Source organism: Dipodomys spectabilis, unplaced genomic scaffold, assembly GCF_019054845.1.
Source record: "Dipodomys spectabilis isolate Male_0828 unplaced genomic scaffold, ASM1905484v1 ptg000145l, whole genome shotgun sequence".
NCBI lineage: Eukaryota > Metazoa > Chordata > Mammalia > Rodentia > Heteromyidae > Dipodomys > Dipodomys spectabilis.
Genome location: NW_024870822.1, coordinates 23928766 through 24040239, shown reverse-complemented (window position 1 = coordinate 24040239; position 111474 = coordinate 23928766). Strand labels below are relative to the sequence as shown.

Genomic DNA, 111474 nt, shown 5'->3' with positions numbered 1-111474 from the left:
AGCTACTCAGGAGGCTGAGATCTCAGGATGGCGGTTCAAAGCCAGCCTGGGCAAGAAAGCCTGTGAGACTTTTATCTCTAATAAACCACCAGAAAACTGGAAGTGGCACTGTGGCTCAAGTGTTAGGATGCTAGCCTTGAGCTGAAGAGCTGAGGTACAGTGCCCAAGGCCCAGAGTTCAGGCCCCATGACCGACAAAAAACAAAAAACAAAAAAAGTTGTTAGTGAAATGAGTCCCTTCCCATAACTTAATCCACTCCTTCCCTTCCCCACAGCTTAGCATGCTTCCTAGGCAACACTAGGCCCTTGTAGTAAAGGCAGTAAATAATCAACTTCCAACCCCCTTTACCTTGGGATGGCACTTCTCTGGGGCAGCTACCACCATATAAGGCAACAAGAACCCCTTAGAGTGACCTTCAGGACTGGGCAGCTGCAGGACCCCTTATCTACTACTTGGGTGGCGGCCATCCTAGTCCACCATGATGAAGCCCCTGACCCACATGTCCACACCAGGATCTCCGCCTCCTAGCCCCTTCTAGCTCCTCCTAACCCCCCTAGGTTATATAGGTCACCCCAGACAATAGCCAGTGCTGATTCTCATTCCTCCCTCATGAGAAGGCATCTTGCCGGCCCCCCTTTCCTGGCAATAAACCTTTCTTTGTTCTCTGTACTTGGATGTCTCCGCAGTTTTCTGGCAAAGTCCGTTAATCTTAACTTGCTATCACAAGTAGTAGATGACTTTCTCTTCTGGGGAACTGGAGCTAAACAGTTTACAATTTGCATAAACCTTAGTCTACCCCCCTCCCCGCACCCCCACTCCCACAAGGTTTAGGTTGGAATTAGCCCACGCCCAGGATAGATTTGAATTCCTGTTAAGCCTGGACTGATAGAATTTTCCAGGAAACTCTCAGTGTTCTGAGAATATGTTGGGAGAAGGGCTTCCAAACTCCCATTCTTTTCAGGTCTCACAGCTTGGCTATTGCAACTCTTCCACGTGGAGCCACAGTTCCAGTTCTGGCTTTTTGGTGATTAATTGGAGATTAACTGGAGATAAGGGTCTCAAGAACTTTCTAGTAAGGTCCGCTCCTGCATGGCAAGCAGACTCCACCCTCCTCGCAGCAAAGTCTCCACCCAGTACCTGTGTTACCTAGGCAACTGGCACACCTCGAAGAGGTCACATCTGCATCCGTGAAGTCACATCTGATGTGACCATACCTTTGATGTGGCCATACCTTTCTTCGCCCATACCGTAGATAAGACGTAGCCCAGGCCCAGACGCTTTCTTTCCCAGCTCTCTCTCTCTTCCCCAACTTTTTTTCACAGCTCTCTCTTCTCTTTCCCAGCTCTCTTCTCTTTCCCAGCTTTTCCCCAGCTCTCTCTTCTCTTTCCCAGCTCTCTCTCTTTCCCAGCTCTCTTTCCCAGGCCTTTCCCAGCCGCATGGAGGGCCAACATGGCCTGGTGCCAGCCGGAACGATGAATAAACCTACCCCTTACCTGAATACCACGTGTGTGGTGCTGTTCTTACTCGATCAACTCTTTTTAAAAACCTAACACTGCCCAGGCTGGCATGATCCTCAAATCTCAGCTTCCTGAATACTTAGGATTACAGGTGTAAACCATGGATACCTGGATTTTTTTTTTCCTTGCTGATGCTGGAGCTTGAACTCAGGGTTTCTGTGTTGTCCCTGGACATTTTGCTCAAGGAAAGTGCTCTACATCTTGAGTCACAGCTCCACTTCTAGCATTTTGGTGGCTATTTTGGAGATAAGAATCTCACTGGCTTGGAACCATGATCCTCAGATCCCAACTTCCTGAGTAGTTAAGATTACAGGTGGAGCCCAGCAACAGTGGCTCATACCTGTAATCCTAGCTACTCTGGAGGCTGAGATATGAGGATCATGGTTCAAAGCCAGCCAGAGCAAGAAAGTCTGTGAGATTCTTTTTTTTTTTTGTCAGTTGTAGGGCCTGAACTCTGAGTCTGGGCATTGTCTCTCAGCTCTTCAGCTCAAGACTAGTACTCTACCACTTAAGCCACAGCACCAGTTCCAGTTTTCTTTTTTTTTTTTTGTCGGTCCTGGGGCTTGAACTCTGGGCCTGGGTGCTGTCCCTCAGCTCTTCAGCTCAAGGCGAGCGCTCTACCACTTGAGCCACAGCCCCACTTCCGGTTTTCTGGTGGTTTATTGGAGATAGGAGTCTCATGGTCTCTCCTGCCCGGGCTGGCTTTGAACCGCGATCCTCAGATCTCAGCCTCCTGAGTAGCTAGGATTACAGGCGTGAGCCACCAGCGCCCGGCCCACTTCCAGTTTTCTAGTGGTTTATTGGAGATTAGAGTCTCACGGACTTTCCTGCTTGAGCTGGCTTTGAACCGTGATCCTCAGAGCTCAGCCTCCTGAGTAGCTAGGATTACAAGCATGAGCCACAGGCACCCGGCTGGCAAAAGTAACTTAAAATGTTACATTTCTTTAGCTTGAGCACATGTATACGTGTGGGTCTACACACATGCACCTGTGTGTTGGTACTGAGTCTTGAACTCAGGGCCTCACAGTTGCTGGGCCTCACAGTTGCTAGGCTCTATTGATTTTTTTTTTTTTTTTTGCTGGTCGTGGGTCCTGAACTCTGGGCCTGGACACTGTCCCTCAGCTCTTCAGCTCAAGGCTAGAGCTCTACTACTTGAGTCACAGCCCCACTCCAGCTTTTTCTGTTTATGTGGTACTGAGGAATCGAACCCAGGGCCTCATGCATGCAAGGCAAGCACTCTACTACTGAACCACTTTCCCAGCCCCATATATTGATTTTTTCTTGATCACAGCTGGCACTCTACCACTTGAAGCATGCCTCTAGTCCAGAACTTTGCTGATTGACAGGAGATGGTCTTGAGGACTTTTCTGCCCAGGCTGACTTTGAACCTTGATACTACAGATCTCAGGCTCCTGAGTAGCTAAGATTACAGTCATGAATGAACCATCCATGCACAGCTTACTTTTTTTTCTTTGTTTGTGTGTGTGTGTGTGTGTGTGTGTGTGTGTGTGTGCAATATGCACATGCACCAGTCCTGGGCTTGAACTCAAGAGTTGCACACTGCCCCTGAGTTTTTTGGTTCAAGGCTATTGCTCTAACACTTGAGCCACAGCTTCACTTCTGTTTTTTGAAAATAAGAACCTAGCAAACTTTCCAACCCTGACTGGCTTTGAAATTCCATTCTCATGCCAGGCACTGGTGGCTCATGCCTGTAATCCTAGCTATTCAGGAGGCTAATGGTAGCGGTTCAAAGCCTACCTGGGAAGAAAAGTCCCCATAGGATTCTTTTTTTTTTTTTTTTTTTTTTCGGGGGGGGGGGGTCCAGTGGTGAGGCCTGAACTCTGGGCCTGGGCGCTGTCCCTCAGCTCTTCAGCTCAAGGCTAGCGCTCTACCACTTGAGCCACAGCGCCACATCCGGCTTTTTTCTTTTTGCTTATGTGGTGCTGAGGAATCAAACCTAGGGCCTCATGCATGCAAGGCAAGCGCTCTACCACTGAGCCACCTTCCCAGCCCCCCCATAGGATTCTTATCTCCAATTAACCACTCAAAAACTGGAGGTAGTACTGTGGCTCAAAGTGGTTCAGTGCTAGCCTTGAGCAAAAAAGATGCTCAGCTCAGGGACAGCACCCAGGCCTTGAGTTCAAGCCCCACTACTGACAAAAAAAAAAAATCCATCCTCAGATCTCAGCCTCCAAACAGCTGCATTTCTTTAATTTGATATTTTGTCAAGTTTTACTTCTTTGACCAGAGAAATTTAGTATACTCAAATACTTCTTGGAGAGTTGGAATGTGGCTTAGTGGTAGAGTGCTTGTCCAGCATGCATGAAGCCCTGGGTTTGATTCCTCAGTACCACATAATCAGAAAAGGCCAGTAGTGACATTTGTGGATCAAGTAGTAGAGTGCTAGGCTTGAGCAAAATAAGCTCAGGGACAATGATCAGGCCTTGAGTTCAAGCCTTAGGACTGGAACAAAAAGAAAAGGGGGTGGGGAGAAACAATGAAAGAAAAGAAAGAAGGAAGGAAGGAAGGAAGGAGAAAGAAAGAAAGGAAAGAAAGAAAGAAAGGAAAGAGAAAGAAAGAAAGAAAGAAAGAAAGAAAGAAAGAAAGAAAGAAAGAAAGAAAGAAAGAAAGAAAGAAAGAAAGGAAGAAAGAAAGAAAGAAAGAAAGGGGATGGTTTCTCAGGCAAGGAAGGGAAGATGTCCTAAAAATAGATTTGAATGTGGTGGCTCAAGTCAGGCATTTATAACTCATTTTTAAGTGCCAGTGTCCAGGCAGCTGTCAGACAAGGCAGACCAGAAGCCAGTGTGATCAGATTCCAAAGAAACCAGCTGGTGAAGCAGTAGGCTATGAATGCAGGGTAGATTGGTTGGCACCTTCAAATATGGGCACAGCAATGAGCTCTGTCCTCCAACTATGGCCAGGGGGTTGGCCTCTAGTCAAGGGCAATCAGCCAGCCAGGCCAAACTCTGGATTGACATCAGTTGTATGCCAAAAGAATGCCAGCAGCTCTGTGTGCCTTTCATTTGTATTAGAGAGGACTGAACCAGAGTCCAGATTGAACAAGCTTTGAGACTTGGTGTCTGGACTATTTCTCTGAGTGCTGTTATTTGCCTAATCCAAGAAACTATCCTGACTTCTTTTTATTTTTATTTTTTTGGTCGGTCATGGGGCTTGAACTCTGGGCCTGGGCACTGTGCCTCAGCTCTTCAACTCAAAGCTAGTGCTCTACCACTTGAGACACAGTACCACTTCAGTTTTTTAGTGGTTAATTGGAGATAAGAGTCTCATAGAAGCTGGGCACTGGTGGTTCACGGCTGTAATCCTAGCTACTAAGGAGGCTGAGATCTGAGGATCGCAGTTCAAAGCCAGCCCAGGCAGCAATGTCCCTGAGACTCTTATCTCCAAGAAACCACTAGAAAACCAGAAGTGGCACTATGGCTCAAGCGGTAGAGCACTCGCCTTGTGCTGAGGAGCGCAGGGACAGCACCCAGAGTTGAAGCCCCACGACTGACAAAAAAAAAAAAGAGAGAGGGGCTGGGAAGGTGGCTCAGTGGTAGAGCTCTTGCCTTGCATGCATGAGGCCCTGGGTTCGATTCCTCAGCACCACATAAGCAAAAAAGAAGAAAAAAGCCAGAAGTGCCACTGTGGCTCAAATGGTAGAGTGCTAGCCTTGAGCTGAAGAGCTGAGGGACAGCGCCCAGGCCCAGGGTTCAGGCCCCATGACTGGACCAAAAAAAAAAAAAAGAGAGAGAGTCTCAATGACTTTCCTGCCTAGCTGGCTTTGAACCCAGATCCTCAGATCTCAGCCTCCTGAGTAGCTAGGATTACAGGCAAGAGCCACAGTGCCCAGCTCCTTACTTCTAATGAGTCCCAGATTATCTGAATAAATCAAAACGTGACAGCCCTTTTAAAGAACAGCTTTATTTATTTATTTTTTTTTTGGTTGGTCGTGGGGCTTGAACTCTGGGCCTGGGCGCTGTCCCTCAGCTCTTCAGCTCAAGGCTAGCACTCCACCACTTGAGCCACAGCACCACTTCCGGCTTTTTTCCTTTTGCTTATGTGGTGCTGAGGAATCGAACCCAGGGCCTCAGGCATGCAAGGCAAGCGCTTCTACCACTGAGCTAACTTCCCAGCCCTTAAAATTAGTTTTCTTTCCAGGTATGTCATCCTTCACTTAGTTTGGTGTCCTAGGGATTGAACTCAAGGCCTCATGCTTGCAAGGCAGATAGATGTTCAGCCAATTGAGCCATGTCCCCAGTACCAGTCTTTCTCACTATAAGACATGTGTGTATGTGTCTGTTGGTTTAGTATATCTCTCCAGTTTTGGAATGTAAGCTTTATGAGCACAGGGGACTTTCAAATTTTTTTACTTTTAATTATTATAAAAGTGATGTACAGAGGGGTTACAGTTATATAAATCAGGTAAAGAGTACATTTCTGGGCTGGGAAGGTGGCTCAGTGGTAGATTGCTTGCCTTGCATGCATGAGGCCCTGGGTTTGATTCCTCAGCACCACATAAGCAGAAAAAGCCGGAAGTGGCGCTGTGGCTCCAGTGGTAGAGCACTAGCCTTGAGCTGAAGAGCTAAGGGACAGCGCCCAGGCCCTAGAGTTCAAGCTCCACCACAACCGACAAAAAAAAAAAAAAAGAGTTAATTTCTTCTTCTTTTTTTTTTTTTTGCCAGTCCTGAGACTTGAACTCAGGGCCTGAGCACTGTCCTTGAGCTTCTTTTGCTCAAGGCTAGTACTCTACCACTTGAGCCGCAGCACCACTTTTTTGGTTTTTGTTGTTGTGGTTTTTGTTTTTGTCTGTCGTGGGGCTTGAACTCTGGGCTTGGGCACTGTCCTTGTGCTCTTCAGCTCAAGGCGAGAGCTCTACCACAGCACCACTTCCGGTTTTCTAGCAGTTTATTGGAGATAAGAGTCTCACAAACTTTCCTGCCCGAGCTGGCTTTGAACTGTGATCCTCAGATCTCAGCTTCCTGAATAGCTAGGATTACAGGCGTGAGCCACCAGTGCCCAGCTCACAGCACCACTTTTTCTGTTTATATGGTACCGGGGAATTGAACCCAGGGCCTCATGCATCTGAAGCAAGCACTCTACCATTAAGCCATATTCCCAGCCCCAAGAGTACATTTCTTTTTGAACAATGTCACCCATTTCCTTTCCCAGTTTTTCCATCCCATTCCCACCCACAAGTTGTAAGTTAATTTTCAACATAGTATCTACTGAATACCACTGTTCTGCATTTATTTACCTTTTGTCCCTCCATTTCTTTACCTCTCTTTATAAGGAGGACTCCACAGAGCACTTTTACAAAGGTCAAAAATTATAGTTCAGCCGAGCACTGGTGGTTCACGCCTGTAATTCTAGCTACTCAGGAGGCTGCGATCCGAGAATCAGGTTCAAAGCCAGCCTGGACAGGAAAATCTGTGAGACTCTTATCTCCAGTAAACCACTAGAAAATGAAGTGGTGCTCAAGTGATAGCGTGCTTGCCTTGAGCTGAAGAGCTGAGGAATAGCTCCCAGGCCCAGAGTTCAAGCCCCATGACAGACTAATAATAATAGTAATAATAATAATAATGATAATGAGGAGAGGAGTAAAGGAGGTGGGGAAGGAAAGGAATAGTGGGAGAACAACAAAGAAGGGGGTAACAAAGCTAGACAAGAAATGTACTCATGCATGGGCTGGGAAGGTGGCTCAGTGGTAGAGTGCTTGCCTTGCATGCCAAAGGCCCTGGGTTTGATTCCTCAGCACCACATAAGCAAAAAAGAAAAAAGCTGGAAGTGGCGCTGTGGCTCAAGTGGTAGAGCGCTAGCCTTGAGCTGAAGAGCTGAGGGACAGCCCAGGCCCAGAGTTCAGGCCCCACAACCGGACCCAAAAAAAAAAGAAAAAGAAAAAAGAAATGTACTCATTACCTTACTCATGTAATTATAACCCCTCTGTACAACATCTTTACAATAAAATAAAATTAAAAAAAAAAGTTCAGCCAGGCACCGATGGCTCATGCCTATAATCCTAGCTACTCAAGAGGCTGAGATCTGAGGATCACGGTTCAAAGCCAGTTTGGGCAGGAAAAGTCCATGAGACTCTTATCTCCAATAAACCACCAGAAAAATGGGAAGTGGTGCTGAGATTCAAGTGGTAGAGTGCTAACCTTGAGCTAAAGAGCTCAGGGACAGCAATCCAAGCCCAGAGTTCAAGCCCTATGACAAACAAACAAACAAACAAAAAAGCCACTGGTGGCTCATGCTTATAATCCTAGCTACTAAGGAGGCTGAGATCTGAGGATCAGGATTTGAAGCCAATGCAGACAAGAAAGGTTGTGAGACTGTAACTGCAATTAGTCACCAAAAAAAAAAAAGAAGAAGAAAGAAATGGAGCTGTGGTTCAAATGGTAGAGCATTAACCTTGAGCGAAAAAGCTCAGGGATAACTCCCAGGCCCTGAGTTTAAGCCCAGTATCCTCCCCCTCAAAAAAAGTAAAGTTCAAAATGTGAAAATTAGCAGAATTTAGTGAAGGATTCCTATATAATCCCAGCTACTTGGGAGTAGCTCTTAAATGTGAGGCCATCTAGGATAAAGTTAAAAAGACAAAATAGAAGGAGGGAAGGTAAACAAATACAATCATTATATTCAGTGTTCAGTATGTAAAAATTGAACTGTAACTTAAGGGTAGAGATGGGAGGAGGAAACGTGAGGGAGAATGCTACACGGAGTAACATTGATCGAGGTGTATTGTACTCATAACCTGATTCATGGAATTATAACTTCTTTGTACAAGCACTTAATAACAATACTAATGCTAGGCACTGGTGGCTCATGCCTGTAATCCTAGCTACTCAAGAGGCTGAGATCTGAGGATTGCAGTTCAAAGCCAGCTTTGGCAGGAAAGTCCTTGAGACTCTTATCTCCAATTAACCATCAGAAAACTAGAAGTAGCGCTGTGGCTCAAAGTGGTAGAATGCTAGCCTTAAGCAAAAAGAGCTTAAGGACAGCGCCCAGGACTATGACTGACCAAAGAAAGAAAGAAAGAAAGAAAGAAAGAGAGAGAGAGAGAGAGAGAGAGAGAAAGAAAAAAGAAAGAAAGACAGAAAGAAAGAAAGAAAGAAAGAAAGAAAGGAAGGAAGAAAGAAAGAAAGAAAGAAAAAGAAAGAGAAAGAAAGAAAGAAAGAAAGAAAGAAAGAAAGAAAGAAAGAAAGAAAGAAAGAAAGAAAGAAAGAAAGAAAATAAGAAAGAGTATGTCCCTCCCCCACGGTATAACCCCTGCTTTCACTGTATTTGATGTTGGTATAATTTGTGGAGGGAAAGGGAAAAAACAAATCGTTTAAATAGGGATACAGGTGTACCCATTGCAACAATGAGATGTACAAGTGGTTATGTCGAAAAACGAACTTTAGGGCTGGGAAGGTAGAGTGCATGCCTTGCAAGCATGAGGCCCTAGGTTCGATTCCTCAGCACCACATAAACAGAAAAAGCCGGAAGTGGTGTTGTGGCTCCAGTGGTAGAGTTCAGACCCCATGACCGGACCCAAAAAAAAAAAAAAAGAAATGTACTCATTATCTTGCCCATGTAATTGTAACCCCTCTGTACGGTATTTTCACATACACACACACACACACAAATTATCTTCCCATGTAATTGTAACCCCTCTGTACGGTATTTTCACACACACACACACACACACACAAAAAGTACAAAAAGAAAAAAAAGAAAAAGAAAGAAAAGCTCAAGGACAGTGCCTAGGACTGGTAGGGGAAAAAAAAAATCTTTTTTTTTTTTGGTGGGTCGTGGGGCCTGAGCTCTGGGCCTGGGCGCTGTCCCTCAGCTCTACTGCTTAAGCACCACTTCCACCTTCCCAGCCCCAAGAGAATTTGGTTTTCCACTTGACCACTGCTATTACTTTTTTTTTTGTTTTCCAATACTGTGATTTGAATTCAGGGACTAGACTTACTAGACTGGCACTCTACAATTTGAGCTATGCCTCCAGTCCTGCTTTTTATTTGTTCTTTTGGAGATGTAGTTTAGGAACTTTTCTGCCTATGCTGGCCTTGAATTGTGATCCTCCAGATCTGAGCCTCCTAAGTAGCTAGGATTATAAGCATACTACTTTTTTTTTTTTTTTTTTTTTGCCTGGGCACTGTCCCTGAGCTTCATTTGCTCAGGGCTAGCTAGCACTCTACCACTTGAACCACAGCACCACTTCTGGCTTTTTCTGTTTATGTGGTACTGAGGAATTGAACCCAGGGCTTCACGAATGCTAGGCATTCCACCACGAGGCCACACTCACAGTCTTTTTTGTTTTGTTTTGTTCTGTTTTTTTGTTAGTCATAAGGCTTGAACTCTGGGGCCTGGGCATTGTCCCTGAGCTCTTCATTTCAAGTGGCTCTACCACTTGAGCCACAGTGCCATTTCCAGTTTTTTGGTGGTTAATTGGAGATAAGAGACTCATGGACATCCCTGCCAGGGCTGGCTTTGAACTGCTATCCTCAGATCTCAGCCTCCTGAGTAGCTGGATTACAGGCGTGAGCCACTAGTGCCTGGCTAAGCATACTACTTCTAACTTCTTTGCCTTGTTGAACTGGTCCAATGTCTTCCTACCAAAGCATGCTGGCCCATGCATGACTATTGACTACTGCCCAGATAACTTGAGAAGACCCTTCTATAGACCAATAGGCACTCATGCCCATGACCAGTACTTCTGGATGGGACACAGCCCAGTTTTGAACTCTGAGAATGTATGATCTGTCAACATCTCTTTATGAGTTTGTCTCAGGAGATTGTCTGACTAAAAAGCCAGTCACAGCGAGAAATAAGCAGTTCAGGCATACAGTATTGAAGCACAAAGCTGGAAAGTGGTAATTTCGGCTGTCATGCTAAACTAAATGAAATCACATTTTGTGACAAACTTCCAAAGACATCATCATATGAAAACTATTTTTATTGCCTTGAGGCATGGCTAACAGCAGTTTACAATTAGAAAGTAAACTGTAGGATCTTTTATTTTATTTTTTAAATCTGGGCCTGGGTGCTGTCCCTCAGCTCTTCAGCTCAAGACTAGTGCTCTTCCACTTGAGCCACAGCACCGCTTCTGGCCTTTTCTGCTTATGTGGTGCTGAGGAATGGAACCCAGGGCCTCATGTATGCAAGGCAAGCACTCTACCACTGAGCCACCTTTCCAGCCCAAAAGTTACATGTCCCACCTTTTTCTTTTTTCTTTTCTTTTCTTTGTTTACTTATTTATTTTTTGTGGGTCATGGGGTTTGGGTGCTGTCCCTCAGCTCTTCAGCTCAAGGCTATTGCTCTACCACTTGAGCTACAGTGCCACTTCCCTGTAGGATCTCTTTTGAGAAGCATAAATATAGGAAGCTAAGTGAAGGTTTTCTTTTCTTCTTTTTCTTTTTTGTCGGTCATGGGACTTAAACCACAGTGTCAGGTTTGTACTTGAATCCTATTAAATTAGAGATGATCCAGGTACTGCATGATGGTTTATGCCTGTAACTCTAACAAACTTGGAAGGCAGAGATAGGGAGGATTAAGGTTTTTTTCTTTTTCTTTCTTTTTTTTTTTTTTTTTTGCCAGTCTTGGGGATAGAACTCGGCCTGGGCACTGTCCCTGAGCTGCTTTTTTTTTTTTTTTTTTTTGGTTGTGGGGCTTGAACTTTGGGCCTGAGTATTGTCCCTCAGCTCTTCAGCTCAAGACAAGTGCTCTATTACTTGAGCCACAGTACCACTTCGGGTTTTCTGGTGGTTTATTGGAAATAAGAATCTCACAGACTTTCCTACTCAGGCTGGCTTTGAACTGTGATCCTCAGATCTCAGCCTCCTGAGTAGCTAGGATTACAGGTGTGAGCCACCAGCACTCAGCTGATTTTTTTTTCTTTTTTGTTGGTTGTAGGGCTTGAACTTAGGGCCTGTGTGCTAGTCTTGAGCTCCTTTTTTGTTCAAGGCCAGCACTCTACCACTTTGAGCCACAGTGCCACTTCCTAAGTGATGGTTTTCTGTTTTACTTCAGGAACCAGTTATTAATAAATGGATGCAATAAGCACAGAAGAGGGGCTGGGAAGGTGGCTCAGTGGTAGAGTGCTTGCCTTGCATGCATGAGGCCCTGGGTTCGGTTCCTCAGCACCACATAAGCAAAAAGAAAAAAGCCAGAAGTGGAGCTGTGGCTCAAGTGGTAAAGCGCTAGCCTTGAGCTGAAGAGCTGAGGGACAGCGCCCAGGCCCAGAGTTCAGGCCCCACGACCGGACCCCCTCCCCCCCCAAAAAAAAGCACAGAAGAGTAACTTAGGTAGGGAGGATTCCTCAATAGTTAATAATTTCATTATATTTCATTTATATTATTCATGATTTCCCTTATTTGCAATAACTAGTATATGTCTGAGACAAGCAGAAAAGGTCAGATATGTTGATGTTAGGTGAAATGAACCCCAAGATAAGTATTCAAATGTTTTTTCTTTCATGCGGTTGTTTCTAACATGTTTATAATATGATTTCTTTGTTGCTTTGTATGTCCCTCCCCTATGGTATAACCCCTGCTTTCACTGTATTTGATGTTGGTATAATTTGTGGAGGGGAAGGGAAAAAAAGCATCATTTAAATAGGGATACAGGTCTTGGAAGTTGGCTCAGTGGTAGAGTGCTTGCCTCACATGCATGAAGCCCTGGGTTCGATTCTTCAGCACCACATAAGCAGAATAAAGCCAGAAGTGGCGCTGTGGTTCAAGTGGTAAGGTGCTAGCCTTGAGCTTAAAACCTGAGGGAAGCTGGGCACTGGTGGCTCACGCCTGTCTGTAATCCTAGCTACTCAGGAGGCTGAGATCTGAGGGTCATGGTTCAAAGCCAGCCTGGGCAGGAGAGACCGTGAGACTCCTATCTCCAATAAACCACCAGAAAACCGGAAGTAGCGCTGTAGCTCGAGTGGTAGAGTGCTCGCCTTGAGCTGAAGAGCTGAGGGACAGCACCCAGGCCCAGAGTTCAAGCCCCATTACCGACAAAAAAAAAAAAAACCTGAGGGATAGCTCCCAAGCCCAAAAGTCAGCTCCCACTACCGACAAAAAAAAGAAAAAAAATCTATTTTGGGCTGGGATCTAGCTCAGTGGCAAAGCGCTTGCCTAGCAAGTGCAATGTCCTGGGTTCGATCCCCAGTACCAAAAAAGACCAAAAAAAAAAAAAAAAAAAACAGTTAAAAAAAAAAACAAAACAAAAAATACATAGGGATACAAAAAAAAGTTAATAATTTCTTTGAATCCACAATTCCTTTTTTCTTTTCTTTTCTTTTTTTTTTTTGGTTGGGGTTCAAGACTGTACTCATAGTCCATACCTGATGCTTTTGCTCATTGCCTAGCACTCTACCAACTGAGCCATGCCTCCAAACTCAATTCTTCAAATCTATAAACTTATAGTCCATTTATTTTTCAAAAGTATATTTTTAGACAAAGCACATTCTTAAGGACCTAGGAAAAATTAGCTAAGTGTATGGCTCACACTTGTAATCCTACCTACTCAGGAGGCCAAGATTTAGAGGATCACCTTCAAAGTTAACCTAGGAAGAAAATTCTGAGAGCTTCCATCTCTATAATTAACTACCAAAATGCTAAACTGAAAGTGAAGCTTTAGGGCTGGGAATGTGCCTTAGTGGTGGAGTGCTTGCCTTGCATGCATGAGGCCCTGGGTTTGATTCCTCAGTACAACATAAGCAGAAAAAAGCCAGAAGTGGCACTGTGGTTCAAGTGGTGGGGCAGTAGGCTTTAGCTGGAGAGCTGAGGGGCAGCCCTTAGACCCAGAGTTCAGCCCCCACAACCAAAAAAAAAAAAAAGAAAGAAAGAAAGAAAGAAAGCAGCTCAGGGACAGTGCCCAGGCTCTGAGTTCAAGCCCAAGGACTGGCAAAAAAAATAAATAAACAAAAACAAAATTGTGGTTTTAGTGATAGAGAATCAGTAGTGAATAAAAAAGCTGAGTCAGAGTGTGAAGGCAAGAGTCCAAGTCCTGCCAGATCTGAATAAAAAAATCAGTGGAAAACATTTTATATTACCTAAAGGGTCACAACATGAACTAGTAGATGAACTGGTATATAACCCAGTGACAGAGAAGGAATAAGGTTTACAAAAATATTTTTACAGGGTGCCAGTGGCTCACACCTATAATTCTAGCTATTCAGGAGGCTGAGCTGTGAGGATCAAGGTTGGAAGCCTGTACAGGCAAGGAAAAACCAAGTAATAGAATACTAGCCTTGGGCTGGGAAGGTGGCTCAGTGGTAGAGCACTTGCCTTGCATGCATGAGGCCATGGGTTCCATTCCTCAGCACCACATAAGCAGAAAAAAAAGCCGGAAGTGGCACTGTGGCTCAAGTGGTAGAGCGCTAGACTTGAGCTGAAGAGCTGAGGGACTGTGCCCAGGCCCAGAGTTCAGGCACCATGACCGGACTCCCCCCCCCCCCCACCCCCCCCCCCGCAAAGGCTCTGAATTCAAGCCATAGTACTGACACAAAAATAAATAAACAAAATATTTCTAACAATAAAAACAGAAGCAAAACACCAGGGCCAACTCTGAGAGTGAGCATCTCCCTGAGTTCTTTGCTGTAGGCACTTCATTTGTCTCAGCATAATCCTGGCTCCCACAGAAAGAACAACTCCTCTAGCCTTATCATCCTAACACTTACCTTATTCATTTTAGAAAATGTAGAAAATTACTGTAAGAAAGTCCCACTCTTCATATTATTATTAATTACAAAGAAGAAAAAAATATTTTGGCAGTACTAAGGCTGGAATTCAGAGTCTCATGCTTTGCTAGACAGGTGCTCAACCACTTGAGTGGATAGCGTCTCACTTTTTCCCCCTTCAGGCCGGCCTAGACTTCAATCCTCCTGTACTTCCCGTGTAGCTGGATGACAGGTGTGATCAGATTTTTTTTTTTTTTGGGTCCGGTCGTTGGGCCTGAACTCTGGGCCTGGGCGCTGTCCCTGAGCTCTTCAGCTCAAGACTAGTGCTCTACCACTTGAGCCACAGCGCCACTTCCGGCTTTTTTCTTTTTGCTTATGTGATGCTGAGGAATTGAACCCAGGGCCTCGAGCATGCAAGGCAAGCGCTCTACCACTGAGCCACCTTCCTAGCCCCTCAGATTTTTTTTTTAATTTTTAATTGGTTTTTATTTTGTTGGGGTACTAGGATTTGAACTCAGGGGCCTTATGCATGCTAAATAGGCCCTCTACCACCTGAGTACATACCTCCAGCCTTGTTGTATGTTTTTTTTCTTTTTTTGTCAGTTGTAGGGCTTGAACTCTGGGCCTGGGCACTGTCCCTCAGCTCTTCAGTTCAAGGTGAGCACTCTACCACTTGAGCCACAACGACACTTCTGATTTTCTGGTGGTTAATTGGAGGTAAGAGTCTCATGGACTTTTCCTGTCTGGACTGGCTTTGAACCACTATCCTCAGATCTCGGCTTCCTGAGTAGTTAGAATTACAGGCGTGAGCCAGTGGCACCTGGATCCCTGTTTTTTTTTTTTTTTTTTTAATTTATTTGTATTTATTTATTTATTTATGTCAGTGGTGGGGCCTGAACTCTGGGCCTTGGCACTGTCCCTCAGCTCTTCAGTTCAAGGCTAGTACTCTATCACTTGAGCCACAGTGCCACTTCTGGCTTTTTCTGCTTATGTGGTGCTGAGGAATCAAACCCAGGGCATTATGCTTGCAAGGCAAACATTCTACCACTGAGCCACCTTCCCAGCCCCTGCCTTTGCTTTTTAACATATATTAGTTAAAAAATGTTTATTACCCAATTTTTATTTTTATTTATTTATTTTGGGTCCGGTCGTGGGGTCTGAACTTCTGGGCCTGGGCGCTGTCCCTCAGCTCTTTTAGCTCAAGGCTAGCGCTCTACCACTTGAGCCACAGCACCACTTCCGGCTTTTTTCTTTTTGCTTATGTGGTGCTGGGGAATCGAACCCAGGGCTTCATGCATGCATGGCAAGCGCTCTACCACTGAGCCACCTCCCCAGCCCATACCCAATTTTTATTAGCTATTAATTCCATTGACAGAACACTTCTACATGTTTTTAGTTTGTTAGGCTCTGTTGTAGAATTAACTGCTGGTTCTCTTTTATCTTATCTGGGAGTATTCCATGTTCCCTGCAGAAATTTATAGCTCTTTGGTCTCCTAGACTATTTTTGTTGTTGTTTGTTTTTGTTTGGTGCCAGTCCTCGGACTTGAACTGAGCATTGTCCCTGAGCTTTTTTGCTCAAGGCTAGTGCTCTACCACTTAAGCCACAGTTCTACTTCTAGCTTTTTAGTGTTTAATTGGAGATGAGTCTTATGGATTTTCTTGCCTGCGCTATCTTTGAATCCTAATCCTCAGATCTCAGCTTCCTGTGAGGCTAAGATTACAGGCTGGAGCAGCCAGGATCTGCCTTTGGGATTACCTCTGTGTGACTGTGTGTGTGCTAGTCCTAAGACTTGAACTTGAGGCTTGGGCATTGTCTCCTGAGCTCTTCTGCTTAAGGCTAACACTCAATTACTTGAGCCACAGCACTACTTCCAGGTTTTTGGTAGTTTATTAGAGAGAGAGTATCATGGACTCTCCTACCCAGGATAGTTTCAAAACCAGATCCTTAGCTCTCAGCCTTATGAGTATCTAGGATTACAGGCTTGAGTCAGGGCCTGGCTAGTCTGGGGTTTTCTATCAAGGATGTATATAGTCTGAATTTATGTCCCAGTTCTATCACATAACCAAACTTCAACCTCATTCCTTTTTTTTCTTTTTTTCTGTCGGTCATGGGGCTTGAACTCTGGGCCTGGGCACTGCCCCTCAGCTCTTCAACTAAAGTCTAGTGCTCTACCACTTGAGACACAGTGCCACTTCTGGTTTTCTGGTGGTTAAATGGAGATAGAGTCTCATGGACTTTCCAGCCTGGACTGGCTTTGCACCGGATTCTCAGATCTCAGCCTCCTGAGTAGCTAGTATTACAGGCCTGAGCCAACAGCGGCACCCAGCTTCAGCCTCATTCTTGACCTCAGTCCCACCTTGATCTTGCATCCTCTCTGGATACCCTACCTTATTTCCTGACCCTCTGCAACTGAGGACTGGCTGCTCCTTTCAAATCCTATTCCTTGGGACTAGAATGTTCCTGAACTTTGTTCAGTTGACAAAGACACTACTACCTGTTGACCAGACCTGTCTGCTTGCCTGAAATCCTGATGAGTATGTCTCAAAATTATCTTTCTCTTTCTGTATGGCTCCAGATGTTTATTAACTGATCTATACTATGCTTGCTATTTGTCACTGTATCCTTCCATAACAGATTTGGCTTGCCCAGTGCTACTACAGTTGAGACTGTTTCCATGCAGTACCAGATACCAGTCTCGTCCTCTCAAATGGCCCCAGGCCACCAGATGACTCAACCAAGATGGACCATTTCCCACGAATGGAATGTAGTTTTTTTGTTTTTTTTTGCTGGTCCTGGGCCTTGAACTCAAGGCCTGGGCTCTGTTCCTGAGCCTGTCTGTGCTCAAGGCTAGTGCTCTACCACTTGAGCCAAAACACCACTTCTGTCTTTTTCTGCTTATGTGGTATGGAGGAATCGAACCCAGGGCTTCATGCATGGTAGGCAAGCACTCTACCACTAAGCCACATTCCCAGCTCCGAATGAAGAACAGTGAATCCCTTAGGACCAAACCAGAAAAAGCATAGTCCTGTGTAATGAGCCCTTTGAGGACAGTATTTATTAGCAACATATCATATAGTCACCTGTAATTTCCACACATAGTTTCCTTGAATAAAGACTGTTGAGCCTTGGCTCCCATTCAGTGGACATCCATTTTGTACACACAGCATCTCTTCTTATCTGATTCTGTAATTTCTTTCTGTTTTAATCCATGGAGCTTTCTACCATATTGGGTTACCAAATTGACAGAATGTAATATGGAGTTGCTGGTGGCTATCTTAGTTATCATATAGAAAGATCCTGTCTGAGAATATTAACTCAAAAGAAAGCAAAACTGAAAGAGAAAGGCATATTTGTGGTGACCCTGATCCAGAATTTCCATCAATGGACCTCCTGGTTCATTAATCACCATGATTACTTTTGTGGAGTGGCGTAGGTGGATAGGAGTAGGAAAACAAGGTCTTGCTATGTAGGCCCCAAATTCTCCTGTCTCAGCCTCCTGATTGTTGTGTTTATAGGTGTGTCCAATATCCTCCTGCTTTAACCTCCCAAGTGCTGGGATTATAGATGTGTCTATCATGTTCAGCAACACACACTTTGTGTGTGTGTGTGTGTATCTTCTGCTTTGTCAGCTGGTAAGATCTTTCCTTTAGAGAATATACTCTCGGCTGGGCGCCAGTGGCTCACGCTTGTAATCCTACTCAGGAGGCTGAGATCTGAGGATCATAGTTCAAAGCCAGCCCAGGCAGAAAAGTCCATGAGACTCTGATCTCCAATAAACCACTAGAAAACCAGAAGTGGTGCCGTGGCTCAAGAGGTAGAGCACTCGCCTTGAGCTGAAGAGTGCAGGGACAGCTCCCAGGCCCAGAGTTCAAGCCCCACGACTTACCAAAAAAAGAATATACTTTCCCTCCTTTCCTCCCTCCCTTTCTTGCTTCCTTCCTTCCTTCCCTCCTTTCTGCCAGTCCTGGAGCTTGAATGCAGGGCCTGGGCACTGTCCCTGAGCTTTTTGTGCAAAGCTAACATAGCACTCTACCACTTGTGCCACAGCACCACTTCCCACAGCACCACTTCCCACTTTTTCTGTTTATGTGGTACTGAAGAATAAAACCCAAGGCTTCATACTTGCTGGGCAAGCACTCTACCACTGAGCCACATTCTCAGCCCCCACTATTTCTTTCTATAATCTCTGTTTCAGCAGGTGACATTCATTTTTAGATCCATATTTCATTTATCATAGTACTTCTGGGCCCAAGAAATCAAGGGATGGGGCCAACATTTCACAAATTCTGTAGCACCAACAGGAAAGATCACAATGTTGATCTCTAGGGTCTACAGCAACCAAGATCAGATATCAGTGCTAGAAAGATTTCCCAGAGCAGGTAATATAGGGAGAGACACTAATGAATGAGGAAGGGTTTGTGAAATCTGATAGGTTTTACCCTTATGTTCCTTCTCCTCCTCATATTCCACCCAAGTAATTATTATACATACTATAATTATGTGATTGTGTTTATGTCATCCTATAAAGCTACTATACAGCTGGAATCTATGCATCAAGAGGGTACAAGAGGGCACTGGTGGCTTATTCCTATAATACTATTCAGGAAGTGAGATCTAAGGATCACAGTTCAAAGCATGTCCAGGGAAGGAGAATGTGTAGGATTCTTATCTCTAATTAACCACCAAAAAGCCAGAAGTGAAGCTGTGGCTCAAGTGGTAGAACGTGAGCCTTGAGCAAATAAAGTTCGGGGACAGCACTCAGACCCAGGACACACACACACACACACACACACACACACCACGATGGGAGGGCCAGAATAGGTACAATATTTATGGGAGGGGATGTGTTTGGTCATACAGTGGTGGAATGCCTTAAATACCAAGAAAATGACTTTCCATTTAAGCCAAAAAAAAGGATGTTAATATTTTCTCGTGCAGAAGGAATAGCTGTAAGATCAGTGTGCCACAAAATTGTACTTAGTCAGTGGGACAGGGTTGGATGGGAAATGCAGCTAAGAAGTGAGTCCAACGTGGTAGTGGTGGCCAAGGAGCCAAAGAAACACATCTAAAAAAAAGACATTTCCAGAGAAATAACAACCAAAGTTGCGATCTGCGGAGTTCCTATGCCTAAGTATTAGGCCATGCCAGCGCCACCACCATGACGTGTGTCAGTGAGATTCAGCCAGATTAAAGGAGAGGGGGTCAGATAAGCAATGCCGAGCTTCCAACGCCGTGCTGTGGGAGACCCGCGTGCCTGGGTAAGTCGGAGATCACCCCACCCCACGCCCTCTCTGCCCTGTGGGGTGAAGAATACGGTCCTGTGTGGAGCCATCCGCCCCGAGCTGGGAGAAGCGCAGGGCAGGGCCTGAGGGCGGGCCTGAGGCTCGGGGACGCTTTACCCAGCAGCTAGTCTCTTCCAGAGGATGGAGGTGCCCGCGAGCCGCGCGCAGCCCGGAGCGGAAGCGGCTGAGTCACGGCGCGGGCCGGGGGGCGTGGAGACGCCGGCGGCCTCCGCGCATGGCGGAGCCGGGCCGCGCGCTCTGCGTGGCGTCCGTCTTCAGGCGTGTCGGGAACTACGGGTGACGGCAGGGACCGGAAGAGCTGACTCAGAGCGGGCCAGGCGGGCGGGTGGGCGAGCGGGGAGGCGGGGGAAGCTGGAGAGCGGCCGGATTCCGCGAAGTCCAATCTGGGCCCGCCCCGCCCTGTTCAGGCATGGGGTATGCGCGATCCCTGTACCCAATTGGACCCAAGTGGGGAATCTGACACAGGAATTTAGAAGTCCTCACGTGTCCCCAAGCAACACACAGTAACTGTACACACATTTGAGTTGGGACAGTTACAGATGGAAGGCTTGCAAGTTCTGGAAGACTGGGTGAAGATTAGAGGCTCTTGCCTAGGAGCAAAAATGATGTGCCTCGATCAGTTCCAAAATGCAGTCGATCATAATTACATCTCTCCCCTGTAGACCCAATTATTTTCTTAATGCAAAAGAAAAACTTTCAGACTTGGAAAATAAGGTAGACCCTGGTTTCAAGCCGAAATAGGAGAACTTAAGATAGGGAACTCTCAGCAAAGGAAATGTTCCTTGTCTTTTGAGAAACTGGGCCCAAAGGAAATTAGTTGATCTCTTTTTCCAGTTTCTGTCACTCCTAAACTACTAAGGCCAGGCTCACCCATTTTTGTGTAATACTGCATTAATATTTCGGTTCCAGTTTTTTTTTAAGCTTATATGATTTTCTGGGGAAAAAAAATAAGACGTATCTAATTTCAGTCCATAAACCACAATTACTTTTGCTTCTCTACCCACTTTTTTTTTTGTCGGTTGTGGGGCTTAAACCCTGGGTCTGTGTGCTGCCCCTGAGCTCTTCAGCTCAAGGCGAGCACTCCACCACTTGAGCCACAGCACCACTTCCAGTTTTCTAAGGTGGGTTATTCGAGATAAGAGTTTAACAGACTTTCCTGCCCAGGCTGGCTTTGAACCATGATTCTCAGATCTCAGCCTCCCGAGTAGCTAGGGTTATGGGTGTAAACCACCAGCTGGCCTGCCATAGTTTTTTTGTTCATAAAAGTTTTGCTGCTAGGCATTGTTTAGCTCATGCCTTTAATCCTAGCTCCTTAGGAAACTGAGAACTGAGATTCACAGTTGGAAGCCAGCCCAGGCAGGAAAGTCTGTGAGACACTTGTCTCCAATTAAGTACAGAAAAAAAGCAGAAGCAGGGCTGTGGCTCAAGTGGTAGAGTGCTAGCCTTGAGCAAAAGGAGCCCAGGAACAGAGCACAGGTCTAGAGTTAAAATCCCAGGACTGGCAAAAAAAAAAAAAAAACGGGCTGGGAAGGTGGCTCAGTGGTAGAGCGCTTGCCTTGCATGCTTGAGGCCCTGGGTTCGATTCCTCAGCACCACATAAGCAAAAAGAAAAAAGCCGGAAGTGGCGCTGTGGCTCAAGTGGTAGAACACTAGCCTTGAGCTGAAGAGCTGAGGGACAGCGCCCAGGCCCAGAATTCAGGCCCCATGACCCGAGCCAAAAAAAAAACAAAAAACATCCCATGATGTCTAATTGAGCTGGGCATTGGCTCATGAGATGCTTATCTCCAATTAACTACCAAAAAAAGCCAGAAGTGGGGATGTGGCTCATATAGTAGACCACTAGCCTTGAGCACAAAAGCTCAAGGACAATGCCCAGACCTGAATTCAAGCCCTAGGAGTGAATGACACACACACAAAGTTTTACAGGTAGGCACTGGTACCTCACATATGTAATACTAGCTACTCAGGAGGCTGTGATTGTTTGAAGCCAGTTTTGGCAGAAACTTCCCACAGACTATCTCCAATTATCCAGCAAGAAAGTTGGATTGGCCAGGCCCAGGTGGCTCATGCCTGTTATCCTAACTCAGGAGGATGAGATCTGAGGATCACGGTTCAAAGCCAGTCTGGACAGGAAAGACCATGAGACTCTTATCTCCAATAAACCACCAGAAAACTGGAAGTGACGCAGTGGCTCAAGTGATAGAGCGCTAGCCTTGAATTCAAGAGCTGAGGGACAGTGCCCAGGCCCAGAGTTCAAGCCCCACGACCGACCAAAAAAGAAAGAAAGAAAGTTGGACTGGAAACCCTAGCTCAGGGTATATTATCCTAGGCAAACATTTACTCATGTCTTAGAGATTTATTAGGATGAGAGCATTACTTTAAATACCTTCATTATGCTTACTGTATTAACTATATTGTATTTGTAGGTTGCTTATCTGGCTAAAGTTGCTTGTTACTTTTATTTTCCTGATTGTCAGTGTCTATACTTTTCTGGAAATGTTCCAATGAGTGAAATTTCAGAACCCTTGGAGGAAAAGTGACTGCTATCTATTGCACAATAGGAAAGCTTATGTTCTTTGTAAAAAGCATAATGTCCTCAAATAGTCTTGATATTTTATCCTAGTTGGGTATCACAACTTTTCTTTGAATCTGTGAGACTGGCACACAACTAAAAAGAGTAGACTGGCTGGGAAGAGTGCTTGCCTAGAATGCATGAAGCCCTGGGTTCCATTCCTCAATACCACATACACAGAAAAAGCTGGAAGTGGTACTGTGGCTCAAGTAGTAGAGCACTAGTCTTGAGCACAGAAAGGCTCAGGGACAGTGCCACACCCTGAGTTCAAGCCCCAAGACTGGCAAAGAAAAAAAAAAAGAGTAGACCCACCCAGGAGTCTGACATGAGTGGGATGTACAATTATGTCTGAGACACATTCAGATTTTCATCAAGCAATTTGGTACTCAGTGTAGGTACCAATATTTACGAGGGGTATAACTTTCAGCAGCAAGTGTTTTAGCCTCTCAATCTCAGGCTTTCTTTATGTGCTTTTTTATAGGACCTTGAATTTAAGACATGGGTACTGTCCCTTAGCTTTTTTGCTCAAGGTTAGAACTCTTCCACTTGAGTCATGCCTCCATTTTTTTTTTGCCAGTCCTGAGTACTGAATTCAGGGCCTGGGCACTGTCCCTGAGCCTCTCTGTGCTCAAAGCTAGTGCTCTACCACTTGAGTCATGGCGCTACTTCTAGCTTTTTCTACGTAGTACTGAGGTATTGAACCCAGGGCTTTATGAATGATAGGCAAGCATTCCACCACTAAACCACATTCCCAGCCCTCATGCCTCCATTTGTGGCTTTTTTTTTTTTCCTAGTTCTGTGGCTTGAGCTTGGGGTCTGGGTAGTATCCCTGAACTTTTTTGCTCAAGGCTAGTGCTCTGTCAGTTGAGTCACAGATCCAGGTCTGGCTTTCCTCTCCTACTCCCCCCCCCCCCACCCCATGATTGTGGGGCTTCAACTCTGGGCCTGAGTGCTGTCCCTGAGCTCTTTAGCACAAGGCTAGTGCTCTACAGGCACTTGAACCACAGCACCACTTCTGTTTTTCTTTTTTTGTTTGTTTGTTTTTTGTTTTTTGTTTTTTGTCGGTTGTGGGGCTTGAACTCTGGGCCTGGGCGCTGTCCCTCAGCTCTTCAGCTCAAGGCGAGCGCTCTACCACTTGAGCTACAGCGCCACTTCCGGTTTTCTGGTGGTTTATTGGAGATAGGAGTCTCACGGTCTCTCCTGCCCGGGATGGCTTTGAACCGTGATCCTCAGATCTCAGCCTCCTGAGTAGCTAGGATTACAGGCGTGAGCCACCAGCGCCTGGCTTCACTTCTGTTTTTCTGATGGTTAATTGGAGATAAGATTCTCATGGACTTTCCTGCCTGGTCTGGCTCTGAGCTGTGATCCTCTGATCTCAGCCTCCTTAGTAGCTAGGTTACAGGTGGGAGCCACTGGTGCCTAGCATGTCTGGCCTTTTGATGGTAACTCAAAGATGAGTCTCATAGACTTTCTTCTACCCATGCTGGCTTCAAATTGTGATCCTCAGATCTCAGTTCCCAGAATAGTTAGGATCACAGGTGTCAGCCACTGATACCTGATGAGATAGAGAGAAAGAAAAAAGAAGAAAGAAAGAAAGAGGAAGGAAAGAGCCTGGCACCGGTGGCTCACGCCTGTAATCCTAGCTACTCAGGAGACTGAGATCTGAGAATCACAGTTTAAAGCCAGCCCGGGCAGGAAAGTCCATGAGACTCTTATCTCCAATAAACCACTAGAAAACCAGAAGTGGTGCTGTGGCTCAGGCGGTAGAGCGCTCACCTTGAGCTGAAGAGCTCAAGGACAGGGCCCAAGCCCAGAGTTCAAAAGAAAGAAAGAAGGAAAGAGAGAAAGAAAGATAGGAAGAAAGGAAGGAAGGAGGGAAGGAAGGAAAGAGAAAGAGACAGAAAGAGAGAGAAAGGAAGGAAGGAAGGAAGGTAGGAAGGAAGGAAGGAAGGAAAGAAGGAAAGGAAAGGAAAGAGAAATAGAAGACAGAAAGCTATTCCTTTCCATCTAAAGCTCCTATGTACTGTTTTGTAACATATGCAAGCATGGCTGCTGCTGCTGCTGCTGCTGCTGCTCCTCCTCCTCCCTATTTTTTTTCTTTTTCTTTTTGCCGTCCTGGGGCTTGAACTCTGGGCCTGGGCGCTTTCCCTGGGCTCTTCAGCTCAAGTCAAGCACTCTACTGCTTGAGCCATAGCACCACTTCCGATTTCCTAGTGGTTTATTGGAGATAAGAGTTTCACGGACTTTCTTGCCGGGCTGGCTTTGAACCTTGATCCTCAGATCTCAGCCTCCTGAGTAGGTAGGATTACAGGCATGAGCCACTGGCACCCAGCTTCATTTTTTGTTTTTCTTTGTGGCAGTACTGGGGCTTTAACTCAGGGCCTCTCACTCTCACTCAGCTATTTTGTTCACTACTGTTGGTCTATCATTTGAGCCACACCTCTACTTCTGATGGATAATTGAAAGGAGACCCTTGGATTTATCCCAGATGGCTTTGAACCAAGATCCTCAGATTTCAGCCTCTTGAGTAGGTAGGATTAATAGATGTGAGCCAGTGATACCCAGTGCTGTGGCTCAAGTAGTAAAAAGCTAGCCTTGAGCTGAAGAGTAAGGGACAGCACCCCAGCCCAGAGTTCAAGCCCCATGACCAACCAAAAAAAAAGGGGGGGGGACTAAGACCTGAAGATTGAGATTTGAAGTTCACAGAGTCAAATTCTTGAGACTCATCTCCAGTTAATCAGTAAAAAGGAATGAATGAAGGGGCAAAGGATGCACAGATGCAGCTGTGGTACAGACTAGATAGTATGTTGAAAGTGAATTATACAACTTGTGGGTAGTGATGGGAGGAAAAAACTCAGAGAGAGTGAAGGAAGGGGTGACATTGTCCAAAAAGAAATGTACTCATAGCCAGGTGCCTGTGGCTCACAACTGCAATCCTAGCTACTCAGGAGGCTGAGATCTGAGGATCACCATTCAAAGCCAGCCTGGGCAAGAAAGTCTGTGAGACTCTTATCTCGAATAAACCACTAGAAAACCAGAAGTGATGCTGTGGCTCAAGTGGGAGAGCACTAGCACTTAAGCTGAAGAGCACAAGGACAGCGCCCAGGCATCGAGTTCAAGCCCCATGACTGACAAGAAAAGAAAAAACATTCCTCAAAATAGCCAGAAGTGTTGCTGTGGCTCAAGTGGTAGAGCACTCGCCTTGGGCAAAAAGAAGCTTAGGGACAGCACCCAGCTCCAGAATTCAAGCCCTAGGACCAGCAAAAAAAGAAAAAAAAAAGTCAGAAGTGGAGGTATGTCTCAAGTGGTAAAGCATCAGCCTTGAGCAAAAAAGCCAAGCAAGAGCACAAGGCCCACACTCAAGCCCAGTACCTCCACACACATCCACAAACACATGGCAGGGGTGGGGGTGGGGTGGGGAAGGACACTAATAAGAGTCCCAGATGTGATTCTGGTATGACACACTCAAAAATTATGCTATTTCATTGTTCTGTCTTAGACAGTGTGGTCAACTGCTGCTATTCATTCATCCCTTCAAACCATATTCAAACCAGTTAATGTGTGCCAGCCACTATGTTTAGGTACTAAAAATAATCTTCCAGCCAGTCAAAATGTGGAGACTCTTGTGTGCTATCTATATAGAATAGGCCCTTGCTGCTAAGTGAATCTTGGTATGATCTCAATACAGATTTTTTTGTGACAATTAAACCTAGAACATTCCATCAGTTGTTCTATACATGTCTCTATCCACAATTTTTTTTTTTTTGGGTCCAGTCGTGGGGCTTGTACTCTGGGCCTGGGCGCTGTCCCTCAGCTCTTCAGCTCAAGGCTAGTGCTCTACCACTTGAGCCACAGCGCCACTTCTGGCTTTTTTCTTTTTGCTTATGTGGTGCTGAGGAATCGAACCCAGGACCTCAGGCATGGAAGGCAAGCGCTCTACCACTGAGCAAACTTCCCAGCCCTATACATGTCTCTATACAATAGAGGTAGGACTGACTTTGGGTCCTGTGGTAAGGGAGTTCTTTTCCACTATTACTATTTTGCTGGAACTGTGCCTTGAAAGAAAGGATATACTAAAATTTTTCTGAAGATATTACTTGACTAAACTCAATTAATTTAATGCATGTTGTTTTGACTACTTAAAATATGTAGTAGGGCAGATGAACTAAAGATGAAAAACAATCCTGACCTTTGAGGTCATCATCTTTGGTAGTCACAAATCTTCCTAAGCCTGGTTTGATTCAGACACTTCTCTTCAGTAGATTTCTGTGTTAGTCAGCTCTTCATTACTATAACAAATGCATGAGGTCATCAATACAGAAGAAACAGTTTATTACGGCTCACAGTTTTAGGAATTTCAGGCAATGATTTATTGGCTAATTGCTTTGGAACTGTGATAGCATATGGTTGCACCATTACATGGTTGAATAAACCTTTCACCTCTTTAGGTATGGTGGCACACACCTGTAAACTCAACCCTTAAGAGGCAGAGGCAAAATAATTTAAGGTCACATTGGGTTAACTAATAGTCAAGCAGCCAACCATGATTTTGGACATGCTTGGCCAAGTGTTCAACTGCTGACCTACACCCCTACCCTAATACTGATTTTTTTTTCTTTTTTGTACCAGTCTTAGGGCTTGAACTGAGGGCTTGGGCACCGTTCCTCAGCCTTTCAGCTGAAGGTAAGAACTCTACTGCTTGAGCCATAGTGCCACTTACAGTTTTCTTGTGGTTAATTGGAGATAAGAGTTTCATGGACTTTCCTGCTCAGGCTGGCTTTGAACTGAGATCCTCAGATCTCAGCCTCCTGAGTAGCTAGGATTGCAGGCGTGAACCACCAGCACTGGGCCTGTTCCTGACCTTTAGTGTCAAGACTAGCACTCTACCACTTCTGGGTTTTTTTTTATTATTTATTTATTGTTGTTGTTGTTTTGCCAGTCGTGGGGCTTGAACTCTGGGCCTGGATGTTGTCCCTCAGCTCTTCAGTTCAAGGCTAGCACTCTACCACTTGAGCCACAGCGCCACTTCTGGCTTTTTCCTGCTTATGTGGTGCTGAGGAATTGAACCCAGGGTCTCATGCATGCAAGGTAAGCACTCTACCACTGAGCCACCTTCCCAGCCCCAACTTCTGTTTTTTTAGTAGCTAATTGGAGATAAGAGTTTCACAGGTGTGAGCCATTAATACCTAGAAAACTGAATTTTAACTGAATACCAGACACTGACCTTGGAGTTAGTATTTCAGAAAATTATATTGCTGATGACTTTAATGGTGGAATTTGAGTCACAATATGCTTATATAAATCTGAACTTGTAGTTGTAACATTTGTGATATTGCAATATATAGTTGCAAGCAGCTAGCTACTGCTTTATGATGTAGTGTAGTTGAGCATGACCAATTATGTATTGACTTGTATATTATTTCATTAGAAATAATTTTCTGGGACTGGGAATATGGTACAGTGCTTGCCTAGCATGTATGAAGCTCTGGGTTCAATTCCTCAGTACCACATAAACAGAAAAAGCCACAAGTGCGCTGAGGCTTAAGTGGTAGAGTGCTAGCCTTGAGCAAGAGAAGCTCAGGGACAGTGCCCAGGTTCTGAGTTCAAGCCCCAGGACTGGCAAAAAAAAAATTATATTCTGCCAGGCATTGGTGCCTCACATCTGTAATTCTAACTACTTGGAAAGCTGAGGTCTAAGGTCAAGGTCAGCCTGAAGCTAACCCAAGCAGAGAAATCCAAGAGATTCTTATCTTCAGTTAACTAGGAAAACCCCAGAAGTGTAACTGTGGTTCAGTTGGTAGGGCACCTGCCTTGAGAGAAAAAAATCAAGAAAGAATGCTTTAGTTCAAGCCCCAGTACTGCCTCTCCCACACAAAAAAGAGAATGGTAGAGAATGGGGCTCAAGGGGGTTGTAGGTGTTGCTCAAGTGGTGGAGTACTTACCTAGAAAGCATGAATACCTTGGTTCAAACCCCAGTATTGAAAAAAAGAGGAAATTACAAAAGCAGTTTCTTACGGCGTACACCTCTACTCAAATAAATGTAAATGATCTACTTGGGACCATCATTGTTTTGTCCCAGATTATTATTCTTCTTCTTCTTCCTCCTCCTCCTCCTCCTCCTCCTCCTCCTCCTCCTCCTCCTCCTCCTCCTCCTCCTCCTCCTCCTCCTCCTCCTCCTCCTCCTCCTCCTCCTCCTCCTTTTTTTTTTTTTTTGTCAGTCCTGGGCCTTGAATGCAGGACCTGGGCACTATCCGTGAGCTCTCCTCTCTCAAGACTAGTGCTCTACTACTTTGAGCCACAGCTACACTTCTGGTTTTCTGGTGGTTAACTGGAGATAAGTCTTACAGAATTTCCTGCCCAGGCTGACTTTGAACAACGATCCTTAGATCTCAGCCTCTTGAATAGCTAGGATTACAGAAATGAGCCAACAGTGCCCAGCTTCCAGATTCATCCCTATTTGCTTTTTTTTTTTTTTCTGTCTGAGACTGGGACTTGAATGTGATATCTGAAGTTTTCACTCATTCACTCATTGACTGGTGCTATAACCCCTATTTGCTATACTTCAAATTAATTTGCTCTACTTGATTTTCTCAATATCCTCTCCTCACAGTCCCATCTGAGTTGATTTGGCTCTATACTTTAGGTCTTTGTCCCCTTTGACGCATCTAATTGACCTAAGGGAGTCTAGTCATAGTTTGTCCAATTGTCCAAGAGAGATGTTTAATAGGAATAATAATAATTAACCAGAAGAATCATTTTTTTCTTGCAAAGATTGAATTTAAGATCCAGATAGTAAAGTAGTTAATAGCAGAGTCAGAATCTGGAAGGCACATAGAGAATATGTCTTAACTAGAAGCTATGACACAGCAGAACCAGGAGTAGATTGAAGTCCTGAGTATTCAAAAGCATAGAAAGAAGGTAAGTGGTAGAAGAGAGAATGCAATAAATAATCCAGAAAATATACTCTATTGCTTGTCTGCTTGAGATTCAGTGTAGCACTCAGCTTCCAGATGAAAAAAATTTTTTTTGTTGTTGTTCAAATACTATTTTATTTTATTTTTTATTTATTTTTTTCTTTCTTTCTTTTTTTTTTTTCAGGTAAGGGGTAGGTTTATCCATCGTTCTGGCTGGCACCAGGCCATCTTGGTCCTCCATGCAGTGGGGAAAGGCCTGGGAAAGAGAGCTGGGAGAACTGGGAAAGAGAGAGAAAAGAGCTAGAAAAGAGAGCATCTGGGAAAGGTGGGAAAGAGAGAGCTGGGAAAGAGAAGAGAAGAGCTGAGAAAGAGCTAGAAAAGAGCAGAGAGAGAGCTAGAAAAGAGAGAAAAGAGCTAGAAAAGAGAGCATCTGGGAAAGGTGGGAAAGAGAGAGCTAGGAAAGAGAAGAGAGCTGGGAAAGAGAAGAGAAGGAAAGAGCTAAGAAAGAGCTAGAAAAGAACAGAGAGAGTTTTTTTGCGGGGGGGGGGGGGGGGGGGGGGGGAAGGGGGGAAGGTCCAGTCATGGTGCCTGAACTCTGGGCCTGGGCGCTGTCCCTCAGCTCTTCAGCTCAAGGCTAGCGCTCTACCACTTGAGCCACAGCGCCACTTCCGGCTTTTTGCTTTTTTCATTTTGCTTATGTGGTGCTGAGGAATCGAACCCAGGGCCTCATGCATGCAAGGCAAGCGCTCTACCACTGAGCTACCTTCCCAGCCCCTCAAATACTATTTTATTAGTGACATCTTCCTCAATTTTGAAACAGTAGCCTTTCTCTGCTTTGGCACTCCCATTTTCCTTATCTTGCCTGGACTTTTTTTTTTTTTTTTTTTTGGTCGGTCGTGGGGCTTGAACTCTGGGCCTGGGCGCTGTCCCTCAGCTCTTCAGCTCAAGGCGAGCGCTCTACCACTTGAGCTACAGCGCCACTTCCGGTTTTCTGGTGGTTTATTGGAGATCGAAGTCTCACGGTCTCTCCTGCCCGGGCTGGCTTTGAACCGCGATCCTCAGATCTCAGCCTCCCGAGTAGCTAGGATTACAGGCGTGAGCCACCAGCGCCCGGCTGCCTGGACTTTTTTTTAAAATTAAGTAGTTGTACAAAAGGGTTACGATTCCATACATGAGTCAGGTTTTCAGCATAATACTTCTTGGTTGATGTCACTCCTTCCTTTGTTCTCCCACAATTTCCCCTTCCTGTTCCTACAAATTAAATTTAATACCTCACAAGGCCTCAGTCCTTTGTGACTGAGATTCCATTCCTGTCTTTTTTCCCCCCATCTATCTTTGGAATAGATTTTTGTCATTTTAAGTAATATGATCTTTGTAACCAAAGATCCTAGCTATCATATTCTCTAAACATATTCTCATATTCTGGTATATTTATCATCTCCACCTATATCTCATTTCAGCTCTCTGTAATTATAATTCCAAATAAACTACTAATATTATGTCTCAGGTTCTACTTTTGGCAAAACCCATACTGTGGCAATGGAACTTTAACTATGGTAACATGATGACTTCTAACATTTTTGAGCCTGAGTCAGAGGGTGTTCATTCTATCAGAAGAAATCAGTAATGTAGTAGGAGGAAGTTATTTGCTCCTTGACATATTTAATTTTAAATATTTGTGAATATTTTCTATGATGCCTAGACCATACGGTAGCCTTGATATAAGGGAAACACTAGATCTTCCACTCGGCAAATATAGCTGCAGATTGGAATTCTATCTATCATATGCCAACCAGTTTGGGTTCAATGACATATTCTTTGTTGTTGATTTGTTTGTGCTAATGCTAGAGGTTGAACTCAGGGCCTAGTGCTGTCCCTGAACTTTTATGCTCAAAATTAGTACTCTATCACTTGAGCCACAAGTCCACTTCTGGCTTTTGCTTTTTTTTTTTTTTGCCAGTCCTAGGGCTTGAACTAAGGGTCTGGGCAATATCACTGAGCTGCTTTTTTTTGGGGGGGTCTGGTCGTGGGGCCTGAACTCTGGTCCTGGGCGTGCCCCTCAGCATTTCAGCTCAAGGCTAGCCCTCTACTGCTTGAGCCTCAGCGCCACTTCCAGTTTTCTGAGTGGCTTATTGGAGATGAGTCTCACAGACTTTCCTGCTGGGGCTGGCTTTGAACCATGATTCTCAGATCTCAGCCTCCTGAGTAGTTAGACTTACAGGCGTGAGCCACCGGTGTTTGGCTCAAGATCCTATCCTATTTATTTATTTATATTTTTTGTCCGTTGTGGGGTTTGAACTCTGGGCCTGGGCCTTGTCCCTAGCTCTTTAGCTCAAGGCTAGTGCTCTAACACTTGAGCCACAGTGCCACTTCCAGCTTTTTCTGTTTATGTGATGCTGAGGAATCTAACCCAGGGCCTCATTCATGGGAGGCAAGCATACTACCACTGGGCCACCTTCCCAGCCCCACACCGATTCTTTCTACTTGGAAGAAATAAATCCTTCAAGGAATCATCCTAGCCAGAGACCCACAGTTTTGTTCAAGTTAGAATCCAGAACTACTGGCTGGGGGGCTCACGCCTGTAATCCTAGTTACTCAGGAGGCTGAGATCTGAGGATAACAGTTCAAAGCCAGCCCAGGCAGGAAAGGCCATGAGACTTTTATCTCTAATAAACTACCAGAAAATGGAAATAGTGCTGTGGCTCAAGTGATAGAGCATTAGCCTTAGCTGAAGAGCTGAGGGTCAGCACTCAGGCCAGAATTTAAGCCCCATGACCCACCAAAAAAAAAAAAAGCAGCACCACTAAAGGACCTAGTAAGACAAGAAAGAAATTCTTCCCAAGTCTTTGAATAAGCCACCAAAATGTCATTACAGTTTTTGGACCCCTAGATTGGAACAAGAATTTACCAAGACAAAGTAGGAAAACCAGACGTTTATTATAATGCCATTAAAGAAAAATGGCAGAGAGCTGGGATGTAGCTCAGTGGCAAAGTGGCAAGTGCAAAGTCCTGAGTTAGATCCCCAGTACCAAAGAAGACAAAAAAAGAAAATACAGTTAAAAAACAAAAAAACAAAACAAAGCTGGGTTCCAGTGGCTCACTCCTGTAATCCTACTTACTCTGAGGACCCTGGTTCAAAGCCAGCCTGAGTAGGAAAGTCCATGAGACTTTTTGTTTTGTTTTGTTTTTTTGTTTTTTGGTCAGTCATGGGGCTTGAACTCTAGGCTTGGACGCTGTCCCTGAGCTCTTCAGCTCAAGGCAAGAGCTCTACTGCTTGAGCCACAGCGCCACTTCTGGTTTTCTAGTGATTTATTGGAGATAAGAGTCTCACGGACTTTCCTGCCCTGGCTGGCTTTGAACCGCAATCCTCAGATCTCAGCCTCCTGAGTAGCTAGGATTACAGGTATGAGCCACTAGCGCCCAGCTGGCTATTTGTTTTTTGAGACAGATCTTGCTATGCAGCCCAGTTTGGCCCCCAAATTCAAATTCTTTCTCCTGAGTCAATCTTCCTATTGCTGGTATTACAATGTGCCACCATACCTGATTGTAATACAATATAAAAAACTAGTTAAAGGGGCTGGGAAGGTGGCTCAGTGGTAGAGTGCTTGCCTTGCATGCTCGAGGCCCTGGGTTCGATTCCTCAGCACCACATAAGCAAAAAGAAAAAAGCCGGAAGTGGTGCTGTGGCTCATGTAGTAGAGCGCTAGCCTTGAGCTGAAGAGCTGAGGGACAGCGCTCAGGCCCAGAGTTCAAGCCCCACAACCGGACCCCCCCCCAAAAAAAAAAAAAAAAAAAACTAGTTAAAATACAATTTACTTTCCCTTCTTTCCTTTGTTCCTTCTTTCCTTTGTCCTTCCTTCCTTCCTTCCTTCTTTCCCTCCTTCCTTCCTTCCTTCCTTCTTTCTCTCTTTCATAATTTACTTTCAGTGTGGGAATGTGGCTCAGTGGTAGAGCGCTTGCCTAGCATGTATGAAGCCCTGGGTTTGATTCCTCAGTATCACATAAGCAGAAAAAACCAGAAGTGGTGCTATAAAAACTAGCCTTGAGCACAGAGAGGCTCAGTGACAGTGGCCCAGCCTGGAGTTGAAGCCCCAGGACTGGCAAACAAAACAAAAAAAAACAAAAAAATACAATTTACTAGCCCGGTGCCGGTGGCTCATGCCTGTAATCCTAGCTACTCAGGAGGCTGAGATCTGAGGCTAGGGATTCAAAACCAGCCAGGCCAGGAAAATCCATGAGGCTATTATCTCCAATAAACCACTGGAAAACCAAAAGTGGAGCTGTGGCTCAAGTGGTAGAGCGCTTGCCTTGAGTTGAAGAGCGCAGAGACAGCACCCAAGCCCAGAGTTCAAGCCCCATGACTACCACCACCACCACCAACAAAATACAATTTACTTTCTTTTCTTTTCTTTTTTCTTTTGTCGGTTGTGGGGCCTGAACTCTGGGCCTGGGCCCTATCCCTCAGCTCTTCAGCTCAAGGCTAGCACTCTACCACTTGAGCCACAGCACCACTTCTGGCTTTTTCTGCTTATGTGGTACTGAGGAATCAAACCCAGGACCTCATACATGCGAGGCAAGCACTCTACCACTGAGACACGTTCCCAGCCTCTATACAATTTACTTTCTAAGACCATTTTATGTAGCAACATTCTTACTCTGTGCTTCTCTGAGAGCAGACATTGAGACAGAGTTGTAAATTTATTTGGAGTGTGATTCCAGAGAGCAGGCATGAAGGATAATGTGAGGATGACAGGGAGTGGGCAAAGACATTTCAAATATGAACTCTGCAGTTCTGTCATTGTTCTTGACAGCTGCCAGAACCTGTGAGACCTTTAGAGGAATCATTTGAAACATAACCCAAGACTATCCATCTAAGGATGAGACAGAGACATATTTATATGCCTATTCCTGTTTCCACTGGCAAAGGGTTGCCACACAAGGTCCAGTTAACATGGCCTGGACATTTCTACACCTGTGCTGCACCTGTGCAAATACCAAGCAGGAGGCCATAGGAATCCCAGATGTGTCACACAGCAGCCCTAAAGCAGGAATGAGAGGTAAATTGCAGTTCTGAGATGAGGTGCTATCAAATTGTATCAGCATGAAGGTGGTTGTAGACTACTCAGATTGGTCAAAGAGCCAAAATGATATGAACTAGTTCTTAAGAGGTAAAGGAGGGGCTGGCAATGTGGCTTAGTGGTAGAGTGCTTGCCTAGGATGCATGAAGCCCTGGGTTCAATTCCTTAGTACCAAAGAAAAAGCCAAAAGTGAAAAGAGGTATAAAGGAAAGACCTGTGAACTTTACTTCCTGAAAAACTTCTCTCTAGCTAAATTTCTGTATGTAAGACTTATCTTTCACCTAAATTCCTGGGTCATCACTCAGATCATACAGCTCCTCACCCACTTTTACCTGCTCTTAGCACCTTATCTTCCATCTTTTTTTTTTTTTTTTCCCTGCCAGTCCTGAGGCTTGTGAAATCAGAGCCTGGGCACTATGCGTGAGCTTCTTTTGCTCAAGACTAGCACTCTACCACTTGAACCACAGTGCCACTTTCAGATTTTTCTGTTTATGTAGTACTGAGGAATTGAACCCAGGGCTTCATGCATACTAGGCAATCATTCTACCACTGAATTACATTCCCAGCTACCTTTCCTTTCATCTTAACCCTCATATTACTACTGGAGTGGCCTTTCTAAAATACAGGTAATGCTCTGATTCATATAATGATAATGTTGCCAATATTATTTTTAGGGTTAATAGGGTTTGAACTCAAAGCTTCACATTTGCTAGGTGAGAATTCTACTGCTTGAGCCATACCCCAGTCTTTTTTGCTTTACTTACATTTTATCTTATTTTGTGCCAGTACTGAGGCTTAAACTCAGAGCTTCCCACTTTTGCATGGTTATTTAGCTGGCACTTGACCGCTTGAGCTATATCTCTACTTCTAGCTGCTTGCTGCTTTATTGGAGATGAGTCTTACAGATTTTCCTGCCTGGGCTGGCTTTGATCCTCAGATCTCAATGACCTGAGTAGATTACAGACACAAACCACGTACCCTAGAGAGTTTCTTCATTTCTTTGTCATTTCAGAATTAGAGAAATGTGGGTTAGAGAATTGACTCTGTTGTGGACTACTTGCCTAGTGAATTGAAGTCCCTGAGTTCAAATCCCAGAATGAAAAACACACATACAAAGAATATTATTGAATGAAATAATACAGTAGGTAGTGTTTTAGGGTTAGCTTTTCTCACTTAGCATAATGCACTGGTGTGGGTGGTTTGTTGTATCAGTAGTTTGCTCATGTTTATTGTTGAGTAATGTTCCATGCTGTGGGTGTACTACAGTGTATTTAACCATTTATTCATTCATGGAAGGACTTCTGCATTCTACTTTGGGAAGGGAGGTAGTATGAGTAAAGGAATATAACCATTTATGTATCAAGTGTTTTTTTTTTTGGGGGGGGGGGTTGTTGGGGTAGAACTCAGAGCCTAGTGCATCTTGAACAAACAAATTACTACTGAGTTACAACTTTTTTTTTGGCCAGTCCTGGGGCTTGAACTCAGTGCCTGGGCACTGTCCTTGAGCTTCTTTTGCACAAGGATAATGCTCTACCTCTTGAGCCACAGTGCCACTTCTGGCTTTTTCTATTTATGTGCTACTGAGTAATAGAAGCCACCAAGCTCCACTGTTGAGCCATGTTTCCAGCCCTATTTTTTTTTTTTTTTGCTGCTGCTGTGTGCCTGTGTGTGTGTGTGTATGTGTGCCTGTGTGTGTGTGTTTGTGTATACTGGTCCTGGACTCTCAGAGAGAGAGAGATTATCTGAATGATCTTTCTTTCTTTTCTTGGTTGGTCATGGAGCTTGAACTCTGGGCCTGGGCACTGTTCCTGAGCTCCTCACCTCAAGGTGAGCGCTTCTGGTGGTTAATTGGAGACAAAAGTCTCACCTGGGCTGGCTTGAACCATGATCCTCAGATCTCAGCCTCCTGAGTATCTAGGATTATAGGAATGTGCGAGCCACAGGCTCCTAGCTCGATTTTTTTTTTTTTTTTTTTTGAGGGAGGTTGAATTTAAGGTCTCATATTTCCTAATTGTAGGAGGGAGGTTACGTTGTATCAGTTCGACACATATATACAATGTATATTCGATTTAATCACTGTCTTAAAATACCCCAGATTACTTTTTATTTTTATTTTGCCAGTCCTGTAGCTTGAACTCAGGGTTTTGGCCCTGTCCCAGAGCTTCTTTGCTGAAGGCTAGCACTCTACCACTTGAACCACAGCGCCACTTCTGGCTTTTTCTGCTTATAGAGGTGCTGAGGAATCGAACCCAGGGCCTCATGCATGAGAGGCAAGCACTCTACCACTGAGCCACCTTCTCAGCTGGCTGGTATGAGATTCTCCAGGAAGATTACATTAAATCTTCGTAACTGCTCTCATTTCCTCCCGGCGACGTTTGATGTTTTGTTCTCTTAGACTATGAAGATTCGAGGAGGAGCCAGCCACGTGAGTTTCGGCTGCATTCGCAGACTACATCTCCCAGGATGCTCCGCGGGCGCGCCGACAGGAAGTGGCCGGAGCATCTCCCGCCTCCACGCTGAGGCGAGGAGGTTCTATCCGGGGCCTTGGCGCTTCTCTTTCCTTTCGCGCCGGTTGCCGCTGCGGAGCGCGGCGAGTCCATGTGCGCAGTGAGTGGCGCTATTCCTGGCTTAGTAGCACCCGTGCCCCCAGGTTTGACCGAGTTCGCGCAGCGATGGACCCCAACACCATTATCGAGGCCCTGCGGGGCACCATGGACCCGGCCCTGCGTGAGGCCGCGGAGCGCCAGCTCAATGAAGTAAGGACGCCCGGCTAGTGCCGACGGCGGGCGGGCGGGCAGACTGGAAGGCCGAGCCCTCCGGGCCTGTCCGGGGGAGCTCATCGGGTCGCCGAGTGGCCCAGCTGTAGGGGTGGGGCTGAGCCCTGGCGGTAGTGCCTCGCCTGGGCGCCCCAGTCGGGTGCGGTGTCCGCGCCAAGGCTGCCTTTGCGTCGAATCCCAAGCGGGGCCTTTGGCTGCGGTCTAGGCTTGGGGAGACGGTCGGGCGAGGCGGGCGTGACCGGCTGGACACATGGCCGGCTCGGGTGGCGGGCCGCCCTCTGGCTCACTCCCAGCTCGTCTCTCGCGTCCAGGAGGGGGCGAAACTCACTGGGAGGTTTTTTCAGACGTTTCTGTGACCAGTCTCGCCGGCGCCGGGTCTGGGAGGACTGCTGGGAATGCTGACGGGGTCTACTGGAGACTGTACCTGTCAGCCTCGTCCCTTCTCTGAGCAGATCCGTGGTCAGTCTCGGGGACAACTTCCTCCTCTGGCGAGGTGCTAGGGACAGCTTTTAGATACAGGCCTGCGCCTCTTTGGCAGGGCAGGGGTAGTGCGAGTTCCACATAGTAGTCTGATCTGTGCTCTCCTGTCATAATGCCACAATTGGGAGGCGGGGTGATGTGGACTGGGTCAGGGGAAGTGCACCCTTCTAGGGAGGTGCACCACTGATTTCTTCTGTGACCTTGGGCCAGTCTCTTAATCTCTTGATCCTGAATTTTACCCATTCATAAAATTAGAACTCTGGGTTTGTTGTGATAGTCCAACAAGATAACGTAAATCTGAGTGACTTGAAACGTGCCACGCTTCATCATTTCTGATACTGCATTGCTGAGGGTTTTTTGTTTGCCCTGTATCTTGGGGGAACACCAAGGAAAACACATTTACTATATCTGTCGTCATTCTTTGTAAACTTTGCGGGCTTATATATCAAAAGTGCTTGAAAGGTTTCTAAAAGGACCTCTAAATTATTATATACTGTTTTAGTATACTACTAAGTCTTATCAGTTTAGTGGTTTACTGTACTTTTTTCTCTGTGTGTGTCTGTGTGCTTGCTCTGGGTTTGAACTCAGAGCTTGGGTGCTGTCTCTGAGCTTTCATGCTCAAAGTTACTGTTTGAGCCACAGTTCCACTTCTACTTTTTGGTGATCAATTGAAGATAAAGAGTCTCAAGTGGGGGAATCCTATTTGGCTTCCAACTGTGATCTTTGGGTTTCCTGAGTAGCTAGGATTAAAGGTGTGAGCCAGGGCTGGGAAGGTGGCTCAGTGGTAGAGCGCTTGCCTCGCATGCCTGAGGCCCTGGGTTCGATTCCTCAGCACCACATAAGCAAAAAGAAAAAAGCCGGAAGTGGCACTGTGGCTCAAGTGGTAGAGCACTAGCCTTGAGCTGAAGAGCGGAGGGACAGCGCCCAGGCCCAGAGTTCAGACCCCACGACTGGACCCAAAAAAAAAAAAATAAAGGTGTGAGCCACCCACAACCAGCTACTGTACATTTTTTAAAAACTTTAATAGAAGCCCCACTTTCTCTCCCACATTTTAAAAATTAGCATCTATTGGTTAATTACAAGGATATTTCGTTATGACATGTCTATATAGGTACACAGTAGATCTGGATCAACCCTTCCTTTTTCCCTCATTCGTTTCCTCCCCATTCATTACCTCCTGAAACCAATTTTAACAGACTTGGTTGTTCCATTTTTCACAAATGTACATACCCCAGATGATACCTGTTTTACATTCTTCCCCTTTCCCCTCTATCCTAATGCTCCATCACTTAATGCACACCTCCACTTCCAGTTTTCTGTTGGTTAAGTGAAGATAACAGTTTCTTGGGTTTGACTGCCTGGGCTGGTTTTGAACTGATATCCTAAGATTTCAGACTCCTGAGTAGCTAGAATTATAGGCATGAATCACCTGTGCCTGGCCTAGTAAATGCGTTCTTGTCATCCCTTTTTTTTTTTTTTAAATACAATTTTGTTACTAAGGTGTACAAAAAGTTTACCATTTCAGGTAATGAGTACATTGCTTTTTTTGGACAGTGTCACCTCTTTGCTTTCCTCGAGTTTTCCCTCCCACTCCTACCTATAAGGTATATAGTTTATCCATTTTTTAAGTGTGTGCTAGCTCACTGGTATTTCACACACATGGACATTATTTTAGTCAGATTGACCTCCTTGCTTACTCTCACTTTTTCCATCCCCACTCCTTCCTGTTATTCAGCAACTACCAGTGAATTGCTTTGCTGTCTTTATTGAAAGATGCAATATATTGTTCTTTACCATCTAACATTCTAAAAGAAGCCTCACCTTAAAGAAATGCAGCTACTTATGTTCTCCTTAGCTTGTTAGTAAGCTTTATTCATTTATTATTATTTTTTGGATGGTCGTGGGGCTTGAACTCTGTGCCTGGGCTCTGTCCCTGTGCTCTTCAGTGCGAGGCAAGCACTCTGCCACTTGAGCCACAGTGCCACTTCCAGTTTTCTGGTGGTTAATTGGAGATAGAGTCTCTCAGACTTTCCTGCCCGGGCTAGCTTTGAACCTTAATCCTCAGATCTCAGCCTCCTGAGTAGCTAGGATTACAGGCGTGAGCCTCTGGTGCCTGGCTCAGTAAGCTTTATTTTTATCAATTTAACAGAAGCAGCAGGATACTACTAATTGAACTACTTCAATGTACAATGCTGTCCTAAGATCCTGCCCTCTAGGAACTTAGTGTTCAAGAAGACCACCTACAGATCAGACACCTGTAAGATTATTTCAAAATAAAGAGGTATTTTTACATGTAAATGAGACTGTTAGACTTAAGATTGCTTAAGAGTTTAGATTTCTATTGGATATATAATTTTCCTTTTCTTTTTTTTTTTTTTTTTTGCCTGTCTGAGACTGGAACTGACTCTTTGTTCATTAGCTGATGGTCTACCATATCGCCCCTGGATGTCAATTCTGTGGAGGAAATTTAGGATTACTTTTTAAAATTTTGTGATAGGCATGCATTTCCAGGATCATGTTTTTCTTATAATAATAATTATAGGACTGGGAAGGTGGCTCAGTGGTAAGAGTGCTTGCCTTGCATGCATGAGGCCCTGAGTTCCATGCCTCAGCGCCGCATAAGCAGAAAAAGCCGGAAGTGGCACTGTGGCTCAAGTAGTAGAGTGCTAGCCTTGAGCTGAAGAGCTGAGAGACAGCGCCCAGGCCAACTTCAGGCCCCATTGACAATAATAATAATAATAACAATAATCCTGAAAGTTTCATCTTGGTGATTTGCCCTAATAATACATTATTTTTACTAAACGCACTTGCATGTAATTACTTTTAAAAAATATTACTTGCTGGGCGTTGGTTGCTCATACCTGTAATCCTAGCTACTCAGGAGGCTGAGATCTGAGGATCATGGTTCAAAGCCAGCCCGGGCAGTAAACTTCATGAGACAGTTACCTCCAATTAATTACCAGAAAACTGGAAGTGGCGCTGTGGCTCAAGTGGTAGAGCGCTCACCTTGAGCTGAAGAGCTGAGGGACAGTGCCCGACTCAGAGTTCAAGCCCCATGACTGACCCACCCCCCCCCCAAAAAAAAAAAAAAAATTACTTGCAGTAGCTGCTCAAGAGGCTGAGATCTGAGGGTTACAGTCCAAAGCCAGCCTAGGAATGCCTGTGACATTTTTATCTCCAACTAACCACCATAAAGCTAGAAGTGTATGGGCTGAGATATATTGTAGCTCAGTGGCAAAGCACTTGCCTATGAAGTGCACTCCAGTACTGAGGGGAAAAAAAAGGCTAGAAGTGGAGCTGTGGCCCAAGTGGTAGAACTCCAGATCTGTGCAAAAAAAACTAAGAGACAGCACCCTCCTCTGGGTCATCGAACCAGCACCAGTTGAAATGATAACTGTATACAAACTTGGGGAAAATTTGAAATTGTTTTTTTTCTGCAAGCAATTAGCAAATGTTTGGTTATATGCACTTACATTAGAGACCTGGGGTAAGTATTTCACAACCTAGAATTTGCAAGATAATCAAATGATACCCAAAGCTTTTTTTTTCCCTTATTATACTGGAATTTGAGCTCTTGAACTAAGGGCCTTTGAGTCACCCATCCCTCCTGCAATTTATTTTTCAGAGAGGGTCTCCAACTTGCTTGAACTATAATCCCTTTTTTTTTTTAAATTTTTTTTTGGGGGTCTGGTCATGGAGCCTGAACTCTGGGCCTGGGCGCTGTCCCTCAGCTCTTCAGCTCAAGGCTAGCAGGCTACCACTTGAGCCATAGCACCACTTCTGGCTTTTGTTTTCCTGCTTATGTGGTGCTGAGGAATTGAACCCAGGGCCTCATGCATGCAAGGCAAGCGCTCTACCACTGAGCCACCTTCCCAGCCCCTCCTCCTGTTTTTTTAAATTTAAAAACATTTTTTGATGCCAGGGCTGGGAATGTGGCTTAGTGGTTGGAGTGCTTGCCTGGCATGCATGAAGCCCTAGGTTTGATCACATAAACAGAAAAAGCCAGAAGTGGTGTTGTGGCTAAAGTGGTAGAGTGCTAGCCTTGAGCAAGAGAAGCTCAAGGACAGTGCTCTACCAATTAAGCCCTAGTTCCACTTGGGTTGTTAATTGGAGATAAGAATCTTTAGGACTTAACTACCTGAGCTGGCTTTGAACCTTGATCCTCATATCTTAGCTTCCAGAGTAGCTAGGATGAGAGGCTTGAACCACCAGTGTTCAGCATCCTCCTGTTTGTGCTTTCTGAGGTTGCGATTATAGCTCCTGTTTAAACCTAGTACTACTACGTTGGGTGCAAGTGGCTTAAACCTGTAATCCTAGATACTCAGGAGGCTGAGATCTGGGGATTGCAGTTCGGAGCTGGTTCGAAGCTAACCTGGGCAAAAAAGTCCTAGTGAGACTCTTATCTCCAATTCACCATTCAAAAACTGGAAGTGGCACTGTTGCCAATTGGTAGAACGCTAGCCTTGAGCACAAAGAAGCTCAGGGATAGTGCTTAGGTACTGAGTTTAAGACCCGTGATGGACCAAAAAAAACAAACCCATAAAACTATTTTGGAATATTGTGGAACAGTGAACGTTGCTAATCCTGTCTTAATTCTTTCAGTCATTTTTGTGATTGTTATTTACATTTCCTAAGCATGTGTCAAATATAATATTTTTGGTTTGAAAGTAATGACACTTTATTTATTTTTTTGTCATTTGTGGGGCTTGAACTCTGGGCCTGGGTGCTGTCCCTGAGCTCTTCGCCACAAAGCTAGTACTCTTACCACTTGAACCACAGCACGCACCACTTCCAGCTTTTTCTGTTTATGTGGTGCTGAGGAATCAAATCCAGGGCCTCATGCATGTGAGGCAAGCACTCTACCACTGAGCCACCTTCCAGCCCAATACTTGACTGTGTGTGTGTGTGTGTGTGTGTGTGTGTGTGTGTGTGTGTGTGTGTGTGTGTGTGTGTGTGTGTGTGTGTGTGTGTGTGTGTGTGTGTGTGTGTGTGTGTGTGTGTGTGTGTGTGTGTGTGTGTGTGTCATGGGGTTTGAACCTTCCAGCCCAATACTTGACTCTGTGTGTGTGTGTGTGTGTGTGTCTGTGTCTGTGTCTGTGTGTGTCATGGGGTTTGAACCTTGGGCTTGGGCCCTGTCCCTGCGCTCTTCAGCTCAAGGCGAACACTACTGCCTAAGCCAATGTGCCACTTCCGGTTTTCTAGTGGTTTTTATTGGAGATAAGAGTCTCACCGACTTTCCTGCCCAGGCTGACTTTGAACCGCAATCCTCAGAACTCAGCCTCCTGAGCAGCTAGGATTATAGGTGTGAGCCACCGGTGCCCTGTTCCAGTACTTGACTTTTAAAAGTGTGTTGTCCTTGCTAATATGTTTTCCTGTTTTTTTTTTTTTTTTGGTCCAGTCGTGGGGCCTGAACTCTGGGCCTGGGCGCTGTCCCTCAGCTCTTCAGCTCAAGGCTAGCGCTCTACCACTTGAGCCACAGCGCCACTTCCGGCTTTTTTCTTTTTGCTTATGTGGTGCTGAGGATTCAAACCCAGGGCCTCAGGCATGCAAGGCAAGGTCTCTACCACTGAGCCACCTTCCCAGCCCTCCTGGTTTGTTTGTTTTTTTTTTTTAATTGTTGTTTTTTTGGTTGGTCATGGGGCTTGAACTCTGCACTGTCCCTCAGCTCTTCAGTTCAAGGCTGGTATTCTACTACTTTGAGCCTCAGTGCCACTTTCAGTTTTTGAGTGGCTAATTGGAGATAAGAAACTTAAGGGGACTTTTCCGACGATGATGCTCAGATCTCAGCCTCCTAAGTAGCTAGGATTACAGACGAGAGCCACTAATGCTCTGGGTCCATCGAAAAATAATTTTTAAAAAATTAGATATATTTTTAGTGCTGGTAATGGTGCTTCAATGCAAGACATCACTTGTTGTTGTTGTTGTTTGTAGGTGGTGGGGCTTGAATTAAGGCCTGAGTCCTGTCCCTGAGCTCTTTTGCTCAAGGTAGTACACTACCACTTTGAGCCACAGCTCCACTTAAGGTTTTCTGCTGGTTAATTAGAGATAAGAGTCTGATGGAGTTTCCTGCCCAGGCTGGCTTTGAGCCTCAAATGCCAAGGAGTACTCTACCGCTTGAACCATAACACCACGTTTTCTATTTTTGTGGTACTGAGGAATTGAACGCAAGGCTTCATGCATGCTAGGCAAGTACTTTATCACTGAGCCACCTTTGCAGGCCTGCTTTGTGTAAATTTTTTTTAGGTCATGGGCTTGAACTCTGGGCCTGAGTGCTGTTCCTCAGCTCTTTAGCTCAAGGCTAGTGCTCTACCACTTGAGCTACAGCGCCATTTCCATTTTCTGGTGCTTAATTGGAGATAAGAGTCCCATAGACTTTCTTGCCTGGGCTGGCTTTGAACCGTGATCCTCAGATCTAGGATTACAGGCCTGAGCCACCCGTGCCAGCTTGCTTTGTGTAATTTTTTTTGTTTTGTTTTTTTTTTGGGTCCAGTCGTGGGGCCTGAACTCTGGGCCTGGGCACTGTCCCTCAGCTCTTCAGCTCAAGGCTAGCGCTCTACCACTTGAGCCACAGCACCACTCCTGGCTTTTTTCTTTTTGCTTATGTGGTGCTGAGGAATTGAACCCAGGGCCTCAGGCATGCAACGCAAGTGCTCTACCACTGAGCCACCTTCCCAGCCCGCTTTGTGTAATTTTTAATGAAGGTTTTAAAGTTTTCAGGTTAAAAAACGTGTGCTACTATTATATGATGAAGTTAGAGTAATATACTCAATTTGGTCCTGATTCTACCTCTTAATGACTTAACCTTACTATACTTTATATAATCATGTAGGTAAAGTGAATTTTCCCTTTTTTCTTTTTTGGTCGGTTGTGGGGCCTAAACTCTGGGCCTGGGCCCTGCCCCTCTACTACTCTACTACTGAGTCACCTTCCCAGGCCCTCTTTTTTTTTTTCCCTCATTGGTAGGGCCTGAATTCTGGGCCTGGGCGCTGTCCCTCAGCTCTTCAGCTCAAGGCTAGCGCTCTACCACTTGAACCACAGTACCACTTTTAGCTTTTTCTGCTTATGTGGTGCTAAGGAATCAAACCCAGGCCTCATGCATGCAAGGCAAGCGCTCTACCACTGAGCCACCTTCCCAGCCCCTAAACTCTATATTGTAGATAAATCTGGTACAAGGTAGCTATGGAGAGAAAGCTGCTCATGGGTCTGGGAAGGTGGCTCAGTGGTAGAGTGCTTGCCTTGCAATGCATGAGGCCTGGGTTCGATTCTTCAGCACCACATAAGCAAAAAGAAAAAAACCGGAAGTGGTGTTGTGGCTTAAGTGGTAGAGCGCTAGCCTTGAGCTAAAGAGCTGAGGGACAGTGCCCAGGCCTAGAGTTCAGGCCCCACAACCAGACACCCCCCCCCCCCCCAAAAAAAAAAAAAAAGAAAGAAAGCTGCTCAGGAACATCTGTCCTTGAGTTTCTTTGCTCTGGCTAGTACTCTGCAACTTGAACCACAGCTCTACTTCAGACTTTTGTGGTAGCTTGTTGTAGATGAGTCTCATGAGATTTCCTGCCCAAGCTAGCAGAGCTGGCTTCGAACTTCCATCCTCAGATCTCAGCTGCCTGAGTAGCTAGAATTGGTCCCTTCCTACATGATTGTTTAGAAGGTGCTTTTATGTTATAGTTAGTAGCTTTTTTTTTTTATTGTGAAAATAGCATACAGAGGGGTTACAATTACATGGGCATGGTTAGTAGCTTTTAAACTTGAATATTAGAAATTTTATATGTATAAACCTTAGTTAAGCCAGGTATCAGTGGCTCAGGCCTGTAATCCTAGCTACTGAGGAGGCTGATATCTGAGGATCACGGTTCAAAGCTAGACCGGGTAGAAAAGTCTGTGAGACTCTTATATCCAATTAACCACCAGGAAACCGGAAGTGGTGTTATGGCTCAAGTGGTAGAGCGCTAGCCTTGAGCTGAAGAACACAGGGATAGCGCCCAAGCCCAGAGTTCAAGCCCCAAGACTGACCAAAAAAACAAAAACAAAATCATAGCATTAAAAGCTCTTGTTTTTTTTTTTTGGTGGGGGGGGGGTTGGTAGTGTGGCTTGAACTCAGGGCCAGGGTATTGTCCCTGAGTCCTTTTGCTCAAAGCTAAGCACTCTGCCACCTTGAATCACAGCTTCACTTCCTGGGTTCTGGTGGTGACTAGTCTCATAGTCCTTCCTGCCTGGGCTGTCTTTGAACTGCAGTCCTCAAATCTCAGTCTTCTGAGTAGTTAGTATTACAGGCGTGAGCCATCAGTTCCCAGCAAGAGCCCTTTTTAATTAAGGATAGTTTTTATTTTTGGTGCCAATGCTAGAGCTTGAACTGAGGCTCTGGAGTTCACTCTTACCTTTATCTGTTTAAGGCTGGCACTCTACAACTTTGAGTCACATCTTCACTTCTAGCTTTTTACTGGTTAATTGGAGACAAGTCTTGGATTTGTCTGTTTGGGGTGGCTTTGAATCTCAGATCTCCACCTCCAGAAGTTAGCTAAGATTATTGGTATGTATCACCTCTGCCCTGCCAGGAACTTCAGGAATGCCAGAAATGTTAGAGATCAATTAATGCTTTAAAAGATACCTTTTGTATACAATTTTAGAATGTCCCCTCCTTTTTGGGAAGGTATTCACCCTTAGTCAAACCCTAGACCACTGAGCCATACACCTTTTAGTACTTTTATTGAGGTAGTGTTTTATTTCCTGTTCAGCACATACCATACATCCGGCCACACCAAACTTTCAATTTTCCCTAATTTTTTAGGCTTCCACTTTTTGCCTCTTTTTCTTCTTTTGTTCTGGTACTGGGCTTGAACTTGGGGCCTGGGCACTATCCCTGAGCTCTTTTGCTCAAAGTTAATGCTCTCCCACTTGAGCCACAGTTCCATTTGTGGCTTTTTTGGTGTTTAGAGATAAGAGTCTCATGGACTTTCCTAACCAGGCTGGGTTTGAATCGTGATCCTCAGACCTCAGTCTCTTGAGTAACTGGGATTACAGGCATGAGCCACCAGCACCCGCTGCACTCTACTATGTCTTGAGCCTGCCACTTCCAGTTTTCTTGTGGTTAATTGGAGATAAGAGTCTCAGAGACTTTCCTGTCCAGGCTGGCTTTGAACTGTGCTCCTTATATCTCAGCACCCTGCCCATTAAATTTTTTTTTGGGGGGGGGGTTGGTCGTGGGTCTTGAACTCTGGGCCTGGGTGCTATCCCTCTGCTCTTCAGCTCAAGGTGATGCTCTACCGCTTGAGCCACAGCGCCACTTCTGGTTTTCTAGTGGCTTATTGGAGATGAGAGTCTTACTGACTCTCCTGCCTGGGCTGGCTTTGAACCATGATCCTCAGATCTCAGCCTCCTGAGTAGCTAGGATTATAGGCGTGAGCCACCGGCTCCCGGTGATGCCCATGAAATTCTTATCTACCACAAACTTCCCAAGTGGAGCTGTGACTCAAGTAGTAAAATGCTAGCCTTGCCGGGTACCAGTGCTGAAAGTGGCTCTGTGGCTCAAGTAGTAGAGCACTAGCCTTGAGCTGAGTAGCTCAGGGATAGTTCCCACACCCACAGTTCAAGACTCAGGACGGACACCCAGATGTGGCTGGCTTTAGCTTTTATTTTTCCATTTTGGTGATGCGGCTTCATGTATGCTTAGTAAGCCTTCTGCCATTAAACTACCTACCCCTTATTCTTCAACATATATTTGAGATGAGTAGCACTGCTTGATTCTATTGATAGTATTTTATGTTTGCATGAATGTATTTATTTGGTACTAGTAGTGGGGCTTCATCTCAGGATTGCTCTTACTTGGCCTTTTTGCTTAAAGTTGGTTCCTACCACTGTAGCCACACCTCCACTTCCTGTCTTTGGTGGTTAATTGGAGAATTCTTGTGGATTTGTCTACTTGGACTGGTTTCAGATCTGGATCCCCAGATCTCTGCCTCTTGAGTAGCTTGGATTATGATTACAGGTTCCTGGCAGTTTTAAGTATTTCACTGTACATTGATTTATAATTATTATAGACTTACGCACTCCTCATATATTGTGTATGTAAGGGCAAAATTGCTAGGATATAAGATAAGTACTTAGCCAGTTTTCTAATACAGTTGTACCTTTTATTTATTTTCCTACTCTTATCAACATTTTGACATATTGCACTTTGGGAGGACACTGATGCAAAGTTGTACTAATTGTTTTTGTCATTTGGCTGAACATTCTTTTATTTTTTTTCTTTGTTGGTCATGGAGCTTGAACTCTGGGCCTGGGCGCTATTAAATTAGAGAGGATCCAGGTACTGAATGATGATTTATGCCTGTAACTCCAACTAACAAACTTGGAGGCAGAGATTGGGAGGATTAAGGTTTTTTTCTTTTTTGCCAGTCTTGGGGGTAGAACTTGGCTTGGGCACTGTCCCTGAGTTGCTTTTTTTTTTTTTGGTTGTGGGGCTTGAACTCTGGACCTGAGCGCTGTCCCTCAGCTCTTCAGCTAAAGGCGAGCACTCTACCACTTGAGCTACAGCGCCACTTCTGGTTTTCTATGGTTTATTGGAGATAAAAGTTTCATGGATTTCCCTGCCTGGGCTGGCTTTGAACGTGATCCTCAGATCTCAGCCTCCGGAGTAGCTAGGATTACAGGCCTGAGCCACTGTTGCCCGGCTCTGAGCTGCTTTTTTTGCTCAAGGCTAGCACTCTCTGACTTTTTCTGTTCATGTGGTACCAAGGAATCGAACCGGGGCTTGATGCATGCTAGGCAAGCATTCTGCTTTCTTAGCCCTTGGGAGGGCTGGGAAGATAACTCAGTGGTAGAGTGCTTGCCTTGCATGAGGCCCTGGGTTTGATTTCTCAGCACCACAGGAGCAGAAAAAGGCGGAAGTGGCACTGTGGCTCAAGTGGTAGAGCACTAGCCTTGAGTTAAACAGCTGAGGGACAGTGCCCAGGCCCAGAGTTCAGGCCCCACAACTGACCAAAAAAAGAATAAAATAAAGTTTGAAGCCAGACCCAGCAAAATGTTTGAAAGATCCTATCTTAACCAACAAGCTGGGTATGTGCTTTAATAGCAGCTAAGGGAGATTCTTAGATAGAATGATCCCAATCTGAGGCTGTCTCAGGCTAAGAATCGGGATACTTAATCTATTTTTCTTTTCTTTTTTTTTTGCCAGTCCTGAGATTTGAACTTGGGCCTGGGCACTGTCCCTGAACAACTTTTTGCTCAAGGTTAGCACTCTACCACTTAAGCCACAGTGCCATTGATGGCTTCTTCTGTTTATTTGGTACTAAGGAATTGAACCCAGGGCTTTGTGTGTGTTAAGCAAGCATTTTATCACTAAGCCATATTCCCAGCCCCTAGAGAACTAGCCTTGAGTGAAAGAAAAAAAAAAACAAAACCCGAGGAATCACATTTAGCCCCCCACACCCCCAAGTTCTAGTCCTATTACTGCCACCAAAAAATAAAAACAAAACCCAAAAGGACTTGGGAATATGACTCAAGCATTCCTAATTTGAAAAGCTAGAAGTTGACTTGAGGTATTTTCTTTTTTTTGGCTGGTCATGGGGCTTGATCTCTGGGCCTGGGCGCTGTCCCTCAGCTCTTCAGCTCAAGATGAGCACTTGAGCCACAGTGCCACTTCTGGTTTTCTGAGTGGTTTATTGGAGATAAGAGTCTCACAGGCTGGCTTGGAACCTCGATCCTCAAATCTCAGCCTCCTGAGTAGCTAAGATTCCAGGCTTGAACCACTGGTGCCCGGCTTTGAGATGCTTTCTGAATGTAACATTTATGATATGCCTCTGTGCTGTAGGAAGATAGAATGATGCTCATATAATACAGGGATGTATAAAAGTACAAGTGGATGTTAAGGTTTTTGTTATTTTAACATGTCTCCTAAACAACTTTATCTTGGCTTCTGGTTATAAAAAGCAATGTTTTAATTTCATGTAAACGAGAAAAGCTTAAGTTGAGACCTCAAAAGACATATACCCCAAATCACGTATCCTTTGTTTAATGGGTTATTTAAGGACCTAAATAGACCATATTCAGTTTATGCCTTATGGATGTAGAACACACTCATTGAGGAAAAATAAGGTGCTACTGACTATGGTCATATAATTCTGGACACATGGCTTAAATGGTAAGCTTACCTGTTTGAAGGTACAAGGCACAGAGTTTAATCACAGTACTGCCCAAAACTAAAAACTTGATAGCTAGAAAGCAAGAGACCATGGATGGGATAATGTGTTTCATATGTTAGGCAAGCACTGTTATCACTGAGCTACGTTTTTAGCATTTATGTCTTGGCTTTGCTAAAATATTTTTATTTACTCCTTACATCTATGAAGTGGATTTTATTCCCATTTTGTGATTGAGATGACTTGCTAAATCAACTTGCTGAAGATTTAATCAAAGATTACATAGATTGAACTATATTGAGGAAAAGAAAATGAAAGTTATTGGAATAATAGACATATTTTAGCTTGACTGATTAGGCATTTCTAAGGAAATAATGTTAAAGTTCAGAACAAAAGAATGGGAAGCTGTAAACCAACTTGGTAGGCCCATGGGAGAGAACAAACCTGAATATATAAAGTCACAGTATGTATTACTCTGAAATGGGGTGATGTATTTTCCTTCTTGTGAGAGAACCTAAAGAAGGCTGCTAAGATGGGCAAGTGTGGGCTGAGAAAATTTCTCATGGGGTGAAGAAATAGGGCCACGATATTATTGTTCAAGAACTTGGAAGGTGTGTTAAGAAGTTAATATAAAGATTTTTTTAAGCTGGGTGCTGGTAGCTCACACCTGTAATCCTAGCTTCTCCGAGGCTGAGATCTGTGGATCAGTTTGAAGCCAGCCCAGGTAGGAAAATTCATCATGAGACTTCTATCTCCAATTAACCACTAGAAAATGAGACTTAGAACAACCCCTCCCCCAAAAAATATTTGTTTAAAAGTGATGTTTTTATTTTTTTTGTTTTGTTATTATTTGGTACTGGGGATGGAAACCAGGACGTTGGACAAGCACTTTGCCACTGAGATCTACATCCCAGCCTTTATTTTTTATTTTTTATTTTTTTGGTCCGGTTGTGGGGCCTGAACTCTGGGCCTGGACGCTGTCTCTCAGCTCTTCAGCTCAGGGCTAGCGCTCTACCACTTGAGCCACAGCACCACTTCCGGCTTTTTTCTTTTTGCTTATGTGGTGCTGAGGAATCGAATCCAGGGCCTCAGGCATGCAAGGCAAGTGCTCTACCACTGAGCCACCTTCCCAGCCCCAGCCTTTAGTTTTTAAATAATCATTAGCTGGTAAGTAGAGAATGGTTAGAGATATATGTATATATAGTTAAAAGTTGTGAGAATATAGGTCTATAGTAAAGTCACTTGCCTACTATATATGAGGTCCTGGATTCTACTCCCACACATACAAATACAAAATTGAAAAAAAGGGCATAAGGGGCTGGGAAGGTGGCTCATGGTAGAGCACTTGCCTTACATGCATGAGGCCCTGGGTTCGATTCAGCACCACATAAGCAAAAAAAAAAAGCGGGAAGTGGCGCTGTGGCTCAAGTGGTGAGTGCTAGCCCTGAGGTGAAGAGCTGAGGGACAGCGCCCAGGCCCAGAGTTCAGGCCCCACGACTGGACCAAAAAAAAAAGGGCATAATCACTGTATGTGTGTGCGTGTGTGTACATGCATACCCTCCTCTACTGAGGCTTGAATTTAGTGCCTGGGTGGCTGGGTACACTACCACTTGATCCATAGCTCTACTTCCAGCATTTTGCTTATAATCAGAGATAAGAGTCTCATGGACTTAACTGCCTAGGTTGGCTTCAAACCACAATTCTCATGCTCCTGAGTAGGTAGGATTAAAGGCATGGACCACCAGTACCTGGCTATGGTGTTATTAATATTAGTGTAGAAATGTAGATGTATTTAATAACAAGCACTTTAGAATTGACAGCACTTGATACATTAAATTAAGACAAAGAAGTGGGAAATGTAAAGATAGTGTTAATATCTTGGGAGAAATCAGCTCATACCTATAATTCTAATTACTTTGGAGGATGAGATCTGAGGATTGCAATTCAAAACCAGCTTAGGGGGCAGGGAAGGTGGCTCAGTGGTAGAGCGCTTGCCTTGCATGCCTGAGGCTCTGTGTTCGAGTCCTTAGCACCACATAAGCAAAAAGAAAAAAGCCGGAAGTGGCGCTGTGGCTCAAGTGGTAGAGCGCTAGCCTTGAGCTGAAGAGCGGAGGGATAGCGCCCAGCCCAGAGTTCAGGCCCCACAACAGGACCCAAAAAAAAAAAAAAACAAAAAAACCCAGCTTAGGCAGGAAAGTTTTTCAGACTCTTATCTTTAGTTAATCACCAAAAAACTGGAAGTGGAGTTGTGACTTAAGTGGTAGAGCACTAGCCTTGAACAAGCAAAAAGCTTAAGAACAGTGCCTAGACCCTGATATCAAGCCCTAGTACTGGCACAAAACTGAATGAATAGTTATAGAGGAAAGATGATTTGATATATTAGGTATTAGCATAATAAACAGGGATATTTAATAGGTCTTTTTACAATTTTTGTTTATTTTTGCCAGTCCTGGGGCTTGGACTCGACCTGGGCACTGTTCCTGAGCTTCTTTTGCTCAAAGTTAGCACTCTACCACTTGAGACATAGTGCCACTTCTGGCTTTTTCTGTTTATGTGGTACTGAGAAATCAAATTTGGGGCTTCATACATGCTAGGGAAGCACTGTACCACTAAGTCACATTCCCAGCCCGGACAGGTCCTTATAATAATCTAAATAGGAAATAATGTATTTGACATATATAATATTTAAAACAGAATGGGTAAAATCAGCTTGAGAGTGGAAAAGATGACCTCCAATTTAGGTTTTAGTAAGTTCAGACTAATCAAGATAGAAATCAGCCAAGGAGCCCAAGGAGATGGATCAGGAAAAATATGTAATAAGTGGACTAGGTAGAAAGATGTGTAAAGGTGGTTATAGTGTTTACTGTGTTCTAATCTACTTGGAGTAGTGGAAAGGTTGGCTCAGTACCTACTCTACACCTACCTACTTTTTTTTCCCCCTTTCACGTCTTTTTTATTCTATATTAGTAGAGTCTCCTTTTGCTTCTTCAACAGGGCTCATTACTTCCACTATACACTGTTAGAATTATTTGTTATCTTATATATGTTTCCATGAAGTTATCTTGATTATCTAATTTGGACCCTGTGTGGTATAAGCTTCTGGCTTGTCTTATATCAGAAACACCTAGCTAAATAATTTTTTTGGTGGGGGGGCTCCGGTTGTGGGGCCTGAACTCTGGGCCTGGGCACTGTCCCTTAGCTCTTCAGCTTAAGGCTAGCTACCACTTGAGCCACTTCCGGCTTTTTTTGTGTATGTGGTGCTGAGGAATTGAACCCAGGGCCTCATGCATGGGAGGCAAGCACTCTACCGCTGAGCCACCTTCCCAGCCTCAAGCGAAATAATTTTTCTTTTTTTTTTGTTTGGCCGTGGGGCTTGAACTCTGGGCCTGGGCATTGTCCCTCAGCTCTTCAGCTCAAGGCGAGTGCTCTACTACTTGAGCTACAGCGCCACTTCTGGTTTTCTGGTGGTCTATTGGAGATAGGAGTCTCACGGTCTCTCTTGCCCGGGCTGGCTTTGAACCGCGATCCTCAGATCTCAGCCTCCTGAGTAGCTAGGATTACAGGCGTGAGCCACCAGCGCCCGGCTGCGAAATAATTTTTGTACTGTCCAAATGAATAAAGTTTCACTGTGGATCCTAATGTAGAATAAGATGTTTGTTTGCTTGTTTTTGTTTTTTTTTTTAACTGAAAAAAATTCTGTATAAGAATGTGTTTGTAGGCTGAGAATGTGGTTTAGTGGTAGAATGGTTGCCTAGCATGGATGAAGCACTGGGTTTGATTCCTTAGTACCACATGAATAGAACAGGCCAAAAGTGGGGCTGGGAAGATGGCTCAGTGGTAGAGCACTTGCCTTGCATGCATGAGGCCCTGGGTTCGATTCCTCACACCACATAAGCAAAAAGAAAAAAACCAGAAGTGGCACTGTGGCTCAAGTGGCAGAGCACTAGCCTTGAGCTGAAGAGCTGAGGGACAGTGCCCAGGTCCAGAGTTTAGGCCCCACGACCCCCCCACCCCCCGCCCCAAAAAAAGAAAAAGCCAGAAGTGGCACTGTGGCTCAAGTGTTAAGAGTACTAGCCTTGGGCACAGAGAGACTCATGGACAGAGCCCAGGCCCTGAATTCAAGCCCCAGGACCAGCCATAAAAGAATGCATTTGTAAGCTTGTGAATAGTGGCTTTCATCTGTAATCGTACCTGCTCAAGCAGCTGAAATCTGAATATGAGAATTATGTTTAAAAGCCAACCCAGCTGGGCATCCATGGAATCCTAGTTACTCAGTAGGCTGAGGTTTGAGGACCAAGGTTCTTTGAAGCCAGTCCTTTTGAGACTCTTATCTCTAGTTACCACCCAAAAGCCAGAAGTGGAGCAGTGGTTCAAGTGGTAAGCACTAGACTTGAACAAAAAAGCTCTGGGTCAGCTCCCAGGCCAAGTTCAAAAAACAAAAAAAGGTAGCCAGCTCAGACAGAAAAACCTTGAGAGACTCTTAATCTGCAATTGACTGTCAAAAGTGGTCACTAAAGGCATGGCTCTACTGGCAGAGTTCTACCACTCAGCTAACCAGCGAAAACAGAGCTAGAGGCACAGAGTTCAAAATAAAATAAAAAATAGGTTTGCAGAACTTTTTAGAATCTGTTAAACTAAAATGAAACCAAGAATGATGTTCATCTAACCTGTATGGAAAAATACCAAAACTTGGATTGAAGAGGTAGCTGGAAGGAGTGGACTTAGTGGGATGGATTTGGATGAAACTGTAAAAATATACAAGAGAAAATACAACTTGACAGTTCAGTTAAACATATTTGTCTAAAACAACCATACCAGGAAATAAGCTTTATTAGCACATTGGTGATGTAGACTTTCCAGCATTTGGGAGGCTTACAAGAAAGCAGGATCATTGAGAGCCTTGAGGCTAGACTACACTCTATACTGGCCTTATCTCAAAACAACAACAAAAACCCTGGAAAGAACCCCAAGCCATTCATTTTTGTTGCATTAGTTCAGGTCTAGCTACTTTATTAGGATATCTGCATAGCAAATTACTTACTGGAAGGGAAAGATAATTATGACAGGATATTATTTTTAAGCTGTTGTTACCTAAGTAGGTTTAAGATGCTAATTAGGATTAATGGGGAAGTATAATGGTATTCTGATAAATCCAAATATCTGAAAATGATAGTGATTTGTCATATTTAAATTTACTTACATAGTAGAGAATCATGGGATCAGGAGACTAAGGCAGAAGGATCTCCAATTCAAAGTCAAGCTGGGCTATATGGAAACATCTCATCCCCCAAAATAAAAATAAGCAAATAAATTACTCATTTATAGGAAATTAAAATGCTTTTTGTTTGTTTTTTTGTAGGCACACAAGTCTCTGAATTTTGTTTCAACACTGCTCCAGATTACCATGTCAGAGCAACTGGATTTACCTGTGAGACAGGCAGGCAAGTTTCTTGAATTATTTATTTTGTTCTCTCTATATAAACATTATTTAAAAGATTTGTAAATAGCAGAGTGCTAGTAGCCCATGCTATAATCCTAGTTACCAAGGAGGTGAGGTTTGAGAATTGTGGTTCCAAGCTACCCTAGACAGCAAAGTCCATGAGACTTTTTTTTTTCTTTTTTTTGGCCAGTCATGGGGCGCCTGAACTCTGGTCGTAGGCACTGTTCTTTAGCTTTTCAGCTCAAGGCTAATGCTCTACTGCTTTGAGCCATAGTGCCACTTCCTGCTTCTTTTGCTTATGTGGTGCTGAGGAATTGAACCCAGGGCCTCATGCATGCAAGGCAAGCACTCTACCACTGAGCTATCTTCCCAGCCCATCCATGAAACTTTAACCAGTAAATAGCTGGAAGATGTAGAGCACCAGTTTTGAGCGACAAATCCAAGCCTCCGTACTGATAACAATTTTTTTTTCTAAGTTGAATAACAGAAATATTTCCATGGCTCTTAAGTGATTTTTTTTTTAATGCTAAGAACTCATTTATCTTCAGTGTTTGTGACAGAGGTGCCTTCTTAATACTTCATGGTATAGAATAAGGAATAATTTAGTACTTAAAGTAGTAGAAAAAACATTTTATTACAAGATTTTATGCATTCTGGTTCCTGAAGTGGTTTCTCAGACACAAACTTCTGTGTCTACATGGCTAATTCTTACACCTTTTTGCTTAACGATTTAACTCTTCTGAGATTTGAATTGAAGCCTTCATTTGGTAGGCAGGGGCTCTTCTATTTGAGCTTCAGTTTCTTCAATTAAAAAAGTGCTATTCACTGGGTACCTGTGGCTCATGCCTGTTAATCCTAGCTACTCAGGTGGCTGAGACCTGAGAATCATGGTTTGAAGACAGCCTGGGCAGAAAAGTCCATGAGACTCTTAGCTCCAATTAAGTACAAGAAGCTGGAAGTGGCACTGTTGTTTGAGTGGTAGAGCACTAGCCTTGAGCACAAAAGCTCAGGGACAGAGCCCCCTGAGTTTCAAGCCCCAGGAATAGGACAAAAGTGCTATTCCGGATATCAGGTATTCTTACTAACAAAGTGGAAAATATGATATAATGCTTCTGTCTTATTCTATTAAAATAAACACATTTCATATTTTAACTTTGCCTTAGAGAAAGTATAAACCGTCGGGTGCTGTTGGCTCATGCCTGTAATCCTAGCTATTCAGGAGGCTGAGATGTGAGGATCATAGTTCAAAGGAAGGCCGGGCAGGAAAGTCCGAGAGACTCTTGTCAGTCGTAGGTCTGAACTCAAGGCTAGCGCTCTACCACTTGAGCCACAGAGCCACTTTCGGCTTTTTCTGTGTATGTGGTGCTGAGGAATTGAACCCAGGCCTTATGCATGGGAGGCAAGCACTTTACCGCTGAGCCACCTTCCCAGCCCAAAGCTTTTTTTTTTTTTTTGTTGGTCGTGGGACTTGAACTCTGGGCCTGGGCACTATCCCTCAGTTCTTCAGCTCAAGGCTAGCACCCTACCACTTGAGCCACAGCACCACTTCCGTTTTGTTTTTTTGTTTTTTTTTTGAGATACCCTTATCTCCAATAAACCACCAGAAAACAGAAAGTGCTGCTTTGGTTCAAGTGGTAGATAGAGTGCTAGCTTTGACCTGAAGAGCTGAGGGACAGCGCCAAGGCCCAGAGTTCAAGACCATGACTACCACCACCACCAAAAAATTGAATAGCTTTTAATTTAATTTTTTTTTTGTAAGTGGGCTGGCCTTGAATCGTGGTCCTCAGATCTCAGCCTCCTGAGAAGTTGGATTATGGGCATGAGCCACCAGTGCCTTGCTGGAGTCCCCCCACCCCCGCAGTCATGGGACCTGAATTCTGGGCCTGGGGGCTGTCCCTCAGCTCTTCAGCTCAAGGCTAATGCTCTACCACTTGAGCCACGGTGCCACTTCCGGCTTTTTTCTTTTTGCTTATGTGGTGCTTAGGAATCGAACCCAGGGCTTCATGCATGCAAGGCAAGTGCTCTACCACTGAGCCACTTTCCTAGCCCTGCTGGAATATTTTTGAAATTATATCCTTAGAAACTTTAGTATACAACTGGTTTCATCTAAATTTTTTGCAAGTCTAAGGGCTTGAACTTGGGCACTAGAGGCTGTCCCTGAGCTTCATGTGCTCAAGGATAGCACTCTGCCACTTTGAGACGCAACATTACTTCTGGCTTTTTGAGTAGTTTATTGGTGATAAAAGAGTCTCTTATGGCCTTTTCTTGCCTGGACTGGCTTCAAACTTTGATCCTCAAATCTCACTCTTGAGTAGCTCTGTTTGCTGGCATGAGTCACCAGCACCTGTTCATTTAGATTTTGAGCGATTAGATCATTCATTCTGTCTTTGTAATAACACTTAAGAATTCTGATTGGAGTAGAATTCAGTATGACCTCCTTTCAGATCACTGAGTCAGATGTGTATGTATCATTCCTTTACTCATAATGGAAAGAAGTACTCATGTTATATCTAGAAAAAGTATCAACTATTAGGTCTTCATTTTGGTCTTGCTCAGTTTTGGAGATATTTACAATTTTGTAGTAGTATCAATCTGGAATAAGTAACAATATTCTCTCCCCCGCCTTCTTTCTTTCTTTCTTGGTATAAATTTAGGGTCTGGGCACTCTCCTTTACCTTTTTCTTTTCTTTTTTTTTTGTCGGCCATAGGGCCTGAACTCTGGGCCTGGGCGCTGTCCCTCAACCCTTCAGCTCAAGGCTAGCGCTCTACCACTTGAGCCACAGTGCCACTTCCAGCCTTTTCTGCTTATGTGGTGCTGAGGAATCAAACCCAGGGCCTCATGCATGCAAGGCAAACACTCTACCACTGAGCCACCTTCCCAGCCCCTCCTTTACCTTTTTTATTCATGGCTGGCACTAACTAGAATATACAAATGCTTGTCCTGTCAGTTATCTCTGTTCAAATAGATGTGGTGACAATCTGGCCAGGTGCCACATACCTGTAATCCTAGCTACTCAGGAGGCTAAGATCTAAGGATTAAAATTAGAAACCAGGCTGGGATTGTGACTTAATGGTAGAGTGCTTGCCTAGAATGCGTGAAGCCCTGGGTTCGATTCCTCAGTACCACATAAAAAGAAAAAGCCAGAAGTGACACTGTGGCTCAAGTAATAGAGTTCTAGCCTTGAGCACAAAGAGGCTCATAGACAGTGCCCAGGCCCTGAGTCTAAGCCTCATGACTGGGAAATAAATAAATAAATAAAATAGAAACCACCTGGGCATACAAATTCAAGAGATTCTTCTCTCCAGTTAACCACTAAAAAGCTGGAGGTAGAACTGTGGCTCAAGTGTTCAGAGTGTTAGCTCAAGTGTTAGTGAAAAACCTAAGCAAGGATGGGAGGCCTGAGTTCAAGCCTCACTACCTGTGTGTGACACACGCACGCATGCTAGCAGTGTGTCTGAAGTGATAAAGCACCTGCCTGGCAAGTAGGAGGCCCTGAGTTTAAACCTCATTCCTGACAAAAAGAATAGCCAGTAAGAGCCAGTGTTGCTAGGGTCATGTCAGTAATATAATCAGGAGACTGAGATCTGAGAATCTCAGATTGAAGCCAGCCCAGGCAGGAAAGTACCTTTTTTTTTTTTTTTGGTTGGTCCTGGGGCTTGAACTTTGGGCCTGGGCACTGTTCCTCAGCTCTTCAGCTCAAGGCAAGCTCTCTCCCACTTGAGCCATAACTCTACTTCTGGTTTCCTGGTGGTTTATTGGGAATAAGAGTTTCATAGACTTTCCTGCCTGGGCTGACTTTGAACTGTAATCCTCAGATCTCAGCCTACTGAGTAGCCAGAATTATAGGCATGAGTCACCGGCACCCGCCTCAGGAAAGCACTTTTAAAACTTATTTCCAGTTATTCACCAAAAAGTTAAGTAGAGTTGTGGCTCACCTGGTAGAATGCTAGTCTTGAGCAAAAAGCTCAGGGACAGTTCCAAGATCCTGAGCTCAAGCCCCAGGACTGGTATGTGTAAGCGTGCACACATGATCACACATACATGTGTATACCCAGTGTTTTTACAGAGTTTAGGAATTTTCCCTTTAGGTTTTATATATTTGAAATGTTTATCACCATATGGCTAATTAAAAAGTCTTTTAACATAAGCTAGATTTGTTAAAATAATCATTGTTACTGACCTTATATTGTAAAGTATAATAAACATTTACCAATATCACTACTTTAAAAAAAAAGTCTTAAAAAAGTTACCTTGATTTTATTTCATTTGTGGAATTGGGAAAGATGGGGGAGAATGATGTAAAGGGTAACGTTGATCAAGGTACAGTGTACTCATAATCTGACTTAAATTGAAATTCTGTTTTACAACTACGTAAAGTTACAAGAAAAAGTTGAAATTATTTATTTGTTTGTTTGTTTATGCTATTATCAGGACTTGGGCTTTCTTGCTTATAGTTAGTACTCTTCCACTTAAGCCATGCCTGCAGTTAGTTCATGTTTGCTGGTTAATTGGACATGGAGTCTCACAGAATTTTTCAGCCTAGGCTGGCTTGAAGCTTCACTCCTCTAGATCTCTACCTACTCCTTAGTAGGTAGGATTGTAAGTGTGAGCCACTGGTGCCTTATGGTAATCTCTAATATTTGAGCATAGAGCAAGGAAACTTCTCCATAAAACAACACAACTTTGAAATGTGATTGAAGGTTATAAATTATAAAACCTATACATGGAATGATTTTTTTCCTGTGGTCAACATTTTAAAATCACCTTTGTGTGATTAGTTATAAAAGCTATATTGTGGGCTGGGGAGGTGGCTTAGTGGTAGAATGCTTGCCTTGCATGCATGAAGCCCTGGGTTCGATTCCTCAGCACCACATAAGCAGAAAAGGCTGGAAGTGGCGCTGTGGCTCAAGCGGTAGAGCGCTGGCCTTGAGCTGAAGAGCTGAGGGACAGCGCCCCGGCCCAGAGTTCAGGTCCGTGACCCGCCCCCCCCCCCAAAAAAAATAAATAAAAGCTATATTGTTATATTTCTTTTTTTTTTCTGCCAGTAGTTTATTGAGATAAGAATCTCATGGACTTGACTGCCCAGGCTGGCTTCTAACCACCATCCTCAGATCGCAGCCTCCTGAATAACTTTAGATCACAGGCATGAATCATTAGCTTCTGGCTGTCATATGATTTTTATTTATTTAGTGGCGCTAAGATTTGGACCCAAGGCTTCATGTTGCTAGACACTTTACTACTTAACTCACGCCTCTTCTACCACTTGGGTCATGCCTCTAGACCTTTTTCCTATGGCTGGGTTTTTAAATTTTTATTCATATTTGTTTTTTTGCCAGTCCTGGGTCTCAAACTAAGAGCCTGGGCACTGTCCCTTAACTTCTTTTGTTCAAGGCTAGCACATTACTACTTGCCACAGTGCCACTTTTGCTTTTTCTGTTTATGTGGTACTGAGGAATCCAACCTGTATGCTAGACCTTCCTAAGGCTATTTTTGAGATAGTATCTCACTTTTTTTTCTGGGTTGGGCTGATGATGGTCTTTTTTTCTTTCTGGTGCTAGTATTGGGGCTTGAACTCAGGGCCTACACAGCTGTTCCTTAGCTTTTTTGCTCAAGGCTGGTGCTCTTCCCTTTGAGCCACAACTTTCTTAGCCTCACTTTGAATTGTAACTCTTAGATCTCAGCCTCCGGAATAGCTAGAATTGCAGGCATGAGTCTCCTCACAGCCCTTTTATTTATGCCTCTTGCTGTAAGAAGAAGGATAGTCACAAGCCACCATGCCCAGCTATTGGTTGAAATGGGGACTTGCTAACGTTTTGCCCCAGCTGGCCTAGTATCTGCTTTCTTAGTTGTTAGGGTTGTAGGAATTAGGCATTATACCCACATGGTTTTGGCTTTAGAAGCTTCATTTAGAAGACTTGCTAAAATTAAAAGTGTTTTAAAATAAATATTGTAAGCAGAGTGCCAGTGGCTCATGCCTATAATCCTCCTCAGGAAGCTGAGATCTGAGGATCACCGTTCAAAGCCAGCTGAGGCAGGAAAGTCTGCGAGAATTTTCTACAATAAACCACCAGAAAACCAGAAGTGGCAGAGTGCTTGCCTTGAAGAGCTGAGGGACAGTGCCCAGGCCAAGAGTTCAGGCCCCATTATCGAAAGAAAACAAAACAAAAAAAAACTTTACTGGGTGCTGGTGGCTCATGCTAATAATTTTAGCTACTCAAAAAAATGAGACTTGCCCTGGCGCTGGTGGCTCACGCCTGTAATCCTAGCTACTCAGGAAGCTGAGATCTGAGGATCGCGGTTCAAAGTCAGCCTGGGCAGGAGAGACCGTGAGACTCCTATCTCCAATAAACCACCAGAAAACCGGAAGTGGCGCTGTAGCTCAAGTGGTAGAGCGCTCGCCTTGAGCTGAAGAGCTGAGGGACAGCGCCCAGGCCCAGATTTCAAGCCCCACGACCAACCAAAAAAAAAAAAAAAGAGAGAGAGAGAGAGAGACTTGGAAATTTGAAGCCAGTCCAGGCAGGAAAGTATGAGACTCCCAGTGGCTCACTCCTGTAATCCTAGCTACTCCGGAGGCTGAGATCTGAGGATCACTGTTCAAAGCCAGCCCGGGCAAGAAAAGCCATGAAACTCTTATCTCCACCAGAAAACAGTAATTGACACTGGTTCAAATGGTAGAGTGCTAGCCTTGAGCTGAAGAGCTAAGGGACAGCGCCCCGGCCCACAGTTCAAGCCCGCGACAGACAAAGAAAGAAAAAAGAGAGACTCCCATTTCTAATATAACCAGTAAAAAAATTAAACTGGCCGAAGTGGTAGAGTGCCAACCTAGCAAATGAGTTGAACAATCTCAAGGCCCTGAGTTCAAACTCTAGCATCAGCAAAATAAAAAAAGTCTAATACAGTGACATGGAAGAAGTTGAAATATGGTTACTACTTACAAAGGATATTTATGGAGCTTTCATTATAAACACCTTTTGACAAACTTATCTATGTTTTAGGTGTTATCTATTTGAAAAATATGATAACACAGTATTGGCCTGATCGAGAATCAGCACCTGGGGATATAGCCCCTTATAGTATTCCAGAAGAAGATCGACATTGCATTCGAGAAAATATTGTAGAAGCCATTATTCACTCTCCTGAGCTCATCAGGTATGTATGTATGTATGTATGTATATATATCTATCTATCTTACTTATTTAATGCGTACATGTTTGAGCAAAAATCGAAAGCAAGTAAAAAGGCTATGGTAGAAGGCACATAACATTAAAAGGGGGGGAGGGCCAATGGGGTTGAGTATAGTTAGCGAATACTTTTATGATATATGAAAATAGAACGAAAAGTTTTGAAATTGTTTTAAGAAGGGACAATGAAGGAGAGGGTCAGTTTGACATTTTATGGCCATGTCACAGAGAATCCCCCCTTGTACAACTAATATGCTATGCTAATAAAATAGTTTTTAGGATAGGTACAGTGGCTTACCCCTGTAATACTAGCTATTCAAGTGTGCTGAGATCTGAGGATCACTGCTCAAATCCAGGCCATGTAGAAAAGTCCCCTTGATACTCTTATCTCCAATTAACCATTCGTAAATCAGAAGTGGCGCTCTGGCTCAAAGTGGTAGATGCTAGCCTTGAGCAAGAGCTTAGGGACAAAACCCAGGCCCTGAGTTCAAGCCCTATAAGCGATAGAAAAACACAAAAACAAAAAAAAAAACAGTCTTCAAACGTTAACAGTGGTTCAAAGCAAGTATGATGTGTGTGTGTGTTGACCATAGTATTGGAAAGACTAATCTACTTATAGAGAAAGCTAAAGACATGAAATTGAGTGAGTTAACCCCTGTGTACACTCAAAAGAATCTTAAGTTTGAGGCCATGCAAAAGGTACTTAGTAAGACTATATCAATTAAAAAAGAAAAGGCTGCCGGGGGCCAGTGGCTCATGCCTGTAATCCTAGCTACTCAGGAGGCTGAGATCTGAGGATGGTAGTTCAAAGCCAGCTTGGGCAGGAAAGTCCATGCAACTTTTTTTTTTTTTTTAAATTATGAACATACCATACAGAGGGGTTACAATTACATGGGCAAGGTAATGAGTACATTTCTATCACTGAGCCACCTTCTCAGCCCCAATGAGTACATTTCTTATGTGAAACTCTATCTCCAGTAAACCACCAGAAAACCGGAAGTTGTGCTGTAGCTCAAGTGGTAGAGTGCTAGCCTTTAGCTGAAGAACTGAGGGACAGTGCTCAGGCCCAGAGTTCAAGCCCCAAGACCGACCAAAAAAAAAAAGGCTAAGAGGCTTATACCTATAATTGTAGCTACTTGGGGCTTTGAAATCTGATATCTAGGTTCAAAGGCAGTCCAGGCAGGAAAGTTGATGGGACTTTTATGTCCAATTAACTACCAAAAGCCATTAAATCTGTGGCTTAAGTGGTAGAGCTTTAACCTTAATTGAAAAAGCTAAGGGACAGTGCCCAGACCCTGAATTCAAGCCCCAGTAACAACGTGTGTATGCACACACCCCCAAAAACTAAAACTATAGGGCACTTTCTCAAGTGTAGGGCATTTCCAACTCAACCCTGAACAAAGATTTGGGGCACAATAATAGACAGTATGTTTAATGACTGAAAAACAGATTTACTAGTTCTCACAAGCATTTGTTTATTATATGTATAGATTTTTTTTTTCCAGGAAAACTTAAGCCAACAGATACCAATATAGAGGAATGCCCTTTTGATTTATTGCCTTACTGTTTTTCCCATTTACAAAATAAGAACTTGGGTCTGGGAATATGTCTTAGTGGTAGATTGCTTGCCTAGAATGTGTTAAGCCCTGGGTTTGATTCCTTGGTACCATATAAACAGAAAAGCCATAAGTGGTGCTATGGCTCATGTAGTCAGTGCTAGCCTGGAGCTGATGAAGCTCAGGGACAGTGCTCAGGTCCTTAGTTCAAGCCCCAGGACTGGCAAGAAATAAAAAAAAATAAACTAAGAGCTTAAACAATGTAATGTAAACTAGTAGAACATGTTGTGATCATATGGATGAGAATTTTTAAGAAGACAACCAAAAAAACTAGATTTAAGCTTGTTGTTGAGCTTCTTTAATCCCAGTACTAGGAAGGCAGAAGGATTACTAGTTTGAGAGTAGCGTGGGTCATGTGGCAGTTCATAGCTTCCCTGGACAATATATTGTGACTGTTTTAAAAAGCCAATGCCTAGGTGCAGTTTCATAACCAAGCATTTGCTAGCCTGCCCCAGGCTCTGCATTGCTCAAAAAACAGAAACAAACTACTGAATGCTATATCCTTTTTGTTTTATAGGCTTTTGATATTACAAATTCCTGTGTCCTGCCCTATCTATGTTTTGCTATTTGTGTACCATCCTAACCCCATGCTCAGGATTGAATCTTGGGCCTGCTCATTCTAGGGATATAACTATTTCTTACTTCATTCCTAGTCGTGAATACTCCTTACATGTATAGGATTTTGTGTGAGTGTAGTTATTAATGGGATTAGTTGGTTTTCTTGATGAAATTGATTTGGCTCAGCAAGAGAAAGAACACCTGCATTTATAATATTTATGTGTTTCTTTTCTATAGAAAGAGGTTATCCTAGCTGGGCGCTGGTGGCTCACGCCTGTAATCCTAGCTACTCAGGAGGCTGAGAATTGAGGATCATGGTTCAAAGCCAGCACAGGCAGGAAAGTGAGTGAGACTTCAGTAAACCACCGGAAAACTGGAAGTGGCACTGTGGCTCAAGTGGTAGAGCATTTGAGCTGAAGAGCTGAGGGACAGTGCCCAGGTCCAAAGTTCAAGCCAACAAAAACAAAGAGGGCATCCTAGACTATGTGGTAGCTTTTGCTGAATGAGTTTTTTTCCCTTTTTATTTTCGTTCCTTTCTAGATAGGGTCCAGGTTTGCTCCTTGGCTAGCCTGGCTTGCCAACTTCCTACTTGTTCTTTCCCTTGGAGATGACAAAAATGTGCCTCTGTGCCTATTGGTGAGATACAGTCTCAACCAATGTCTTTTTTTGTTTGAACTTTCCTCAAAGCTTGATCTCCTTATACCTGCCTTCCAAATATCTAGGATTATATGTTTGAGCCATCATACTCATCAAATTATATGCATCTTATATTCACCCACATATCAGCTGGATTTTTTTGGGGGGTGCTGGCCCTGAAGCTTGAACCCCAGTCCTGGGTGCGGTACAAGTTTTTGTGCTCAAGGTTAACACTGTTGCCACTTAAGCCACAGCTCTGCTTTTTTGGTGCTCAATTGGAGATTAAACTTTAAAAATTTCCTGCCTGTGCTGTCTTCGAACCATGAGTCTCAGATCTCAGCTCCTGAGTAGCTAAGATTACAGGTATGAGCTATTGTGCCTGGCACTACATTTTAGCAGCATTTTGTCTAGATAATCTTTCTTCTTCCTTACTGTTTATTTTGTCTTTCAGGGTACAGCTTACTACTTGCATTCATCACATCATCAAACATGACTACCCAAGCCGCTGGACTGCCATTGTAGACAAGATTGGCTTTTATCTTCAGTCTGACAACAGTGCTTGTTGGCTAGGAATTCTTCTTTGCCTTTATCAGCTTGTAAAAAATTATGAGTAAGTGTTTCCCATTTCCTATGGAATTTTGGGAAATAAGAAGAGTTGGAAAGATTGAAAGCTAATTTGGACATATAAAATTAATTTTGGCATTGTTAAGAAAATTAGTGAACTGTACTGTTAATTTGAATTTTATATTTTCTTTTTAGAAGTAGGATGTCTTACTCTAATTCTGAAATGACACTGCTTATGTCCCCTCCCCCAATCATTATCTCTTTTTCCCCATTCAAAAATCTAAGGTTGTGATTCTCAATAGGTGCTGATAGAAGTCCTTTAGATACTTTTTTTATTGTATATTGGAGTACTTTGAACATTAGAGCTCTTTATTACTTGTCTTTTTGTGAATTTTTGCCTTAATTTGTGTTTTTGGTAAACTTTAAGAACCTCTAAGAAAAATAAATTAGAATTTCATGTGCTAATTTATCAGTTATTTTTGAGATTCATACTCAACCTATTTCATTTTTTGCATATTTTAGCAAGTTATAGCTCATGTAAGTAAATTGTATTAGAATGATTTTAGAGGAAGAGATCATTTTAGATCTGGATTTAGGGATCATTATAAAAGAAAACATTGGGAGTTGAGGTAATAGAGTGGTAAGCTCAATGATGAAGGTGTTTTCCTTAAAGCATGAAAATGACGAAAATTGGTAGGTACTTAGAAGTTTGTGGGAAAGATAAGCAAGGGAAGAAGACTTAATATTACAATGATGACTTCAACTTCTAACAGCTAGACAAATCCCATTGTGTGCTCTCTAATTCTGGGATTTTTGGTTAGCCTCAATACCCTTTGTGGGTCCCATTTCGAAATAGCCGATGAACTGCTGCTGCTCTGAGCAGGCAAAAATACATCATTTACAGCATTGGTACTGGTGTTTTCTTGTGTTCCCACCAGCTACCCATCTTCCTGCTAAGGAATGTTCCAGCTGTTGCTCCAACCTCTGTCAGAGTCCCAGTTGTAGTTCTGGTAAGTGAGTGACTAAAACCAGAGAGAATAACAATAAGCTGTCAGTGTCACTTAAGAGGTTCAAATCTCTCCTGTTTTATAATCTTACCAGGAGAGAGTGTGATAGGGCTTTTTAAATAGATACAGGAGCCTAATACAATATTAGACTTCCAGTTTATTATAAGCCAGTGTTGGTGGAGCACAAGGTATTTAATATAAGGGACCTATGTGGACTGAAGCAGTTTCAGAAAATAAAAATTGGAGTTTGATGGCTTTTAGAAATAGAGATCCTCAGGAATTACTTATATACAGAAGGAACATTTGAAGAGGAAGGTACGTCACACCACATTGAGTAATATGAGCAAAGAAAGCAAAGTACAGAGGTGGAAATAAGACTGTTACCTGGATGATAAGGAGATCACTTCTATGCAAACACATAGAGGAATGATTTGAATGAAAATAGTCAGAAAATTGGATATTACTATAGATACTGAGGAAGTGTCAGTAGATTTTGTTTTTTAACCTAAAAGTGATGGACTAGTTGAAGAAATTTCTATGAAGTTTGGCTTTGTGGAAGTAGAACTACATTAATTTCTTTGTGTCTGTGTGCCAGTACTGGGATTTGAACTCATGACTTTACTTTCTTGCTTGATTCTGGCCCCCCCCCCCCCCCATGAAAGATAGCAGTCTATCATTTTAGCCATACAGCTATTTCCTATATTAATTTTTTAAAAGATGTATGTGAGATACAATTTCTTAAAATAATGAAATATTGGAAATGATTTGTCAGTTTGTGTTACTAGCCTTATTAGTCATCATTAGTGTGAACATTTCCTATTCTTTCCTCTTGAGAATTTATTTTGTTTCTTATTTCACCCAGAAGAAAAAAAAAATCCAGATTTTAAAGAGAATCTTTACCTATTAAAAATGTACTCAGAGCTGGGTGCCAGTGGCTCAAGCCTGTAGCTATTTAGGAGGCTGAGATCTGAGGATTGCAATTCAAAGCCAGCCTGGGCAGGAAAGTCCATGAGACTCCTACCTCCAATTAACTACCAGAAAACCTAAAATGGTGTTGTGGCTCAAGAGGTAGAGCACTCACCTTGAGCTGAAGAGCTGAGTGAAAGTGCTCAAAACCAGGCCCAGAGTTCAAGCCCCATGCGCTGCCCCCCCCCCCCCAAAAAAAAAAAAAAAGTACTCAGAAGCTAGGCTCATGTCTGTGATCCTAGCTAATCAGGAGATGGAGATCTGAGGATTGTGGTTTGAAGCCAATCTGGGTAAAAAAGTCCCTGTGAGACTCTCATTTCCAGTTAACTACTCAAAAACCAGAAGTGGTACTGTGACTCAAGTGGTAGAGCGCTAACTTTGAACACAAAGAGGCTCATGGACAGCATTCAAGCCCTACAACTGGCCCCCCCCCCAAAAAAAAAAGAAAAATGAAGAAAGAAAGAAAAAGTACTCAGGTACTCAATTTTTGAGTAAAATTTTTTTTTAGGATACCAATGAGAACTCATAACTTGCTATGAGAACTAATTTAAAGCAATTTAAATAATCACCTATTCCAAAAAGACAAGTGATAGCTATTATAATCATGATTTCTACAACAAGTAATCTGTATTTGCAGATTGATTGTGCCTGTTGATTCCTTAATATGGAAGCTGTTACTTTGTTTCTACAGTTGTAACTTAAAAATCCAGTTATTTCCTTCCTTTTTAAATAATCCAATAGACCATAATAATACTGTTAAAATGATAAGTAGGGTGTATACAGAAATAATTTCAATTACATATGTACTTTTTCATATATAACTTTTGGAACAGTGTAATTCAAATAAGGAATTTTTCTGATTTTAGGAAGGTAATACTCATAAAATGTTGTGTCCTATTCTGTAGCACTATCCAATAGTTGAACATATTATATTTCTGAAATAGGTGATTATTGACTTCCAAATAGGGTAAATGAAGATATTTTAAAACATGTTGTTCATGTTTTATTGCCAGGTGAGTTATAGTATTCTGGTTTGTGATGCTTTTAGTCATAAAATAGTTGGTGTCTGAATAAGGATGGTAATGTAGAATTAATTTTATTTATTCATTAGCATTGCTGTTTAAAAGCCAAACCATTGTACCTCCATATTTGTATAAGTATTCACAATTAGACTATGTACTGAATTGATCAGAGGAAAGAACCTAGATCCCAACTGCCAAGGTTTATACCTAGATGTGTAACTGGGAAAGATAGTTCTGCTGTTTCTCAGTTTCTTCAGCTGTAAACAGGAGAATACTAATGGGGGTCATGCACATCATTGACCTTTTAATAAATGTTGAGTAAATACATGATAATTCTGTTATTTAGGGCTTTTACTGGAGTTGCGTTTGTGGTTTTATTCTAGAATATTCTTATTTTTTTAAAACTTGTTAGAAAGTACATTTGTATATAAAAGCAGGTACATATAAGCTGTAAAGTAAATTCTTACAGAATTAGTTTGTATTCCTATCCATAGGTACAAGAAACCAGAGGAAAGGAGTCCACTGGTGGCAGCAATGCAGCATTTCCTGCCAGTTCTGAAGGATCGTTTTATTCAGCTTCTTCCTGATCAGTCAGATCAGTCTGTCCTCATCCAGAAACAAATATTCAAGATCTTCTACGCTCTTGTTCAGGTATTTTTTATTTTATAAAGCAGTTTGGATTCTGCTGGTAATTTACCATATCAAAAATTAAGAATTTCAGCATCTGAAATATAATAATTACATTTGGAGATCTAGATTAACTAGATGATTTGCTAGAAAAATGTAAGTTGGGCTGGGAATGTGGCTTAATGGAAGAGTGCTTGCCTAACATGCATGAAACCCTGGGTACTATTCCTCAGTACCACATAAACAGAAAAAGCTGGAAGTAGCACTATGGCTCAAGTGGTAGATTGCTAGCCTTGAGCAAAAGAAGCTCAGGGACAGTGCCCACGCCCTGAGTTCAACCAACAGGACTGGCAAAGAAAGAAAAGAAAAAAAAAAACTACAAATCTAAACAAGCATCTTTGCCCAATAAAAAATTGCAAGTTCAGCCGGGCACCGGTGACTCATGCCTGTAATCCTAGCTACTCAGGCTGAGATCTGAGGATCATGGTTCAAAGCCAGCCTGGGCAGAAAAGTCTGTGAGACTCTTATCTCCAATAAACCACCAGAAAACTGGAAGTGGAGCTGTGGCTCAAGTGGTAGAGCACTAGCCTTGAGCTGAAGAGCACAGGGACAGTGCCCCAAGCCCAGAGTTTAAGTCCCATGACCTACAAAAATAAATAAGTAAATAAATAAATAAAAATTGCTAGTTCTCTTAAAATATCTAGCATAGCTGGGTGCTTCATGCCTGTAATTCTTTATATTTAGAAGGCTCAGATCTGAAGATTGTGGTTCAAAGCCAGCTCAGGAAGGAAAGTCTATGCAAGGCTTCTTCAGCTAACCATCACAATCAGAAATTGATCTGTGGCTCAAGTGGTAGATGGGTAGCCTTGAGGAAAAAAATGCTAGGGATGTTGGGTGCTGGTGACTCACGCGTTAATCCTAGCTACTTAGGAGGCTGAGATCTGAGGATCGAGGTTCAAAGCTGGCTCTGGCAGGAAAGTCCGTGAAACTCATCTCCAATAAAACACCAGAAAACTGGAAATGGCGTTGTGGTAGAGCTCTAGCCTGTAGCTGAAGAGCTGAGGGACAGCGCTCAGGCCCAGAGTTCAAGCCCCACGATTGACAAAAAAAATAAAGTAAATTAAAAAATGTTAGGGATAGTTAATCTCCTGGGGCTAAGAACCTGGAGTCAGGACAGGTTTAAAAAAATCATCCAGAGCCAGCCTGGTGGCTCACGCCTGTAATCCTAGCTACTCAGGAGGCTAAGATCTGAGAATCGCGGTTCAAAGCCAGCCCGGGCAGGAGAGACTGTGAGACTCCTATCTCCAATAAACCACCAGAAAACCGGAAGTGGCGCTGTAGCTCAAGTGGTAGAACGCTCGCCTTGAGCTGAAGAGCTGAGGGACAGTGCCCAGGCCCAGAGTTCAAGCCCCACGACCAACCAAAAAAAAAGAAAGACAATTACTCAGAAAACCAGAAGTGGCGCTGTGGCTCAAGTGGTAGAGTGCTGGCCTTGAGCTGAAGAGCTGAGGGACAGCACCCAGTCTCAGAGTTCAAGTCCCATGACCAACCCTCCCCCCAAAAATCATCCAGCATAGGCTGGGAATGTGCTTGAAGCCCTAAGTTAGATTGTTCAGTATCACATAAACAGAAAGGCTGGAAGTGGTATTGTGGCTTCAGTGGTAGAGCTCTAGTCTTGAGCAAAAGAAGCTCTGGGACAGTGCTCAGGCTCTGAGCTCAGCCCTAGGACTGGCCAAAAATAAAAGAAAGAAAATCCAACATAACAAAGTTGTTTTTTTCCTTTGTTTTTTGAGATTGGGATTTGATTTGTTAAGTAAACTGTTTCTTCTTCTTTTTTCTGTCGGTCATGGGGCCTGAACTCTGGGCTTGGGCGCTGTCCCTCAGCTCTTCAGCTCTAGGTTAGCACTCTACCATTTGTGTCAAAACACCACTTCCAGCCTTTTCTGCTTATGTGGTGCTAAGGAATCAAACCCAGGGCCTTACGTATGCAAGGCAAGCACTCTACCACTGAGTCACTTTCCCAGCCTCAAGTAAACTCTCCAGAGGCTCAGGACATTTTTTTGCACTAGCCTCCCATAATAGCTGGAGCCACATGTAGCTAAACTTAGTGCAATTTTCTTACATTTATCTTTTTTGTTTTTTTGGTTGGTCATGGAGCTTGAACTTGGCCTGGGTGCTGTCCCTTAGCTCTTCAGCTCAAGGGAAGTGCTCTACCACTCAAGCCACAGCTCCACTTCACGCTTTTTCTGTTTATGTGGTGCTGAAGAGTCCCACCCATGACCTCATGCATGCGAGGCAAGCACTCTACCACTGAGCCACCTTCCCAGCCCTAAAAATAATTTTGATAATTATAGGTTTAATCATTTCTGTGTAGTCTAACTCAGTGTATCCCCCCCAAAAAAAAATAAAAATAAAAAAAGTTGAATCTGTATTCTTAGTAGGGTTGAGCTTAGAAACGATTTCTGGCCCCCCCCCCCCTTTTTTTTTTTTTTTGCCAGTCCTGGGGCTTGGACACAATTCCTGGACACTGTCCCTGAGCTTCTTTTTGTTCAAAGCTAGCACTGTACCACTTGAGCCATAGTTCCACTTTTTGGCCTTTTTTTTTTGTTTATGTGGTACTGAGGAAGTGAACCCAGGGTTTCATGCATGGTAGGCAAGTACTCTACCATAAGCCACATTGCCACCCAGAACAGATTTTTCTCATCAGGTTCAGATACTGATTTTTATTTTATATTTTTTAACTACACAGCATTATTATTATTTTTGGGGGTGGGTCCGGTCGTGGGGCCTGAACTCTGGACTTTTGCCCTGTCCCTCAGCTCTTCAGCTCAAGGCTAGCACTCTACCACTTGAGCTACAGCACCACTTCCGGCTTTTTTCTTTTTGCTTATGTGGTGCTGAGGAATCGAACCCAGGGCCTCATGCATGCAAGGCAAGTGCTCTACCACTGAGCCACCTTCCCAGCCCCTGAAGGAAAAATTTAATTAAAGTTTTAGTGTAGCTTAGTGGCTTACTTCTGTAATCCTTGCAGTAAGACAGCAGTTCAAAGCCAGCTCTGGCCGAGAAAGTCTTAACCTTCAGCAAACTACTCAAAAAGCTGGAAGTGGTTCAAGTGGTAACCTTGAGCAAAAGAAGCTCAGGGACCTCACCCAGGTCCTGAATTCAAGCCCCAGGACTGGCACCAAAAAATAAAAAGGATAAGATTTCTTAATTTGATATACAGTATTAACAAAAATCTTTGATAAGTATAATCCCTTGAGGTGAAAATGAGATAATAATCTCCAGTAAATTGAGAGCAAAAATACCTTTGCTTTTTTGGTTGGTTGTGGGCTTGAACTCTGGGTCTGGGCGCTGTCCCTCAGCTCTTCAGCTCAAGGTTAGCTCTCTACCACTTGAGCCACAGCGCTACTTCCGATTTTCTGGTGGTTTATTGGAGATGAGTCTCACAGACAGCTAGACGCCAGGGTGGCTCATGCTTGTAATTCTACCTGGACAGGAAAGTTCATGAGACTCTTTTTTTTTTTTTTGGTCCAGTCGTGGGGCCTGAACTCTGGGCCTGGGCGCTGTCCCTCAGCTCTTCAGCTCAAGGCTAGCGCTCTACCACTGGAGCCACAGCGCCACTTCCGGCTTTTTTCTTTTTGCTTATGTGGTGCTGAGGAATGGAACCCAAGGCCTCATGCATGCAAGACAAGTGCTCTACCACTGAGCCACCTTCCCAGCCCCGTCCATGAGACTCTTATCTCCAATAAACTATCAGAAAACTGGAAGTGGAACTTTGGCTCAAGTGATAGAGGGTCCAGGCCCAGAGTTTAAGCCCAACCAACAGCCAAAAAAAAAAAAGTATTATAGACTTTCCTGCAGGGGCTGGCCTTGAGCCTCAATCCTTTCATCTCAGCCTCCTAAGTAGCTAGGATTACAGGTGTGTGCCACCAGTGCCCAGATGCCATGTTCTTTACTACTGTTAAGTACTCTAGACAATTAGCACAACAAAATTTTCTGTGTACTAATGTAGAAATGTAAGTTAACTGAAATTCTTTACTAGTGATTTTAAACAGTAACTTGTTTTTTTTTATTTAGTATACGCTACCACTGGAACTGATAAATCAACAGAATCTGACAGAATGGGTAGAAATTTTGAAGACTGTTGTGAATAGGGATGTACCTAATGTAAGTTTCTGCATGTTTTCTGATAAAATAAGAATAATAGTCATCTTCAGTTTTTAATCATTAAAAAAATAATTACTATTTTTACTAGCATTTACTAATAGTGTAAGGGGGGGTGGTTGTGACTTGTATGCATTCCATTTGGTGTGCAAAGTGACTGACTATCTCTAATCCCTTTCCTACCTTGATTCTATTTCAGCAGTTTCATTGTTCTATTTTCATACATGCATATAAAGTGCTTTACCATATTTTTCCTCTCTGTTGATCCTCACTTCCACTGGTACTTGCTTTCATCCATAACCTGTTTTATTTTCTTATGAGTAATTTATTTTTCTAGAATATATTGTAGGAAATATGTTTTTCCTTGGTAATTCACATATGCTTATACTAAGTTGAAAATTTTGAGGAATGATTTCATATTAGAAGTTAACTACTTGTGCATATTTGCTTATCTCAAGATAATTCTGTTTTGTTTTCTTGGTTTTACTTTCCCTTTTTTTTTCTTTTCTTTTTTTTTTTTTTTTTTGTTGGTTGTGAGGCCTGATCTCTGGGCCTGGGCACTGCCCCTCAGCTCTTCAACTGTAGACTAGTGCTCTACCACTTGACCCTCAGCCCCACTTCCGGCTTTTTCTGCTTATGTGGTGCTGAGGAATCGAACCCAGGGCCTTATGCATGCAAGGCAAGCATTCTACCACTGAGCCACCTTCCCAGCCCTCTTGTTTTTTTTTTTTTGGGGGGGGGGGGGGTCTGGTCATGGGGCCTGAACTCTGGGCCTGGGCACTGTCCCTCAGCTCTTCAACTGAGGCTAGTGCTCTACCGCTTGAGCCACAGCACCACTTCTGGCTTTTTTTCTTTTTGCATATGTGGTGCTGAGGAATTGAACCCAGGGCCTTATGCATGCAAGGCAAGCATTCTACCACTGAGCCACCTTCCCAGCCCTCTTGTTTTTTTTTTTGGGGGGGGGGGTGGGTCTGGTCATGGGGCCTGAACTCTGGGCCTGGGCACTGTCCCTCAGCTCTTCAGCTCAAGGCTAGTGCTCTACCGCTTGAGCCACAGCACCACTTCTGGCTTTTTTTCTTTTTGCATATGTGGTGCTGAGGAATTGAACCCAGGGCCTTATGCATGTAAGGCAAGCATTCTACCACTGAGCCACCTTCCCAGCCCTCTTGTTTTTTTTTTTTTGGGGGGGGGGTCTGGTCATGGGGCCTGAACTCTGGGCCTGGGCACTGTCCCTCAGCTCTTCAGCTCAAGGCTAGTGCTCTACCGCTTGAGCCACAGCACCACTTCTGGCTTTTTTTCTTTTTGTATATGTGGTGCTGAGGAATTGAACCCAGGGCCTCATGCATGCAAGGCAAGCACTCTACCACTGAGCCACTTTCCCAGCCCCCTCTTGTTGTTTTTTTTTGTTGTTGTTTGTTTTTTGTCCTGGGGCTTGAACTTGGCCTGGGCGCTGCCCCTCACCTCTTCAGCTGAATGCTACTGCTTTACCACTTGAGCCACAGAACCACTTCCAGTTTTCTGATGGTTTAGTGGAGATAAGAGTCTCACAGACTTTCTTGCCCAGTCTGGCTTTGAACCGTGATCCTCAGATCTCAGTCTCCTGAATAGCTAGGTTTACAGGCATGAGCTGCCAGTGCCCAGCTGTTTCTTTTAAAGGATATAATTCAGTGGCTTTTAGTGCATTCAGGGTTTTGCAGTTGTGTTGCTTCTAACAATCACAATTTTTAATGTTTTCTACAGAGGTATAGATTATATTATTCTAGTATGTTTAAGTGCTTGAACATACTAATTTAATTCTCAAAAGTCGTTCTGATTTTTTTGTTTGTTTGTTTGTTTTTGTTTTTTTGAGTCCAGTCATGGGGCCTGAACTCTGGGCCTGGGCGCTGTCCCTCAGCTCTTCAGCTCAAGGCTAGCGCTCTACCACTTGAGCTATAGCACCACTTCCGGCTTTTTTCTTTTTGCTTATGTGGTGCTGAGGAATCAAACCCAGGGCCTCAGGCATGCAAGGCAAGTGCTCTACCACTGAGCCACCTCCCCAGCCCATCCTTCTATTTTTTTTTTTTTTTGGGTCCGGTCGTGGGGCCTGAACTCTGGGCCTGGGCGCTGTCCCTCAGCTCTTCAGCTCAAGGCTAGCACGCTCTACCACTTGAGCCACAGCGCCACTTCCGGCTTTTTTCTTTTTGCTTATGTGGTGCTGAGGAATCGAACCCAGGGCCTCAGGCATGCAAGGCAAGCGCTCTACCACTGAGCCACCTTCCCAGCCCCATCCTTCTATTTTTTAACATTGTATTTTTGAAGATTGTAACTTATTCAGAGTGGTTTCATCTATTTCGATGAGACAAAAATCTTGTTTCATTCTTTTTTTTTTTTTTTTTTGCAATAAAGAGCACAACACATTTTGGTCACTTTATTAAATGACATTAAATAGTTTAAGTTTCAACTACTAAACAGCACTTTGAATGGTGAAAACACAGATAGTATATTGTCATACTTGAATGCTTTTCTTTAAAAACACAATTCCAGTCCTTATATATATTACAAAACAGCCTTAAAGGAAGAAATGACATCTTTTCTACAGTACTTAAGATACTCAATACAGAACCAAAAAGCAGTCTAACAGAAACAAAGGCAAGTCTTCCCCGCTGTATGATTTCAGCAGCCAAAGCTGGATGATGGACTGAAACAGTACTATACAACTGGGACAAAAACATATACAAGATCACAATACTAAACAAAACGCTTTACGCCCAGAGAAATAAAACAGGTTACAAAATGTGGAGAATTTAGCAGGCAAAACTGTATTACAAGCAACATTTTAAATCGTCATTTTTAAGCCATTGCAACTATTTAAAACATCTAAAACAAATATAAAAAATGAGCCTTTTTTAGTATTTGATGTGGTTTTTATCTTCAGATTATTTGTTAAAACTCGATGTTATACTCAAAGTACAGATTATGTAGCTAAAAATGTCAAGTGAGGAAAGTGTATGCAACGTGGTCCAAGTTTTATTTCAAACTCTGATTCCAATTAGTCCTTCTAAGTATCATTCTTTAAGTTCAGAGTGGAATCCACAATGAAACGGTTTAGAAGGTTGCCTATAATGTTCACATCTATAGCTTTGAGTAAATAATTAGACCATGCTGAAAATCCCCAGGTCTGGTAAATGAGGTTTAAAGTGATCTGGACTTAGAAACACCAACTGGCAACAGTTGGCCAAGAGACTACTAGCCTCAGATATTTATATCATAAATCTTGTCTTTTTCATTGCTTCTAAAGTAAACATACACCTGCACCCCTCCACACCCATCCCAATTAAATAAATTTTGTGATATGGCTGGTGTGATATCTAAATCCACACATTTGGTTGGCAACATTTTACCAATGGAGGGCAGGGGGTGGGTCCACTGGACCTCACAAGTTCTATATTATAATTCTAGTGCTTATGGACAGTTTCCCACAAAGTTCTTCCAAGATAAAAATGGAAACCTCTTTCGGATCCAAATGACTCCAAAAAAATTTAGCTAATGTTCAGATCATCCTAATCCAGTGAGAGCAAAGCAAATCCTCCATGAAGTTCCCCCACCCTAACCCCAGAATTCTTTTAGCTGTTTTTAACCTGTTTCATCACCATCTCAAAAATGGTTTTGCCATGTTGAGTTGACTCTGGTAGTCAAAAACAATCCTTTTCTTCATTCTTTTTTTTTTTAGTGCTAGAGATAGAACCCAGGGCCTATACATGTTAAGAACAAACTCTTACCACTGTGGTATATTCCTAGCTTTATTTAAATATTTGCTCTAAGAAAATTTAAATAATCTAAAGTACTTAGAATATTTCTTCCACACCATAGAATCATGCTAATTTTGCACCAGGTTTTTATGTATACATTAAAATGAAATACAAGTTTTTTAAAGTCTATGGGCTGGGACGTTGGCTCAGTGGTAGAGCGCTTGCCTTGCATGCCCGAGGCCCTGGGTTCATTCCTCAGCACCACATAAGCAAAAAGAAAAAAGCCGGAAGTGGTGCTGTGGCTCAAGTGGTAGAGCGCTAGCCTTGAGCTGAAGAGTTGAGGGACAGTGCCCAGGCCCAGAGTTCAGGCCCCACAACCAGACCAAAAAAAATAAATAAATAGAAAATAAAGTCTTGTATACATATTCTGTACTTGTTACGGTATAATTTATATTCAGTAGTAGAATACAAAAGTTTAATGACTTACTATGCATTTAGTATCACACTATGTAAACACTATCCCAGAATATTTATTCATGACTGGCTCTAATCCTCTGAGTCATTGTTCTCAACGTCTTTTTTTTTTTTTTTTGGTCCAGTCATGGGGCCTAAACTCTGGGCCTGGGCGCTGTTCCTCAGCTCTTCACCTCAAGGCTAGCGCTCTACCACTTGAGCCATTGCACCACTTCCGGCTTTTTTTCCCTGCTCATGTGGTGCTGAGGAATCGAACCCAGGGCCTCATGCATACAAGGCAAGCGCTCTACCACCTTCCCAGCCTTCAACATTTTATATTTTGTCTCTTTTAAAGATTAATATAAAAGGTAGTATTTTGAACTCTTTTTTTGTCATGGGGCTTGAAGTCCCTTAGCTGTCCCTTAGCTCTTCAGCTCAAGGCTAGCACTCTACCACTTGAGCCACAACGCCACTTCTAGTTTCCTGGTGGTTAATTGGAGATAATAGTCTCATGGGCTTTCCTGCCCAGTGTGGCTTTGAACTGTGATCCTTAGGTCTCAGCCTTACTTGCATAAGCCACCAGCGCCCAGCTTCTTTTGGCTTCTTTTGCTTAAAATATTCATAAGACTCATTCATTTTTTTGGTGGGGGGGCTTGAACTCTGGGCCTGGGTGCTGTCCCTCAGCTCAAGGCTGGTGTTCTACCACTTGAGCCACAGTGCCACTTCCTGTTTTATCTGCTTATATGGTGCTGAAGAATTGAACCCAGGGCCTCAAGCATGCAAGGCAAGCACTCTACCACTGAGCCACCTTCCCAGCCCCTCATTCATTGTTTTATAGTGATGGTTTGCTCCTTCTTAATCCAGCTACTGTTCCCTTGTACAGATAGACCAAAATCTTTCCCATGTTGATAGATATCAAGTTGATGTTCAGATTTTGAGTTTAGAGATAGAACCACTGTATGCTTTCATTCTTACATGAATACCAAAGAGTTGAATTGGGTCATAGAATAAGTGTATGTTTAATTTTCTAAGTAATTCCAAAATAGCTTTTTAGTTAAATAATTGTTTGGAAAGGAATTGTATGGGAGATTCAGTACTGTATTTTCACTTCTTTTGCTTATTTTTTTTTCTTATCTCTTATATCATTAAATAAACCTTTCTTTAAAGGAAACACTTCAAGTTGAAGAAGATGATAGACCTGAATTACCATGGTGGAAATGTAAGAAGTGGGCCTTACATATTTTAGCAAGGCTTTTTGAACGGTAAGTTCTCTATATTTGGTAATTTCAGGTCATCTTTTTAAAGATTTTGATTTTGTAAGTATAGATATATAAAGGATTTTAAAGAAATGATGGTCATATATATGTATTTTTTTTGTTTTTTTTAGATATGGAAGTCCTGGGAATGTTTCCAAGGAGTATAATGAATTTGCTGAAGTATTTTTGAAGGCATTTGCTGTTGGTGTTCAGCAAGTACGTCTAACACAGATTTTCTAAGTAGAAAAATGGCTTTTAGGTTTGAATTTTTTTTTTTCTTGTTTATTTCTAGTTTCTTTTCTTCCTTTCTTTTTGTTCTTGTGTTAGTTATTGGGTTTTATCTGTAGGCCTGGCTGTACTACTTTGAGCCATGGCTCCACTTCTGGTTTTTAGGTGGTTAATTGGAGGTAAGAGTCTAACAGTCTCTCCTGCTCAGGCTGGCTTTGAACCTGAATCCTCAGATCTCAGCCTGCTGAGTAGCTAGGATTACAGGCATGAAGCACCAGTGCCCAACTTACTTCTAGTTTCTTTTTTCAGCTATAAACAGTATATTTGACCTTTGTAGCAGTTCTGAAACATCTTAGGTGTTAACTTTTTTCTTTTTTCTTTTTTTCCAGTCCTGGAGCTTGAACTTAGGGCCTGGGTTCTATCCCTGAACTGCTCTGTGCTCAAGACTAGTGCTCTACCACTGAGCCATAGCACTACTTCTGGCTTTTTCTGAGTAGTTGTTTGGAGATAAGAGTCTTATGGACCTTCCTACCAGGGCTGGCCCTGAACCATGATACTCAGATCTCAGCCTCCTGGGTAGCTTAGTATTAAAGGTGTGAGCTACCGGTATTCAGCTGGTATTCAGTTTTTTGTTTGTTCTGGGCCTTGAACTCAGGGTCCCGTACTTTTGCTCAAAGTATTGTATATTATTATATTTTGAATGAATTTACTATATATACATGGTTTTGTAATTTTTGTCATTTTGAACATGTTGATTCATATAGTTCATGTAGACTTTCTGAACATTAATACATTTTACTAAATATTTATTAGTTGTATAAGGGAGTTTTATTGTGACATTTTCACATATCTATACAAATGTATCCTGACCAACCTCATCTCTTCTGTTCTTCTCCTACCCTGCCTATCAACCTTTCCCCTTCTTAAACAGTGTTGTTTGCCTTCATTTACACCTTTGTTAGCCTTCCTCACTCCCATTGGTATCCACTCTCTTACAGAATCAGATTTACTTGCCTGTCGTCCATTTCTTTGTTTTTCCCTCTCCACCCCTTATCTTCCTAAATAGTTAGAATCAAGAAAGAAACACTTCGACTTGCTGAGTGTGGCTCAGTTGAGAGACTTAAAATCTAATGCCAATTTTGCAAAAAAAAAAAAAAAATAACCACCAGTCTCATCAGAAATCTTTAATATCTTTTAATATTGGAAAGCTATCAAGCTAATGGTAATGATTCCAAGATTTGTCAAATTCTGATCTTTCTTTGAAAGCTTGAATTTAGCACAAGTAACATGATGTCAGCTCTTTGGAATAACATTTTTGAGAAAATTAAAAATAATCTGCCACCTGTACAACTCCAAATCATTATTTGTCTGTAAGTTCTTTCAAAGAAAATAGTATATCATGGAATAGCAACCTTTTAATTGCAATTCAATTTCCAAAAAATACATTTCTCTCAACTATTGTACTTTGGTATTTACTGGGTATACTCATTTTAAAATCATAATATTTCTGGTTTTTTAAGGACATTCTTAAGGAAAACTGATTCTACAAGTATGTGATTGTTATTTTAACTTTAGTTGCAGTACCACTTCTTTGATGGATGTTAGTCATTGGGAGGTATTAATACATTAATGTCAATTTTTTTAAGCAATTAACCTTGAGCCACTTTAACCTTCCAGGCTCACTGCAAGGGTCTTGGCAACGACCGGATGTCTATGACTTACACTTTGAAAATTGATAGTTTGAAACAGCCAATAGAAATTAGAACTTTAAAGCTACATAAGTAGGTGACTGACTGAGTTAGGATTTTCTTAGAAGATGGTCAGTAAAATAAGGCTATGTCAGTAGGGAGCGTATGGTTTTTTCCTTAGCCAGAAAGTAGGTCTTTCATACATTCTTAGGTCAGCATGTTTGTTAGTTAAATCCCTTGGGACGAAGAAATACAGTTCTCTTAACTTTCAAGGTTTTATTTTTAAAAGAATAGTTGTTACTTTGTGATGATGACTTTAGCTTTAAAGATTAATGTGAGATGCTTTTAATGGCTTGTAACTGGTTAAAATTTCTCTGAGCTTAGTTTTGATTAAACTTCTTTTCCCTCCAAAGGTTTTATTGAAGGTGTTATATCAATACAAAGAGAAGCAATATATGGCTCCTCGAGTTTTACAACAGACATTAAACTATATTAATCAAGGAGTATCCCATGCCCTTACCTGGAAGAATCTGAAGCCTCATATACAAGTAATAAATTTCTAACATTTTTTAAAGATTATCAAAGCTTTTTGAGATGGAGTAAGTGGATTAAGAGTATAAAAAATCAAATATGGTATATATCTTTTAATCAGGATGGGTGGTGATAAATTTTGATGATGCAAAACAGGTTATATTAGAGTAGTTGAGGTTGCTGTGTATACATCTTTTTTCAAGCACATCCAATGGAATTGCTAAAAAAGTTGAAAATCTGGCTGGGAAGGTGCTCAGTGGTAGAGTGCTTGCCTTGCATGCATGAGGCCCTGGGTTCGATTCCTCGGCACCACATAAGCAGAAAAAGCTGGAAATGAGGCTATGGCTCAAGTGGTAGGGCGCTAGCTTTGAGCTGAAGAGCTGAGGGACAGCGCCCAGGCCCAGAGTTCAGGCCCCATGACCGAGGCCCCCCCCGCCCAGCCCCCTCTCCGCCCCCCAAAAAAAAAAAGTTGAAAGTCTTGTTGAGTTTTGTTAGTCTAGTTCTGGTGATTATTTACATAGAATAGAGAAAAAGAAGATTTAGCATTTGATGTTAATTGTAAGTATTTAACTTATTTTTAGTCCACTGTTGCATTTAAGCTTGCATTGTTTTGTGTCTGTGTGTGTGTGTCCATCTGTTCATGTCTATATGTGTGTATCTGTGTGTATTGGGGCTTGACTCAAACCCTGGTCGCTGTCCCTGAGCTTTTGTACTTAAGCTAATGTTTCATTGAGCCATAGCCCCATTTCTGGCTTTTTTTTTTTTTTTTTTTTTGGTTAGTCATGGGGTTTGAGCTCTGGGCCTGGGCCTGGGCACTGTACCTGATCTCTTCAACTCAAGGCTAGCATTCTACCACTTGAGCCACAGCATTACTTCCAGTTTTCTGGTTGTTTATTGGAGATAATAGTCTCATGGATTTTACTGCCCCGGCTGGCTTTGAACCTGGATCCTCAGAACTCAGCCTCTTGAGTAGGTAGGATTATAGGCATGAGCCACTAACACCCTGATTTTTTTTTTTTTTTTTTTTTTTGGCTAGTCCTCAGGCTAGAATTCAAGTTCTGGGCACTGTCCCTGAGCTTCTTTTGTTCCAGCAACAGTGCCACTTCTGGCTTTTTCTGTTTATGAGGTACTGAGGAGTAGAACCCAGGGCTTCCTGCAAGCTAGACAAGCACCACTAAGCCACTTTTGCAGACCTTTTTTTTTTTTTTTTGCCAGTTATGGGGCTTGAACTGAGGCCTGAGTTCTGTCCCTGAGCAAAAGCTCAAGGCTAGTACTCTACCTTTTTGAGCCATAGTGCTACTTTCGGTTTTCTAGTGGAAAATTGAAGAGTCTTAGGGATCTTTCTTCCCACCCCACCCTCCCGCCTCTCTTTCTTCCTCCCCCCTTTCTTTCCCCTCCTTTGTACTCCTAGGGACTTTTCTGCCCAATGGCTTTGAACTGTGATCCTCAGATCTCAGCCTTCTGTGTAGCTAGTATTACAGGTGTGAGCCACCAGCACCACACATCTTTTTAAATTATTAATTCCCTAAAAAGAGAAGTCAAGAACCTGTAGTCAATTCAAGAAAAAGTGTATTGGTAAAGTTTGGCATTAAGCTTTAAAATACATTTTATAAAATATTTCTTTTTGAGTACTTAAAGGAGATATGACAGTTATATTTGAAAGCTGAAGGCTGTTACTTTTTTAACTTTTAAATTGCAGGGCATTATCCAAGATGTTATTTTTCCATTGATGTGCTATACAGATGCTGATGAGGAACTTTGGCAAGAAGACCCTTATGAATATATTCGCATGAAGTTTGGTAAGAAATTTTTACTTTCCAAACAAAATGTCAGGTAGTGATGGTTATATATAGCCAACGTAAGATGTATTATTTTGTCATTCTTGATACTGAACATCTTTATTAATAATTTATTATTACTAAGGAATTGTACATAAATCAGACAATGAGTATAATTTTTCTTGGATATTGTCACCCCTTCCTTTGTTTTCCCCTACTTTTCCCTTCCTGTCCCTGTCCATAAGTTATATAGTTTTTTTTTACATCTTATATATTGAATATTGTACATTTATTTACCCTCCATTTGTCTCCCATAAACAGAACATGTTTCCATTTCTTGGATTTTTTTTTTTTTTTTTTTTTGCCAGTACTGTGGCTTCAACTCAGGGCTTGGGCACTGTCCCTGAACTTCCTTTGCTCTACCACTTGAGCCACAGCACCACTTCTGACTTTTTCTCTTTATGTGATACCGAGGAATCGAACCCGGGTTTCATGCATGGTGGGGAAGCACTCTACCACTAAGCCACATTCCCAGCTCATGGAATTGTTTTGTTAAATAGTATTTGAGATATTCAGAGGTGTTGGACTTTTGCGCTCCTTCCCTAAGAGTTCCTTCCTTGTTTGTGTGTAAGTATATAAAGCACTGTTTTAAGTTATCATATCCAGTTGTAAACTAGCTTCCATATATATGCCATTTGTCTTTTTGAGCTTGGCTTACTTCACTTAACATGATTTGTTTAGGTACATTCAGATCCCTGCAGTGATATAATGTTATTCATTCTAATGGAACTTGAACTCAGGGCTTCATTCTCTTAACTGGGCTTTTTCCACTAAAGGGTGGTGATCTATCTCTTGAGCCACAGCTTTACTTCTGGGTTTTTCTTATTAATTGGAGATGAGTCTCATGGACTTTCTGTTTGGTCTGATTTTTGAACCATGATTCTCAGATCTTACCTTTGTGAATAGCTAAGAATACCGGTGTGCCTGGCCCGTGTGTGTGTGTGTGTGTGTGTGTGTGTGTGTGTGTGTGTGTGTGTGTGTGTGTGTGTGTGTGTGTGTGTGTGTGTGTGTGTGTGTGTGTGTGTGTGTGTGTGTGTGTGTGTGTGTGTGTGTGTGTATTTTTTGCTGGTCGTGGGGCTTGAAGTCTGTGCTTTCCCACTTGAGCCACAGCACCACTTCCACTTTGAACCGTGATCCCAACCTCTGATTAGCTAGGATTACAGGATGAGCCACCAGCGCCCAGCTTGGTATAATTTCTTGTTTAGATTGTTTTGGCGCTACTCATTTTTAATGGTATTTAGTTTTAGCAGACACAAATACAATAGTGTTACTGTACTAGGATATATTCTTAGCATGTGCTCAAAGTGAACTAGTTAAGCTGATACCTTAGGTAAGTATCTAAAACTGCTTTTCAAATACATAATGAGAGTTGAAAAAAAATGCATGTATTCCCTGCATGGAAGCAAAGAATTATAATTTGGCAAATATTGAGTGTTGGTATTTCCTGCCAGATGTTTTTGTAGATTATAATTTTGCAACACTATTGTAAAGAAATGTTATTTCAGTCTCTTGTATGGAAGAATGTTAGTGTTAAAAGTCAGTGGATTGGGTGGGAGGTCAGGGGGAAAATGGTAAGGGATCGGAAGGGGAAACAAAGGAAGAGTCTACAATGCTTGGTAAGAAATGTACTCATTATCTTGCCCATGTAATTGTAACCCCTCTGTACAGTATTTTCACCAAAAAAAAGTGGATTAACACTTAATTTGTATGAAAACACATAGAATTCATGTGTGGTAACACATTGCAAGAGACTGAAGTAGATGGATCACTTCATGTTGCTAATGTATTATAGTGAGGCAGCAGCAAAGTGAGACTTCATGTCAAAAACAAAATTATGTGGGTATCTGAGGTATATATGTGTGTGTATCTAGGTCTCTCTCTGTTGCTTCCTTCATCTTCCCACTTTTTCCTGTAGTTGAAATGGGGTGTTGATACATGGCTCAAAGTAGCCTCAAATCTGAGATTTTGCCAGTGGCTCATGCCTGTACTCCTAGCTACTAGGAGGCTAAGATCTGAGGAAAATGATTCGACGCAAACCCAGGCTTGAAAGTACTGTGGTTCAAGTGGTAGAACACTAGCTATGAGCAAAAAAGCTCACTTAGGGACTATGCCTGGCTCGTTGAGTCTCAGGCTCCTTAGTATAACAATTTATAGGTATGTACTATTATACCCATGTAAGTGCCTTGTTTTTTATAAAGCATAACTTATAAATTCAATAATATGAAAATATTTTGCAAAGGTGTTAAATTACTGTTTGCTATTCTATTTTTATATTTCTTTTCTAGATGTATTTGAAGATTTCATTTCTCCTACCACTGCTGCCCAGACACTTTTGTTTACAGCCTGTAGTAAGAGGAAAGAGGTAAGTTATTTGATGTGCAGAATAGTTTTACTACATCACTAAAAAGTTACTCAAATATACTCTCTGTTTTAAATGTTAGCTATGTGAGTTGTTTGCTAGTTTATTTTTTTTTTTTGGCTAATTTATTTTTAAAGAGCTGTAGGTTTGGGCTGGAAAGGTGGCTCAGTGGTAGAGCACTTGCCTTGCATGCATGAGGCCATGGGTTCAATTCCTCAGCACCACATAAGCAAAAAGGAAAAAAAAGCTGGAAGTGGCACTGTGGTTCAAGTGGTAGAGCGCTAGCCTTGAGCTGAAGAGCTGAGGGATAGCACCCACGCCCAGAGTTCAGGCCCCACAACAGGACACCCCCCCCCCCCCCCCAAAAAAAAAAGAGCTGTTGGTTTATTCAATCAAACATTATCTCTTAATTTTATCTCTTAATTTAGGTACTACAGAAGACTATGGGCTTTTGTTACCAGATTCTTACAGAACCAAATGCTGATCCTCGGAAAAAAGATGGAGCTTTACATATGATTGGCTCTTTAGCTGAAATACTTCTGAAGGTATTTCTTCTTTACATCTGTGTGTATAAGTATTTAAATTACCAGTTTTCCTGGAAACAGTAGTTACAGTTGTTACCACTTTCCCTATCTAATTCCTAGACATTTTCATTACCTTGAGTTGAAAATTGTATACATTAGCAGTTACTCTGTTTTATACCAAGTCTCTAAGCCCAACCTACTCCTATTCCAAATTTTGTCTCTAAATCAGGTAGTAATATATATATTTTATATATATTATGTAATATACTGTTACATGCTTCACAACAAATCTTACGAACATTACACTAAATCAAAATGTCACTGAAAATGAACATATTATATATAATATATATGTGTTTTATATATGTGTGTTAAGACGTAGCTACACACACACACCTCAGATACCCACATAATTTTGTTTTTGAGATGTAGTCTTATTTTGCTGCTGCCTGAGTATATATTTTTTATATATTATATAACTATATATTTTGTTTATTTATTTTTTTTGGGTCTGTGATCCCTCCAGGATCCTACATGGCATTTAATTTTCATGTCTTAGGTTAGGTCTTCTCCAATTTTGCAAGTGCTAGTCAGTTTTTAATGTTTATTAATGTGCAGTTCAAATATTGTCTGTATTTTTGTTTGTTTTGCTATAATGAAGATTAAACCAAAGTCTTGTGTATGTTAAGTGAGTACTGTACTGATCTATAATTCTAGTCCTTAGTGTTTTTTTGTTTTGTTGTTTGAAGGGCTTGAACTTGGGGCCTGGGTGCTGCCCCTGACCTCTTCAGCCTAAGGCAAGAGCCCCTCCCACTTGAACCATAGTGCCACTTCCAGTTTTCTGGTGGTTAATTGGATATTAGAGTCTCCTGGACTTTCCTTGCCTGGGCTGGGTTTGAACTGGGATCCTCAGAACTCAGCCTCCTGAGTAGCTAGGCATTAACCAGGTGCCCAGCTATCTTTTAGAATGTATCTCATTGCATAGCTCCGAGCAGACCTGAACTTGTTGTGTGGCCCTGGCTGTTCTCAGACTTTAAAGCCACTTTTTGAGTGTTGGGATTACATATGTTTTATTAACACTAGATTTTGTAATTGCTTTCTAATTCAAACAAAAATTTTTAACATAAAAATGTGCTTAGTGTGCCTGCCTGAGGCCAGAGCATTTTGACATCAAAGCCATCCTATACTATTTAGTGATACTCTGTCTTCATCCCCTCCCTAATATAATAATACTCTGGGCACTGGTGTCTCACACCTGTAATCCTAGCTATTCAACGAAGCTGAGACCTGAGGATCACCGTTTGAAGCCTGCCCTGGCAGAAAAGTCCCCATGAGACTCTTCTTGCCTCCCAATTAACTACTCAAAAACTGGAAGTGGCACTGTGGCTCAAGTGGTAGGCCCCTAACCTTGAGCACAGAGATGTTCAGGGACAGTGCCCAGGCCCTGAGTTCAAGAACCACAACTGTAAAAACAAATAGATTTTTTTGGTTATAGGTCCTAAAAAGGTATCAATATAAGTGTGTATTTGACATCAATAGTCACTTTTTGCTTGAGCCATGCCTTCAACCATTTTTGTTGTTGTTGTTTGGTGCTGAATTTAGGGCTTGAACTCTGGGCTTGAGCACTGCCCCTAGCTTTATCTGCTAAAGGCTAGTGCTTGCTCTACCTCTTGATCTATAACCTCCACTTCCACCTTTTTGATGCTTAAATGGATATAATAGTCTTATCAACTTCCCTTCTCAGGCTGGCCTTGAAACAGTCCTCAAATATCAGCCTACCTTTGTAGCTAGGATTATAGGCACTAGCCACCAGTAAGTGTCCCAGAACTTGGTTAGTATTTTGGGGGAGAGAGGTGCTTGGGCTTGAACTCAGGGCCTAGGTGCTGTCCCCAAGCTGCTTTTGCTCAAAGCTAGCGTTCTGCCACGTGAGCCATAGCTCTACTTCAGCTTTCTGGTAGTTAATTGGAGATAAGAGTCTCACAGACTTTTCCTTCCTGGACTTGCTTCAAATCATGATTCTCAGATCTCAGTCTCCTAAGCAGCTAAGATTATAGGCATGAGCCACTGATGTTGGGCTCTAGTCTAGTACTCTTGTTGTTGGCTGTAGGCCTGAACTCAGGGCCTGGGCACTGTCCCTGGGCTCTCTTTTGCTCAAGGCTAGTGCTCTACCACTTGAAGCCTCAGAGCCACTTCCAGTTTTCTGGAAGTTAATTGGCAATAGTCTCCCAGACTTTCTTGCCTGGGCTGGCTTTCAACAATGATTCTCAGATTTCAGCCTCCAGAGTAGCTAAGATTTCAGGTGCTCAGCTTTCTAGATGTTGTTTTTAACCCTTGTGTATCAGCTTGAAAATTGAGATAATGATAGTTGAACTATAATAAAATAAGTGTTTGTACTTACAGAAAAAGATCTACAAAGATCAAATGGAATATATGTTGCAAAATCATGTGTTCCCTCTATTCAGCAGTGAACTAGGCTACATGAGAGCAAGGGTAAGTTTTGAAGCTACATTTTTAATATATTTGTATCTCAAAATGTTTTTGTATTGAAACTTGTTATATATTCACTTTAAAAGTTATTTCACTTACAACTTAAGTTTAAAATAAATCTTTAAATGGCTACTACAGTGTGTGCATAGTTTCCATCTGTGTCTGGTAGCATAGTCTGTCTGTGTTTTGCATTCAGACTTGCTATTCACACAAAATCATGTAGCCAAAAACCAACTTGGGATCATAGTACTGGTCTAGTGTTGTCTGTTTGGACACACCTACCACTGGCCAGCCTCCAAATTCCCGCACACAGAATTCTGGAAAGAGCTTGGGTTGGGAAGTAATTAATGAAAGATAATTATAGCCTATCAGTGTTTTGTTTTTTTTTTTTAAAGGCTTGCTGGGTTCTTCACTATTTTTGTGAAGTGAAGTTTAAAAGTGATCAGAACCTCCAAACGGCCTTAGAGCTGACACGAAGATGTCTGATTGATGATAGAGAAATGCCTGTAAAAGTAGAAGCTGCGATTGCACTTCAAGTATTGATTAGCAATCAAGAAAAAGGTAAAGATTTGTGTATCAAAAACAATGAATGTCTTTACATATGATTTTTACCAGTAGAGTTAGCGTATTTATTATGTAAAATACTTATGAGTTTTGTTTTGTTTTTGGTCAGTTGTGAGGCTTCAACTCTGGGCTTGGGCACTGTCCCTGCGCTCTTCAGCTCAAGGCGAGCGCTCTACCGCTTGAGCCACAGCGCCACTTCCATACTTGTTAGTTTAAAAGTTCTGAGCTGGGAAGGTGGCTCAGTGGTAGAGTGCTTGCCTAGCATGCATGAGAAACCCTGGGTTCCATTCTCAGTACCACCTAGTGGTGCTGTGACTCAAGTAGTAGAGCACTAGCCTTGAACAAAAGAAGCTCAGGGACAGTGCCCAGGCCCTGAGTTCAGGCTCCAGGACCGGCACACAAAAATATTTTTCTTTTTCTCTTACAGCTAAAGAATATATCACACCATTTATCAGACCTGTAATGCAGGCTCTTCTTCATATTATAAGAGAAACAGAAAATGATGATCTTACCAATGTCATTCAGAAGATGATTTGTGAATATAGTGAAGAAGTTACTCCTATTGCAGTAGAAATGACACAACATTTGGTATGTAATCCTCTTGACAGATTCTTTGTTTTGTGGCAGTACTGGGGCCTCACACTTTTACTTAATACCATTGTTTAACCATTTGAGCCACACCTCCACTTCCAGCTTTTTGCTGGTTAATTTGAGGTTAGTATCTGATTTGACTGGCGGTGTGATTTCAAAGCTCAGTCCTCAAATCTCAGCCTCCTGCATAGCTAGTCTTACACGCATGAGCCAATAGTACTCAGTTTGGTATGTTTGTTTTTTTTTTTTAATCTGTCTTTGGGCCTGAACTCTGGGCCTGGGCACTGTTCCTCAGCTCTTCAGTTCAAGGCTGCACTCTACCACTCGAGCCACAGCACTACTTTCAGCTTTTTCTGCTTATGTGGTGCTGAGGAATCGAATCCAGGGCCTCATGCATGCGAGGCAAGCACTCTACCACTTAGCTACCTTCCCAGCCCCATTGGTTTGGTAGATTCTTTTTTTTATTTTATTTTTTACTTTTATTTATTTATTTGTTGCTCGTGGGGCTTGAACTCTGGGCTTGGGTGCTGTCCCTGTGCTCGTCAGCTCAAGGTGAGTGCTCTACTGCTTGAGCCACAGTGTCACTTCCAGTTTTCTAGTGGTTTATTGGAAATAAGAGTCTCATAGTCTGGTCTTTCCTTGCCCGGGCTGGCTTTGAACTGTGATCCTCAGATCTCAGCCTCCTCAGTGGCTAGGATTACAGGCATGAGCCACCGGTGCCCAGCTGGTAGATTCTTTTTTTTTTGGGTCTGGTCGTGGGGCCTGAACTCTGGGCCTGGGCGCTGTCCCTCAGCTCTTCAGCTTAAGGCTAGTGCTCTACCACTTGAGCCACAGCGCCACTTCGGGCTTTTTTTTTTTTCTTTTGGCATATGTGGTGCTGGGGAATCAAACCCAGGGCCTCATGCATGCAAGGCAAGCCCTCTACCACTGAGCCACCTTCTCAGCCCCCCAGCTGGTAGATTCTTAAGTAATTTATTTCTCACTTTGTTCTTTTGGAGAATTGTCTTGTCTTGAGCTTGTATGCCTTAAGCATACTAGACAAACACTTTATCACTTAAACCATTCTGCCAGCCTTGTTCTTACTTTACAGATAGAAAATGTGAGTATGCCAGGCCCAGTAGTCTCACACCTTCAATCCTAGCTACTTAGGAGGCTGAGATCTGAGGATCATGGTTCAAAGTCAGTCCCGTCAGGAAAGCTCATGAGACTCTTATCTCCAATAAACCACCAGAAAACTGGAAGTGGAACTGTCATCCTAGTGGTTGAGTTCTTGCCTTAAGCTGAAGAGCTGAGGGGCAGTGCCCAGGTCCAAAGATCAAACCCCACAACTGACAAAAAAAAAAAAAAAAGAAAGAAAATGTGAAGTATTTAAAGGTTAAATAACTTGTGTATGGTAGAAACTAGAGTTTATAGTCTTAATTATTTAGGCTGCATCTCTGTTGTTTTGGAGTACTCAAAACAATGAGTTTGGTTTTAAACAGAAAAAATGAACAAATGTGATTGGAAGGATTATATTAGAATACTGTATGTAATATGTTACCAGTCTTTTTTATTTTTCATTACTGGAGGTTGTTGTTTGTTTTTTTGTTTTGTTTTTTTGTCAGTTGTGGGACTTGAACTCTAGGCCTGGGTGCTGTCCCTGAGCTCTTTAGCTCAAAGCTAGCACTGTACCACTTTGAGCCACAGCGCCACTTTCTGTTTTCTGGTGGTTTATTGGAGGTAAAAATCTCAAGGTCTTTCCTGCCTGGGCAATCCTCAGATCTCAACCTCCTGAGTAGCTAGGATTACAGGCATAAGCCACTGGTGGCCAGACATTACTGGAGTTTTGGACTCAGCTTCTTGCTTGCTAGGCTAGTGTTCTACTTCCTGCCAAAAATTTTTTCTATTGTTTGAGCTCCCTGAACTTTTAGGCTATCATCTTGCCTCAGCACCATGACTATCTAGGATTACAGGCACTTTGCTCTGCTCATCTTTAGCCTGTACTATTAATAAAAATGTTTATATATTACGGTCATTACTTATTTGCGTTATTTAACTCAACATTATCTCTGAAAACCCCTAAATGATATGTCAAGAAAAGCCAAGAGTTTATTTTCCTATATAGTGGCAGAATAGGATCCTTTGATTATTGAGCCTAAGCTTATAAATTTATTAATCACCTGGAAGCCATTCATTTGTTGTGCTGTCCCAGGGAAAACATGGACTCTTGCCTATAATATTTATTATTCAGGATGCTGAGATCTAAAGGATCATGGTTTAAAGCCAGCCGAGGCAGAAAAGTATGAGAAGCTCAAATCTCCAGAATAACCACCAAAAAGCCAGGCTGTGAAGGTGTTATCCAAGTGGTAGCAAAGTCCAAGCCAGCCTGTAGCATGTATGTCTGAATTCTGAGTACACAGAAGGTTGAATTAGGATTATGCATTTTGAGGCCAGCCAGGGCTACATAGTGAGACTCTATCTCAGACAAAATAAATCTTGGGCGAAACTGTTAATATTGCTTCAGTGGTGGATTTGAGTTGCATTTTCTCCACTCTAGGCAATGACATTTAACCAGGTAATCCAGACTGGGCCAGATGAAGAAGGAAGTGATGACAAAGCAGTTACTGCTATGGGAATTCTGAATACAATTGACACACTTCTTAGTGTGGTTGAGGATCATAAAGAGGTAAGATAATGGTTCAGTGTTGCACAAGTTTTAGGGAAGGTCATTTTATAGTAAGTATTCAGTGGTTTGGGGAAGGCTTTGACTTAGGTAATTATGACCATCTCACCCATTTTGATTTGGGCATTTTTAATTCCTTTTTCAAAAGATACAATTGATAGCTTAAATATTTAAGTTCCAAAAAGCTAGGTAGGTTTAGGAAGCAGGTATTTGTTTGTTTGGGATTTGTTTGTTTTTTGTTTGGTAGGTCGTGGGGCTTGAACTCTGGGCTTGGGCTCTGTCCTGCGCTCTTCAGCTCAAGGCCAGCACTGTACCACTTGAGCCACAGCACCACTTCCAGTTTCCTAGTGGTTTCTTGGAGATAAGAGTCTCATGGGGGGGCTGGGAAGGTGGCTCAGTGGTAGAGTGTTTGCCTTGCATGCATGAGGCCCTGGGTTCAATTCCTAACACCACATGAGCAGAAAAAGCCGGAAGTGGCACTGTGGCTTAAGTGGTAGAGTGCTAGCCTTGAGCTGAAGAGGTAAGGGACAGCGCCCAGGCTCAGAGTTCAGGCACATGACTGACCAAAAAAAAAAATATCTCATGGGCTTTCCTGCCTGGGCTTTGAACCTTGATCCTCAGATATCAGCCTCCTGAGTAGCTAGGATTACAGGTGTGAGCCACCGGCGCCCGGCTAAGATTTCATCTTTTTGTTGTTGTTTTTTTTTTGGGGGGGAGTGGGTGGGGGTCCAGTCATGGGGCCTGAACTCTGGGCCGGGGCACTGTCCCTCAGCTCTTCAGCTCAAGGCTAGCGTGCTACCACTTGAACCACAGCGCCACTTCCGGCTTTTTTCTTTTTGCTTATGTGGTGCTGAGGAATCGAACCCAGGGCCTCATGCATGCAAAGCAAGCGCTCTACCACTGTGCCACCTTCCCAGCCCCGATTTCATCTTTTTGTGTCTCAGGATTTTTGGTTCCCTGTTAGGTTATGTTTCTAGGTTCCATAAGTATGGTGATACATTGTTAAGTGTACTATCACCAATTTTCATTTAAATATTACTTTGGGACAACTGGTTTCCAGGTTCTACTGCTCACTCTTCCTGTGTGGTCTTTATCTTTACTAAACTAACTACTAAAGTAACTATTTTAAAAAATGGTTTTGGCTCAGTGCCAGTGACTATTAGGTTATGTTTCTCTGATCCAGAAGTGTGATGAAAACTTGTAAATACCACCAATTTGCATTTGAAGTTTACTTTGGTTTGGCCCATCATCAGTGCCTCATATCTGTAATCCTAATTACTCAGGAGGCTAAGATCTGAGAATTGTCATTCAAAGCCAACCTGGACAGGAAGTCAGCCTTCAATAAATCACCAAAAATCCAGAAGTAGAGCTGTGGTTTTAAGTGGTAGAGCACTAGCCTTGAATAGAAAACTAAGGAACAGTACCCAGTTCCTGAGTTGGAGCCCCACTACCAACATACAGAAAAAAGTAATTTTGCTTTGAGAAATTCTGTATAATATATAATAAAATTTACCAATAACCATTTAAGCAATTAACTAGTGTTAATATACATTCAAATTGTTCTGCAATCATTATCATTCTCTTTGCCTCTCCCCCTCCCCCACTTGGTCATGAGGCTTGAAATTAGGGCCTGAGGGTACTTTAAGCCAAAGCAACAGTTCTGCTTTTCTCTTGGTTAATTGGAGATAAGAGTCTCATGGATTTTCCTTCCTGATCTGGCTTTGAACCATGATCCTCAAATCTCTGCCACCTGAGTAGCTAGGATTACAGGTCTGAGCTACCAGTTGTCCTTTGGAAAAATAAGGGAATAATTTGGAATTTTAGATGTTGAATCGCCTAAAGCATACAAAAAAATAAAGGACAGAAAACAAACTGATTCTACTTACTCATTACCTAATTTATTGCATTTTAGCATTTTTACATTGTTTTCTTAAGATTTTATTTCCCAACAAAAATTAATTCAGCCTCTTTCCTTTTTTCTTCCTCTCCTTCCTTTTTCCATTGATGTAGTATATTGAATATGGGGCCTCATGTACACTACACTGAGCTATACACCAGATCCAGCAGTTTAAGATACAGTTGAATCTTGTCCCTACTCCCTTCCATTCCCTTGGAGTAACTACAGTGTGAATTTTGTGTTGATAGTTTCAGTGCAGATACATCTGTTACAAAGCTTTATATTCTGTCCCTGTCTCTCACCCTTTCCCTTTCCCTGTCTTCCCCCTCCCTTTTCCCCTCCTTCTCCCTCTCTCTGTTTGTCTCTTTTTGTGTGCCAGTCCTGGGACTTGAACTCAAGGCCTAGAGCTAGCATTCTGCCATTAAAGCAACATCTCTACTTTGGGCCTCTTCTTCCCCGCCTCTCCCCCACCCCTCCCCCCCAATAATTAATTGGAAATAAAGAGTCTTTTGGACTTTGCTTCCTATGTTAGCTTTGAGCTTTGGATCCCAACTTCCTAAGTAGCTAGGATTACAGGCTGGAGCCACTGGTGCCTGTCTAAAATTTTGTATTATAATTGAAGAAGCCATAAAAACTCTTGCAAATTTTCTTAAAAAGTTGGAAATACATTATGTACTATTTAAAATGGATGTTCTGTTTTTATATTTGATTGGTATATACATTTATTAATTCTCTCATATTCATCTCTTAATATTCTGACGTCCAGGCTGGGATGTAGCTCAATGGCAAAGTGGTTGTCTTACAAGTATCATGTCCTGGATTCAGTCCCCAGTACCAAAAAAACAAACCAAAAAACATTCTGATAGCTTTCATAGATTTGGAGTCCAATTGAGGAGCTCACTAATAAGTAAAGAAGAATTTGTGTTTTCCTTTCATCTTGATTGGGTGGGCCCTGGGTTCACATTTTCATAGATCAGTATGTAATATAACTTGAAAAATGAAAACCACTGTTGGCATTGGAAATGACTATTGACATTGCCTTCTTCAAATCATTACTCTTTCAAATCACTGTGACTTGATTTCTATTTGGTCCTAATTGGTCTATATTTACATACTTTAAAAAAAAATTACATGTCCTGTTTTCTCCAGAATGTTATTTTTTATAAATAAGGTAGGTAATTTCTTGTGGTTTTCTTACAGTAATGATACTACATGAAATTTCCATTTTGAATTGGTTCATAATTTCATAATACATGTCAGTTCCAAATAGACAAATAATAATGTCTTAATATTTATCTGTAGTAAAATATTTTACTATTTTAATAATTCCTTCCTTATTGTTCCCCTTCCCCCCCTTTTTTTTAGATAACCCAGCAGCTTGAAGGAATCTGCCTACAGGTCATTGGTACTGTTTTACAACAGCATGTCTTAGGTATAATAACTCTAATTGTGTTAAGCATTTAGTACTAGTTTATATGATTAAGATTTTTATTGATGACTTGGTATTTTCTTTTAGAATTCTATGAGGAGATCTTCTCCTTAGCACATAGCTTGACATGTCAACAAGTGTCACCACAGATGTGGCAGCTGCTACCCCTTGTATTTGAGGTCTTTCAACAGGATGGCTTTGATTACTTCACAGGTAAAGTCAACTTATTGGGGAAATACTAAGTAATTTTGTGCTCCCACCCTCACTTTTTAATTTTAATTTATTATTTGAACACATACTCTTGAGTACTTAACTTTTTAAAATATTTTTATGATTTTTATAAATTTTTATGCTGGTCCTTGGGCATGAACTCAGGATCTAGGTGCTGACCCTGAGCTTCCTTTCCTAAAAGCTAGCACTCTACCTCTTAAGCCACAACTCCAGTTCTGGCTTTTTTGATAGTGTTGGTGGGGTTTTTTTGTTTTTGATCAGTCATGGGGCTTGAACTCTGGGCCAGAGCGCTGTCCCTCAGCTCTTCAGCTCAAGGCAAGTGCTCTACCACTTGAGCCACAGTGCCACTTCCGGTTTCTGGTGGTTTATAGGAGATAAGAGTCTCCCGGTCTTTCTTGCCTGGGCTGGCTTGGACTGCAATCCTCAGATCTCAGCCTACTAAGTAGCTAGAATTACAGGTGTGAGCCACTGGTGCCGAGCTGTTATTAATGTACTGTAGCACCTGGCTATAATGTAGGTATTTTTTGCTTTTGTTGTTTTTTTGTTTTGGATCCGGTCTTGGGGCCTGAACTCTGGGCCTGAGGGCTGTCCCTCAGCTCTTCAGCTAGCACTCTACTACTTAAGCCACAGCGCCACTTCCGGCTTTTTTCTTTTTGCTTATGTTATGCTGAGGAATTGAACCCAGGGCCTCAAGCATGCAAGGCAAGTGCTCTACCACTGAGTCACATTCCTCGCCCCTATAGTGTAGGTTTTTGATAAGAGTCTTAGATTTTCCTGCCTGGCTTGGCTTTGAACTGTGATCCTCACATCTTAGCTTCCTGCATAGCCAGGGTAACCCAGTGCCTGGGTAACATTTTGTTAGCAAATAACAGGTCAACAAGGACCTAAAAGCATTCTGTTAATATTATAGTTAGTGTTTTTAAAAAAAAAATACACTCCATAACTATTCCATATAAATGTATTTATAACCCAATACTAAATACAAAGGAGTTTAATTAACGTTGAGTTAAAAACTGAGTGACAAGCCCGGGCGCTGGTGGCTCACGCCTGTAATCCTAGCTACTTAGGAGGCTGAGATCTGAGGATCGCGGTTCAAAGCCAGCCCGGGCAGGAGAGACCGTGAGACTCTTATCTCCAATAAACCACCAGAAAACCGGAAGTGGCGCTGTAGCTCAAGTGGTAGAGCGCTCGCCTTGAGCTGAAGAGCTGAGGGACAGCGCCCAGGCCCAGAGTTCAAGCCCCACAACCGACAAAAAAAAAAAAAAAACTGAGTGACAAATTATAGGCTTGCCTTTCCCTTGGAGGTTTTTTTCCCATATGCAAACAATTTAGTAAAGGTATATAATCATTGCTTTTTATTAATACAGACATGATGCCTCTTCTACATAATTATGTAACAGTTGATACAGACACACTTCTTTCTGATACCAAGTATCTGGAGATGATATACAGTATGTGTAAAAAGGTAAGTCGTTTTCAGATGTCAGATTTTGAGTTGCTATTAGAACATTATGCCGATACATGCAATACCACATTGTGACAAACATATCAATCATGGGTATAACAGAATTAAAGGCTTAACAACTTATTAACCTATTCAAGTGTTTAACTTCAGGAGGGTAGGGGGAATGGGAAAAAGGTGAAAGAAATGAAGCAGTGCAGCTCATTGGACCCAGAAGAAAGTGAAAGAGATGGTAGGGTGGGACTGGGAGAAAATTGGAAAACAGAAGACACTATAAGAAAGGAAATGTATTCATTACCTGACCCATGTAATTGTAATCGCTCTGTATATCACCCTTATAATAACAATATTGTAAATTAATTATTAAAATATAACCAAAAAACTGTAGAGGGCTAGGGAATGTAGCTCAGTGGTACAGCATTTGCCTTCCATGTGAAGGCCTGTGTTCAAGGGAAGGAGGAAGAAAGGAAGGGTAGATGGGTGTATGGACCATAGACAAAATAAACAGGTAAAACAAAGAAGAAAAGAAACATCTTTGAAGTTGGGCACTGTGGCTTAAGCCTATAATCCTAGCTACTCAGGAGGCTGAGATCTGAGGATGGTGGTTTTAGAAGCCAGCCTGGGCGGGAAAGTCGCTGAGAATCTTACTTCCAATTAGCCACCAGAAAACCAGAAGTAGAGCTAGGGCTCAAAGTGGTAGAGCACAAGCAGTAAGCAAATAGAGCTCAGGGACAGTGCCCAACCTTCAGGTTCAAGCCCTGAGTGACACAAAAGGAAAAAAAGAAATCTATGTCTCTTAAAACTCCAGTAAAAACAAGAGTTTTATAAATGTTTTGAGCTGGGTGTCAGTGGCTCATACCTGTAATCCTAGCTACTCCAGAGTCTGAGATCTGAGGATTACAGTTCAAAGCCAGCCTGGGCAGGAAAGTCTGTGAGACTCCTCTCCAATGAACTACCTGAAAACCAGAAGTGGTGCTGTGGCTCAAGTGGTAGAGGGCTTGCGTTGAGCTGTAGAGCTAGGTACAGTGCCCAGGCCCATAGAGTTCAAGCCCCACAATCTGCCCCCTGCACCCTTACCTCCCCTCCCCCCAAATAAATAATGTTTTGAGTTTGAGAGTGCTTGGAGCTTACTTTGAGCTGGTTTTCTGATATCAGAAGAAGCCCCTTTTCTGTCCCAGCTGTCTTTGGAAACTCCCTCTCCCCTCCTTACTTAGCTTTCTGTCTTGTGAAAGCTAGGATTTCAAGTATAATCAGTGCTTGGCTGACATCTGAATATTTGTGTATACTGGTTCGAGGGCTTGAACTCTACTCCTCTGTGCTATCCCTAAGCTGCTTTGCTCAAGGATCACTTGAGCCATATCTCTACTTTGGCTTTTTGCTGGTAAATTAGAGGTAATAGTCTCCAAGACTTTCTTTCTCAGGCTGGCTTTAAATTGTGATCCTCAGATCTCAGCCTCTTGATTAGTTAGGATTACAGGCTTGAGTCACTGTTGCCCTTTATAATACTGGATTGAGTTTTTTTAGGTGGTCGTTGAGCTTGAATTCAGGGCCTGGCCATACTGTCCCTGAACAGTTGCTGAAGACTGGTGCTATGTCACTTTGAGCCACAGTGCCACATCTGGTTTTCTGGTGGTGCTTACTCGAGGGGCTGGGGAAGGTGGCTCAGTGGTAGAGCGCTTGCCTTGCATGCCTGAGGCTCTGGGTTCGATTCCTCAGCACCACATAAACAAAAAGAAAAAAGCTGGAAGTGGCACTGTGGCTCAAGTGGTACTAGCCTTGAGCTGAAGAGCTGAGGGACAGCCCCCAGGCCCAGAGTTCAGGACCCACGACCAAAAAAAAAAGAGAGAGAGAGAGAATCTTACTCGACTTTTCTGCCTGGGCTGGTTTTAAATGGTGATCCTCAGATCTCATCCCCCTGAGTATCTAGGATTACATGTATAAGCTACAAGTGCCCAGCTAAAATCTGAGATTTTTACATCAAAGTATGCTGCCATTTCCTGAGAAATCAACAGACAGTTATATGGTATATGTTACTTGATTTTTTTTTTTTTAACTAATAGAATTTTTTTGGGGGGGGAGGGGGTCAGTGGGGCTTGAACTCTGGGCCTGGGTGCTGTCTCTCAGCTCTTCAGCTCAAGGCTAGTGGTTTACCACTTCAGCCACAGTGCCACTTCTGGTTTTGTGAATGGTTTATTGGAGATAAGAGTCTCAGGAAATGTATTCATTACCTGACCCATATAATTGGAAAAGATATTATTTCTCTGGTTTAAATATCTTGGAGCCTTGTTGCATTTTAATTTCTGTGGTTTTTAGGTTCTTACAGGAGTTGCAGGAGAAGATGCTGAGTGTCATGCTGCAAAATTGTTAGAGGTCATCATTCTACAGTGCAAAGGGCGTGGCATTGATCAGGTCAGTAAGGCTAACTTCATATTTGAGGCTTAAGAGAGCTAATCTTTCCACTCTTTAATCAGAGAGGGAACATTTAGTATGTATTTTGTACAATATTATGCCCATTTAAAATTTAACAAGAATTAATAATGGTCATGTATTTAATATGTAGAGAAATGTGACAGTTTTATATGTGCTTTGTTATCATTCAAGGTAGCTTGAAGACTTCCAATAGGTTAAATTTTCATGGTCAGTTTAAATAGGAACCTTGTGAATCCATAACTGATAAATGGTCAGGCTCTAATAGCTGAGTGAAAACTTCATTTCTCCAAGATTAGATTTTCTAGTGCAATGCCTTTAAATTAAATTTGGGTCATGTAATGGGGCAAAAGGTTAGTTATGTAATAAGTTAATATGGGCAGATTAGATACTATTACTTAAAGTTTTGAAATATCTTGGATTCTTTCTTTACAGTGCATTCCCTTATTTGTGGAGGCAGCATTAGAGAGACTGACAAGAGAGGTCAAGACAAGTGAACTTCGAACAATGTGCCTGCAAGTTGCAATTGCAGCTTTGTATTACAATCCACACCTACTACTCAATACCTTAGAAAATCTGCGCTTCCCTAATAATGTTGAACCGGTTACAAATCATTTTATTACACAGTGGCTTAATGATGTTGACTGTTTCTTAGGGTAAGTGAAATAAATTGGAACTTTATGAGGAGCTCTTATCATTTTAATTAAATAAAGAAAAAAATTTTATTTTATCTCTTTTTAGGCTTCATGATAGAAAGATGTGTGTACTGGGTCTTTGTGCTCTTATTGATATGGAACAAATACCACAAGTTTTAAATCAAGTGTCAGGACAGATCTTGCCAGCTTTTATCCTTTTATTTAATGGATTAAAAAGAGCATATGCCTGTCATGCAGAACATGAAAATGACAGCGATGATGATGATGAAGCTGAAGATGATGATGAAACTGGTAAGGCATTGGTGATGCAAAAATATAAAACATACCTTGTTATAAATACCATTGGCTGAACTTGTTTGCTGGCCTTTGTCCCAACAAATCTATGATATAGCCAAGTTCTGTAAAATTGGTTAATTCATAGAAAGATTTGTCTTCTCACTAACTGTAAAAGCACCAGTTGCTCATACCTGTAATCCTGGCTACTCAAGGAGGCTGAGATCTGAGGATCAAGGTTCAAAGCCAGCCCAGTCAGGAAAGTCCTGAGACTTATCTGCAATTAACCACCTGAAAATCAGAAGTGGCACTGTGTGGCAGAGTGCTTGCCTTGAGCTGAAGAGCTGAGGGACAGCACTAGGCCCAGAGTTCAAGCCCCACACCCAACACATGCGTGCACGCACACACACACACACACACACACACACACACACACACACACTCTTGACTCTACATATGTTTGGCACTGGAAAACAAAAGTAAATAAAAGCCAGGTACAGTGATGATTCAATATTTTTTTTTTATTTTATTTTATTTGAGAACATACTGTACAGAGGGGTTACAATTACATGGGCAGGATAATGCATACATTTCTTACCAAGCATTGCAGCCTCCTTCTTTGTTTACCCTTCACCTCCCTTCCCAGCCTTCCCCCTGCCCCCTTGATTCAATATTTTTATAATCTCTATTTTTGTACTCCTTGTTATGTCTCAGATTGGGATAACAGAGCCTTTCTGCCTCTTGACAGTGGTTTTTGAAAAACAAAAAATATGGAGGTGGTTGCTTATACCTGTAATCGTAGGCTAAAGCAAAAAGAGAATTTGAGTCTAATATAGGCTTTATAATGTAATTCTCAAATTAGAAATTATATGGATTTATATTTTGTTATCAGTATTTAGTTTGTACCAGTTCTCAACCAGGAGAACTCAAGGGCAAGTAAAATATTTCAAGATATTCAATCCTACATAAAACCTTTTGGGCTGGGAAGGTGGGTCAGTGGTAGAGCGCTTGCCTTGCATGCCTGAGGCCCTGGGTTCGATTCCTCAGTACCACATAAGCAGAAAAAGAAAGCCGGAAGTGGCACTGTGGCTCAAGTGGTAGAATGCTAGCCTTGAGCTGAAGAGCTGAGGGACAGTGTGCCCAGGCCCAGATTTAAGGCCCACGACTGGACCCCCCAAAAAAAAAACCTCTTGCATTAGGAGGTGTAGCTCAGGTTTGTGATGTGTCTGTTTATTGTGAGATGTATTTAAATACAACTTCTTGGAACTTGAATTTTATGATTTGTAATTTTTACTGCAAGTGTTATGTAGCTGTCACTTTGGTTAGTAACAAAATATTTCAGTATCAATCTTATGACTTTGCAGAGGAACTTGGGAGTGATGAAGATGACATTGATGAAGATGGGCAAGAATATTTGGAGATTCTGGCCAAGCAAGCAGGAGAAGATGGGGATGATGAAGACTGGGAAGAAGACGATGCTGAGGAGACAGCTCTGGAAGGCTACTCTACAATCATTGATGATGAAGACAACCCTGTTGATGAGTATCAGATATTTAAAGCTATATTTCAAAGTAAGTCAGCTAACTGAATGGAGCCATTTCATTGAAGAAATCTGTTATTTGTGCCTCTTTTTTTTTTTCTTCTATTTTTTTGTGGGGTTTTTTTTTTGGGGGGGGGGGGGTCCGGTCGCGGGGCCTGAACTCTGGGCCTGGGCGCTGTCCCTCAGCTCTTCAGCTCAAGGCTAGCGCTCTACCACTTGAGACACAGCGCCACTTCTGGCTTTTTTCTTTTTGCTTATGTGGTGCTGAGGAATCGAACCCAGGGCCTCAGGATTGCAAAGCAAGCGCTCTACCACTGAGCACCTTCCCAGCCCCTGGGTTTTTTTTTTTAACACTTAAAAAAAATTATTATCTCTTAAGTAGTTGTACAAAGAAGTTCCCATTCTACAAAGCAGTATATGAATACAAGGTGTCTGACAACATTGTTACCCATCGCTCCTAATATTTGAGCCTGTTCTTTAAGGTCAAAGCAAATTATTTCTAATCAAATTTGGGTTTGAGTTTAAGATTATTTTTTCCTCATTATTTTACATTTGGGTATTTTTAGATTTGTTTTTCAGTATACTGAGGGGATTTTTGGTTTTGGATTTTTTTTGTGTGTGTGTTTTTTTCTTTTTTGCTAGTCCTAGGACTTGAACTCAGTACTAGGCACTGTCCCTGAGCTGCTTTTTGCTCAAGGCTAACACTCTACCACTTGAGGCACAGTGCTAGTTCCAGCTTTTTCTATATATGTTGTAGTGAGGAGTCAAACTCAGGGCTTCATGCATGCTAGGCAAGCACTCTACCACTGAGCCACAGCGCCACTTCTGGTTTTTTAGTGATTTATTGGAGATGAGAATCTCACAGACTTTCCTGCCCAGGCTGGCTTTGAACCGAGAGCCTCAGATCTCAGCCTCCTGAGTTGCTAGGATTACAGGCATGAGCCTGTTTTGTTTTTAAGACAGGGTTTCACTTTGTAGCACAGCTGGCTTTTTAACGTCCTCTTGCATAAACTTTCAGAGCTGAGATAACAGGCATATGCCATTACATTCAGCTTTAAGTACCTTTATTCATTCTTCTCTGGTTTACCTATCAAGGCTGTATGACTATCCATAACATCATCAGTTGCAATTCAGCTTTCTTTTTTTCCTATGTTCTGTATTAACTAATTTAATTCAGCATTTTAAATTAGGACAGCTGGCAGGATTTTAGCTTTAACTAAGATTTTTGGATTATACATACCTAAGTATTCATATACTTCTGGATGTGTCAAAGTATATAATTCCAGAATACTAGATGCCATTTTAGTTACTAGCATTTATTTGGATTTCAAGGTCTATTAGACCTATCTTAATAAATTAAATTCCAATGCTATTTAAAACTATTTTCCCTGGGGCTGGGAAGGTGGCTTAGTGGTAGAGCGCTTTCCTTGCATGCATGAGGCCATGGGTTTGATTCCTCAGCACCACATAAGCAAAAAGAAAAAAAGCCAGAAGTGGCACTGTGGCTCAAGTGGTAGAGCACTAGCCTTGAGCTGAAGAGCTGAGGGACAGCACCCAGGCCCAGAGTTCAGGCCCCATGACCAGACCAAAAAATAAATAAATTTTAAAAAAATAAATAAACACTTATTTTCCATGTAGTTATTCCTGTTTATCATTCCCACATAGAAATTTTTCTTATTGTACAGAGGGTAGAAACTTTTTTTAATTTTCTTTTTCTCTCTCTCTCTCTTTTTTTTTTCCCTTTTGCCGGTCATGAGGCCTAAACTTTGGGCCTGGGCACTGTTCCTCAGCTCTCCAGCTCAAGGCTAGAGCTCTACCCCCTTGAGCCATAGTGCCACTTCCAGCTTTTTCTGCTTATATGGTGCTGAGGAATTGAACCCAGGGCCTGATGAATACAAGGCAAGCACTCTACCACTGATCCACCTTCCCAGCCCAACTTTCTTTTTCTATTGTTACTATAAAAGTGATACACAGGGATGTTCCATAACTCAGGTAATGAGTAGGAGTAGAACTTTGATACAGAACTGTTAACCAAGTTTTAAGTATTCTAAGACCATGACAAAACAGTTGTCATTTAATTGTTTTTTTTTCTTTCTTTTTGGTTTCCATATTAGAGTAAATTGTAAAGCCTTTTGTCTTGATAAACATGTTTTTGTTTTGTTTCTTTTCCCCAGTCATGGGGCTTGAATTTGAGGCTTGGGCACTTGAGCTCTTTTGCTCTCAAGGCTAGCACTCCACTACTTGAGCCACCGTGTCACTTCCAGAGTTCGATCAATTGAAGATAAAATGGCACTGGGGACTGGTAACTCATGCCTGTAATCTTAGCTACTCAGGAGTCTAAGATCTGAGGATTGCAGCTCAAAGCCAACATGGGCAGGAAGGTCCATGAGAGGCTTATCTCCAATAATGCACTCAGAAAACTGGAAGTGGTGCTGTAGCTCAAGTGGTAGAGCGCCAGCCTTGAGCTGAGGAGCTCAGGGATAGTGCCCAAGCCACGACCGACCTTCCCTCCACCTCCCCCCCCCCCCCCCAAAAAAATGTCTAATGGCTAATTGATGGTTTTTGGGTTTGAACCAGGCCCTCATACATTCAAAACAACCACTCTCTATCACTGAGTTTTATCTCCAGTCAGGAAATGCATGATAAGAAAGTGTGCAAGCCTGGAGTTGGTGGCTCATGCCTGTAATCCTAGCTACTCAGGAAGCTGAGATCTGAGGATCTCCCGGCAGGAAAGTGTGTTTTGTGGGGCTTGAACTCTGGGCCTTGGCGCTGTCCCTCAGCTCTTCAGCTTAAGGCTAGACTTCTGCTTGAGCCATAGCTCCATTTCTGGCTTTTTCTGCTTATGTGGTGCTGAGGAACCAAACCTAGGGCCTCACGCATGCAAGATAAGCACTCTACCCACTGAACCACCTTCCCAGTCCAGGTAAAGCTCTTATCTCCAATAAACCACTCAGAAAACCTGAAGTGAAGCTATGGCTCAAGTGGTAAAAGCTTGCCTTGAGCTGAAGAGCTGAAGGATAGAGCCCAAGTGGAGTTCAAACCTCATGACTGACAAAGAGAGGCGGGGGTTGGGGGGAGGAAGAGAAATAGAGTGTATCTATCCTAAGACTTGAACTCAGGTGCTATGCTTGAGCTTCTTTGCCCAATGTTAGCAGTCTACCACTGCTCCACTTTCAGCTTTTTGGTTAATTGGAGAGAAGAGTCTCACCGACTTCACTGCCCAGGCTGGCTTCAAACAGTGGGCCATAAACTAGTAGGGCCAAACCTAGGACTGGCAGAAAAGAAGGGAGGAAAGAGGGGGTAGAGAGAGAGAAAGAAAAGGAAGGTTGATTTTGAGTAGGCCAAACAAGTTAAGGATTTGTTTTATAACATTTATCTTTCTCCTGTCTCTACCTAGTGTTTTTAGTATCTTTTTAAGTTTAGTACTAATTTTATTTTGAAATTTGGTCATTTCCTAAGTTGGGTTAACTGTGAAGCTTTGAAGGGAGTTAATTTTATTCCTGAAGTCTTATTTGATTACTTGTGTAAAACTGAGTTGTAGACAATCTTTTACCAGTTATGAGAGCAATTAGATTTTTTTTGAGGCCGAAGGTAAACTGGACTTCTTATCCCCGTTATCTTTAAAAAAAAAAATTGGTAGGAACCATCAAGAAATTTATTTATTCATTTATTATTTATGCCGGTCATGGGGCCTGAACTCTGGGTCCAGGCACTGTCCCTCAGCTCTTCAGCTCAAGGCTAGCCCTCTATCACTTGAGCCACAGCACCACTTCCAGCCTTTTCTGCTTATCTGGTACTGAGGAATTGAACCCAGGGCCTCATTCATGCAAGGCAAGCACTCTACCATTCAACCACCTTCCCAGTCCCCTTTCATTTCTTTTTACTTTAATTTTTAAATTTTCTTAAATTTTTGTTAGTTGTAGGGCTTGAACTCAAGGCTAGTGCTCTACCACTTCAGCCACAGTGCCACATCCAGCTTTTTTTCTGTTTATATGGTGCTGAGGAATCAAATTCCAGGGCCTCATGCATGTGAGGCAAGCATTCTACCATTGAGCCACCTTCCCAGCCCTCATTTCAAAAATAACTTAAAATTCCTGATTCCTTGAGAAATATAAAATAGAGCAGAATTTTAAGTATTTTATGTGACTGAATTGGGAACAAAATAGAAAGGAACATCTGTTATTAATGCTCTATTTTCTCCTGTTTGTTTCAATACAGCTATTCAGAATCGTAATCCTGTGTGGTACCAGGCTTTGACTCATGGTCTTAATGAAGAACAAAGAAAACAGTTACAGGACATAGCAACTCTAGCTGATCAAAGAAGAGCAGCCCATGGTATGGTAGTGAAATATAACTTCTCATTCGTGTGTGTGTCTGTGTCTGTTACTTTGTAAAGCTTTAAAATTTTATGAAAGGATTTAACATTGAAGACATGTGGCCTATGTGTGTAGCTGAGTGAAATTCTTGCTTCACACATGCTAAACCCTGTTGTCCCTCTCTAGCATTCCAAATGAATTAATACAAAGGTACATAGCTATTGCAGGTGCTTGATATTCTGCTGAGAGGTTTAGGAGAAATGACCTTGGTTTTTTGTTTTTTTTTTTTTATAGTTTGTTGATTTTTAATACATAAATGAAAGACTACTTTGTGTAGAGATTGAATATTGCTTTTCAGCTCAAGGTGATAGTTTGATAATGGAAAGTTCTGTTGCAGACGTGGGTTTTTGTTTGGTGTTGTTTTGTCTTTGGTGTCAGCAATGGAAAATTTACTTCTGCATAAGGTTGTGGCATCAGCCAAAAATCTGACAAACAAGAACACAGGCTGTGTCCCTATATTCATCCTTAAGGAAACAGGCCCTGCCTCTTAGCTTAAATTGGTTGAGCTCAGGTTCACAGTCTGCTCATAATTGGCTGGTCTGATAGGATAAAATTCTTTACATAAAGTGACTTTTTTTTTTTTTTTTTTTACATAGTGAACAGAACAAAGTCTATAATATACACTAGTTTATCTTCTATATAGTACACATTTGGAGTTGGAGAAAGACTAAAAGTTTTTATTTTTTTGTTTTCTAGAATCCAAAATGATTGAGAAGCATGGAGGATACAAATTTAGTGCTCCAGTCGTGCCAAGTTCTTTTAATTTTGGAGGCCCAGCACCAGGGATGAATTGAGTATATCACTTTCTTTCCTGCTGTGTGATTGTAGTGAAGAGCTTGTGTTCCTCCTAGTAGTGGTTCCAGAACTGGTTCATGTTATCTATTCTAAACTAATTGATCAATAGATGGACAAGAAAACCCCAGGAGGTGGGACCTGATCATGCAACCTGGCACTGGAAGAAAAACCAGAGGGATTGGGGTAGGGAAACTTGGGGAGGGGGTATTTTCTTTATTTTTTGAAGAAAGTAAGATCCAGACTCTGAAGCTTCAAATGACACTGTGGAAATCTGAAACGAGGGGATGTCATGAAGGCAGCTTTTCTTTTTCTGAGGAAAAAAAATAGGCATGGGCTACAGGACTATTTAAAATGTCTCATTTACAGTATAAAGCTCAAAGGTAGATGTAATTTTTACACCTATGAGTATTCAATTTCTGTCTCTTACCATTGGGTAACCTTTATATGTAAATATGATGAGGTAATCTGATAGCCTTATTCATTTTCTTCATCATTTCATTCATCAAAGATTGTTCCCATGTAGATTATTGGACATTTATTGTAGCACTACATAACTGATTTAAAAATCTGTAAATGAATTAGCACTTTCATATTGAAACAAGCCTGCTAGCCTATGTATAAAAGCAAAAATGTTTGCTGTTTATAAGAAGGGATATAATGGGGTGGGGGTAGGGTAATTTCAGGTTAATTATTAATTTAAAAATGAACTAGCAATTTTGTACCTGGTAACTTTGTGGTGCACTCACCTCTGATAGTGACTTGAATTCGGTATGTAAAAAGGGGTTAGTGATATTCATTGCTGCTAAAAATGGCAACTCCCTCTGTGTCCTCTTTTTTTTTTTTTTCTTCCTTAAAGTTCTCAGTGTACAAGTGGATATTTGGATATAAGACCTTACTGTAACAAATAGGAAAGGTAATATCTGAAGCGTGTAAATTGGATATATGAAGTTCTACTCTTAAAGAGGTGATCTTAGAGTATGGCTAAACATCTATATATGCAATCTATTAAAAGAACTTAATTCGGCTATTATGTCGTGATTTGATTGCACTTTTGTTCTTAATTATAATTATCTCCTTCCCATTGGCCTGTTTTTATCTTGTATAAGTACACAAAATACACACTTCATTTGTTCTTTTAAACCGGCCTATTCCCCTTTCTCCATGTTTTCTACCCCTCTTAAAGATTGTGGTATCTGATGTTAACTACTTAGGCTGAAGGCACATGGTTCCCTCCCAAAACCACTATTGATACCACTGCAAAAACAAGCCAGCAACAAGACAGTGTAGAGAGGTTGGGTTGCTTCCCTCTCTTCCTAACTGCATGTTCAAAAAAAAGCTTTTACTGATCTTAAACATCTGTAGGATGACTCATACATTGGATTATTTTTTATATACATGTATACACAAATATTTCAAATTGAAAGCAACATCTCAGTGGATTCAAAACTACTACATGCTGTTGTCTAAAACAGATTAGAAAATTTATAACTGTAAAATGAAATGCACATATTGATATTTAAAATGCATAATTAAGAAAACTCATTGGTGTTGTGTTTTTCTTGTATACCAGTAATTTAGCCACTGCTGTTGGCACTGTTTGGTTTTCTATTTTAACATTGAAGGAGTGAAAGTATTTCCTATATTTATGAATTTACTACTAAAATCTTGGGGAAAAAAATGTCTAAGATGTGTGGCTGAAAAATGTTAATCAAGTGTGTTTCTACTCCCTTTTCCCCCAAAGTTGGACACCAAGTGTATCTTAGGTTGCTTTAGGGGATTTCACAATTATATAAAATCAGTAAAATAAAAATGGAGTTGTGTATTACAACATTGTCTACAGAGTGGAGCTCTGAATACTATTGACATTCTGGTCTTAACTTTTATTTGTCCCATTATATCTAGTCTACTTTATAAGATTTCAGAACTCACTGCTCTTTGAAAATTCCAGGTTTCACATTATTGTTACTGAAAAAAAATATCTAATAAAGGTTTTAGTTTTTCCCATGTACAGAACAAAAATTCTTGTTTTCTGAGATTTTGTTTAAGGAAATGTGTGTTGGCATGGAAAAGAAGAAAGATTTGTCTCGTGTCATATAATCCAATCTAATCTCTATAGATGTTAATTGAGACATATTAATGTTTAAATTGTAGTTTCTAATGTATCAAATATATACCTTAATCTTTATGATTTCCTTAAATTTCTTATAGATCTTAAGTCATAATGCTTGGGTTTGTATACGATGTAGTACTTTTTGTACATATAGTTGTACATAGAGCTTTTTTTTTTTAATGATAAAGCCTTACCCAGAGTTTTTTCACTTTGCTATACTTAGGATGAAACTAGAGGTAGGGGTGACCTATATGCTGCTTTGAAACAAACATGAAAAAAGGCCTTAAAAATGTCATTAAGTGCTGGTGGCTTATGCCTATAATCTGGAGGTCAAGATTTGAGGATCCTTGTTCAAAGCTAGCCCAGGCAGAAAAGTCTCAGTGAGATTTGGCTCTACAACTGGCAAAATAAAATAAAATGCTGACAGTGGTCTTGAGATTTGTTGCTCAAGTCTAGTACTCGCCCCTTTAGTCACAGTTTGACTTCCAGCCTTTTGATAGTTAATTGGAGATAAGAGTGTCAGGGACTTCACTGCCCTGGCTGGTTTCAAACCATAGTCCTCAGCCTCCTGAGTAGTTAGACTTACAGGTACGCACCACCAGACCCTACTTTCCATATTGTTGTACAGAGGGGTTACTTTTTTTTTTTTTATGTCATGTGGCATGAAATCTGGCCCTGAGCACTGCCCCTCAGCTCTTCTGTTCAAGAGAGAGTTCTCCTACTTGAGCCACAGTGCCACTTCCTGTTTTCTGGTGGCTTATTGGGGATAAGAGTTTCACAGCCTTTCCTGTCCAGGCTGGCTTTGAACCAGGATCCTCCAATCTCAAGACTCCTGAGTGGCTAGGATTAAAGGTATGAGCCATCGGGCCCTGGCATGCATTTCTTTTTATTGGACGGTGTCTCCCTTTTCTTCACTTCCCTGTAGTTTTCCCCTTTTTTCTGCCCACAAGTTACATAGATCATTTTCCATGTAATGTATACTGAATAGCATGATTATATTTTTTTCATCTTTCCTCTATTTCTGTATTCCCCTTTTACCCCCCAAAACAAATATCATCAACATTAACAAAAAATGTTTCCATATTCTGAACTTTGGGGTTCTCCCCTCAGTGTATCCTGTAGTCTATGTGTGAATATATATGCCTAGATAGATGTCCTACATAGGTTATATCCAGTTATAGTTTAGATGTAACTTCCACATATGAGAGAAAACCTATGCTGTTTGTGTCTCTGAGTTTGGTTTACCTCAGTATGGCTTGTTCTAAGTCCATCCATTTCTCTGCAGATGACACAATCTTAATTATAATGGATGAGTAAAATTACACATATAAATACCACTTTTTTTGAGCCATTTATCTGTTGTTGGATGTCGGGCTGTTTCTATAACTTAGCTATTGTGAATAGAGCAACAGTGAACATAAATGCACAGGTGTCTTTACCATATCCTGACTTGCAATGACTTGGGTAGGTGCCTGAGAAAGTTTTATATACATTTAACGTTTTCAGTGAGAAATACTAGGATTTGAACCTGGGTTCACACTTGCTGGGAATGTGCTGTAGTGTTTATCATGTCTCCAGCCCTGGTCTTGCACTGAATGTTTCCCCTTCCCTTTTGTGGTGGTTGTTGGCAATGGGACTTGAACTTTAGGCCCTGGCTACTGTCCCTAAACCTTTTTGCTCAAGTCCAGCACTCTGCCACTTTGAATCACAAGTCACAGTGCCACTTCTGGTTTTCTGGTGGTTAATTGAAGTTAACAGTTTTAGAGACTTTGCTGCCAGGGCTGGCTTTGAACTGCAATCCTTAGATCACAGTCTCTTGAGTAGCTAGGGTACTGGCAGGAGCCACCAGTGTGCAGCTAGTTTCACTTCTTGTTCAGGTGGTGATTTCTTTTTGTGCTAGTACAGGAACGTAAATTAAGGGCCTGGGCGCTGTCCTCTTTTGCTCAAGTCTAATGCTCTACAACTTGAGTCACAGCTTTATTTTGGACTTTTGCTGCTTAATTGGAAGAACTAGTTGACACAGAGTTAACTGCCTGGGCTATATTTGAATCATGATCCTCTGTGATCTGCACTTTTTTTGGGGGGGGGGGGGTGGCTTGTGGTTCTTAAAACTCTGGGCTTGGGTGCTGTCCCTTAGTTCTTCAGTTCAAGGCTAG

The 111474-nt window shown here is 42.4% G+C and overlaps 1 protein-coding gene and 1 non-coding gene across 2 annotated transcripts; both read left to right on the top strand.

The window, feature by feature from the left end:
• Positions 1 to 36561: 36561 nt before the first annotated feature.
• Positions 36562 to 109212, top strand: Ipo7 (importin 7). Its single transcript, XM_042691735.1, has 25 exons — positions 36562 to 36796; positions 54791 to 54872; positions 61868 to 62021; positions 65315 to 65473; positions 68917 to 69073; positions 73127 to 73216; positions 78562 to 78656; positions 78782 to 78866; positions 80980 to 81114; positions 82797 to 82896; positions 85221 to 85297; positions 85723 to 85839; positions 88219 to 88308; positions 88701 to 88866; positions 89297 to 89457; positions 91997 to 92125; positions 95385 to 95451; positions 95536 to 95661; positions 97047 to 97144; positions 99455 to 99550; positions 100004 to 100224; positions 100310 to 100515; positions 101862 to 102068; positions 106256 to 106372; positions 107110 to 109212. The coding sequence occupies exons 1-25, from the start codon at positions 36713 to 36715 to the stop codon at positions 107205 to 107207; spliced, it is 3117 nt and encodes a 1038-aa protein (XP_042547669.1). The 5' UTR covers positions 36562 to 36712; the 3' UTR covers positions 107208 to 109212.
• LOC122117949 lies at positions 88437 to 88618 on the top strand. The gene has a single exon (XR_006149265.1). It is a non-coding gene; the product is annotated as a small nucleolar RNA SNORA23 (small nucleolar RNA).
• Positions 109213 to 111474: the final 2262 nt, after the last annotated feature.

Excerpts from the sequence above, each read along its gene's own strand:
- Ipo7 (XM_042691735.1), top strand. The coding sequence starts at position 36,713 with ATGGACCCCAACACCATTATCGAGGCCCTGCGGGGCACCATGGACCCG. Across the intron at positions 69,074-73,126 it reads TCTTCTACGCTCTTGTTCAG|TATACGCTACCACTGGAACT; the intron begins GTATTTTTTATT and ends TTTTTTATTTAG. Across the intron at positions 95,662-97,046 it reads TGGCTTTGATTACTTCACAG|ACATGATGCCTCTTCTACAT; the intron begins GTAAAGTCAACT and ends TTATTAATACAG.